The sequence below is a fragment of the Epinephelus lanceolatus genome, chromosome 9, assembly GCF_041903045.1.
Source record: "Epinephelus lanceolatus isolate andai-2023 chromosome 9, ASM4190304v1, whole genome shotgun sequence".
NCBI lineage: Eukaryota > Metazoa > Chordata > Actinopteri > Perciformes > Serranidae > Epinephelus > Epinephelus lanceolatus.
The window spans coordinates 32,418,535-32,548,081 of record NC_135742.1 but is presented as its reverse complement, the minus strand read 5'-3'; the positions used below and the strand labels follow the sequence as shown (position 1 = coordinate 32,548,081).

Genomic DNA, 129,547 nt, shown 5'->3' with positions numbered 1-129,547 from the left:
AATTTACCCCCATTTGTCAAATCTATATAAAATCTATAAATACTGCAAGAATTATACAGTGCTATTTTTTTTTACAAGACTTGTTGTCATTTTAGGTTGGTTAAATCAGTTCTAATGATTTAACTCTAGTGTTAGCTCTGGCTGTCAGCAGCTGTCAACACAAGGCTGAATGTTTCTTCACCAAACGTAACTGTGTGTGAGCTACTGTGTAAATCTTTATCCTCAAACACATCCATCATAAAATAAAATAAATCAAATAAAACAAGTCATCTGTGAGAAGTTCATTAGCATTGTAAATGTTTCTGCAGATTCAGATTTTTGTAACAAATGTGAACAAATACTGCTGTCGACACAATACGGGGGAAACTACTGCAGCACTTCAAAAGAATTAATGTGCGGGTGGACCAATTGGCACACACATAAAAAAACAACTTTCTGTTCTTTAATGATGAGAACTACATGCTGTAGCAACACCCTCGCTGTGCACTCACAGCTACTAGCTTAATTTGCAATTGATCCTATCTCCCCTGTTCGGCTCTCGCTGCAACCCCTCACAATGAGACCCTTTCGTCACAGTAACACATTAGTTTCCCTCCACTTGTCCAGACAAGGATTTCACTGGTAATGGCCCTGTAATGGCCTACAGGTCCTTGGGCATAGGCTGTAAAGGCTATATTATTGAACAGTCACTTCTTGACTGACAATTTGTGTACTATCTGTAGAAATTGCCAGGCGGCAACTGGAACCGTCCGCTCAATCAGCCAAATTGAACACAGGACCGTCAAGAATGAGACTGATGAAAGAGTAGAAGACGTGTCAGAAGGCCAGAATCAGTTCAGCTGACAGGACTCTGTCAGCCCTCGCTATCTGGAACATGCTGGCTTTCAGTTGCAGTTGCCTCGGAGCAAACAAAAGCTTTCTGTTCAGACATGCAGAATGTTTTTCTCGCCTCCTTTCATATCAAAGACATGTAACAGAGGGCAGACAATGATCATTAGCTGATCTGATTCGTGAGAATTCGTGTGTATGTTCAATTATGCCAGCCAGTATGAAGAATGGGAGCTCTCGTCTCATTACAGCGTTGCTCAGTACTGACAGTTTACAACATTCTTACTGATCTAGACATGTAAACTCTCTTACACATCCACCTCAGATTATTGACATAGACTGCGACCCCTCCTGCTGAGATCATGCACTGTTTTACATTGTTTTTGGCTGAAGTCATGCTGAAATTCAAGCTCACAGGCATCACCTATTAATCCAGTCTGATCACTGTGATGCCATTTGCTGGAGGATCTTTGTCGTGAACACTAAAGATGGCTGGCACCTGTCTCTGCAGATGCAGCACTGCAGCGGCACCCCCGTGTACTTTGCATATTTATGTTTTAATTGTGTTACAACCTGCATGGTCTATTAATGTTGTTCTGTTCCAATTGCTGGAGTGACACAAATATGCCGTGTTCCCCATCAGCTCTGGTGTGTATCTGTTTGCTCAGGCATGCAGCATACAAGAGAGAAGGGTGCTGCGCTATTCTGTAAGTACGAGTAACTAAAAAAAAAAAAAATCAGTACTTTGCATTAAATAATTCGTATTTTCTGTGTGAACTGTAAAGGCGTTGGATCGTAGCACTTTGAGCCTCACCTGAAGACATCAGACCAGAATGTGGAGGAGCCAGGCTCATACATTTTCTTTGGAACTGTTAGTATTGACTTTGAGGATTAATGACTTTGTACCTCCCCTGATGACATTGAAGTGGTTTATATCTCCTGCATCATCCCAGACAGTCTGAATACAAACTGTGGACCAAAGGGGATGGAATCCAATGTTCCCAAGGCAAGTTGACAAGAAATGTCAAGAAGAGACATGCACCTTCAAAGGGCAAGCCACAGGCAAGGGTTTGTGGGTAGGTTTCTGCCGTGCACAATGGCAGCTCTCTGTCAGGGCTTGCTGCCTCCTCCAGAGCCTCCAGTTCCAAAACACCCGAAGAAGAAAAATCAGGCCATTCTGTCAGTCTAACTTTTGACACCACTGTGCTGCATGGCTCAAAATCCTCTCTTTGTGTTGGGAGTTATGAAGTAATGAAACCATTTTATCATCATGTATAGTGGTAGGACACTCATGTCTACAACTTAAAGCAATAGTTTGACACGTTGGGAAAAATGTTCATTTTTCTTGTCGAGAGTTAGATGAGAAGATAGATACCACTCCCATGTTCAGGGCTGTGTATTGTTAGTCGATACTTTTAAGGTGTCAGTCGAAATAACCTCGTCCCAAGTAGTACCAAAATGTCTGCAGTCAAAGGATACCTCCATCCTGCCAAGATGCCACCAAATGGCTATTGTAAAACTTCAGTTAAAAGCCAAACCAGAGTAAACTGCCAAGTTCTTTTTGCTAACTGGGTGTGGTGTGGCTATCTGTTTAGACAAATAGATTAGACCAGGTGTGGTTGCCTTTGATGCTGCAAACAATTAATTTTCATAGAAGTTCTTTTGAACTTAGGTGGTGGAGTTTATTTAGGACAATATTCAATTTTCATTTCAACATTTCAAAAGGCTGTAGCTTGAAAGTGGTGAGAGACAAAGGCATACTGTACATGAGAAAACTATCCATCATGACCCAAAGTTTGTGATGGGAGTAAATTAACTAATCTAATTTGCATATTGTGGTGTCACTAGGTGGTGGCCATATTGGATTTCATGAATCTCAGTAAAACTGAATTTTGAACATATTTACACAGTAGTTTTTTTTTTTTTGGTTGTCTCATCCTCAAAATGCCCAGTCGTCCATGCACAAATGAAGTGACGATGAAGCTTTCATCTCAGGGACAGTAACATCATACTAGTCATTGAATCTGGATTTTGATTTTATCTGTACTCTGGATAAGAACTGATTAGCATTTCTGTTGGTTTCATTTGTGATAAGGGTCAAATAATATATAAATAAATCAGTGGGTTTAGCATTTGTGAGATCCGTGACTCCACGATAGCCAACAGTCCCTAATCCACCTGTGATCTACTTCCTCATTTCTCAAGTAAACCCAGCCATCATCATCATCACTGTTTACAGCCCTGCTTTTACCACCCCTGCTGCCTCCAACACGTCCCCTCCTTGTCTAATTTCTACCACCCTGACCACGGTGAGGTAAAGTCTGGTTAGTCTGTCTGGTCGTCATCAGAGGGCAAATATTCCCTGTCAGAATCAGAATCGGCAAGTAACTGACTAAGTACTTCATCAACAGTGAAAATTTCTTTAGGCATTGTGTGTGTTTTTGCTGTATTTCGCTCTCTATCTGCTGGACAAGATTTGGTAGTATATTTGGAGCTATGGTCTGTTTTATTCAGCAGTGTTGCTTGTTGCAATATTGCGACTTTGGCGCTTGAGGGTCAAAGCCCAACAAGTCGTCGGCTACCCACTTGAGCTACGTTAGTTAGCTGCATATATCGTACACACCAATATGAATGTTTCAGCCTTTGTTAATATGGACATGCTACACATTATTAGCTCGATAAAATTCTCAACCGTTAAGTAAATCTTACTGAAACCATGACCACCATAGTATAATTTATTCAGATTTACTGGCGTGGGGGCGTGGTAAACAAGACAGATGAAAAGATGGTGACTTCCTGCCTCTGAAGTGGTCATAAAGTCTGAAAGTGTCAATTCCTTGAATATTTATATTCATAAAACGAGCGTCATAACTCTCTCCCTCCTTTTCTCTCTCAGCGAATGAGGTTGGCATAGATGCCCAGTCTGTTGGAGCTAGATCAAATGAATGATTTGTAATCAGTGTTGGGCAGTACTAGCAACACGTTACAGTAATAATATTACTTTTTCCAGTAACGAAAAGTGTAACTAATTAGTAATTAAATTTCAGTAATGATATTACAGTTACTCCAAAACGAAATAACTAATTACAATGTTACTTTTGTTATCACATCACTACTGACTTGAATACAACAGACATCAGCGGACTCATTTCAGTAATTGTCTGGTGCTGCATACGCACGTCATAAAGCGGCAAGCTAGTTAGAAACAGTTACCGTAGCGGCTGGAAATATCCCCATTACTTTGATTTTGTCAGGAGGAAAGATGACGAGATCAGTGTTGCTGCAAGTAGTCGGACTAAAACTCTTTCCACTGCAAAAAACACGACCCCAGACCTCCTGTCTGAAACACCTCGGCTACTACGACAGACAACACTACAACGTGAAGCTCCAGGAAATACACCCCGCCAAAGGTCAGCCCTCCTCAGCCGCAGAGGTTGGCTGTAGCCCTGCACTGGCTAAACAACCAAACCTGGATTTTAATCGTGGGTGGCTGCAGGCTACAAAGAAGTGATGAAGCTTGTGGTTGGATATATTAAAGATGAAAGGTTGCTCCATGAGGGACTCTCCCTCTTTTTGGCAGAGCCCTGGATAAATACTGGTCACAGGCAACAGAAAATCCCCAGGTAAACAGAAGCTATCTAGCTTTAGCTACACTTAGCTACTCTCAATTTTAGGGAGATGTGCAAATACCAATTTTTATGGAGTGTAACAAAAAAGTTACATAACAAGTAGTGTAACGAATTGTTGTTGGCAGGGAGTATTAAGTAAAGTAATATTATTAGGCTACTTTTGAAAAGAGTAACGAGTAATGAGTAATGTATTACATTTTTGGAGTAACAAGCCCAACACTGTTCATAATTAAAATATTATTAGATTGCCTAAAATGATAGTATGTCTCATCTTATTGTGTATAAGGAATCAAAGGCCTGTCCCATATAGACACCTGTTGCAATATGTCTGAGGCAAATACAAGTCCGGGCTTCTGGGTTTTACGGTATACTACACACCACTCCATCCACATTATGTGTACCAAATGAAGTACTATATTGGTGTTGGTATCATTTTAAGAGTACTGGTGTTGGTACTGGGATCGTAATTTTTCAATGAGACTCAGTTGTACTCATATCTGTCCATTAAATACAGTGCTACAGCCAGCTGGTTAGCTTAGCTTAGCATACAGACTGGAAAAGGGGGAGGCCTGAAGGAAACAATTTCCGCCAATCAGGGCTTGAAATCTCCACTGATTGTCTGTCATTTTTACACTGTGGATTAAACAAACTAGAAATAATGTGTTAATAAGTGAGCTTTAGAGGTGCTTAAAGGGGGTATTTCTTGCCTTCTGACAAAGCCAGGCTAGCTGTTTCCTCTTGTTTTTAGTCTTTACGCTAAGCTATGCTAACTGGCTGCTGGTGATAGACTTTTATTCACTATACAGATACAAGAGTGGTATCAGTCTCCTCATTTAACTCTCGGGCAAGCACAAAAATAAGTGTATTTCCAAAACAAGCATAATTACCAAAATGCCCAGACAAGAGAACAAGCATATTTTGTAACATAAGCATAACTACTCCTTTAAACACACTCATTAAACTATTCATACTCTGTCGCAAACATCACTGCCCACGCTCAAAAAGACCCTTTTAAACACAGAAAGCCACAGTATAGGCCATATCATGAATTTGGCAACGTAAAGTGTTTCACAACAGAGTTTTACTTATTCTATTTCAAGGCCCTGCTCAGTGGTTAGTGCTCAACGCCATGGAGCTGGTCACGTCTCGCTTGTCAGCAGAGGAAGTCAACAGAGGGCCTTCATTGAGGCGGGCACAGCAAATCTGATGACATGTATGAAGGTGGGGGTGAGGAACATGTGAACTCAGATACCGCCATACCATCTTGGGAGTCAGCCAGTCGGTGCCCCGAGGAAGCCCGGAGAGCATGAGGACTTCAAGATTCAGGAGCCTATTCAGACGCGCCGCAGTGAAGGTCTGACTGCACCAAGCAGGAGCTCTGAGAAACCCGAGCCTGGCGCAGAGCCGCACATGCTGATATGCACAGCAGAGAGAAGTGCACCGGCTGGGGCGAGGGCAGGGCCGAGGCTGGGATTAGGCCAGATATTACTCCTTTCAAAAAACACCACAGTACACGGCTGTGTTCGGCTCTGGTGGCTCCACTTAGCTGACTGACTGTAGTGTAATCAATATTTACTCATAAAGGCCACACTGGGAGGTCACGACCTTTGCTGTTCGTGACTGGTTATAATCTTGAGTTACAGCTCGTAGATCCTGATCTATTGAAGAGTGGAAAAATTACTCTCACTGAACAATTACAGTGAGGCATTCAGCGATAAAAACACATTGTAGTTAAATTTACAATCAGTGAGAACCTGTTTTTAAAACTCTTAAAGCGTCTTATTTGTCTGTTCAAACCATCAGGGTGTTTTTTTCTACTTGTGGCAGGGCCTTAAAGGTCACGCTGTCTTTATTACACCCTACATTTCATCTCTAAATCCATCTTCATTAAACACGGAGGAGGGACAATGGCCTTCCTTGCACTTTCAACACTTAACCTCACCAGGCATGACAATATTGTAAAAGTGCAAATCTTTCTCCAAAATGGCCCCACAGTTAATAATTAAGCCCTGACATTTGGGGAGAGACACCAAAAAATCCATATGGTGAAATTTACTAACCTTTTGAAAAGCTAGCAAGAGGAGGCCGTTCATCTGCCGGTTTATTTGGGCCGTGTTAGTCCTTATAATAAAACTGTCAAAAACACACCAAAAGGCCGGGGTGGCGGACAAAAGATGATTGTTCGCAGTTAACTGGAGGAGAGCACCAGGCTAATCAATGCACTCCAAATCAAAGCTCTATTAGAGGAGCTGCGTCTCTAGGGGGGAGTTGGACCGAGAGACACGACTGACAAATGATATTCATATGTAACATTATGGATTATAATTGTTGTGATGAACTGATAATCATGTTGGTTCTTGCTACAATGAAAAAGGTCACTGCGGGGCAGAGTGACACCGACCTCTGTCTTCTGAAAATACTGATTATCAAGTTAGAGCAGGGTCACGCAAGAGGTCAAATGTGGCCCAGTGGTCATTAGAGGATCTCTGCGCAATAGTGTGCAGCACTCACTAGATACTGATTTACAGTTTTATAAAGATCTTTGGGAATCACTAAGTTGGATCTAATTTATATAAACAAACAAAAAGCCATATAACAGACTGCTTTTATAACTTGCAACCTGAAGGACAGAGGTCATGCTTTATTTTTATAGCAAATGTCTCATAAGTCGTTGATGGCCTCCAGAAAAGCCACTCATTGGAGTCTATATAATAAATAGAGCATACATGACAGGAAATGTGCCACATACAGAATTCCTAACAGTTTAGTTAAGCCCTCGCTGGCTGTTGACTTTCAGATTTACTGTCCACGCTCCACTCTGAGCGTACACTGCGAGTGATTTATTAGCCTCACAGGTGAGTTCTGTCGAAACATCCAGGGCTTAAACGCACAGCTCTGGGCTCACCCCACCTTGCACCTCCTCTCCCCTTCAACTTCACCCAGACAGGAAAAAAAGTAAACCATGAATTCAAACTTTAACAAGCTTTCAGATTACACTGATAAAAATTCCCTTTTATATGCAAAAATGTTTTGGCGGGGGAGAGGAGTAACTCACGTAAAAAGGGATCTTTATTGACACGATTAAATTGCTGAGTAACCTGAACTGCACTGCGCACTGTCTCCCAACTCTTGTGGTTAATATGATTGCTGCCTTTATCTGCCTCAGTGACAGATTTAATTCTCTGCTCGGGTCTGACAAACGCACATCCAGGCTGCACACCGACGAACAAAAGTTGCTTGCTCAACACTGCCGTTGTCCGATTGCCAGAGGGTAACTTTAGTCAAGGAATAATTATAAACAAGCAGGTATCAGTTAGCTGTGCATGTCATGAAGTGGAAAACACATCAGTACTAATTACCAATCACTCTTCGTATGAGTAGGGTTTGACTGATCTGTGTTGTCACTGAATCCTTATTAAAGGGGAATGCCAACATTATGGGAGCATAAACTCTGCTCTGCTGGTGAGTTAAAGGACAGACTGATGATTCTAATCTGCAGTGTTACACCACTGCACCGCCTGGAGCTGATACACTGATTATAAAAGCAAAATTCATTTTGTGGACAATTAGAATGTTTGCTTGAGATTTAATTTCTTTGAAGGCCTAATGCACCTAATGTCACTTTGCTATTAAAAGTTCTGAACTAAGGGCTGTTACATAAACGTCACCTGCACTAGGCTAACTTTTGTTATTTTGAATGATAATGTTCATCTGTCGTTCCACCACATTGATCCAGACCGAACTGTCTCAAGAATTATTGGAGGGATTTCCATGGGGTTGGGGGGGATACATCTGAAACAAAGGTTTGGGAGTGCATTCTGGTGATTTTTATGCATCAGTTTCTTCCTTTGCTGCGTCAGTTTATGGTGTAAATGTCTTTAATTTTGTCAAAATAAAAGTTCTCTACTACTTAAGTGTTTTTATTGGGGTGGACAAGGGCACATGTACTAAATATTAAGGGGGATGTGTTCACTGCTTCCCCCCCCGGGAAATCTACACCTAAAGATACTTATAGTTCCCAGATCACTCATTGTAATTACTGGTGATACACTGATTTTTTTTTATCCTGCACCATCATGAAGTTCATATTTTTGATTTTAAGTGAAAAGCCTTCAAAATTATCATATGGATTTATGTTGCACCGATATTATCGCCCTCCCCTCAGACTAAATTGTAGCAGTTCACACATAGCACCATTGTCAGGCCCAACTTTTACTTGCAAAAGCCACAAAACTGCTCACATTCCCATCAGCCTCAGCTGTCAGCTTTGTGTTTGGCACTAATTAGCAAATGTAAGCACGCTAACAAGTTCAACTAAGATGGTAGTCACGGTAATTACCATGTAAACATCTACATGTTAGCATGCTGATGTTAGCTTTTAGCTCAATGCACTGTAAAGCGTCACAGAGCTACTAGCATGGCTGTATTTATGTTAGTGTGTTTGTGTCACATCACTTGGAGCAGCACTTGGAGGCCCTTGTTTGAACATTAAACTGAAAGACTACAAATGGTAAGTGTAGTATTTTTTTCATTATTGATCTGATTATGTGATTAGAACTGTAAGTTTTTTAGTGCGTCATATCAAAAAATCTCATGACTATGACATTGCTCAATTGCTAGGTGAAATGGCAAATTGCAAAGTCCACGGCGTCTTAGGTAGGAGAGAGTGCAGGACTTGGATTCCAACATCAAGGGGAGAGGCTCCTGGAGGTTAGGAGTGCTGGCTTGTGTTAGACCTTAAGGTCATCATTCCTTCAACTAATGCCCCTGGCATCACCTTCCTCCTTGACTTCAAACACCCTGGCTACATTCCTAGACCATGTACCAATAAGCACTAATAATGCAGAAAAATGAAAACCAAAACAGATGGGCTCCAATAGTGGTGGGGATTACTGAGCCCTATCCAGGGCTCTATCTGCACCCTTGGGCGCTGAGAGGTGAATCCCACACCATCTTTTTCTCAGCACAGGAACAGAGGTAGGAGGTGAACAAAACAGTTGCAGCAATATGTTTACATGTCACAGAAATGCCTCCGGAGAGGTTCAAATGGTCACTTGCTCTTAGACATGAGGAATGAATGTAATGGATTTCACTTCAACCCTCCTTTGAATTGTGGCTTTTTTTGCATTTTTATTAATTACAAGATTTTGTATATTACCACTGTGAGCCAAATGTCTGCATTGCATCATTTGTGGTATTTCAGTAAAATTGTTTCCTACTGTGGGATCAATAAAGTAAGAGTAAACCACTGTTACTACATCTTTGTTGGACCTGTAGCATGCAAACAATGCGTCATACCGTGGCAGCAGTGTTTTGTGCCGCTGACTGACACAACAAAGCAGCGTACTGCTGTGAGGACATGCTTGGATGTTTGGCTGTGACCCCTCTCTATGGTCGAAACCGCAGCATAGTCTGTCATTTGATTATGCACAAGCCCTCAAGGCTCAAAGAATATGTGTCAGACGTTGGTTAAAAAGTCTCCCTTAACAATTAACCACACGCCATGGAAAATGCCCAACGAAAACACCCAAAACGCTCCCCCCTGCTCCCACTGGGGACTTGCTGTGAACTCCTGTGAACTCTGTGAAATCATGAGAAGAAATCTAGACTGTACCGAACCCACAAACGTCTGAGTGTCTTTGGCCCTGCAAAGCAACAATTAATTGGGCTTGGTTTCTTTCGAAAAATTTAATATCGGTCTGTTTTAAATGTGATGTTGAGAAATGACAATAGGGAATGCCAATTATAAGTACAGTAAATTCAAAACAATGGACATTTCAAAATAAAGTGTTGCATGGCTTGAATGCGTCACTCCCTGAATGATTTAGTGTGATGAAGTGATGGTGGGATATGCAGCCTTGTTGCTTACTCTTCTGCTACTGTCTTAGCTCACGCTGTGATTTTATGGGGCAGCTGGTGAGAATCTTGCTTTAAATTACCCTGAATAACAAATCAGGCCCTGTGTGTTTTTCATGAGCAGGGCAGGAGAAGCGAGCAGTTAAGAGAGAAAATGAATCACAAACCTCCAATTGTGTCTCAGGTGGAAAATTTCAGGATTTTGGTTATCTAATGAAAATATTGTCACTAGACTCATTTCCTATGTGGTGCCAGAACGGCAGAAGAGTAAATGTGTGAACAGTTTACTGAAGGCTGACTCTTAACTCGCCGTGAGTTTGTGTGTGTGTGTGGGTCTTCAGCTCGGGTTTCAGCATGACTGTTTTCATATCGAGGCCACACTTACCTCAACCCCTAAGTGTCGTCTTTGGCCGATTCACGACCGAGTGCCAGAGAACAAGCAGCGACATAGGTTGTATTCACTCATTGCCTTTTACTGTTTGGCAAATTGGAGGCTTGAGCTGAACAAAGTGAGGACAGGAGGTAAGAAAAAGGCGGAGGGGCAAAAGGGTGTAGAGTGTGGATGTATAAAATGCATCTGGGGCAAATTGTATATTTGTTTTTACCCTGTCTGCTCCCACTAATACTGTGTACCCACAGCCTGGGTGGAGCAGAGCAGAAGCCTGGATATTTTGGAAAAATGGAGATACACTCTAAATTATGAAATTAAAGGAACCATTCAAATGTTAGGAAAATATGTTGTTGACCAGCACATTTGGTGGGCAAAATGAGCATATTTCCTAAAACGTCCACGAGTTCTTAATGATGATATGTAATGAATTATGGTTTCTTATTCATTATAGTCTCATCTGAGATTTCATAATTATACAACAAAACAAAGTTCCAAGAGCAAATGACATGACTATATTTAGTCTTAAATTCTAGAACACAACACACCACCATTTGAGACAAACAAACAACAAAACTGGTTGCTGTGTTTACAGCAGGGATAGTGGCACAAAAGGCAGTTGTTTTTTATTGAGACATCGCTGTGTTTCCAGCAGGGATCGTGCCATGAAAAGTGGTTGTTTTTTATTAAGACATCAGTGTGTTTACAGCAGGGGTAGTGGCATGAAAAGCAGTTGTTTTTCACTGAGACATTGCTGTGTTTACAGCAGGGATTGTGTCACCAAAAGCGATTGTTTTTTTACCAACACATCGCTGTTTTCCAGTGGGGATAGTGGCACAAAAAGCAGCTGGTTTTATGGAAACATCAGTGTGTTTACAGCAGAGGTAGTGGCATGAAAAGCAGTTGTGTTTTTACCAACACATCGCTGTGTTTCCAGTGGGGATAGTGGTACGAAAAGCAGTTGTTTTTTACGGAGACATCGGTGTGTTTCCAGCCGGGACTGTGCCACAAAAAGCAGTTGTTCTATTACCCCAATTGCTGTGTTTCCAGCAGGGATGGGCCAAGACATTTTTTTTGTCATCCTGGGATGGTGGCACAAAAAGTGACTGTCTTTTTTAGACATTTCTTTGTTTTCAGCAGTGATTGTGCCCCCAAAACTTGGTATTTTAAGCCACAACATGATCTTTTCCTAACCGCAGCATAGTGGATTTTGTGTCTAAACCTACCTTTCATTTCAACATATCTGCTACATAATGACATGCAAATTTAACACATCTGTGGTTTGCAGAAATGTGTAATGGCAAATGCATTAGCTTTTACCTTTTTCCCTTTTCCTATGAGGACTACAATGGAAATACGATGTAAGTGTTATTGTGTTTTTATCCACCACTGTACTTACTGTATGCCAGAAATGGGTGACTGCAGTCTTGTATTTTCCAGTCTGTAACTACATTAATGTACAATAAATCCATCTGTCTACAACACCAACAATTACAGGTTTGTGAAGTTTTAAACAGAAATAAGTACAACTACATTTAAGCAAAATATGTGGGAGAATTTATGGTTTTTGAGGGTTTACTGTCACATTTCCACTTCAATGTCAGCGCCAGGGCCTTCTGTCCTCGTCTCCACCTAACACCTCTCTGTAAGCTCACCTGGCCTGCCCTGAAAAGGGAGAGGTTCAAACCAATTGTACTGTCTATCCCGTGCAAACACAATGTGTGCGTAGTTGCCCCATCCATGTTTACTGTAAATGGGAGCCTTTGTCGTGTCTGTTTATTCAGCCTTTCACACTTTAATGCACATATATACTGGAAACCTGATGCAAACACGTTCATTGTCCCCATAAGTCTTGCTTTTAGTTACACACATATGCACATGCACACACAAACAGACAGACAGTTTCCTGTTCAATTTGACATACTTTTCTTGCATCTCACATAAAGCGACTTCAGTCAATGAGGAAAAGAATCAAAAAGACACAAACGCCTTTCCATGTCAGTTGGGTTTAAGCCTTTTTTTCAAATATTTGCATATTCAAACAAATCTCATCCAATCAGGTCGCAGACTAAGACGTTGTCACTGCAGAGCGCTTCCGGGGATACTCGCCTACTTGTGTGACAAGTGAAGATAAATGGCAGTGTAACCTTGCCAACAAGTCCAACACCTGGCTGTCAGATTGAAGACTTGATAGCAGAGATATATATATATATACACCACACTGCGCTCACGCTGTAAACCCTCACAGATTTGACAATTTCATGCACCCCTTCTGCATAGGCATAGCAGCCAAGATTATTAAAGCCTGTCATGAGTGTGACATTAGGAATATAATGAGTCATATTAACACAGAACTTCATAAATGCGCTGTTTATCTGCATGGTCATGTGACTGTGCAGACAGTGGGTGGAAGCCTGCCTGGCCACATTGAAGAGCTGTCAGAGAGATGAAGGAGCACCCAGATGGTACTTCCAAGAAGCCGCCCGACAAGCCCTGAGGTTATAGGTGGGGTTCAACTCTAGTCGTGCAGCTGTATTGGTATGTCACCTGAACTTTTTGCCGACCTCACCCTCACCACATGTACATGTTTCTGCCTCAGCATAGTCATTCTCTTGAAGACAAGTCATACATTGGAATGGTTACAAGACTGGAATTAGTATTAGGTCAACAAATAACACAATGTGCTCACGCTAATGGCTCTGTGAGGCTGTGCCTTGGCACCGCTAAATGCTGGCAACGACAAGGCTAATGTCACATCCACAGTAAAATGTTTTCATTTTAAAACAAAATCGATTTCCGTACAAACAAGCATTTTAGCACTGTTTCAGAAATGATCTCAATCTAACACGCCTGAAAACATATCACATGACCATTCACATACACTGGGCATGCATGTGCCAATCTTAACAGGAAGAACATTGTCTACTCTGCAGTTGATTTCTTTGTATGGAGATAGTGAAACATAAGACCAGAGAGTTCTTTGCTTGGACCAGTAAAGAGATGGAAGTTACTGAAAGTAGGCTAACCCATGAATATAAGGTTGTCAAGGTGTCAGAAAACAAATTGGGATTCGTTACAATGGAAATTTGGCAACATTATAAAGCTGCATTGGGAGTGTAATCTATTGCTGGAGGAGGCATGGCAGTGGGAAAGGAGTACCAAAACAAGAGGGATGAAATCACAAAAGGTGTATAGACCTAGCTTTAATGTTTTGACTTGACATGTCATGACTAGTAAGACTCAGTCAGGAAGCAAACATGGGTATCTGCGTCATTGTTCAAGAAAATCTCCGTTTCTGCGTCATTAGGATTCATCCTCTGAGGACCATGAATGTCCATGCCAAATCTTGTGGCAATCCAACCAGTAGTTACAATGTGCTAACAATAACAATCACTTCCTGTGGTGATATGGGAAATTTGAGAGCTTGTTTATAGCTGATGACATTTTCAGCAGTATTGTTTGGCGACACAGTGGTGCAGTGGTTAGCATTGTCGCCTCACAGCAAGAGGGTTCCTGGTTTCAGCTCCAGGGTGGGGGAGACCTTCAGTGCAGAGTTTACATGTTCTCCCCACGTCAATGTGGGTTTTCTCAGGGTACTCCAGCTTCCTCCAACAGTCCAAAGACATGCAGGGTAGGTTAAGTGGTTACTCTAAATTGCCCGTAGGTGATTGTTGGCGTGTCTCTATATGTCAGCCCTGTGATAATCTGGTGATGTGTCAAGGGTGTACCCTGCCACTCACCCAGTGTCAGCTGGGAGAGGCTCCAGACCCCCCACAACCCCTAACAGGAAAAGCAGTTATAGATAATGAATGAATAACATTTACAGATATATAGTAATACACAGTGGCCTAACCTATTTGATGTTTCTGCTGTGCTTATCTTATGTACTGTGCTGCTTTCCAAGTGTATTTGATAAACCAAATGTATCTGCATGTAAGCATATTTTAGACACCTAAAAAAACAATGTCAGTTTAAGTGTACACTGCATTTGGAATATTTTCTCTGCTGTACTTTACACACTAAGTGATCAAGGTAGCAGTAGACCAACAACTCCCATGTTCTGTGAAGTAAATTTACTGTTTTTGTCTGGAGACTATAAGATAACAGCTTCAGCTGCCTGTCAGAAATTGTTGTCTGACTGCAAGGTAAACGGTAAAAAAAAAAATTCTAAATATAGTGTACACTTAAACTAATATTGACATCTCTATATTTCTATATTTTTTTTCTTTTAGATGGTGAAAAACTAGCGAATTGAGGCAGTGTTTGCTCAGTGCTGTTTCATTTCTACCTGGTAGTTATTGTGAACAAACATTGTGATTCGGTCTATAGCATGCCGACCAACAGACTGACATTGTTATCCCTTGAGCTATGCCACTAGCACAACTGACAAATCCCAATGTAATGAGTTGAGGTTACACATAAGCAGGTGATATTTGGGACTTGACATGGTTACCATATGAATGATCACTGAATGGCATTTATTTAATGTTATCAGGAGAAAGACATTGTTTATTCATCAAACCAGTCAACTTTGGTCAGTTAGCAACTTTAACATTTTGAGAATGCACATATGACAATGACAACAAAAGGTTTATGGTCTGTACGAAATAAATAGCAACATTGCTCATTTACAGCTTGGCTGAAGGAAAAACAAAACAAAAGGGTTAATCTTCATATTAAAAAGGCATACAGATGAGCTGTGACACTCATGAACTCACTAATTACTCAACAAAAAAAATGCTCTCCTTTTTAAATAAAGCTTTTCAGTTTTAATATGCACCTTCAAGAGCCTGTTATAGTTAAATAAATAGAATGCTTTCCATTTTGTAACATGCACATCCAATTTGCCTGGGGAAAGTATTTACACTTCACTGATCCTACTCGGCCGACAAATTCTCCACCTTTTTTTTCTCCTCTAAACAATTCTTTCTCACCACAAACTCTCATACATACACAAATGTACAGTCACTCTTGCAGACATGCTGCACCTATTTACTATTAACACAATATCTAAACCTATTGAAAGTGATCAAAATGCTAACGGTGAACATGGAAATCCATGTAGTGTAAAGAAGGAACAGTCCAAACACCACATCTTAACCGGGGCGGAGGGAAGGGTGGGGCTTACAAAAAGATTTAGTTTACAATTGATCATGCACTGTATAAATTCACTGTGTTATTTGGTTTGAGAGTGTGTAATCAGTGGCTTCAATATCTACTTGTTTTCTTTAAGTGAACAAAGAAAAGAGTAATACCTCCTGCGACAGATAAGCAATCCTACTGAATAATCTCTAACAATATTTAAGTCTTTTTCCCCAGGAATCTTCACTGTCCTACAACAAGTGGTTTTTACTATCTTTGAGTAAGCTTCAGCACATAACCAGGAGCTACTGCAAGGTTTCTTCTGTCGTGTCCATGTCGGTGTAGAAACTCCTGGCCGTCGCGCTTTAGGTTGAGATGGGGCAGTTTATTCTGTGCTGCTGTGTTTTTTTCTCTCCACTCTTCTCTTTCATGACGCAAAGTAAGAGTTCTGCATGGAATAGAGGCGGTCGATGGGGTTCCCCACGCGGGCCTGCATGGAGTTGACGTCCGACGATGCCATGAAGCAGTCACTGAGGCTGGTTAAAGACGTGTCGCTGTCTATGTCATGGAATGCAGAATCATTACCTGCGGAGAGAACAATACGGAGATAGCCGTCAGGATTCGGTGGCAGAGGCGTCATTCAAAGAAAAACGCACCAACGCCCCGCTCTGACTATGAAATCAATGCAATCTCGTATTTGAGATTTATAGCAGCATTGGGAAATTATAATTACTAATAGTCACTTTGAGAAATTGCTGTTGTGTGTCATCACAACTGGGAGAGCTGTTTTGTTCGATATCAAAGCTCACTTTTTGCTGCCCTCGCTGGGACAATTGCGGTCTATGAGGGAGCATGTAAACAAGGGGCATCCTCCTAAAAGATCTGGTTAATAGCAACTGCTTCCGCCTTTCATAAAACCTCAACATGTTATTTCTCTGGAGGGAATAGTTAACTTTATTACACTCTGGATCTTAATGATAGTGTTGCACAAAATGGGGACAGTGTTTTGAGACATATCTTTTAATGCCTTGCCAATATTGTTCTTTTCCCCAAACCAAAGGAGTGATGAGACTGGGGATTTGGGTTCTTACTACCGAGATGAACTAAATGGAGGCAAATTATAAGGAAGTTATGAACTTCAGGAAATGGTCCCTCTGGGGCTTGTTGAGGACATCACTCAGAAATGTGTTATTCCAGTTACATCCTGTGGACTAACACTTGATTGACTGATCTCCCCCCTCCTCTCCTTCTTTTGCATTTTAATTCTTTCCCGTATCACACAGAAATCAGAGACTTGTTGTTTTCACGCTTTGATTCATTAGCTCACACGGCCCTCAATCATTGTCTGGATTGCGCTTCTATCTCAAGCTGTCGGCACCGACCACATGTTTTTTACCACCACTGGAAAAACATCATCAGTAACAGGGCATGTCTCAGAAGTGGAGGCGGAGAGTTAAAACCATATTAAACAGATTTGAAAATGAACTTCAAAACCCAATAGCTTATGTTATCTCATGTGGGAGGAGAAGCTGCTGGTACGTCTTTGTGAGCAGTTTAAATCAGGGGAGCTGCGGCCTGAACACATGTCCCACGCTGGGGAGCCATGAGGTTGATCAAGGGACAGGCATGTGTGTGTTTTTTAGAGCAGGAGTGGGTGTGTGTGTTTTTTTTTTCATAGAGGGGGGATGCTCACCATATGGGTTCATGTGGTCCCCGGGCATCTGTGGGGGGGTGAGCCCCTGTTGGAACGGGTCTGTGCTGTAACCGTTCTGATCCATGGCGACCAGCTGCTGCTGCGGGGGAGCCAGCGGTGTGAAGGAGTTCATCATCCCCTCCATCCGATTGGACATTACCTCTGCAGGGCAAAGTGAGCAGACGGGGGAAAAACATTACAGAAAATGTCAATATAAAAAACAAAAAACAAAAAAAGCAGGGGATGAGTCTGCAGAATGTCAACGCCACACAATGGGCAGAAAGCTAGGACTGAACAGGGGAAAAACCATGACAGCATTAACAGCAGGGACTTGTTCCCTGGTAGATTCCCGTTCATGCCTGGCAAGTTTAGAAACCTCAAACACACCTAAATCTGAGTTTCTGTTTTCATATCCTGCCAGAGCAAAAGACCTGATAAAAATAAAGGGAGTGTGGTGCTCGTGAGCCATAATAACCTCCAAATACCTGGATTTGTTGCCTGTGTCTGTTAGTATTTCCATGGAAACCTACAGTAGTCTTTCCTGTGGTTTCTCCCACAATTCCCTTCACAAACACTGCTCTTGGCTAACTGACTTGTGAGAGGGACACAAAACTCTTGTGGCTTCATCACTGGAGCCCATCCCCCCCCGCACTCTCTTTTGCAGTGGCTTTGCAAAATGATGTCTGCCATTCATTTTGTTTGGCTTCCAGACAGAATCTCTAAGTTGCGTTTGATGTGAAGTGTTCTTGTTTACACTGCGACATATTTGCAATCTGTTAGTCAATGTAATTACTGAATGTGTGAACTCTTTTCTCAGAGAAAATTTAACTATACTGCAACAGAGCACAGGGAAGAAAAGAAGCTCATATTTTCTGATTCAGTGTTCACACTGCTAGCTTGATGTCAACATTTAAAAGAATGTGTTGCTATGACAAGAAATACTTAAAGACCCCCCATACCTGTTTTATGACACATAATCAGCTTTAAATAACTATTCGTTATAAAAATTCTTTAAAGGGCAACTTCTGTATTTGTCAACTACAGCAAAACAGGCTGCAATGTAACCACTGTGGGCTTGAGTAAACCGTTAATTTACGTCCACTAAAAGTGCTTATTTTTGCCACTGACAGGCTCAGATTATTATTCCAAGTGTCTGACAACATATGGAAAGGAACCCTACAGAGGTATATCTTTTTGTCAAAGAGTAAGATCCTTTTTGTTCAACCAGAAACAGCCAAGAAATCACTATTGTCAAACTCACCAGACTCCATTCAAAAAAGCATTAATTTTACCGTGTACAGAGCTAACCTATTATCACAATTAAGTGGGTGAATTAAGGGTTTATTTCAACTAAACCAGAGCTGGTGATTGTAAGAACAGTGGAAAGACAAAGCAAGGTGACTTTTGTTAGTGTTATGTTGTTTCTGTCGACGTTCCACAAAGTTTGTTTTATGATGATGAAATTACTGCATATTCAAATGGAGTTTGGTGGGTTTGGCGATAGCAATTTCCAGGTTGGTTTGAGCTTAACAAATCGAATCTTATTCTTTTACAAAAGGTTTATCTCTGTAGGGATCCTATCCCGAATGTTGTCAGACACTTAGCATAACAATCTGAGCCTAACTGTAACAAAAACATGTGTGTGTACGTGCCCCAAGTGGTTACACTGCAGCCTGTTTCATAGCTACCGGCTGCGGCCCTCTCACTCTCACGCAATACTGGACCATTTTAAAAAATGGTTGTTTCCATTAATCTCTTAGAACCAAAAACACAGGAAAAAAAGAATCCAGGTTGAAAAATACAAAAGTTACCCTTTAAATGATACCTAGGCCTACTCTTCCGAATCACGTGTCTAAATTCCACACTGCACCATAATTGGCTTCCAGTTGTGATCTCACAAAACTTAACTTATACATACACACTGAACTCAGCAACCAACACAGAGAAGCTTTCCTCCTTCACAAACACCAGTCTGCACAGTGAGGCTAATGCAACCAAGTGGAGCAACAACAAGCAAACAAAGTGAGTGAAGGGGGGCTTTAAAATGTGGAAAATACGAAAGGGAAAAAATGTGACTATATAGCTTCTAAAAAAGTTTCCCAGAGAAAGAGCGGTGAGACATTGAGCTTCCATTGTGTGTGTGCAGGGTAAGTACAGTATTGTACCTTGGCCAAGCCTCTGAGAATTCTGTTGTTCTTGTTGTTGCTGCTGTCTTCTTGCCAACTTCTTCATCTGAAACGGAGGAGTCAGAGTTGTGAGGAACCCCCAAAACTAACATGCGCTCTTTAATTTAAAAAGGATGCTCCTCGCTGTTCACCCTGGAATGAACTGCACAGAATCTGTATCTGAGTGCACTTCATTGTCAAGTATCAAAGGTTTTCACAAGATAATAATCAGAAAAGAGGAGGGTGTAGACATTTAGTGCAAGAGTGAGCGAGATTTGCAACTCCTTGGGCCTTTTTTTTTTTAAACATTTGTGAAAGGAATGTAGTGATAAGTTTAACACACATAGTTGTGGTGATTTATAAGCTATGGACTCTAAGATGGAACAAGGCTGTTGAATATGGGCGCAAAATCTAATTCATCCTGTGTTAGCAGCTCTCACCTTAGCTCTCTGGTTCTGAAACCACACCTGCACCACCCGGACACTGAGTCCTGTCTCTGCAGCCAGCGTCTCCCTCACCTGAAATCATAGAGACAAAAAAATTCCAGCATCCCACGAGAAAACAAAACACTTCACAGCACACTGAAATACTCTGCCTCCTTAACATATCTTCCACATTCCCCGATAGGCGCTTTGATTTGCTTTGATTTCAGTGAACGCTGAATGAATGCAGTGGGCTTTTTGGACCTCTTTGGTTATTGCCTCTTCAAAGCCTTGGACCGGGTGCAGTGCCTGTTTTAGGGCCCAGGCTATGGAGGCAGCTCTCCTATCTCAGTATGACATTTGGTGCAGGCGGTCTGCGTTACACCAGCCTGCCTCAGTTAACACAGAACAGAATGCTGCTTGCCACTTCAAAGCACAGCTCTGAGGTGGTTGAGATTTTTTTAATTTGAGAATTTTATTTGTGAAACTACTGTAGGGCTCGTGGTCGGCATCTAAACTTCCATTACCCCAAATGCAGACCAGGGAAGATATAAAAAAAACAGATACATTTCCCTCACAGATAACTTAAGCGTACCTTTCTGCAGGGTTTTGAGGACACCTCAAAGGAAGCCTTGAAGGCCCGTCTCTGTTGAGTGGTCAGGATGGTTCGTGGTCTTTTGGGCCTCCTGGGATCCTTCCCATCATCCCCCTTCCCCGGGCCTCCTATGCCTTTCTCCGGCTTGATGTCCAACTCCTCATCGTCACTTTTCTCTGCAGAGAGTGTCATTTTTCTGTATCATCATCAGCACAAGCTTGAACTGACTACACCCTTTTAGTCAGTGACAGTCTGCTGATAAATATATTTTCGTTCTTCCCAATTCCGGGAGATTCACACACCACAAGTGCATAATCAAAGGAGACACATGTGTTTTTGATACTTTGTTATCAATTTATTACAAAAGGAAAAGGCCACATGTACGATTAGACTTACAGAAGTCTACGGCTCTCGCTCTCGGAGAGCGTGGTGAAATATGCACATTTGTCACCGAGCTGGACTCTGCGTCACATGTGAGTTATTGCGCTCAGCTTTGTCTGATTTACACTAAATCAATCTCTGATAAGAATACTACATCAAGTGCAACATGGAAAAAAAAGGCAACACGAGTACATGTGGGAAATGCATCTCCCATGACACAGCAAGACGATCCTTTTTTTTTTTTTTTTTTTTTTTCTCTATTTCAGACCTTAAAATAATGACAATGTTCATATGGATTGCCGGATTTTTACTGTCAGCAGCAGGATATTACAGTTTGGGGTTGTAAAATCAGTGTCATTTTTATGCTTCTATACTACGACATGCCATTAAAGCGAAAAAATAACTTGTTTTTTTATTAGATTTCTGTTATTATGGAGATGCCTGTTTGTTTATTTTTTTACATTAAAAGTGAGCTTGCTGTTTGCAGCTATTACATACACTAACTAGTACTTTATTTTCTCCCTGAACAATTCATTACTTTAGGAAAAATCCTAAACTTTAATGCAGTGATTATGAATTTCTTTGTATTTTGTACTGTACACACACTGTATCCTCAAAGTTTATCCTCTATTAAGGGTAAAGTCATAATAAGTTTGCTTATACTTTAAACTGTTGTTGCTTTAATTGTAATTGTAGTATGACATATAAATAGGTTACTTCATTCAGTGAAGAAATTCTGCATTTGAGTTTCATCACAAAGGCCACATAGCTATGTAAACATACCATGAAAAATGGATGACTAAAACCCAGAAATTACCTGTCTATGTGGGGCCTAAAACAAGTGTTTCCAGATCTAAACCAGTAGTGCTGCTAATGATTTTGGGGTCTGGTGACTGTAAGGAAAGGCACACGCGATGGCTCAGTGTCTCCGGTTATCTGACTCTGTTAAGTATCTACATTTCTCCTCCGAAAAACCTACATTTCGTCTGCCACATGCCGAGGTTAACCTCTGTTCATGTCAACATTTTCTCCATCTTGAAATCTGGAGACATGCACAAAAGACATGCCTGCGCGATGCACCGGGACACACAACCGAAACGAGGAAGACGCAGAGCAAATATTCCCACAAGTTGACAAAAGTTGACACAGGCACAGATGTATTTGACAAATTCCCCGCTTTTGTGCATGTTTAAATGTGAGCCAGATGGTAGTGAACAGTGAGGCTTGGCGAGATGCCTCATTGTGTGTGGAGGCTATAGGCGAGGAACACTAGAGCTGATAAGAGTGGAGGCGCAGGCTTTCTGCAGAAAGGCCCCCAAATCCCTCTGTCACTCACCATGATACAGTGATTTAATTCTTTCCAGCACCAGATCCTGCCCACGCATGGAGAGCCATTAATACGGGGTGGCTTGGCTTCGTCCTGTTTCCACTTCCTACTGTATCATAAACCGCTCCCCACTTGAATTAGAAAGCTACAAAATCAGCCATTGAAAAGCTGCAGATGGAGGCTTGTTTTAGAAGTTTTTACAGCCTGGGCTGCATGCGAGATCTCTGAATAATCTCAGATGTTGAGCAAATGATCTGGCAACTAGTTAAAGGACAAATTATTGTTTTTCTCTTTAAATATTTCTAACTAAAAGCAGTTAGATTCAGCTTAGATCCAATGTGGTGCTTGTCTACATTGGCTACCACTGTGATGGAACAGAGCATACAGAATACAACACCGTGGTGCCATATGATGATAGCACCTGGGTGTTGTTCTCACTCTTGTGCGAGAGGGTGCAGAGGGCTCACCTGAGTCTGAGTCATCCGGGCTAACCGAGCTGAGTAAGTCCTTCTCCCTCTCATAGTCGATCTTGCACAGCAGCTGACCCTCCTTCAGGACAAACTCATCGCCCTTCCTCAGCTGCCGGTCACACACACAGCAGCAGAAGCAGTTCAGGTGGTAGACGCACTCCAGGGCACGCATCACAAACTCTGTGGGGGCGATTTTCTCCATGCAGCCGCTGCACTTGGTGGCAAACATCCTATGGAACAAGAGAGAAAAAATCTTAGCTGTGCCAACAGGGGAAATTTCCTTGTTTAAAGCAACACTATGTAACTTCTGAAAAAAGAAAAAGAGCAGTAATAATTTTGTATATAAAAAGGTAAATTCTTAAGAAATAAAATGCTGCCTTGCATTTTTCAGTACACTCTGGAGTTTTCCTGCTTCAGCCTTGTTTGGTTTGATATAACCAGCAGCTTATGGTGGCTAATGCAAACTTTAGATAGACAATTGTGTGCAGCTACTGTAGCACTGAGACTCTTCTCGTCTTCTTGTCTCGTCTACTGTGATTTAGAATTTTCCAATATCCTACAATTGCCACTTGTGGCCACAATGGCTACCATTCAGCAAAAGTTAAAGGGTAACGTCTGCATTTTTAGACCTGGACCCTATTTTGTTTTTGTGCCTAAGTGACTAATAGCAACAACAATGTGTTAAATTGGTGTTTAGCAAGAGCGCTGCAACTAGCCTCAAAAAACAGGCTACCACATAACCACTTTGGGTATATGCACACTTAACGTAGCCTTCCTTCACTAAAAGTGCTTGTTTTTGCTTCTTACAGGCTCAGATTGTTATTCTAACCATTCTCTACAGAGATAGACCTTTTTGTTGAGGAGTAAGATCCTTGCTGTTCAACCAGAAATAGCCCTGAAATCGCAAACACCAAACCCACCAGACTCCATTTAAATAAACGGTTATTTTATCGCCATAAAACACACTTCAGTCAAAGTCAACAGAAACAAAATAAAACTCTGAAACACTGTTTTGGTTTGTTTTTCCACTGTTCCAACAATCACCATCACTGGTTTGATTGAAATAAACTTTTAATTCACTCGGTTAGATGTGAAAATATGTTAGCTTTATACATGCTAAAACCAACGTTTTTTTTAAGTGGAGTTTGGTGGATTTGACAGAGGCACTTTTAGGGCTTTTTCTGGTTAAACAAAAATGATTTTACCCTTTAATAAAAATGTCTATCTCTGTTGGGATCCTTTATATAATGTTGTTAAACACAAACAGTAACAATCTGAGCCTGTCAGTGGCAAAAACAAGCACTTGTAATGGGTGTAAATTGCAAGTGGCGGAAAAATACCTAAGTTACCCTTTAAATTTAGAATATGTAACTTCTGAGAAAAACACACTATTTCTCCTACATATGAAAAGCAGAAATGTTAAGACATATGATGGATCTTTTCATGTGACTTTATTTTGTTACTTATCATTTCTTTCTGTTTCACTAAGAGTCAAGTTGGCCTGTCGATCCTGTGGGCAGCCAAGGAGGTGACTCCCTTTGGCAGCAGCTCATCTGTTAAAATTTCTAGGGTGGGCCGGACCCCTGTGTCATTCCAAGCAAGCTCAGTCATGGGCACCCAAAGCCCCTCACAAATCTCAAAAAGAGGCTGGATCATGTTCTAGTGCGGTAATCACCGAAACCTGATGATCCCAATCAAGCCTGTGCTGACAATTTACACATTTCTTTCATATCTGTGACACTCTACAGGCATCAGACACCGTATCATGATTCATGGCTGACTACTGGGCTGCCCTGTAGTCTGTTCATATTTCATCTTACTGTCTAATATTGTGCCCCTATGGTGCAACACTGCCTCTATCACCATTTCCTAGACAACACCTTCATCTTCTTTTATATCCTTTCAGGAAGATGTTTGCATTGTTTTATTGGTGACTGAGAGGCATTTAATTCGTTCTCGGGTTGTTCGGAAGAAGCCACATTAAATGGAACAAGAAGGCAGGGAGTGTGGTTGATCTTGTCCAGCCGTAAAGCTGGATTTATTAGTGGCCTCTTTGTTTGCCCTGGTCTGGAAGACAGCTGGCAACCGCCTATCTATTTGTGGTGAACATCTATTTCATTGTGCAAGGCAGGGAGGCAGCAAGAGGAGCAATTGACATCATCCTCCGGTTTCGGGACAGGGATGAGCGATAGTGATGAATATAATGTGTAAATATAAGCCGAGGGGAAACCAAAGGATGGTTTTGTTATGGTAATGTTGTTATAGGTGCCGATTGAGTACTGATACGGTGTGTGTGTGCGCACACGTGTGTTCACACATGAATGTGCATGCGTATGAGCAGCTGTATGCACGTTGGAAACGAGATAGCGGGTTTTTTGTTGTTGTCTGTGCAGCTTTATAAAATAATTGCTTCACTATCGGATCTGATTTGATGTTATCTTAATTACATCATATTAATTGATAGGTTATTAGTGCTAGTACCATCCCTTATGATCACCACCTGTATCTGGTACAGAGAAACGGTGTCTGATTTTCTTTTTAACCATCATGCAGCATAACAACAGAGATATCAGAAGCTGGCATTCTCAGGGTTCATAAAATCCTTTAATCTTTCATTTATTACAATAAGTTAAGAAGATTATTATTCAACTATGGAAAAACCTCAAGGATAATCCCTTGAAAAAGAAATTTTGGCATGTTTCTCAAACAAGCAGGGTTCTGGTTTAAGTGACCTGCCAACCTGGATCTGTCTTCTAAACAAACCTCCAAGTTCAGACGCTACAAAACAAAAGGCAAGAACAACACTACTCATAAAAAAAAAAAAGAAAAATCAGAAATATAATTAATAAAGGGAGATCTTAAATGGACACACTCGCGTCAAGATAAACTGAATATTCAGGGAGTTGTTTCTAGTTTTGAGAGGGATTAGTGTGTTACATGCTGGGATCAGGGAAAAGAGGTGATGAATCTGTCAAGACAAGTTCCCAGCTTCGAACTCTAATGTTTAGCTAATGATTGCTGGCTTAGGGCTCAAAAAGAGAGCAAAAAAGTTGAGGAAATGACTTGTTAGTGCGGTTTTGATACGTCCAGGGCTCTGCATTCACCTACGACCGCTCTCTCAAATCTTCTCATCTAGATGAAAACATTCTCATTCAGCCCTCTTTCCTTTCTTCTTTCTCCTCGCCGCGTCTAATCTTGTAAGCCATTATTTTTCTATTTCCCCTCTCTGTCACTTTGCATTATTTTTGCTGCTGTAATTCCTATTCGTCCCTTCTGGAATCTTCCTGTCCTGCTTTGTCCTCGGGTCTAATCCGGACTTTCTGCCTGTTTTCAGTCCCCGGTCCCCATTCTCAGCGGGGTTCAGATGGAATAGCCATGCATGACGCCCCTTCTATGGCAACCACACCTCCACAGGAAGGCAACGGCGACTTTTCGGATGGGCAGAGAAGGCCTTTGAGAAGCTGGCAGCAGAAGTAAATCCTTCTCTAAGGAACAAGGAGAATTAGCAGGGAGCAGTGGACTAGGGATTTAACCCTACCCCTCTCCTTTGAAAGGCACAGTCGGTCCCACTCCTGCGGCTAGCCACAATCAAACAGAGGAGGAGTGGGGAGGTGGCAGTGGGGAGAGGAGAACACAAACTCCCTGAATGACACAAGCAGTGGATTGTGGAGGAGCCTAATCCCACTTTAATACCTTTCCAAGTTCAGCTGCTAAAGAATGCTCTTTAAAACAACACCACTGTGTGAGCAGTGAAGGTTGACCAGGGGGAGGCACGCCATTCAACCTCCCCAACATTACCTGATTAGTGGTTTGAGGACCAGGCCAGTGGGCCAACGGGAGACAGAGGAGATGTAAATGATGATTTTATATAGAGAAAAACATAAGGTTTGCAGAAAAGGAGCAGCTCTCTGTTGAGCTCTGCTGGGATATTAAAGATATCAAAGTGCTGTAGGTGTGAGTGGAATCAGACTTAAAGTGATTTAGGTGATCATTTACCACGTTCTGCCTCTACTTGATCCCACTGACCCATCACACTATAATCTGTATTCACCCCAAATCCACTTTCTGGACGTTCAGCTGCTTGGGTAACATGATTCCTAGTGTCGCAGAGGCAGGCTTGACACCACAAAGAAGACCACCAGCATGACAACCCAGCTCTCACTTTTTTTCCTCCTCCCACACCTGAGCGCACAGATCAAGTGATGAGACTCCTCCTGTGCGGATCAATGGCCGCATCTCAAGTGTCAATATTTACCCAAGGCCTACCCACAACTGGACTCATAAATGAAAAAAAAAGAGCCCATCTCAGCACATACCTTCCTCCCTGAGGAATCATTACGTCCCTCTTTTTAATCCTGTGTCCACATACCTGTAATCCCTTGTCTGTTCTTTCTTGCGTTATCTATGGTTCTCTCTTCCTCTCCGTGACAGATTATCACACTGTTGAGGCTTGTAACGCTACAAGCTGTGTTTTTTAGCAAATGCACAAAAACACAGACGAGAACGGGGAAAAAAAACGAGAGCATTATGAAGAGGACAAAAGCCAACAGGGACCGACAGTTATTTTGTCTGATGAACACTTCAGCCGAGCCAAGTGCAGCTGAGAGACTTCGGCCTCTCTGCTGCTCTTCTTCTTCCCCCCTCTTTCCAGGCACTTTGGAGAACTATGCACTCTCCCTTTGAACAGATTATAGGCAACTTAAAGTGTGACAACATCTTAAGCTCTCACCACATGTTGCCAATGATTTCCCTTCTCCAGACATTACATTTAATGCTTCTGCCGCAGTGATAAGCATCAGGAGGACTGGGCGGGATAAAAGAAACCCAGAAGAATAAGAGAGAGAAGAGGGCCAGGGGGCGGGGGGGGGGGGAGTATGGAGCTGCTTATGGTGCTTGATAATCATGCTACATTTAGCAACACGTGCAAGAGTCTCACCTACTCCCCTTTTGCTATTGAACAACACTCGGAGAAACACCATAACAATTTGGAGAAGAATAGCCTGGGCTATTATGTCACCGCATCCCTTCAAAGACAGAGGGGATGAGGATTATTCAGGCAGCAGCTGTAAGCTATTACTTTGAAGATGGGCTCTCGTGTTTGAGCAGGAAACCTGTGGCCATGCCAATCACGGCAGAGGTGAGAGATGAGGCCTGGGAGGCAGGTCAGACAAGGGCCTCCGGGCAGGATGAAGGGCATGTGGAGCAATCGGTCAATCGTGTACGCTTGCGGCTTCCTGATTTAGCAGCTATATTTCATATCAGTCTTTTCTCGGCAGCAGACCAGGATATTTCCTGTTTCTTTGCTTTCAAAGCAGATGTGACACACAATAAAATAGTTTGAGGAAAAAAATTTTCATTCACATTCTTGCTGAGAATTAGATGATAAGACTGACACGACTGTCGTACCTGTTGGCGAGATGTATAGCTACAGCTGGTTAGGTTAGCTTAGCTTAGCATAAAGACTGAAAACAGCAGAATAAAAAACGTTTTAGCAATAGTTAAACATTTGGAGAAATTTGATTATTCCCTTTCTTACTGGGAGTTAGATTATAAGATTGGTACCATTCTAATATCTTTTCAGTCAATATGAGGGCAGTCTGTTAGCTTAGCTTAGCTTAACTTAGTGTAAAGACTGGAAACGGGGAAATAGCAAGCCTCCCAGCTGGCCAGCAACATCATTAGACATTGATATTTGGTTGAATTTAGGGTTTGATGTCAGGTGACAAAATTCAATATCAGATGCTAACATCAATTTGATGTAGAATACTGACGACAGATGACGTTGATAATTTGTTGGTTTTAAGTTGTGTTGTTCAGTAACCAAAATACAACATCTTTCAAACGTCTCATGCCAACGTCAATTTGACGTAGAATGACAAAATTTAGTTATAAGGTATGGAGAAGAAAACCCAACATCTGCAAAACATCATGATGTTAACACCCACAGCGTAAAATTCTATTGTTGTTAGACATGTAAAATATAGTCAACCAGTCAATTTCAACTTAAATTTAATGTCCGTCCGATGTAAGAGTCCCACATTGTTCTGATGTGATATTGACGTCTGATGCCAGCCAAGCTAGCTCTGTCCAAAGGTACTGCTAGCATGTCTAAAACTAAATAAACAACCTGTAATAGTCCGGCACATAAAATTGCAGCATGTCGTTTTTAGACTTTGCTTTTGTACGAGATATTGTGAGTTAGTTAAGCTTTACATAGCCAGGCTAGCTGTTTCCCTGTTTTCAGCCTCTATGCTAAGCTAAGCTAATGATGCTGGTTGTAGCCACACACAACACTGATCAGTAATAAGATTCAAAACACTAAATGCAGTATATAATGTATAACACAGACACAAAGGTAGGCTAATGTTATGAGTTTAAATTTGCTAGTTCCCAGTAGATTAATTACACATGATTAGACGACATTTGTTAGCGTTCAATTTGTATGACATTAGCTTTGTATGACATTAGCTTGCTTATTTTTGTCCCAAAGATTGTTGTAGTTGGTATTTGACTTGGCCATCTAAACGTCCTGTACCCACATATTTGGACATGGACCTTCAAAGTATTGCTGACAGATATAACGTTAGCTGCTGATGCCAAACACCAGAAAGACATCAGGTGGCAAGCTTTCAAGGTCTGTAAGGATCAAAATCATTTACTCACTTAAATTTTGTAATACTCATCTGTCGAGAGCTTCTCTATACGGACATCTGTCTTACATGCTTACTTATACATTTGTGATGATGAACAACAGATTAGACTGCCAACTATCGTATGCTTATCCTGTCAAGATGCTAGCAAGCCCCAGAATTCTCCGCAAATCCCGTTCCCTATTGGTCTTCTCATCTAACCTCTGAAAATAAGTCTGAGTCTTTAAATGTAAAATTACTGATTTACTGTTTTCACATACTTAAAATAAATTTTCAACCAAATCTCAACCAAATTTAATGACTAGCGTATTTCACATTCAAATTTCCAGGTGGAAACTCCTTCTGTTTGTTGTCTGGAAAGAAAAGCTGTGGCGGTGTGGAACGACAACAAACATATCTGTCTCAAAGAGGCAGCAGAGGTATCTGAGCTGTAGAACAGCCACTTCTCAGCTGCTCATGAGACACGCCTGTGTGAAAATTGGCTCTTAGAAACAGTATCAAGAGCTTCGGCTTAAAAGGAACACATTTGATGCCCAGATGTTGAAGGCAAACCTTTTCAACTTTGTCTCAACATTGGGAAAATTACTTTGTTATGTATGGTCCTGTTGTCCTCTGGAAGCAGCACAGTAGACGCTGACCACAACGGTCTAAAAATAGCAACCTGAAATTAGCTAATGTGAGTGTTTGATTGGTTGCAGGGGGACAGATGAGAAAGGTAGACTCCAAAAGTTTTACTTGAACACAGTGGGTGTGCACGTGTAAATAAAAGCAGCTAAAGCATTTCCTGATTCATTCTTCCTCTATGAAGTTAAAACAAACTTTCAGTCTGCGAGTGTATCACAGTGCAAAACAAAGTGGGGCCGATAACGCTGTCTCCATAAATGATCTCAGTAGCTGACCTTGTTTCATAGTATCAGCATTTCTCTTTGGAGCATAGATTCATGGAGAGTAATGAAGCCAAATAAAAAGTGCCATCCTTCTGCTCCCAAGGGCCAGCTCCAGTCAGCTCTAAAAGCTGCTTAATCACCATCCCGTGCTTACTACATTAGCATAATAATGGCCTTTAAATTGAGGCTCTTTGTTTTTTAATTAAACTCCCAGCAGGTAAAAGTAAAACACATTAACGGGAGATGTGTACACCACTAATGGCCCAAAGGTGCCTTCTTCATCACACAGCTCTGGCCACAGGGTTCTGCTTGTTCCCCGCACTGAAGCGCAGCAACCGGCTGCCTGCGAGCTCACAGGGGAGGAATGAGACGAGCTGATTGCACTTGGCATAGCAAAGATAATAGCGGAGACGTGTTCGGTGTGTGCTAGTGTATGCATGCACACCTGCCCTACATCTCAGAGGGAACACACTTAGTAATAGCTGCTGAGCAGAGCTATCGTGATTTGTAAAAAGACACTGGTTACAGTTAGTCTGGAGCGAGGTGTTTCCAGGATCGTCTATCCCACACGTCCGCTATTGTGAAAATAAATATGGCCACTTTATTTCTATGGCAGCATGAGCTCCTACGCACTGGAATGTGCGGCTCCCTCAGACGAGTCCCCGGCCAGACAGACATCCCAGGCATATCTGTACATAACGCTATACCGCACAGCTGCACAAAGAAATCCTAACCCTTAAGTCGTTATTCAAATGATCTCATTCCAGGAGGCTGTGTGTTTCCCAGATTACTCAACACTTGAAGTACAGTTTGGAGAGGATGATGTGCTCATGTGTATTCTAACTGACTGCAAGAGCCCAAAACACATGCAAATCTTGTTCATATATCTTTCATAATTTCTGATCAAAGCAAATGGGGTATAACTCATGCTGCTGTCAGACTCGGAAACATATATGATAGCTACACACAACGCTACACACAGTCAAAACTGCGTGTTCATACAAAGCTCCAAGAGCAACAGCGGTATGCCGAGAATTGTCTTGCAGCATCAGGCAACCCAAACGCTTCTCCTTCACATGTGTCTGCTAATGAGTCACTAGGAAAACAGCGTGGAAATAATCCTCCCCAGCCACACAGGTAGAACAAAGCTCATGGAGAGAAAAGGACAGTGTATTGGGCAGCAGAGGAGGCTAAGTACACATCTAAATACAAGAGTAAGCAGGCAGGCACACATGATGCTGTTTGGACAGCTGGTGTTCCTGAGTATGTAAAATGAGTGCAACATTACATTTAGGCTCAGTTTTTAGAGCTCACAACAAACAATACTCTGAGCAACAGCATCAGTGAGGGAATTATGACTGTAATTTTTTCTTTTTTTCTGGCATTTTCCCCCGACTCATTTTCATTTTTTTTTTTACCTGTTCTCAAAGTGGAGTCGATCCTTAAACAAATAAATTAAAAGACGGTGAATTACAAGGCTGTTATAAAGTGCTCAGCTCTGCCTTTTGTCACTCCGGTAAGTGAAGCAGTTTGTAAGGGCCATCACCGCTGGAGATGTGACATGTTTACAATGCAGTGCCTCTAAAAGCAAGACGCCAAGAACCAAACTAAAAAAAAAATTCCAAGACAGCTCCTGTTAAAATCATCTGCACCCATTTTTATATAATACAATTCTTTCTGTTTGTCTGCCCCTTCATAGCTAATCTGCGTGAGGTGGAGCAGAGCCTGCCATTAAGGGCTTGGCCCGCTCGACGAGCCACCGCGAGTGATTGCTGCCTCTGAAAGAGCTGGGAGAGCAGAGAGAGTGACGGCTACAATAAGTGCAATGGCGGTCACACGTTATGGAGGTACGGCTGACTCAAACTGCCCACAGATACCCAAAGGTTTATCTTTTCATTTGTATTTTTTCTAATGAGACTCAGGAGTTGACGACAAATCATAATGCTTTGGGAGAAATAAAAAACTAGTGTGACAACATGTTCAGATAATATGATTAAATCATGAAGTGAAGATGTAGGAACTGACGCTAAGATACTTTACTTTCTTTATGGTAAGAAAATAAATGGACTCATCTTACCAGATTCAGCGCTGGAATGGTTAAAAAACAACATTTGGATTGGAGGGCTTCATAATTACTATTGACCCAGAGGTTCTGGGTCTAAGAAATAAAACAAACAGTAATATGAGGTGTTCTAAAGCACAAGTCTGCAAATATGCAAAGACAGGGTCTGGTGGAGAGCATCACGCTTTGGCTTCTTTTCTGCGCTCCTAATCTGTGGGCCTACACAATATTAAGACGGCTTTGGAGCCACTTGTGACCCAGCTGTGCACTAATGAAAAATTCCACAGCTCTGTGCAGAGGCCAATGGAGCTTGACCCCTTTCCACCCCGAACCAAGCAATGTCCATCTTGAGGAGTTTACCAGGGCTGAAAGATACTGGATTAATAGGTAGCAAAGGAGAAAGAGAGACAATCTGGGAAAGGCTGGAAAAAAGAAAAAGCTCCTGTGTGTTACCCCCCGCCTTTTCCTTCTCTTCCTCCGATCTTTAGTATTGGTGTGAAGTAAAGTGTTTGCCCAGGTTTTAATGGGCAGAAGATGATCTTGAGATCATTGTGATGGAGGCTGGTTGGATGAGGGGGCTCTGTTTATTTAACAGAGATTCAGTCTAAGCCCAAAATTAGTTTGGGGGGAGAGAATGTGAGGCAACCAGGAATTAGACGTTGTTCACAAGATCCGGATTCATGTGTTTGTGATCCTGCTGCCCTTGATTCTCTGTCTCTGCGTCTTAACCGAGACAAAAGAAAGAAGAGCAGGCATGGTTCAGTCTGCTGACTGGATGAGGATATACAGTGAGCAGTTATAGAGTAATGTACACCATGTTAACCACTCACATATGTCAATAAACAGTAGTAGTTTTTATAAGGATGTATATGTTTTGGTCTGGTGTGTCTTTCATTATCTTCTCCTTCTTTTTCTTTGCATTTATTTATCCGAACTAAGACATAATTTAAAGAACACCCAGATCAGCCTCCCACTCATCTCTTTTAACGTTCAGATACCACACAGCCATGCAGATAACATCTAGGAAAACAGATAAGAAATTGAGAGGAAAATACACAGAGCTATAATGAAAATGCTGCCAATAAAAGAGCCTTTTTTTATCACAGATGGACAATTTTGAAGATAGTGAGCAGAAGAAAATCAGACATGGTGGCGGCAGCAGGATTGAAGCAAGATACATCAATTAAGCAGGATCAATACCAAACATTTCACCCAGGGCAACCTTCCCCGCCACCTTAAATTCTCATCAAAATGAATACTAATAATCCACGTCTATAGGAGCACCCAAGTCACAGATGCTCTCAAATTGCCACCTACTTTTACAAGATGAGTCCACCTTTAATATCCTTGAGGGAATAGACGACAGAGCTAAATAAGGGGTGGGAGGGCGGGGTGGGTGAGAGAAAATGAAAAAGGGGAAAGCAAATGAAAAATAAACATTGTTATTGAAAGACAGGATGCTTTAAGACCCGGGGGCCAGGGATTAACATTCAGATTAGCATTCAAATAATATATTTGAATTTCTGATCAGCAATCCTCTTCAAAGAGCTAAATCCCAAGATTAGCAGGTGTTATGCTAAAAAGCTGTGTTTTTTTTTCAGGAACGTCGCTACACTAGCCAAACAAATATGTCTTTGAGTGCGAGGGGCTGGCATGGATGTATGGCTGTAACCATGGCGACTGACTGGTAGTTAGGAGCCTTGGAGAGGGGTGCAGTGTTGGAATGTGTCAAACAGACAGAGGGGCGCACATACGCCGCAGAGCAAACCAAAAACCTGCTGTTTCACTTAAGACCATCAGCTACATTATTGAGACCACCTACAAATTCCAGGGCTCTTTGGGTCGACGGGGAGAGAAAGGTCATTTTGCATCTTTATTTTTTCTTTTAATACATTCTTTCCCAATTGGTTTGATTTAGGAGTGTCTGGCTGAGGGAGTCGAACATTAAAGTGATGAATTTATATTAGAAGATCAAAAAAAATGATGTAGAGGTCTACTAAAGAATCACATTGTGTTCAACAAAATGCCAACTGGGTCACTCAGTTACGTCTGACACCAAAAATGAAGCTCAAGTTAAAATATACAACACAATTTAGCAGCACACATACATATCTTCAAAAGCAATGAAATTATATTTACAGCAATTCACTCAATATTCTCTTTTATCTACAATATGTCAGGGGAACTATTAAGAGCTAATCTGCAGTAATATTTATTCTTTAACACAATTAAACACAGATTTCTGCTACTCAGAGTTTATGCCATTTATTTTTTGCACAAATATGGTTTCTATTTGCATATATATTTTCACATACTCACAGATGCAAGACCAGTAATTGTTATATCTGAACTCTATAGAAACAAAGGGGTTATTATACCCTTTGTGTTAGCTATAAATGACCAGACGTGGAACAAACTAAATACATTTATTTAAGCAGTAAGTGAAAAATTGAGGTATTGGAGGTGATTATTGCCATTTAATGCCACTTTATACTTCTGCTACAGCTGTATTTACGTCAGAGATTCAGACAGATTAAAACTACAAAACATTTTATGATCTCTGTTAAACGAACAGCATATAAAATTAGCTTCACCTTGACTGAGTGCAATCAAATGCTATTAATAGTATAGAAAATAATAATCACTTCATCAATGGTAACACTCACAGGGGCCATATTTATTAAATTTTGAGTATTTATTTCTAGACTTTTTTGAAAACTTTTAATCTTTGTGGCATTTTTTAGTGCAGGTCTTTTAAATTCTTTATGTTGCAGTATTGCTACATTCACTTAAGTTAAGGATCTGAAAACGTCTTCCATCACTAGCCACGGCAGACATGTTGATAAAATACTACAAAATCATCTGCTGTCTACATGTATATTTCTGATGCTTTTTGTCATTTATTACTTGCAACATGTGTTTCTTTTTTATTTGTGTGGTTATTCATCGCACAGATTCCGAAGTGAATCATTGTTATATCTGAAATATGCAGAGCTGAAGTGTGTAAGTGTGTGTTGAAAAACACCTGCAGCGCATAACATTTCTGTTGATGATTTCATCATTGTTATCTATGATATACATTCCACACAAGGTACAAATGAGCCTAAAAGAACAATAAATGAATTGTCTGGACTTGCTGCAACCCGCATTGTGTTTGTGTGCTTAATCTTGAAAGGGAAATTCTCTCTCCAACGTAGCAGCTAATGTTACTGTGAAAGTATTTTGTTCGTGTCTTAAAGTATTCAAGCATGCATTTTGCCCCGGGAGGTCTGGCAGAGGAGTCGTCTGATGCCCTTTCTGCTCTTTCTCTCGCTCTCTTTGCTTTCCTCTGTCTTTCCCACACACCCTGCGCACACTGAGCATTTCTCTGTCATGTGGTTGGCGGAGTGTAAAATCTCATCACTCCAGCTGGAAGGGAACAGGTTCGGCAAAATTCCCTTTTCTCCACGTGGAGCCTTTAAGGCACAGAATGGAATGGCGAAGCATGGCACGGCACGTCTGGTCCCTCCGCAAACCCAACTGACGGTGTATCTGCATGGCCCTGCGGCGCTTACCTTGAGTCAACTCACTGGTCTTGCCGCGGCCCTTTAGTGACTGCATTATGACCCCTAACAGAGCTCTGACAGGGTTTGTTTTCCCTTTGCTTTAGCTCGGGACTCAATAAATTGACACTGCATTGTAGTAAAGCCTGCAGAGATACAGGTGCCTCCACTCAGATGATTCATACATATAAGGCCTGCTTAAACGGCCTGATATGAATTCTCAAGAGAGTGCGATGCGGCAGCAGCTGTAGTTCTGCATATTTGGCTGTGAACAAAACCACTGGTGCCCCTGCCACTCATTATACACATGATCGGGCCGATATGGATGCTTATTTGTCTTCAGATGCGATGACAATGTCTCCCGCCGCAGTGACACCCGTGGTCAGCCCTCTCAGCAAGGAAAAAGGTTTGCATTCACCCACCAATTTTACACTCTCTTTAGGTCCAGGAGTGTCTTTGTGTGCCGGGGAGCAGCCCCATTCTCTGTGGCTGTCTGAAAAAAGCAGCTGTTTCTATAATGCTGTGGCAGCACTTTATGTTGCAGAATGATAAATGAAGGGGAAGAGGCAGAGCTGAGGTGCAGCTGAAGCACACACGCAGAAACAATGGCATAGGAGGGTCTATGCACTACATGGATATGCTCTCTACGCCTCTCTCTTTCAGCCTCTGCCTCTCTGTTGCATACATACACACACACACACACACACACACACACACATACACACTCTCTCTGCAGGTTAGACTCCTGCTGGAGCTCACCCATAGCCAGAGGTTATAAGAGCGTGTTGAAGCAGAGGGGGCTAACAGAATGACACGTCCCACCAGTCGCAGCGCAGACCCGGGGGAGTGAGAGGTTGTGGTCGCTGTCCCACCGGGACCTGTCGCTCCTCTGTCCTCGGGGCAGTCATCTTCCTTTCCACCACCAACCTAATGACAGAGCCCCGAGGCCTCATCATTCCACCCCCACCAACCTTCACTCCCCCCGCCTCCTCCTCCCAGCTCCACGCTCCTCTCTCCCCGTTGTCCTACCCAGGTGCCTGTCAGAGGGGTGTCTGTTCCGCGACTGGTGTAACCGTCCACATAAAGGCTGCCCCCCCCCTCCTCATCCTCCCACCGTGCCTCCTCCCCATGGCCCCGGGCTCAGCCTTTCATTTTGAAGTGGCGCAGGCCAGCTCTGCACCAGCCTGGGCCCTCGGCCTGCAGCCTGCTCCATTGTTTGGCCTCAGAGAAAGACTATTATTTCAACTCAATTTACTGTGAGTAAACACTGAGTGATAAGGCCCCCTGTCCTATCCCTCACACACACACACACACACACACACACGCGCTTCTCAGTTCCCTCCCTCCCTGACCGTGGGCTGTAATATACACTGCCAACAAATCACTGCTCTCAGCCCATTGCTATCACTGGCTTTAGAATGGAGCTTACTAATTCACTTTCCAACACAGATCAGAGGACAGGCCTCATGTGTTTCAGAATATGGCTCCGCCACCACGCGGCATTTAAAGGGGCTTGTGGCCCTATGGTGGACTGTTATAAATTTAAAGCAACAGCATTCTCACATCTTTACCACGCCATTCACATGCTAAACCAGGGATAATCAGACACAAATATGCAACTGTGAAACAGTGCTGCGACAGGTTATTAAAATACAGAATTCTAATCCTTTTCGGCATCGGTAATATCAAAGACATATGATGAATGTCTCCTCAGATAGATCCGTTGAGCTCAGGATGATCATGATGGTAGCTTTTTGTGTTTCCCAGACAATGGACGCAGAATGACTCGTGACTCACAGCTGCAGGAATGACACATTGTGGCCAAGTGTGTAGTTAATGGTATTAAGACTTCCATGCAGCCAAAGCTGAGAGTGAAATTCTTCACAGATAAATGTCACGTTAGCGTGAGTCTGTAGCACCTCTTTTGCTTTAAAAAGAGCCTGAATACAGAGCTGTTTGTTCTGTTTTTCATTGTTTCACCGCAGAAAAGCCCTCGATCCCTCTTCTGCGTGAGGACCTGTACTACATCTTAATTATACAGAATTATCAGCCAGCTTTAAATAGCAGTCGTTTGCACTGTCTCCGCCTTATGTGGCTAATATAATTATTCGGAGCCTACTTTATCTTAGGCAGAAAGAGGCTGACACAGTAGCACAAACTAATGTGATAAAAGCTTAGCATATCACGGCTTGATTCGAGGATTTTAAAGGTAAGTGTTTATGACAAGGTAATAATGCCTCATGCAAAAGGCTGGCCCGTAAATTGGTTAGTTAAGGCATGATGGATGAGGGGGAGCCTAACCTTATTTCCAATAGAGCCTCTTGATTTCTAGAGCTGTGGATAATGAATTTGATTTAATTAGACCATCCCTCATCTAATTAAGAGTGGGAGAAATCTGACCCTGTGTGTAGTCTTAAAACAGCCGCTACTTTGAACCATATGGACATATCTGAGCACTTGCAAATTCAGCGTTCTGAAAGACAGGCACACTTTGTTTAAGAGTCGTCACATTAACTGCAATTACTGTTTATCGAACCCATCCTTCATGAAATAAGTAACAAAAACTTAATCAATTAAAAAATATGATTATTGTGTGAAATAAAAACAAACTACCAGCCAATTAAGAATGGAGTTGAGAAGATGGTACTGGGGATTGGGCAACAGCTATAAAGGTCCAATTAAAGTAGTGATTCATCATCAGATTATTAATGAAGCTTGTGAGGGTCCTCTGCAGTATTGGTAATGGGCTGCTTGGCCTATCTCCCCCGAAACCCTCTGGGTAGACCTGCTCCTTACACTGCCAAGGTAATCTCTTTAAAGGCCAAGGAGATCCAGCCCACCAGGCCCCCAAAGGCACCCTTGAGTGGCTCCCACTGCCTGCTATACTCTGCGCTTCACCTCACAGGCTTGACAACTCTCATTATGGCTCCAACTTTTCTAGGCTTCACCTTGGAGAAAAAAGAAAAGAAAAAAACTCTCTCAACTTGATCATCCTGACAGCCCCGGGTGTTGTATTTGTCATCCTCCGACTAACTGGACGTGCTCGCGAGAGCCAGGGATCTGAGGAGAAATGATGTAAAAGTCTGCCTTGTCCAGGGCTAGATATCTGAAGCCAGTTCTGATTTGCTTCCGGCTCTGATGATGTCTGCGAGCATGGGGAGGATAATATCTCTCTCTGAAATATCCCAAATCAGCTGTTATTACTGCATATGCCAGAAAGCCTTACAATACTTATCACTGACAGTCCATCTCCTAGTGCCCCTTCTAAATCTGAAGAACACAACCCCATAGATGCTTAGGTAGCCAACACACTGCAGATCCAATTACCTGTAATACACACTTCAGTTTATCTCACTCCCAGTCATTATCTAAATTGCCGACATATTATTAGGGTACCTGCTTGAGGAGTGTGTGTGTTTCTCTTTGTCTCCTAATAGGGCCCAAAGGGAGTGTTGTTTTGTATGTAACCCTCAGTAGGCTGTAAAGGAATGGGCTTTTAAAACCCTTTTCCAAAACAAAGGCAGGCGGGAAGCACAGAACACACTTCACCATTATGCACCAAACACAAACGTATCTGTCATGACATGGTGAGTGGTGGAATCAGGAGATTAATTATGTGATTGTGGAGAAAAGGAGCCCCGGCCCTCAGTCGGAGTGGTCCCTCATTACATTACCTCGGCCTCCAGAGGAACCCAATTGACTTTGGAGGCACGCTGCTCCTCCGCAGAAGACCTACACTGATTGAGAAGTGTGACAACTATTAACAGTTGATTGCGCATGGCCTCTACTCTGGTGTAATTCCAGCAGGTGAAAATCAAACCGCTGAGGTTAAAAGCCCATTTTTTTGATTTGGGAGTCAGTTTCACAACCTGCATGCTCATTCAGGTTGACAGAATACCTATGTGGTGTTTGGATTTAATTGACACTATCTGAAATTCTCTTCATTATAACCACTCAGCATTTAAAGGTCCAGTGTTTAGGATTTAGTGGCATCTAGCAGTGAGGACTGCAGATTGTAACCAGCTAAGACTTCTCTTGGTTAGATTTCCTTCAGTGTTCATTGTTCAGGAGGTTTTTACCGGGAGCCAAATTGTCTGGCAACCAAATTTATTTACCTTTTTTCTCTGATAACTTAACTGCAGACATTCAGGAGGTTTTTATAGGGAGCCGAATTATCCGCAGATGTCTCTTCCTCTCCAAAACAAATGGACTCCGGTGATTTAAACCAGTGAAAACACTAGATAAAGATGTTTCAATTTTAAAAATCTATGCTCTCAGCGGAGGGCTGCAACTGCGGTAGACCATGCAAAAATGCCAAAGTGCGAAAATGCAAATGGCCCTATCTAGAGCCATTGTTTGGTTTGTCTGTTCTGGGCTACTGTAGAAACATGGTGGTGCAACATGGCGGACTCCACGAGGACCACCTCCCTTGGTAGATATTAATGGCTCATTGTGAAGTAACGAAAACAGAAATATTCTCATTTTCAGGTGACTATACACTAAAGGAAATATACTTATTATATTATCTTCCATTCCTGCCAACATATCCCCCTGCATCCTACACTCTGGATCTTTAAGGTTCTCTTTCTTGACTCAGAGATTTTGTTTTCCAGTGAGTGAGTGAGTCTAAGTGAGCTCAGAAAAAAAAGCAAATACCTTAAAAACCATGGATAATCCTGGTGCATTTTATTTCAATTGAAACTGCTCTTAAAAGCAGCGGAGTGCATTGCCTGTGACCACCAACATTCCTCTTAAGATCATAGATATTAAGAAAAAATAATACTTTTAAGAGGAGAGAACCTCAAACTGCAATCATGTGAGTGTATTGGACTGTTTTGTGGAAGGACTCTCCTTCTGTCTTTGCTTAACAGCCACCGTGTTTTGTTTGATGCCGGCACTTATTTAATGAGCAGACCAGTGCTGAGACTGTCACGAGCCCACAAAGGGAGAACTGAAGGCCAATCGCAGCTCGCATCATTCAAATCATGTCCATGCAAGTGAGATGTACTCTTGACACTGGCCGCTCCTCGGAGAGCCATATATGCAATTGCAGAATAGCTGCGGCTAGAAAATGTCTCATCCATAGGGACGCTCACAAGCAATAACGCACCATATGAGAGACAGACAGCTAGATTGAATAGAGAGACAGCTAGACAGGCAGAGATCAAGTCCAATCCCGCTCCCGTCATCTGGCTGTACGCTCACAGGTCAGGCTTAGATAATCTAATTCCTGGGCTTTCCCACAAAAAGCCAAGTGCCACTCAGGAGAAGTGGCAGGGAGAGAAGAGGGACAGGGGTTAGGGAAGTGGATGTGGAGAGGGTGGTGGTGGTGGGCTTGAATAATTATGAATCAGGGAGCTTAACCTTCTGGGGAGTTAATTTGAAGAGCACTGGGGATAGGGGAGTGGGACTCTTTATTTCCCTGGGGTGCCCCTAATGCCATTGTGAGGGAATGGAGAGATCAGGACACGCAGCAATATCGTGTCTGTTAGCCACCATATGACGAGCTGACCCCAGAGCCGCGTTTCACAATCACACCTGCCGTCATCACGGCTAATTTGTTAAACATATCAATAGCGCTCTGCTGGCCTTTTCTCTGCCACACCGAACCATTGATTCAGCCGCTGCGCTGAGTGACAACAACCCCCCCTCGACTTCACCCCCTCATCCTCTCCACCAACAGACACATCAAGCAGTCTATCGGCTGTACTTTCTTTTTTTTTCCAAGAGAAAAAAGTTAGATGATAATCGAAGAACAAACACATAAATCAATTTAATATCTGTTGGCACTCTACAACGATTTCATGCCAATCTGCAAAATTTATTACACCTACTAAAAGCCTATTTACATCACATAGCGTTTTTTTTGCCAGACCACATTAACAGTGAGCAGGAGGAGACACAAACTAAAGGACGAGGGAAGACAAAGAGGGGATAGAGACACAAACCGAGGGTTAGATAAATCACAGCATGCAAAGAAATGATACTTTGCAGCCCTTGGCTCTTGTGAGGGCCGCGAGGCTGGAATTCTTTTATTTGGAGTGGGGGCCTCTGTCCCAGGCTCTCACCGGGAGAGTCTCCTGTCATGTTTGCAAGCATGGAGGTTGAGAGATTGGCTGGCTAGCTGCTGGCTGGCTGGCTGGCTGGCAGAAAGAGCCTGTTGTGCGGCTGTGGCAGCAGCAGCCTATGGCAGCACAGACGTCGACATCTGGATCCAGTTTGCTGGGAGCACACTCAGACAGGCCCGACTCTGCCAAGGGGAATCTCAACCCTTTGATTCCTACTCCCATGGCCCGCTCTAATTGTCATCCCTCATTATTTAGTCAAAGGTGGAGGGATGAATCATAAACTATTACAGAGAAATGACATTTCCTGCTCCGAGAGAAATCCTCCTCGGCCTCAGCCTCGCTCCCCCTCTCGTCTCAGCTGATAAGGACAATGGATTTTATACACGGCTGGGGTGCAAACATCTCTCGTCTCTGCTCGTACCATTAAGATTTGGCCGAGAGGGTCTGCGTTCCTTTGGAACCACAGACGATGGAAGAGGGGCGAAAGTTGCAGCTGATTTGATGACAGTCCTCAATTAGCGAGAGGATCTTTGCTGTCAGGGAGAATCTTTACAAAATAAAAGCCTGTGTTTAAACTGGGCCTTTGTGGTAGCAATTGCAGGGATTACTGCAAATAAAAGCAATGTGTTTCCAGCTGTAAAGTATGGTAACACAGCAGAGTGCTTCATAAAGATCTTTTGTGAGCAAATCATCAGAAATGGGAATACTCCGCATTACGAGGCTCGTAATTTATGGCTAATAGAGACAGAATTACAGCAGAGTTTATGTAAGACGCATCTTCAGATCCCTCAAACCTGACCCCTACTGCAACTCTGAAACACCAATTCAATCTTCTCATTCAAATCTATCTCGAACAATAAATTATCATAAATCATATTTGTCACTGTGTATAATCCAAGAACCTATCTGGAAAGGTACCAAAGTAATTAGCTGATTGACTGAAGAGTAATCAAGAAAAAAAGAGGCATGCTAACAGTAATAAATTATTCTAATTCAATAAGGCTAAAACAATCTTTGAATAGATGAATGTGATATTACAAACACGCAGCACTGTAATTTGTGGTTGCTCTCATCACAGCAACAGACGAGTCAAGCGGATAATAATAACAGTAATAACAGGTATGTGTCTGAGCACAGCGGTGGGCCAAATGAGAACAGGTTTTGTTGATCTGCAGCAGATCATAGAGGCAGAGCTTCAGCACCTCTGTCTTTGATATTCTCTCTGTTTGTTTTGGAAACACAGCGATGCGTGAATAAGTCCCGTGCTTGTGAGTGTCTGAGTGTGAGATGTGCCCTGTTCTTTACCCCTGAAGTGGAATGTGTCTTCTGCACTCTATGACACATGACAGCATCTGTCTGTCATTCAGTCACTGAGCAGCAGCGGAGGATTGTAGTGATGACAGACAAGTCAATCCTTTTAAAGATAATTTCATTTTAATCTGGAACGGAGAGGAAGTTGTGGGGTAAAGTTCTTAAAGTAAAGCTCTCAGTGCTTTCTCAACCAAGACCGGCGTCATGTACAACTTACTGTACATTTGCTGGAACACTGAATGAGCAAGATGTGTATCAGCGCCTTCTCTCTCACACACTGCTTTGACTCTTCTTTTTCTTTTATAGTGACCATCATTCACTCACCACCGCCTACACGAGCCATTTTTCCGACTGAATGTTAAGCCTACCATCAGATTAAGCAGTCTCTGATTTCAGTACTAATTGTGCACGTCCACTTAAGAAGCTGACAGCCTGGCGAATGAGGAGGCTTGCAGGCCTCTGCGGCACGACACTCATCCATCACAGCCTAACCGATTGCATCCCTCTGAAGGCTCAACACGCTAACACCATTAGCTCTACTGCTGGGCATCTAACTAGCACATCACTCACGCGGCTACATGCTAACAGCATTACGGCTAATGCTGCCCCTCTAACTAACACATCCGTCATAGGGCTGGAAATCCTACGGCTCTACGGAAACACGTGGAGCCACACTGTCTCTGTCTGAGACAACCGCCTGCGTTATTTTGCCTCTGTTACTTTTGTTGCTCCGTTGCTAATGTGCTCATTTGTCTCTGAAGATGCTGAATGCCACTGAAAGAAGGTTGTTTTGATTCGGGTTTCATCCTGCCCACAACAGATCTGGGCGTATGGCTGAATACGCATGCCTCAGTGAAGGGAGCCATTCAAATCCGATTATGATTTCATATTTCACAAAGACAGTACACCACTAGGATGATTTTTAATTAGAACCAGAATCAGTAAAAAGAATGGGGCATGGAGACAATAAAATGAGGAATGCATTCATCCATGCGATGATTCTCGGGCTTTATTTAAGATCTGTGCCAATGTGCTAACAGCATTAATGAAGTTATAAAGAATTATGAGGGGAAATCAAATTTGCCTCGCCACTTGAGCGCCACTAAAATGCCAAACAATAAACTACCAGATTGCAAATTAGATCAGTAAAAATATCAAACACATTGCGGTGCAGGAAAATCCATAATTGCATTTAGTGCCTGGCCTCTCCTGGGGGAAGAGACACTAAAGATCATCAGCAGGCTACACGGGAGCCGCTATTGACAGAGCGGTAAAAATCGACAGGCTAACTAAATAAACACTCCAGGCTCCATTAAATATTCAACGGCTGAGATTTGACAGTCTAGCGTGCCTGCCTCTTCCCATCGCCTCCACTGGCTTCTCTCTGCAGCACATCTTCTCCCTGTCTCCCCTCCTCTTACATTCCCCCCCTCTCCTCTCTTCCCCCTCCTCTCCCCTGTGACTCCTGACAGCAATAAATGATGCGGTGCCTGAGGGCGCTGCTCCAGTGGGAGACCTGGAAGGATAGAGCAGGAGAGCAAAAGAAATAAAGGGGAGACAGCCTATGACCAATGGCCATTAACCAAGGACTGAGACAGGGCCCTATGACATCCGCTGACACCCCACCCCCTCAACACACTCTCATTCTCTCAGGCAGACTCACACGTGTGCACACACACTGTTACAAACCTGATATACACCACAGCCTCCTCTCTCCATTTTGTTGTTTATGTTCTAATACCACAAAGACAGCTGAGCCAGGAAGCTTTGTATATATAGAACAGTAGAAAGGTGGTTTCCTCTTTCATCCTGCTAACTTAATCACAATCAAACAGTTTATCCCGCATGTTTGAAACAAAACTGGCACCTAGAAGGAGGTGAAAATCCCCTCCACTCACATGCCATCTAAACTCCTGCAGCCTCCTGACGAGATCATATGCATTCATCTGCTGTGGCGAGCCGAGCCGAGGTTATGCAAATGAGAGATGACAGTGTTATTGTGTGAGGAATATCAATGGAGTAATTACTGTTCCATGTCGGGCTATTGGCCCTCCGCTGCCGCGCCCCAGCCAGCTCGCTTCATTTCTCAGCCGCCCTCTCAGGGGAGAGATGAGCGGCGTGCTCTGGAGAGCAGAGCTAATAATGGCAGCACGGATACAGGCAGGGCTTAGACGAGCCCCGGGGTCCTGAGCCGCAGACTGCTAAACGTTGCAGGGGTCTCGGGAGAGCCCCCCAGCAAAGATGAAATGATTAAAAAACCACCCAACCTGACTGACAAGCTGACCGGCCACCTATAACTCTTTGTGCGGCGGGTCAAACCACCGGTGCTCGCTTCAATCATAACAGCGGGTGACCTTTTTGGACATTAGCTGGCTGCCTGACAATGATTCTTAGTAGAGCTTTAGAGAAGAAGGAAAAAAGCAATATTGGCAGATGAGAGGAAACGTTCCAGGTAGCTAACCAGCAGAAATGTGCTGCACACGCTGACACACAACAAGTTCTTAAAAAAATGAATCAAAAGGATTGAAGGGATTTGTAAATCAAAAAAGTGATAAAGATAGGTAAAGACAAAATGATCCTTTAAGTACTTTGCTTCACTGACACACTTTGTAAGATCATAATGATCTGGTCTGGCTTCTTTTTAGTGTCTTGGCAGCCGTCCAATGAGCAAACTCCTCTGGCGTGAAAGTGTCATCAAATTTAAAGCTCAAATTTGTTGGTGTGTTCAACAAAGCGCTCCCCTCAACGTGCGAAAGCATCGACTGCCTGTAACATGTCAACTCTATCATCTTTTACATGTGAGGAATTGTCTAATAAATAAAAATGCTGAGAGGCCATGAGTTCACCTGATGGAGAGACAGGCAACGAAAAAGAGAAACTTCAAAGAATGACGGCTGGTACAGGCCCCGGAGCTGCGAATTAACATACCAGGCAGGAGGAATGTTTCTCCCACACACCTTAGTGAAGCAGCAACCTAATCACTTCTCTTGTCTGAAGAAAGAAAATCTACAATTCCGTAATTGTGTATTTGTTCATAATTCACTTGAAGAAAATAAAGTTTTTAGACATGAGTGCTGAATTCCATTTGCATTCAGTGTTCAGATTTCACTTATCATAAAGTAAACTAATATAGCATTTATGGACTGTACACAAATTATTAGGTGGGGGGAAAGTTGTGTATTTTTTTTTTTTTTTTTTGCTGAAGGGATTGCAGTCTGACTTATTTTGGGAGACTTCAATCTTTTCGAACCCAATATATATTTCGTTATTACTTTTCCATTAACACAATAGAGTTAGATGTTAAAGTCTTTGTGCTTTGCTTTTAGTCAAGCACTAATAATATTTTGAAATATTACAGGAAGAGTATTGCAGTTTTTTTTAAGTCAAGGGGAGGGTCCACATAAAATATTAATAATGCCTACCTTGCTTAGTTAAAGAGCGCAACATAAGGTTCAACCCCCTCCTCACACTAATAATTTTCACACAGTCCCTTACAGCTTTAGTGCTACAACAGACATGCAGATTTTTTGACCTTAACACCAGATACAATCTTATAATCTCACAAAAATACAACTTTCTGCACCTTCTAATAGTCATGATCTGGGGCGTTGAGCCTACAAGACAGGGGCGGGATGAAAAAGGAGGTTCATGCGCTGCACTTACACCTTCACACCATTCATTTCCAGGTCAGGTGCACCTTTCACACTGTCCAGACACCTCATACATCTTGCAAGCAAAGACCGGCTTATCTTCATACTTATCTCTCAAGTAATAATTCCTACTTAAAGCTGTAGCCTGGAGCAAATGACTGGACAGGACGGGCCCTGGTGGTACACCACTCCCACTCCTGCAGGACTACTACAGTTTACACTGAGAAAGAAACAAAAAACAAAACACGTCAGACCAACGCGGCTGTGCTCGTAAAGCGGCTCAACTCCTAAAACTTGATTTAAATAGGTACACTTTAGAAAACAAAACAAAAACAAACATGATTTAACTTCCCTGAGGTTAAAAAAAGTGAAATTTATCTATTAACTTTACCCCTCAGTGTAATCTGGCGCTGGAGTGTGGGTTGGGACTTTCAGGGGGCATTTGTGAACGTACTCAGCTAAAACAGTCAACTCAATCAGCCATTCCCGGTCGACAAGCGCCAGAGAGAAGCCGACCTGAGCTATACACAGGGCTCTTGTCTGACGCTAAAATACTTTTCCTTCTCAGACAGACAGAGGGCTGCTGAGTGTTTCCTCCACAAACCCAGAAACTCACTGAGAATGAAAAAGTCAAACACAATTTTCATCCAATCAGTGGGAAAATAATACAAGAGCAATATTTGGTGCCAAAAAAGATCGACTGTATATTTGTGATGTGAGATCTACAATGCTTCCCTACCTTCCTCGCTGCTATTGTTCTTCTGCACTTAACTGCCCTGGTTTTTTGGGACTTGGAGGCTGTTTTTCACGGCAATAAAAAACAGAAACCTGCCTCTCCCATGACATGGTTTCTAAATGTCATAAATCTGATTGTATGACTAACTGGCTGTTTTGTTTATTATTCCTGTTTCTTTGCTTAATGTCCTTTCAACAGAGCTTTGATCCTGCTAACCTTATGGATCCTCACCATAAACACTTACTTTCTGAAGACGTTTTTATCACCCCGAGGCTCGATGCCAGGCATCTGCGCGGAAGTGCAGCAACAGATAAAACTTGCCAGTACACCAACAAGGGCAAAGAGGACAACAGACTCTCTCTGAGAGAAATGTTTTAAAACTCCTCCATCACCCTCTGGTTATGTCTTCGGACTGTTGTGGGCTGTAGATTTGGCATGAGATATCATGCATGTCTTTTTTTATCTATCCTGCTATTTAAGCATGTGACTATCGTACCATACTTAATAAAATCACCACAAACCCTCATGTTTTGGATTGCAAATTACAACTCTGATGTCATCCTCGACCATAGGAACATCACATCATCCCATTTCACTGTACAAATATCGCTGATGTCCATATCCAACCAGATAAATCAAAAGTCATGCTATTTTTGGGAAGAAACTGATTATTTAGATCTAATTTTCGGAAATATTTTTAAACACACAAACGCACACACTCGAACCCTGCATGTCTGAGCATACATACAAACACCATAAACCACCCGTGAACACTCAATCGTTGCCAGTGATGTTTCTTTGAGCAGGAGACCACAGGAATTGTTTATCACTGCGGATCAGAGTGACTAATCAGAAGCAGGCTGTTTCTTCTTGAACCTGTGCGAGGTCGAGATGTTTCCTCATCCCACACTGAGACGTACGTGCCACGGCATGACCTACCCCTCCTCCTCCTCCTCCTCCTCCTCCTCCTCCTCCTCCTCCTCCTGAGCGCTTCACCAACCCTGGTCCCGGCTCCACATCCAAAGGGACACTCTGTGATGCTCTGCTGTCCCAGCGAGACTACAAAGATCCATGCTGTGGGGGAGCAGAACACAGAGAACCGTGCCTTACTCAAGACAAATGTTCCCTTTCGTTCTGGTTTATTTATCCCACCCTTAATCTTAATAATTAGCAGATAACGCATATTCTTTCCACTCCTCTCTCGTAGCCACGAGTTCATTCTTAAGTATATCAAAGACGCAAACGAATAATTATGGTAAATTTAAAAAGAGAGAGAGAGAGAGAGAGAGAGGGAAACGAAATGTGATTGCTAGGCAAAGTAAGAGTTTCCATCAGCATTTGCCAAAGTACCATTAAATGTTATGGGCACATCAAGCCCCACAGAGCATGTTGGTCAGCACAGTGGGAGTATGACATCTTACACTGTGCAGGGCCTCGTTCTGGACCATGCAGACGGCTTCAAAAGACTTCACCGTCAGGAAAAACAGTCTGTAGGCCTTAACCACATGGCAAAAGCGCCACTCGCGACGAGATAAATGCTGAACTGACTTACCCTTGGGAAGGATGTAACGCTTGATGCATTATAGTTAGTTACGCAACATTTCTTTGATATAAACAACAACAAGCTGATCATAATATCCATGCGAGGCCAAACGCTGTTGACAGAGAGAAACAGGCTGACTCCGACAGAAATAACGACGCAGAGCCAAGGCACTGTGATAGAAATGATGGACCTCTGTTGCCCATGAGGGATGTTTCAAAGCCGCTCGAACGCTTGTCAGTGCAGTTTATTACTTCCTTGAAATATCTGTAAAAGAGGAACCATTGAGCAAAAGAAAACTGTTTAAGAGCTGGGGGTGTAAATCTCTTTTAATGCTGCTGATCCCTGTGTTAGTGCCGCTTCCAGAAACCGCTCGCTGTTTCTCCTTCCCTACGGTTCCCTCATTACGCATCGTCTAGGAGAAATGGCTACCTTTTCACTTCTCCTTCTCAAATATTGCAAAGTATAAGCGGTTTTCTAAGTTATAACTGCAGGAGCTATGTCTGCCAAGAGTCTGTCGCTTATACTTAGCCCCCCCCCCTGCTCTTTATTTCTGTGGCTGTTGGTTTGGAGAAGCCATGTCACAAAGCCAAAGTTGTGACATACAGAGGCATGCTGTTGTAGTATAAACTTGATATGGATATTTGTGATACCACAAGAACAGCTTACAGTGGATTGTAATGGCTACTGGGTGACTAACATTCTTAGTCAACATTGTTCAAGGAATTCTGACTAAAAAAACGTTTTTTTCGTTGTATTTTCTTCCAGTAAGAATAGGTTTTGACAAAGATCATGCAGCCCTCCATTTCTCCCCCAGGTTAGGTTAGTTCCTGGTGGGATGTTTTTGTGCGGAGAGGCCACTTCTCTTTCTTATCTTCCTGTCATCTCTGTGGGACGGCAGGGCACGACTCCTTCTCTGGCTCCAGAACCACAGGCTACCCCTGGACACCAAACCGCCGCTCCACACTAGATGTACTCTTTGAGAGGGTGGTTGTTTAGGGTGTGTCAGAGCTTATTAGCGCCAGAATGTGTGAAAAAACCAGAGCGGGGCAAAACACTATTTGCAAAATACGTTTTTATGGGTTGTTTCGTTCGTCTTAAGTGCCAGCAGCGCAGGGTTTACCACATGAGGCAGAGCAGGCGGACAGAACATTTGGACAATCACGAGGAAGTATGTGAAGGTCTTTTTGTGATCGACAGTTTACTTAACACTATCTGAATTTTTCTGATTTGGTTAACCACATCCCACTGCTATTTGGAGATGGATAAAATAAATGGCACTAAACAAAATTTATACAATCATTATTTCTGGGAGGAAGTTGGTGCTTGTGTGCATAAATATTATGTTTCTACCCCCTAAATCAAAGGCTCCCATACTAACATAGTCCTGTCAGATGAACTCACATACCCCCTCATGGATATCAGCCATCAATATGCTCATTTGAATTAATTTTAAATGTGATATTATTCAACTATTAATGATACAAAACATTATTTAACAATGATTGTTAGAATTTTTTCATATAATTAGACTGTCAATGATTAGGTTGGTTTGGTTACCTTTAGCTTGCTATTTCAACCGTAAATTCATTTTTTTTAGCATACTATTTCAACTGTATCTCTACCTCTATAGGCAAATTATTTCAACCATTTATTTATTTATTTTTGGCTTACTAATTCAAATGTTTAGCTATCATATTAAGCATACTATTTCAAATTTGTATCCACTACTTTAAGCTAATTATTTTAACGGTTTATTCATGACCTTTACCTTACTATTTCAACTGTTTATTCATCTCTTTTAGGTCGTTATTTCAACCATTATTGCATCACTTATAGCTTACTATTTCAACCTTTTATCCATTACCTTTAGCTAATTATTTAAACTGTTTATTCACTACTTTTAGCTCATAATTTCAGTTGTTTATTCATCAGTTTCACCTCACTATTTCAACTGTTCATTCTGTTTTAGCCAGTAGGTGATTTGTTAATGGCTAACTTATGTCATGATTCAGTGGCATATAAAATATTGTATTTTCTATGCACTCAGTTCTGATTTAGGAGGGTATATTTGCTCAAAACATGTACTGCGCTTTGTCTTGTGCTATGATATATGATGAGACATACTGGTTTTGAACTGCCTATGTGAAGAATTGACATGTAAGAGTCTGTCACTTCTTGGTTAAAAAAAGCTCTGTTTTTGCTGTCTACTTTTCTCTCTTTAGAACACGCCATGTGTAATTGCTTTTCTCTGAGTCACTTATTTCACCGACTGTTGCCTCACGTGTTGTCTCACCCCTGTGTGTGTATCTCACTCACCTGAGTCGCAGTGATTATTGGAATGCACAGACTTGGCTGAGTAGCATCACGTGAGATGATTTAACGCATGCAATTGGTCTGGACGCTTCCTGGTTGCTAAACCGGTGCTACAAAAGCTGCACTGGTAACAGAGAAACGCTCTGTCAAAATGTACTAATTCTCAGTAATTTATTGGGTATAGATCAGGGTCCAGATAGGATGCCATCTGGATCTGGGGGGTGGAGAGGGATGGCAGGTTAACGAGGGGGATGCATCACCTACTGCTTTTTGCTCATTTATCTATTACTTTTAGCTAGCTGTTTCAACTTCTCTGCTTCTAGTTTTCACATCACAAAGTCTGGTGTTAAAGTGTTGTAGCAGACTCAATATGTGTGGGGTTTTTTTAAAATTGTAATTTTTATTTTCTTAAATTACTTGGCGCTATTCCAAGATATTTCAACATATCCACTGACATTTGCTGAAGCACCCTCTGGGTACATGTAAATCTGGTTGGGAATCATGATTTAAAGCACCATGACATGACCCTTAACACTGTTAACTACCAGTACTGGTGACACTTTAGTTTCCCTGAACACATAACAGTTACTATAATACATGCAAACAGAAGTATTTATGGTTAACGGGAGATTGCACAATTTGAAAAGGAAAAAAGAAAGACAGAGAGGATTACTCGTTCCTATGTATAAGTTGTGGTGAGGTTAAAACCTATAATAAAATCATGAATGGCACCATGTGTGTAGATAGTCCCTCACATAAACATACTTGTGGGCAATAAGAAAAACATACACTGCGTACTGAGGCGCTGAACCTGCATGCAGCTTGGAGAATGTTAATAAGGATTATGGTTAATGTACTTATAATATTCGTCGCAAAGGTCAAGTGTGTTTTGCTGCTGTCTTTGAAGAGGCCGAAGCTTCTGCCAAGCAACACCAACTTTCATGTTTACGTTGTGAAAAAACGTTTCTGTGTCAAATTTAACTAAAAGAAAGTGCGGCTTAAATAAGTCGGAGCCCTCAAGAGAAACAGATAGAAATTCCTTCTCTGTCAAACAGAATGAGGCTGTAAGTGCTGTAATAATTTTTCGAACATGTAAGCCATAAAGAGATGCTGATGCCAGAGAGCGTGCTGTGACCCTGCCGACCTCGCGCCTGCTGCCTGGCCTCTGGTTAGTGTAAGCAGCATCCAGCTGAAAGCTACCAGAGGCCTTCATGTGTATATGTGATGTTTCCAAGGAGAGATGGACCAATTAATCTGATTATAGTCGCAAATCCTCCGACATGTGTAGGCCTGTCTGCGACCATGTGCAGTACAGATGTGTGTCCGTGTGTATAAGCATGTATGTACCTGTGTGTGTGTGTATCAGATAATGTGATCCACAGACGGAGGGAAGGTATGGGCTCCATGTAAATGCACAAAATCAGAATCTTGGCAGAGAATATATCACCCACAAGATTTATAAAATATCTTGAGTGACATTTTGCAAACATTCATCAATCTGATAAATGGATACTGGTCTTTCCAGTAAAAAATGGTTGCAAGGGAGCTGTAACTGTATGCAAATACATGCTGTGGGTGAGTGGTTGCTCCTCGGAAGTCAGAGAGCGACAGTTAAAAGTACCTGAAATGAAATACTGGGTGAAATAGTAAACCATCTGTCAAAGCTTTCGCGGTCTGTTTAAAAACACAACACCCGAGCACTTAAGGGTTTTAAACAGCCCCTTTTCATTGGCATGGTTATGAATATGCCTATTCTGAGGGTGATGCTTTCATTTTCAAGCAGGAGATCTGAGTCAGTCACAGCTCACCGTATGTTTGTGCCACTGACTGCAGCCTGCGCTGAGGGGCGGATGAAGTGGAACGAGGAGCTGACAGACAGGGCCTGATACTGCACTTCCACCACAGGCCAATCCCCAGCTAACCCCTGTGCTGACAGCCAGGATGTAGCACTCATCCACAGGCCACAGCCCAGGCTCTGGGGCCCAGGAAAAGGAGAGCATGGAGAGCAGGGAGAAGGCCGGTCTGCTGATGATAGAAGGGGGTGGGAGGGGGGGGGTGGCGGCTGGTGGTTTGGGTGGCACGCACCGCTTTCTGCCTCCAGAGCAGCACGACCAAGAGGAGAATCCACAGACTGTGTCGCCTGCCAACAGCATGTCCAATGCTTGGCCGAGTGACAGACCCACTACACACACACACACACACACACACAAGCGGGCACGCTGCACACACATATGGCTGCACACATGCAAGCACATTCACACAGGAATGCAAAAAAACACGATTAAATGCAAAGTGAAGCTGGAACCTATAAGATACCATATGATAAACATGCTGTGTTGAGAAACTGCAAAAACACGAACATGAAGACACATTCACACCACAAACACTCAAAGTGGCATTTTTCCTAAAACCAGATTTTCTGGTTACTTTGCAGATTAAAGTTTAAAAGCGAGACCATCCAACATAGACATAACAGATGACATTGTATTTCACTGACAGAGTGCTATTACTGACAGCAGAAGTCATGTGAAACATTCATCTAGAAAATTGTGCAGGCAGAACTAACATTTTGTGGAGTTTAACCTCCCAAGCTACATGTAATTGATAACATGACCTCATCAAAACTTCAGCTCTCTGATATTTGTTGCGAGACAGAGTCTTAGAAGAACCAAAGACTGCGGGTCAATAAATAATGCAGTCCTAGTCTGTGTTGTGCAGAAGCACAGTGGAGTGATGAAGGCTGAGAGGCCACCGGTGACCCCGACTGCACGCTGCGAGAGGGCTCCGCTCAGAGCCAGAGCTGTCTCTCCAGCTGGGATCACAACACAACGTTGGAGCTCTGGTTTCAGAGCACAGCTCCGGCCTGGGGCTGGCGCTCCCCTGTGAGCGTGGGCCTGCAGGGCCAACGTTAAGGCAGACAGACACCCTAGGGGTCAGTCAACCCACCCACTCTCAGGAGGAGGCAGCGACAAGCATAGAGGCCAAAGACTGATTGGAGCTGCCTCAGACCAAAGCTTTGCTTTTTTAACTGCTGAGTTTGGGTTTGCATCAAGCCTCAGTCTACTACAGCTATTTCTGTTCAATGGGGTTTCCAGCGAACTGGCCCCCGAGGCAAATTCTGTGCATAAATAATGTGCTATGAGGCCATGAGGTTGAATCAAACAATACTATCGGCAAGAGGAGGAAAATTTAGATGAATGGAGCAAACAACTCAGGCTTCACCTGCAGCAACACATTTTTCTTATCAAGGCAACTGAGTAGAAATCTCCATCCTGAGAGCACTATGAAATCACATATGCACAAAAACCACTTTGAAAAATCTTTATGTTTTATCCCCTTATCCATCCTTTTCATAGACACCAGATCATTTTGCAGCATTCATGAGTCGTGGAATTTCCCGAGAAGACGTATTGAAGCAGCTTTCTGGGAAACATTAATATCCAAGCGGCAGAGGAAAGGTAAAGGGAGAGGAGAAGGGATCGGGGGTGTACAGCAGGGGGGTGAGGTGCAGACGATCAGTATCAGGGAATGCTACCTGATGATAAAATGCCTCTTCTATTGCAACTCTTTCCAGCCCCCTCGTGCACACTCTCCTCTACTGTTTGCCACTGTTTCGTGCAGAACATGACGTCTGTGTTACAGCTGTCCTATGGGACACTGGTGGTGGGTGTCTGGATAAGACTCCAAGATGGGCAGTCATCTTCTCTGCACACACACACTCCCCTGTCATCACGGCTGCACTGCAGATTCTCCACATCTGCCTTGCCTTACACCGCTTAGCCCTGCACTTACCAAGCCCCCATCATCCCTGCCTCCCTCCCACGTCTCCACTCCCCCATCAGGATCATCCAAATATTTCCCCTCGCTGCTTTTTGAAGCTTCCATGGGTCACGGGACCTCATGCACAAATCATGCTGGCTTGCCGTGGGGGGGCCGGTCAGAGAGGAGGAGAGTGAGTCAGACGCGTAGAAACCCAATCTGCACTGTTTTTATACGGGGTTATTTTTCTTGCCAAGACAGCCATCACCAATCAGCGGCTGGTTCTAAACAGCGAGTTTAGGGAGCTCTCGCAGTAGATGCCGGTCCTGGCAGCTGATTTCAACCATATTCCCCAGCCACACCAGGGGGAAGAGACGGAGAGTAAATTCAGAGAGCCTGACAGCCTGCAACGGTTTAACACGGGGGTTAGCCCCAGATACATAGCTCTGGGTTTATGTTGATGGATGGATAACCAAATCCATCTCATTGTTTGCAATGAAACATAGATGTTAGTTTTTACACTGTGACACCACACTTGCTATGGTGCTGAATTATGATCTGCTGAGAAAGAGACAAAATTCAGTCAGCCACCAGTTTTTGGAACTTGTATTTTTCAGATGCAAGGGAGAAAAATAACAAACTCAAACACACAAGGATAATAAAAGACTCAAGTCAGCTCTACAGTGTGTGGGCACAGGAGGTTCAATAACTAATGCAGAATTTTCATAAGCCCCCGAACCAGGCCGGTAAACAGGACAGACAGAGCGGGATGAGCCAGTGTGGACCTTCCCTCCCACCTGCAGAGCACAGCAGCTCAGGGTGAGAGGAGATGCTGGGCAGGAATCTGCAAGTGCTGGTTAAAGTAATCACATCGGTTTCACTGCATCTGATCTGCAGTCTAACAGACTTCCAAACAGTTGAATGAGTAAATAAAGTGCCCCAGGGGACTCCCGCTGGAGATGGATTACCACAAGGGTGCACACACAAAAGGAGCTGAAGCCCCACAACCCGATGTGAGCCGCAGACAAAAGCCTAGCGTTGGACCTCGACCAGGGAACCGGCAAACTTTATTAATCTCATCCTAGACTGAACCTCCTGCTACTGCAACCCATGCACTCACAGACAGACGCATGCTCTGCTGTGAGCAGGTACACACTCGAAAATGACTGTGCATGTGCGATCTTGTGCACAAGCGGGTGAGCATATGTATTTGTACACGAGACGGTGTATTCATGATTGTGTGCATTTGCTTGAGCAAACATTTTAACATACTGTAGATGCACAAATGTGCGCCTGTGTGCGCATGAGTGTGTATGCGTCCGCTCGAGTGCATAGACCACATAGGATGAGTCTCATGCTCACTTGGCTGTGGAGGCCGGGTCTGGAGGGGACTAAGGGCCGTGGCATTCTGCAGCCCCATCCCACCCCGGCCCCATTCTTCCCTCTTTCTGGGCCTGACACAAATAAAAGGATTAGGAGCCCCCGTTTCCGTCAGACCCTCCATTCAAGACAAAGCTCCGACCAGCTTAGTGTCACACTTAATGATAAAAGTGCAAATCTCTGTCAGTCACTTTGGGCAGGAATACCGGTATTTGGGGGCTAATCTCATTTGATGAAGATTAAAAGGGGCAAAAAAAAAGAGGACAAAGAAACGTGTTTTGCCGTATCTGTACAAAAATCTACACCGCTGAAATTCAGACATGCAACAGCTAAAATGAGGTGTTGAAATGTATCTTTAAAACGCAGAAAGTGAGTGCGAGGCAGTGGAAAGAGCTTAGATTAGAGACAAAGAAAGAAAGGAGCAGAGAGAGGAAGCAAGTGTACACACACACATACACATGCGCCCACACCCTCACAAAAACCTGGGGTGTATGTAGACAAACACACTGCTCTGCCCATTCCCATGTAGAGCTAGAATGTGTGACGTGAGTGTGAGAGTAAGCCTTGGGCACACAACAGTCTGAATGCAGCACTTGCCACTATGATGCCAGTCCTCTCTAGTGTATCTGTGAAAAGCCTACGTGTTGGAAAAACATTCCAGAGTGGGATCACATATACACAGTTGGGGCCAGCAGCGATACTGCGAGCCAGCAGCAGAGGCCATGTCTCAATTTCTCATGCACGTTCGACCAGGCTGCCTGGAGAAACAAGTGTGGGCTATTTCCAAACTAGAAGAGCAGGATGACACAAACAGATATGAAGTATTATTAAAAAAGCCGGAGATGTGCGGAAATACTTTTGTGAATGTTACACTTTCATCCGACACACCGTAAATGATATTGGAAATGAATAATTTCAATGCAGCAAAAAATCCAGCCACTAAAAAAATGTTCATTCTTCTGATTTAAACATGTAATCTGGCAAATTGAAATTGAAAACATTTGCTGAGTGCGTGTATTCCTCGGCTGGCTACTTTAAGAAACCTATTACAGTATTTCACAGATTTAGCCAAAATCTAATTTGTAAATTGCATTTAATGGTTTGTGGTTGCCTTCCTTTTTTTGTTATGAAGAGTTGTCATGCTGTGAAAATAAACCTGAAGGCCCGTGGACTTGGAGCCAGTAATGAAAATCACTACATTGCCGAGCCGGGGGCTTTCTCTCCGCCGTCACTGATTAGCATTCCCGATTGACTGACATGTCCCACTGGCTGCCTAACAGCCGGCTTTAGGAGATGAGGTTAAATTGTGGCTACCAACAAATTGCATGCTTGAGTTCCTCTGCACCCCTCTGCTATCATCCAGTGTAATGTGAGCACACCAGGCAGATCCCTCTGCAGATCCTTCTCCTCCCCTGCACTACAGCTCCCCCACACAAAGCCACAGAGACCTCTTTCCACATCCCTCGCCACCAGTCTGGCCTCTAAAGTGGTGATGGGCATTACCGTGGCTGAGCCTCTGTGGCTTCCCAGAGCATCCTGCAAAGTGCTTTGTGTTCCAAGTGCTGCTACATACACATACACACCAGTATACTTAAAGCCCCCCCACAAACACACTCTGCTCCCACTCATTCCTGCTAAAAAACATGGCAGAAATGCCTTTATAGTACAAACATTCACCTGATTTCATAACACAATACTTCAGATTTACTGACAGCATCACAAAAAAACATCAAGTGAGCATAAACAGCAGCTTTTATAGATGTAGCTGGTGTAAATTTTATAACAGCACTATTCATATATACAAGGGTTCATGTAAAATGATATGTTTAAAGCAAATATTTATCACTCAAAGAGCTATTTGTGGGAACCGGAAATGACAAAAAACAAAACAAAACAGAGAATCCAAGATGCAGCTAGTGATGCAGATAAACTCCAACAGGTCCTTTTAATGGGTCTAAATATGCCAGGGAGGGGGGGACAGTTAGCAAACCATGAGATGACAGATGATGCATCCTCGTATGCTGCTGGGACAGGCCGAGCCATGTTGACATAAAACCCAATACTTCCTTACAGAGGAACGGGGCCAGCTTCAGCTAGCTCCTTGCCGAGCACTAAAAAATCCCAGCAAGCTGAAGCAATATTATCCGACTTAGTGTTTCTAACATTAGATTTGTCTCTCTGTAGAGGTCCTCTTTTATTTACCCAAGAGCAGTGGCTAAAGACACATTTTTATCCTTTTTAGGGAGTATTTAAAAAAAAAACAGAAAGTATGGCTGAAAGTTTGAAAGTCTCGCACAAAGGCACCCACAGATCAGAGCTGCTTCTGAAATACTGTAGCAGGACTGAGGACAGTCTTTAATTAACTACAAAACTACAGAACGGGTTGACAACACAAAGTACGTCTTCTTTTTTTCTTTTTTTTTTTTTTTTTTTTTTTTTGGTGTGCGTATGAGCGTTCACAAAGTGCCAGGCCACACGGGAGTGCCCTAGAGTGAGTAAAACACACACACACATACTCGGTGAGCTAACACAGAAACCCAGCCGTCAGCATCTATCCGGCACACACTGCTGCAGAGTCCCAAGCACAGCTAATTAAAAAACAACAATTTCACAGGAGGGCACTCCAAACATTTCTAAAAAGCACCTCTCAGCACACCGGGGGATCGTCCAGCGTACATGGGAGGTGAGACAGGTTCTGGGAGCTCTGCTTTTATGGCTTCATCACTGCTGTGTTTTTCCTACTACTCATACTACCGTGACCTGAATTTAATTTTGCTTACGGCGCGTGAATTCGAAAATTGGGAAAAATCTGCATGCTGATGTGTTTTGGATAAGTTACAAATGAAACACTCTAAAATAACATTTTGCAAGACAGTTAAACTTTATAGAGCATGGAGGAAAAAAAAATCCACTGTGGAATGTGAGTTGTTTTTTTTTAATGCATCAGCAGGACCCAAATGTAGGCAGCATGGTGTATAATATAGTTAGTTAATGTTATGTTTTGTAGATGGAGCCCGTGGCAGTTTCTAACAAGGCAGTCCATTACAGGGGTGTTGTCCAACACTTCGGTCAAGTGATAGGCCTTATTACATGGCTCCTTTCAAAGCATCTGCTTGGTTAGAGGAAAGGTCTCCCCGGGGAAAAGATCTCCCTCTTCCTAATGATGTATAATTGACCTCCAAACACCAGGGCACAACAAACTCTCTCGGGGTGGTGTAATTCCACTCTACCCTTTTACATACCGCCCGTCTCGTTCAAGCTTGTTCCTCCTCTACGGCTATGGCTCCCGTCCAACTGACAGCTCTGCCTATTTACCTTCAATTCTATCAAACTTGCTCTGAAATATTCTTGCAAAAGGTGCCACTGTATTGCTGTGTTTGTCCTCTTCTAAAATATACAGCTCCTCTGGAAAAGAAGCCCGACATCTGTACATTTGAGATTTTTTTGGATCAAAAATATTCCTCATTCACAAATTTCCCATCAAGACAGGGACGATAAACACGGGTCAGCTGCACGGCAGAAAAAGAGGCTAATATAATCCAATCTTGTTACTATATAATTGCACTATATGGAGCAGGATGTGTTGAACTGTGTTGGTGGGAGTTTTAATAACACAGTACACAATAGTTTTCCCCCGTCTGCACTTAAACCTGTTCCAAAGGTGCAAAAAAAGACATGCTTGCCAATTCCTTGATTTATTATAGCTAGTGAGAGCTGATTACGGGGCATGAATCAGTTGCTGTTGGAATGTAATTAGGCACGTAGACCTCTGTAAGGCTAGGAGCTCTCTTCACAGCCCAAAGCAGTTTGTGGGCTGACAAATGCATCTTAAATGGGTGTCATAAAAGTCAAAAAGGTGCCAATTACATCTTTAAGTATCCCATCAATGCAAATGGAATAAACAAAAAAAAAAGGGGATACTTGTGTCTGTGTGATGGAAGGACCCTCCAGCTAGCATTTAACCTGGGAGGGGTGAAAAAAAAAGTGGGGGAAGGAGGGTGAAGAATTAAAAGATGTGTGATGAATAACAGTGTGTGAGAGCAGGACGTCGCCCAGCAGGTTGCTGTGTTTGGCTGGGGTGATCAGACTTGCCACACAAGCTCACAGCATTTAAAATGTAGCAGGGAAAACGGGGGGAATGGTCAGTTGTGCACCAAATGTGATACTTCAAAAGCAAAGCAGAAACTAAATGCTAAAGGAAAGGAGAGAGTATTATTTGGAAGAAAAATAGATCTGTCTTTGTATGTTTATGTCTGTCTTCTTATCTTTACACACACCAAACAGATTAAAAAAAAGAAGCAGCAATAAATGGACAGCGCTGTAACAGGCATGAGAAAGAGATCCTCCTCTCTGCCGGACTGTCTCAGCTTCCAGCCACCTCTGAGCCGTGACGCCGTGGCTCTGGTATCCCATAGTTACTGCTATGAATTTTCCATTGTTATCAGCCGACTACACTCCTGTCACAAAGCTGGATGAATGGCACGCATGGCAATGGATGTAACTCTTTGTTGCTTGCAAGGCATCTAGCAGAGAACCATAATGTCCCGGTAATCGAAGTAGAATTGTTAAAAAGGCCGGACACAAAAAGCTGAAAATTTAGTGACAAGCATGAAAAGCGCTCATGCGATGAGAAACACAGGGCACCCCAGGGTCCACACAGGCCAAACAGCAACCCTCAGCATTGCTGTTACTCCTGTTCCTTAGCCTCGATATTTACCTCTGTATACTGACATCACTGCTGCTTTTATGTGATAATTTACTAATTCAATTTACTAATTTATCTTACTCCATGGCTAATGGCTGCCATGCTACTTCCTGTCACAGGCCTTATTTAGAATGTAAAACTTTATTGTAATTCACAATAAAAACAAAAAACACAAGGGGCCAATTCCTACATTATTCTCATTTATCCATAATTTATTAAATTATTATTTTTAGTGGCTGTAATATTAATAATGCTGTTTGTTTTATTTATTGTGTTGCTGTAAATTTAAAAAATAAAATAAAATTAGCATTCTGCATTTAATCACGTTACTGTGCTATTATAATAACACTCCAGCATTTTAACCCAAAATAAATTCGATTTTTTAAAGATGTTTTCAAATTGTGTAACTTCAATTTAATGCTAAATTATTAATGCCTTTAAAATTGTGTGTGTGTCTGCGAGAGTCACGCGTGCGCAAATGCCTAAACTTCTCATTATTATTATTATTGTTCGTATTTTTATTTATTTATTTTACTGAATCTAAGTTTGCGTGTTTAGCTCGCAGGCATGTGCTAGTCATACTGGGCAAAAAGAAGCGCAGATTGTTTTTCATTAAAGCGTTAAATTGATGCCATGCCGCGTGCAAAAACATGCCATATCCAATCAAAATAAAATAGAATGAAATAAAATAAAATATTAGAAAATGAAATAAAATATGAATAAGGTAAAACAAAATCTACAAAACGCGCTAAAATTAAATGAAGCAACGTTTAAAAAAAATATTTAAAGGCTGAGATTTACAGAATAAATTTGGGCTGTTCGGAAAATAAATCCAATCTGCGCCGTGGGCTCAGACTGTGTAAAAGACACCTAACAGAAATTATGATTTCCATATTTTGATTGCTGCTGGTGATGATGGAAAATGCCACATGATGCTATCAGGAAAAAACCTGACAGAGAGCGGAATGAAACAACCGAGACAGTCCGCCTGCACTTTCTCGGGCCTGAGTGGGATCACATTTTTTTTTTTTTTTTGGTGTGTGTGTGTGTGTTAGAAATGCACTGGTCCCGCAGACATAAATGTGGAAATATCGTGGGCCACTGTGACAATAAGAGAGCCAAGCATATGACAATAATATATGAGCGCTAATGCGAGCGTGCTCCACAGCTCACACTCATTATTCAAATATTTGAAGGAAGTAAAAAGCTCAGATTTAAGTCCACTTGTTCTTGTTGCTCTTTCATTGATTTTTATAATTTTACAAGGATCAAATGTCAAATAAAGTGAGGCAAATAAAGCAAAGATGATAGGTTGAATTATATCAGTTATCCAAATTGCTGATTTTTCACACTGCTTTGTAAAAATGAAATTCAAAGTTGGCTGCGTTTTTACACTGATGTCACACACACACACACACACACACACACACACATATATGGCCCTCAAGCCAGCCACAATCTCCACTCTTTTCTTTCTCAAATCACTGCACACCAACCAAAGCAATCTGCAGAAATGCAGGGAGACAATTGTGCTTACTGTTGGTAGTCGTGTTTGCAGTAAAGTTTCCTTTCTCTGAAGTAACAGCTGGTGGTGAGGGGCTGTTGACACACGGTGCACTGCAAACACTCCTCGTGCCATGACGAGTCGTTGACTCTCATCAAGAAGCGGTCGGAGATGGGACGCTGGCATCCTTCACACACGGATGGATGATGACAGTCAGTCCCTGGAAAAACGGCACAGCAGTTGGGGCCCGTCAGAGACAGAGAGAAGGCCCGTGTCAAACATTGTGAAAACTCTACAGCGATAAAGGCCTATAGTCTAAAGAAATCAATTCAGGTGTGTGGGATTTAATCAAATAAAAAAGCAGGTTTTAATGGATGAATTTGACATTTTTACACCAACAAGGCCTCCAGGTTACATCACTCCCCTTGCCTTTGGATGGCTGGGTCGCTAATGGTGCGTTATCTTCGCACATACATGCAAATAAAACTACATTTTTCATTGTTATCAGTGGTTTTCATGCCTGAATGTGAACTTTTCATGCTCCAATGTGCCAGGAAACAAAACAGCAGTGGGCATGCACACACAGTAATGGCATCCAGACAGGAATAACAGTGTTTGACCCCAGTTCACACTCATTTGCTGAGGTTTATACAGTAAAATAAAAGACTCACCGAGCATGACTCCGAGCGTGGCTTGTCCCGATCGCAGGGGATGATCTTCAATTTTTATGCCGTCCAGCATGATGCACGTCTCGGGCTGTTCTCCCGCGGAGAGGCGCTCCAGTGACACCAGACCTGTTGCAATATCCATATAAGAACACGGTCAGACTCGACAAGAGAATCCCCGGGCACACAAAGTTGGAGGACAGGGGGCTGAAACCTGTTGAAACCGCTTGAGTTCCGCGTGACACACAGCCTGCAGCTCGGAGGAGGAAAAACTACAAAATGAGCTTTACTAGATGAAATGCAAGAGCTCGACTCGGATGCGCGCACAAGTTAGAATGTAAAGGCAGTGTGAGCCGGCTACACAGATCCCAGATGTGTCAGGAGAGACAGAAAGGACACAATAAAGGTGGAATAAACTCTCTCAACAGTCACCTGTTATAATTAGAGGACTGAGGAAGCTTTATCTTCTCGTCCTCAAGCCCGACGGGAGAACGCTGGGTGATTTCTCTTCACCGGAATAACAGTTTTGTCAAAAAGTCAGAAAAAGAAAAAAACAAAAAAAAAGTGACAACAAATCCAAAAATTGGAGAGAGTGTGTGTGTGTAGATGTCCCGGCAGTAACTCTTTGGAGGTAACAGAGACGGTTGGTTGGTTGGTTGTGCCCCTGTCGCTGCAAAAGTCTGAGATCGAGATTGAAGCGAGTGGATCCTCCCACTCCTGCATGCATGGCTACACTTTTTTCATTCCCCCCATTCACCGCCGTTGGGATGCTATTGGAGAAGAGTACAGTGCGCTGCACACAGTCCAATAACAACACACACATGGAGTCAAGCGTAAAGACGAGCACAGAGAGACAACTGATATTTTACACAGGCCTGGATTCACTCTGAAGCAACAACACCATAATATAATACATAATAACAACAACAACAATAATAATAATAAGTCACTACAATCTAATTATTACGCGTATTATGTCACGCGCTTTCTCAGAAAATAACACACTCTGCAATGTGATGTGATTATTTAGCAAATATAACTTAAAAAATACCAAAGCAAGACACAAACTTTTTCTATATTCACCATAAATGAATATTTATATTCCCGTCAGGGGTGGAAAACACATCCCAGCCTCACACACACCCTCTTTGCTCTTTTGTGTATTGTTTCTGCTGGAAGCTGCTGTCCCCTTTCAGCTGATGCACCTGGCGATCAGTGGTGATAACAGCGCTCTGTCCAGCACCGAGGTGGACTCTGTGCGAGCCGTGGCTATCCATCATGGGGTCAGAGGAGAAGCAGCAATAATAGTAATAATGATAATACTAAAAATAATTACAGGGCGGCCTGCGCTGTGTTTATTTTGCAGGTACACAGCAGCCATAAATCTTATTATCTGAGCAAGGAGCCCTCGTGCACATGAAAATCAGCCCAATGTGAGCAGGCCAATTTGAGTGAAAATCCCAAACTGCACAAATACGCATGATCACAATTATATATCACACTGTGCAATTTTACACATCTATATTATACATGCCTACATTTATTTAGTAAGGATGTGATTGAGACGTTTGCAGAGGCCTGTCTGAAAACACACCGTGCGCTCCTTCCCATGTCACACTACGTGAGAGGCTCATCGTCATGTTTGTCAGGTTCTTTTAAAAGCTATAGGTGCATACACATACACAGGCAGAAAACAGTGGACAGGACGCATGCAACACAGCTCAGCTACATGTGAAACGGACTGTAAAGCAATGTTGCTGTATGTTCAGATTAACTCATGGCCTTTATTATAATTGAAATAAAAATACAACCTGGTGCCTAATGAAGACATGAGGAGATGACTGACACTATAGCAACCATACTATTATTATTGTAAATAATTAGGCATGCTATTATGATAAGAATAAGTTGCTGGAGATTGTGTAAAGAAAAATATCAGTTATATATTTACAGAATTGTGAGATAGTCTATAGAAAGGAATAAAAGGCAAAATAAATCCATGTGTTTCTGCAGAATTATCTGAGTGCTTGCACGCAGCGTTTACCTTCAATCCAAAGGCCTTGCTGTTGTTTTTGATGTCCTTTGTGAAGCATCAAGGCGATGACCTGTAGCCCAGTTTGGAAAACAGAGAACACACTGTTGGCGTTGCCCTCTGCCGTTCACTCAGAGAATAGCTGAAGGTATCTAACAGATACAAGGGGAGCCAAACACAGAGGAAATTACTATTTTCACCTATTGTCACCCTTTTTTTTTAAAACTATATAACAATTACAGAAGTGTTTAAAGCACAAACAAACACAGTGTGAATATTAAGGTACTGATATTGTCATTAAGGGACACTTGCTGTGTTACAATCAGTCCATACCTGCCAGTCATGAAGTCATCCACCCCCGGCTTAGCCGTTTTTTTCCCCTTCTTCTATTTGCAGCCCCTCCATCAGCATGGGGTTGCTCAATTACCTCCTCCTCACACTTTATTGGATTATCTTACAACTACATTTGGAGCTTTGCGTTATCAATACAATATAATCAATACATTTTTTTTAAAAACATATAACATAAAGCCAGTGTTACCCCGCTTCTCCCTCCTCCTCCTCCACCTCCTCCTCCTCCTCATTCAGCAGTTATCGGCCAGGTCACTTGTGTGAATGAGGACATCAAACATTCATTCAATAAATCAATCCACCAACTTTTAGCCGGCGGTGTTTTAATGAGCCTCTACATGACAAGCCCTCCCTCGCCTGCTGCTATAAGGCAGGAGAGGAGGAAAGGAAAAAAAAGCGTTGCAGCAGGTGTGCAGCGCAGAAAGCAATGGGTCCCCTAAAGTTAAGTAATTGACTTTAAAGTAAGCAGAACTGTTGCATCCATCGGAAAGGTAAGAGACCATTATAATGCGCCATTATGGCAAGCAATGCACATTCCCGATGGCTGCTGGGATTTGGATTAGTTTTCAAAGTGAGTGTAGTGACTGAATATTAAGACGGATATAATGAGGTTTCTGAATGCAGAAAAAGAGCAATAATTTCGGGGGGGAAAAAAGCAAAAATATTGAGTTGGAGCAAAGTTGGAAATATGCGTAAATTTGCGCACTTTTGCCTGCTTTGGATCAAAGATAAGCAGATTTCACATTGATAAAGTTTAAAAAAGTTAATTAAGAAAACGAGAAAATCTTCTACGCGCAATTATCACTGCGTAATTATGTTATTGCGCATGTTTTAATGGATGCGTCATGATAAATAGGCCCGCTCTGAAAAGATTCACCACATTATGGCACAAATCTGACACTAAATACAAGAAATCAATCAAATTATTTCTCGACTTCGTTACATTTAAATCTCATCCAAACCGACGCATCAATCATATTAAAATATACGTCTAAACATATAGACCATTTCCCACTTTAATTACATTTACATCACGCTGTTTATAAGCCACACAGGATCCATTCATTTTCCAACGCAGAGAATAACTCACACAGCTCACACTGTGTCAGGCCTCACACCCGGAGGCTACAATCAATGTATAGTTTCATAATAAAAAATAAAATCACAGAAAATAATAATCCTCAACGTAAAGCTATAATATAATAAATATAATACATTTAAAAACGTGGACTGTGAGAAAGGCTGCATCTATGTCATTATCTTTTTTTGCTTGAGCTGAAATGTGAGCATTTTCAATTATGCGTAAAAGTAAAGCGCAAAGATAAGCGTTTTTTAAAATAAAATAGCTGAGAGAAAATGAGAAGAACACTTCACATCCTCAAAGGAGAAACTCAGCAAACCAAAGACATAATGGCTCCCTAAATTGCATGGCTAGAGGACTTTGATAGTTAACTCACTTTGATCTTTTAATGAGTGTTTCTAAGCTCTCCATGATGCTTGGTTGTTTTTTTTTTTCTCCTCTAAAAGTCGAATGAAAGAAAAAATTCAGGCTCCTTTAATTTGTTTGCAGCCGAGTTGCCCTTCAGTATCTGCACAGTTTCTCAGGTTAAATGCATTTATCGAATTGGGGGAAATATTGTTGGGCATTTTTCTTTTACCCCGCACTCATGGACGTTTGCGTGAAATCATGGCTGTGACTGTGAGAGGGGCAGCACTGCGCCAACGGAGCCGCTGACCGGTCGTGGATCAGCAGTGACGCGTATTGAAGGTTTGCACGTCGGCGATTTGCAACGACTCCACTTTAATTCAACCTTTTATTTTCCCCTCTTTCTTTCTTTGCTATTTGAGCTGAATCTTAAGTTTCTGCATTGTTTTAGTTGCGTTCTCATCTTAAAAAAATGAATATCATTACACTGTAATTCCACTCAGGAAGCAAACAGGCAGCACTGCTGTAATAACAAATAGAGGATGAGATGCAGGGCCCCACAGGCCTGAGGGCCCCTGCATATAAAGCTGCATAACAACTGGATTTGATTTTTAATTTCACTCACAAATTGAGTTCATCTGATTTTTGTACATTTTTAAGTATTGCCTATATGGCTTATTTATTTATTTGAGTTGTTTTAAATGTACAGATGCACACAGGATAAATACTGCACTTTTTCTTTCTTCTTCTCACTCACTCACATATTTCTGCTTTTATTCGCCTGCACCACACGGCCCATCTTATACTGAGACAGCCAAAAAAAATGATACTGCAGGATAATCCCAACTCCCCCAGGATTAAGCCAAAGTATAATACAGCACTGTCAACCCATGGCTAGATTTGTTTATGTTATGATTTATTGGATTCAGCCTTTTTTCCTTTCTTTCTTTTTTTTTTTTCCACTGACAAATTTATTGAGTTCCTGACAGATGGCCTGACAGGGCTCTGTGTGACAGCAAGCTGACATACAAGTTTGAAATGTGAGTCTGAGAACTGTTTACCTGCATTTGTGTAGGTTATGTTAAGACACACAGAGCCAAACTGAGCTGTAATTTAATTAACATAAGATCTAATATTATAGCCCTGTTTCCCACCAGAGACTATATAGCACTAATAAAAATACACATACAAATGCTTAGACCTCTACTATTTATATGATCACTACTAACAATTAAAAAGTATGGCTAGACACTCATTTAAAGCTGAAAACCATAATACATATAATTATTAAGATTTACTAAAAGATGTGAGGATATTTGGTTTGAAACCCTTAAAATCATAAAATTTAAAAGGTGAATATTGACAGTTTTTGTGACCTTCTGAGTAAATAATTAAACTACTATAATTTATATGTTGCGTTATGAGTACATATGGACCTTTAAATTACAGGAATAGACCTAAACAATATCCAGTTATCACAGATGTAAACATTACTATTTAAAGTACTCCATCTTCTGTTGAACTCTATTTACAATTAGTGTGAGTTATGTTTATGACTTTCAAAAAAATCTGTTCAAGTAATACGGCACTTCTGTCAAATAAAAGAAGAGAGAGAGAATGGAATAATAATAATCATTATAACCCTTCAATGAAAATCTGGTGCAAAAGAAACTGGCTATAAGCCATTTATGTTAAATGTATTAAAATTTCTTTCTCCATTTCGTTCAGATCACCACTGCATATCAAATCACACACTCTCCACAGGAACACTGTGGTGTCATCTGATGACACTGATCCAGGATGCAGTCAGATTTATGCACCTGGTCCAGTATAAACACATATTACTTCACAGTTGTGTGTTGGTATCACCTGAACCCTCTGAAGCCCACTGAATTACAATATCACCCCCTGCTGGACACAACCACACAGTACAACTCACTCTGCTCCTCCACAGCAAAACTTCTTGTCACTTAAAAATACCTAAACTAAAGAAACACTCAAATAAAATACTGTGATGCAGGTAGAGAGAGCAGTAATGCAAGGTGTGAATATGTTATGTAATCAAAACAAAATGATCATTACTCTGTTCTTTCAAGTCACATAAATACTGTTTGTTATTACTTTGTTAAACTTTCAATGACATGCTGAATTTGTTAGTGTAAACGTTTCTTTAAAAATTCTACAAACTCAAACTAATTATGTTTTTATCCTTATAATAAATTATGTCCTTTTATGTATTATATCAATTATTTTTTTCTTTATCTTAAATACTTACAAGAAGGCTTTTAGATTAATTTGTATTTCATAGATTTCCTCATTTACTTGTTGAGTTCCTTTGTAAGTCTATCTGTAATAAGAATAACAGAACAATATAAACTATATTTGGTATTTTTAATATTGGCTTGAAATACTGTAAAATTGAAAATTCCAAAGATGTAAAAGTTAAGACATATAAGTCATCCATTTTGTCTTACAAAAAAATATAAATCTTTGATTATTAATGATGCAAATAATTTTTAATAGTTAATAAACATTAGCTGCAATTTATTGCTGCTGAAATACTAAAAAAAATGCTACTTTACCAGAAAGTTTAATTTATGTGAATTACTTTATTGTGTTTTAAATATAAGTTCTGCATCATAGTATTTGCATTTTGATTTGCATTTTGTCCATTTTTTTTCTTCTCTTGTTTTAAACTGTTGCTGTCATATATCAGCCACTCTGTCCTGATGTTATTGTTGTGATGAGCTGCACTGTACTTTTGTTAGGTGATAAAAAATAGTATATATTTAAGTTTATGTATATTGTTTTTCCTCAAATATGTTTTTATGCACATTTTGCATAATTTTGCAGCAGTAACTTACAATAACTTATCACTGTTGGTTCAGTGTTCTGTATCTGAAATGACAACCATCTTTAGAGAATGTACTTAAAGTTACAGTTATTATAAATTGTTATTATTATTTAGTTTAAGTTACAATTATTATACATTATTATGGGGTAACCAAACAAACACAACAAAATAAAGTAAGCATACATATATATATACATATATATGTATATATATATATATGTATATATATATGTATGTATATATATATATATATATGTATATATATACATATATATATATATATATATATACATATATATATATGTATAATGTATATATTCATCTTTCATTTCATGAATTTATTTGACTTGACAAAAACAACACTACATAAATTCTATTTTTCAAAATATCCTTGTCATTTTCTCATATCATTGTTTTATAATGGTGTGTTTTTAACTTTTCCATTTCATGGACACATGTCAAAAACAACATATTTATCCTCTTATCATAATTAACTTGCTATGATTTGCAGTGTATGACACTAATTCAACTTTTTTTTTCTTGTGGTACAGTCATGAAAACTAAAATGTTAATTGAATGAGGTCCTTTCTGAATTGTTTCATGCAATAAAAGAGAAAAAAACAACAACCTAATATCCCATGTTTTGTTAAAACCCAATGAATTCTTTTCGTTTTACAAAGGATTATCTTCAAAACATTTTAAAAAAGTTATTTGAAAGTTGGATAGCAGATGGTAACAGATGATACATTATGAAACCCAGCAATAACAAAATCCGTTTATCCTGTGATGTGGGGATCTCCCCTTCCCTTCTGTTTTACTTCACACACAGGCGATGGCCAAACAAGTCCGCATGTGAGCCTAAGCTGCTCAGACACATGAGGAACAACTTACTGCACGGGAATTTTAAAACTAAATTAAACCCTGGTCTCCAAATGTCTCCATGAGACTGTGACTTGTGACTTTGTCTAACTCTTGATGAGCGTCTAAAGAATATTAAATCTTTCCCCAACGAGGACCATTCAATATCCTTCACAGAGGTGCTGAGTGAAGGAGCTACACAGAAACAAAACAACGCTTTGCCCTTTGAGAAAAGGCTTTCAAAAACTTGGAAAGCTTTGGCTCCTGTGGAAATAAGCAACTGATATTACAGCGTCCTGTCACAGCGGGATACGTGGCATTTGTTGTTACATGACTGTTTTCATCATTAGCAAAAGTGCCTGAGCTCAGGCAAGATTTGCAGCGCCTTTCATCAGATGATCATGTTATTCAGTGGATTTGTCTCCACAAAAATAATGTTTCCTCTGACACAAAAAGTAGTGGAGGCTTCAGGAGGCCAGGAGCATGATTTTAGGATGTGTGCCATTAACAACAAGCGTATAGGCCTTTGCTACCCACTCCTCATGAGGAATGCATAAATTCTGTGCCTGTTGAATAAAGTGCATGTGCCTGCAGACATCTGTGGCTGAAGTAGTGAAAGATATTCTAAATACATCTACATACATACTGGCTGTGATGCAGAGCTTGAAATGAATCGCTCTGTTTGTATGGCAAACAGATATGTGAAGAATCAATACAACCTGGTGACGGCATCGATCCTGCATCAACAAAGACAGGAACAAAAAAAAACCCTACAAATAAGACATTAATTAAAATAAACAGCAATCAAGTCAAACATCTGTTTATGTGTTTTTTACTCAATCAAACACAATGGATGTGTTCTGTGTGTACTGAATGTGAGAGTATGCGCACATGTATGATTGTGGGTGTGTCATTAATAGGCTTCACTTCAGAGGAAAAAGGTAGAAATCCTCCAGATGTTTTGCAGCTGGGTGGATCTGGTAGTGAAGATCTAGACAGCATCTGTCACAGGCGAACATTTCTAATCTGTCCTGAACATTAGGCAGAGAGCACTAAAAACCCATCGCTGGCCGCATGTGCCGCTCAGTTCACAATGTGCTAACCACGGGCTCTGCAGCTCTGCCTCCAGAAAGTTCAAAATTAAAATGAGAAAGAAAAAAAAAGTAATATTTATCAAGCTGAGCAGAAGAAGCAATTTTAACTATTCCTCTATATTTCCTCTAAACTCTTTTTCTTTAAGCGGAGTGAAGCTGCTAAACTTTTTGAAAGAGAAAAAAAAAAGGCTAACAGGCTAACTGAAGTTATTAGGGCAGAGTGCCTGAGGCTAAAGACCAGCGCTTTGAACTAGAGGTCCAGCAGAGCTTAGTGAGGTCAAGATCTGTCACACAGCAAGCAGAACTAACATCACAATGTTCTGGACAGACATTTTCTTCAAAGAAGTTCAGCTGGGCATTAAAGGGAAAGAAACAACTGCACTGCAGTATTGTACATGCTTCAATTTACATTTTAGCTTCATACAATCATTTAAAAAGTGTAAAGACTTGAGTTCAGAAGGCTTTTTATAAAACGAACCTACTTATATATAATATATTTACTTATAGCTGCTGATGATTCCAGAAATTTCCTGTAAATTTAGACGATTATATTTCTAATTGACAATACATCTGCATTTTTGAGCTGACTACAATGTGTTTAGCTAACACGCTCAGTTTGGAATCTGTGGGAATCGCTCCAAGCTGACCTTGATGGTCTCTAGATATTCCCCTTCCTGGGTTCATGTGCCTAGTTACCAGTTGGTCAACCTTGTGCCCTGTGAACTGACCCTGTCCTCCCTCCGAGGTTTGAAAGAAAAAGAAACCCAATCCTCCGGGGAGCGCTCCGACTAACAAGAAAACTGCTGGCCCGAATCTCTCAGAAGTGCTGTGTTTTCCCACTGGACCACTTTCAGCTTAATAAACATCTTAACTAGCCAGAGGTCCCATGGGAGCTGCTGGGAAATCCTCTGGGCAGCCAGAGCTCAGGAGCTGGCCCTTTATTGCATCCAGGTGGCTGTTAAAAAACACTGGCCGGCCCTAAATGTCCAATAAAATGCAAGTGGCACCTTCAGGGGTGGACAGGGTCAGTGCACCTGTCTGTGGACGAAAGCTCCCCTCGCTCCCCCCTGTCCAGTCAGTCTGATGTCACACTCCAATGGCGTGCCCATGGGTCCAAGTGGTCAGGGGACCAAAACCACCACATAGAGATGGAAACTGACTACAAAGAGACATGCAAACAACCACAAGAAGATATAAAACAGCCAAAAATAGACACAAATGGACTACAAAGAGATAAAAATAACCATTACAAGACAGAAAACAACCAAAAATATATTAAACCAATCACAAAGAAACACAAAACAGCTGCAAAGGGAGAGAAAATAACACAAAAGACATACAAAGCGACAGCTATAAGATACAAAATGACTACAAGGAGACACAAACTGTCAACAAAGAGACGTAAAATGTCCACAATAATATGCAAAATGGCTACCGTAACAGAAAACAGTTGGAGAGGGACACAAGGCGACTAAATAACCACAAAGAGATGCAAACTGTTAACAGGGAGATGCAAAACAACCACAAAGAGATACAATACAACAAAAAAATGGACACAAACTGACTACAAAGAGATGTAAACAGCCACAGAGATATAAAACAACCAAATAAAAGATGCGTATGACCACAAAGAGATACAAATGACAGCTAAGAAACACAAAACTGCTGCAAAGCAAGGCAAAAAACAACAACTCTAAAGACATACAAAGCAGCAGCTAAGAGACACAAAATGACCACAAAGAGATGCAAAATGACCCCAATGAGATGTAAAATGGCTGCAAAAATAGATGAAACAACTCGAAAGAGATGCAAAAGAGACTGAAAAGATTCACTAAATGACCACAAAGAGATGCAACCTGTCAACAAAGAGACACAAAATGACCACAATGAGATTTAAAATGGCCGCAATAATAGACAAAATAACTGGAAAGAGATACAAAAGGGACTACAAAGATACACTAAATGACAACAAAGAGATGCAAAACAACCACATGTAGATATAAAACAACCAAAATAAACACAATCCAACTACAAAGAGATGCGAACAACAACAAAGACATATAAAACGACCAAAAGTAGACACAAAACAACAACAAGGAGATGCAAATGAGTGCAGGAAACACACAACTCCCGCAAAGGGAAACAAAAAAACTCGACAGACATGCAAAGCGACAGCTAAGAGACACAAAATGACAACAAAGAGATGCAAACTGTCAACACGGAGACACAAACAGACCAAAATAAGATGCAAAATGGCCAGAAAAACACAAAACAACTTAAAGGAGACACAAAATGGCAGCGAAGAGACAAAAAAGACAGAAACAACAAAGAAACAAAGAGACGCAAAAGAGCGACAGGAAGCAACTACAGGTTAGCACGGCTGTGTCTTTTGTAGTAACTTTGTGTCTCTCTGCGTCGGGGCATCTAGCTCTGATATAGGTGGGCTGGGGGCTTTTACTTGTCTGTTCCCAGGGGCCCACTGTCTCATTATGTGTCCATGGCTGTACCGGCCTCGTGGCAGCTTGTAGCACAAACACCCTCTAAAATAAATGCAGGAGTCAAAGTTCATTTTCCTTTTGTCATGATGTTCCCTGCAGATGAAGTAGAACCTATCATCATGCTAATGCCAAACTAACTGGTAAGTTAGTACAATGCTAGCTGACATTATGTCCAGTCACTTTCCGTTTGTTTACGACTGCTTCACACGTATGTGACCAGTGGCAGCAGCCTCCCTTCATCTGTCCAGCCTGCTTGCTGTCCAAAGGGAGAGTTAATTGTCCTGCAGGTTGTGGAGAGACCTGGACGGTGTATTGGGCCTTTGATCTGACTTGAAAGGAGTTAATTGATTTCTGTGTTACAGGCTGTGTTAGAGGGGAAGGGAGTAAAAAAAGAGATGCTTGCTGGTCATTTCACAACATGTGCAGAAATATCTGAGAGAGAGAAAGAGAGAGAGAGAGGGAGGGGATGAAGAGAGAGATCACCTCACACCCGACTCCATCCTTGCTCAATTACAATAATTTGACTCACATGGGCTGGCTGCCGTGGCAGAGCGAGAGAGGGGAGGAGAGCCGCCGTGTGGGGGAGGAGAGGGGATCCCTGCTCTGGGAGATCACTCATCTTACCTCTAGCTGAGGTACGGAAAGACAGATTTGATGTGGGGCTCCCCTCGGAGTGCAGCCTGGGGGCTTGTTAAGGTGGCGGGTATGGTGAAGACCACACGGCCAACCTCCTGCTTTATATCTCAGTGGGGCGCTCCAACATTTGATGACGTCAACATGGAATGAAGAGACTGCTGGAGGTAACTGGTGAACAGTGAGGTGTTGTGCTGCCTACAGCCTGTGTGTTTATGTTTCTTAGAAAATTAGTACTTGATTAATCATTAATTTCTCTTCCAAAGCTTTTCCACTTTAAGCTCATAGAAGGTTTAGCCTTTCCCAGCATGCACTAGGCTGAAGGAATCACATTAGGAAGCACAATTTATATGTTTCCTGTTTTATCTTGTTATAAAAATACAAATAATGTGAATGTTAGGCTTTACATCTTGTGTCAGTGTGATTTGCTGCATCACCTGCCTGTGAGTCTGTTCACCACGGGTCCAGGTCTGGTCTGGACCTGCTTTGACAGGTTTCCTGCCTTCACTCCTTCACCTCTCTCTGTCTCTGGTCACCCCAGCTCAGGGGGAAACAGGGCTGTCAGAGGGAGAGTGGCAGGTTAAGCCTGTCTTAACACAGCACCTCAAACCACCTCATAAATACAGGCTTCCTTTTCCAATTTCCAAGCGGCCCATCCACCTCTGTCTACATGCTTACACACTGCTCCATGTCATGCACCGGGGTGTGAGTTTAAAAATGACCATGGGACATCTGGCCGACTCACAGAGGGTGGGGCTTTGATGTGCTGCTCTGCAGTTCAGCTCAACTCGGGCTGAGCCGACTGAGCCAGGAGTGACTGAGGAGCATGAAGTGGGCCTGCTAGGTTAGAGATAGCAAGGGAGTTAAAAAAGATGCCTGGAAACAGACTCGCCATATGTGAAATGCTCCGAGACACACCACAGTCCTTAACTATTCCTCGAGCCTTTAAAGTGCTGCATACCTCGCGGACAAAAAAAGGTCGTTTCCATTTTAATTTTAAAATGCGGTCTCTGAAAATCATTATTTTCCATATCATAAAGTGGAGTGAAAGGAAAAGTGAAACCATGTGAGGCAGCTTTTTGATGGGCAATGCTGGGCAGGGCTCATGAGGGAGTTGTGGTTCTGAGAGCTCTGTGCCCATCTGGAGAGTTTGGCTATGCTGCTTCTCTTAGCATGAACGCAAAACCTGTGATTAGCTTCATCTAAACACTCACATCTGACCTGCAGGGCTGACATCAGACTCCACCTGCTGATAACCCCAACACCTTGAACGCTGCTCACGTTGAGCACAATACTGAGACATTACAGTGTGAGGTGTGCACGCAAAGGGCCACATTTTTGAAGGATAAGGCTGGCAGTATTCTATATTTTTGTAATTGTCAACACTTCTCACGAGAAGACTAAAACCAACAGTGTGGTAGTTCGTTTCTTAATACTTTCAACCCCAGCCTGTCAGTAGCACTCAGTCCCAGACCCACGCGCTCCTGCTGAAGACGTAAATCTTTTAAAACAGACCAAGAACATATACTTTTATTCAAAAATTTTAAAATTGGGAATTGCAGTTTTTAGTAAGCGTTACTGAAACAGGAAGAATGGTGCTTTTGTTGGGAACTATTTTAAGCTGCACATTTGGTGAGCTAGTTAGCATTTACAGCAGCAGGACAAAGTTTATGGAATGGACTCGAAATAAACTGTAATGAACATTTCACCAAGCGAAATGAGGCGTCTCATTGAGGTGACTTTACTAGTGTTTGTACAACAATGGAGCTCTGTAGAGGAATAAGACACTATATCTGAGTTTGGCTACACAGACAATTCGTGCTAGTGAGATCCCTCTGTTACTAGTTTTGGTCTTTCCATTGGATTTTTAAATACGAAGAGAAATACAGAATATTGCTTTGTCCCTTATGTTGCTTGAATTAAACGTAGTCTAAACACTGAGATATAATAGTGATTACTGTTACTTGCAGCAAAGTTTTGCTCACATCTATAAGTCAAGAGTAGTGTTGGAAAATGGAGTTTTGTTTGTACAGTCTGTATCTGGGTACATATGGCGCACTGTATATATACACTTTGCACGCTGCAGGGAGGAGGGCTGTCGGAGCCTGTCACTGTGCTCTAGGGCATCACTGACATGAGTGTCACCTTCATGAAGGAGCGTGAAAGCTGTTCCCTCTGCAGAGGATTCCTCAGACCGTCGCTCTGATTCCAGCGGCAGAACAGAGGAGTTAACGCAAGCGCTGGTGGAGGGTTGTCATCTGCTGTACGCTTCATTAAACACCTGTGAATAACCAAAAGCCATTAGGAATTTTGGTGGGGAGAATAAAAATAAATAAAGACCTGCATTGTTAGCAGAATCCATAAGTTCACAAACTTAGCAGGAGGAGAGTCTAATTAACAACAGGGACATTAATCCATTAATGAGTTTCTAATACTAATTACACCTGCGAAAATGTGCAAATGGATTCCGACAATTTAATTAGTTGCAAATGACACATGTGAGCGGGAGTGAGAAGATAGTGATGTTTTGGTATCTGAGTGTAAATTCTGCTTCTGCATGTGGCAGCAAAGTGGCAGCAAGGTGTTGCTTAGTTTGATAGAGAAAAAAAAAGCACTTTAGTAAATAAAGTTTCCTGTTTTGGGTTATTCTCAGAAAATGTGGGTTTGTGAATATTAAAATGCAGCAGAAAAACTCCAGGTAATTGTCACTTTTTCTGCCTTTTTCTCTATACAGCTGTAGATAGAAGTAACATATTCTATAATTAACAATAACACATTCACAGAGCTGAAACTTAATGTTCTGTTCTACTCTTAAAGACCTGACTCAGGAGAGGAGTCGCAGCTGACGTGGGCGGGCGTCTGGGGTAAAAGGCTCCTGTGTCTCGAGGCTCTGCTCGTTGTTGCCGCACACTGCTCATGATGAACTTTGTGATGGAAAGATGCTTCTGCTGGAAAATGCACATCAGAGGGGCCTGTTTGCGTGTGATGAGGCTGCCTCTCCGTTTCCTCTTATGTCCTCCCTGACTGCTACTCACTGTCAGCATGGCCCTGTTATTCTGATGAGCAGAAAGTGAGTCACAGCTAACAGACTTTTATGAATTAATCTGTTAAAGGACATTAATTAGCTTGGTTTATTTGGAGCATGACACTTACTGTGAGGCTATCTGAGGAAGATAAGACAAAACCCAAATTTAGAAAAAGTCACTTTCAAGATAAATAAGTTGAAAATCTTCTAAAATTTAATATGCACAGTTGTACATTATCAAAAATACTTCAAATGCTGAATCACTTAATAGAATCCATCAAGGTTAAAAGACAGTAACACTTAATCTGGATAGTCTGAGATAGTTTTTTGAGCATTTCTGAGATTTCAACACATTAGATGAAATTCAACAATTCAGTTGTTTCACTTTATTCTGTAAATGTGTACGTCACAACTCATGACCATACCTACATCTTTTCAGAATAATTTAGTTGAACTTGAACTATTCAAGTTCAACATGTAGTGAATTGTAATTATACTCGAAAGATATACATAGATGTACAGACAAAGTGAAACAGTTGAATCTCAACTAATAAGCTGGTGACATGTTACAAATACTCTAAAAAAATATCTATAGGTGGAGTATCCAAATAAAGTGTTACCAAAGATACTTTTTTAAAAATCTTAAATTACATAATATACAGTTGCTATGTATCTAAACTTTTTTTTGAATTTCATTAATACATTATAATTTAAATGATTCCTTTAGGTCCATGAGTCATGCTTCAGTCCTCGTGGGTCCGTCTGCCAGGGTGTAAACGCTGGGTGGAAAGTTACACAGCAATGCTTTGCTCTGTGCTGAAGTTGTAGTGAAACTGCAAAGGAAGAAGGAAACAAAGACACTGATGAATACAAATATAATGTCAAAACAGCACAAAAATATCAGAATTTTTTAAATCATTAATACCAAAGCAATAAAGTATGTCCATTTCTAAAATGCTTGTAAAATGAAACTGACAGTAAAACAACTCTCTGAATGATCCAAACTTAAGTTGAAAAATGTTTTGAATTAATATTATTCTCTCAAGTTCAAAGTACAGGCCCAAAATTACCCCTACAGCAAAGTGATTAGATGGTCGTCCTGAATGAAAATTGAGAAAACACAAACAAACACTGCCCCCTTGTGGCATGGCATGGACATGACTCATGGCTACAATCTTGGCTTATGTGGCATTAAAAGGCAGCAAAGTGTCATTTTAGCTGTTTCACTGATTCTATAGTGATTTTAACTCTTTTCTATTAAAAAGATAAACTCTTGGTACTCTATTAAGAAGACACTTCTGATCATGTCCTATTTTGGTACAAACCCAAATATAAGAAATGGCAGTAACTTCATTCAAGGTCAAAGTTACTGCCAGATCACATTTGCCCCCATGACAGACCTACAGGCCATAACGTGACAGATCCACAGTAATGAATATTTCTTTGTTAATGTTGTTACAAAATTCAGATCTTCTTCTATTAGCTACATTCACTCAGTCAGTCCACAACAATCGCTGGCCTCAAATTACCTCACATGAAAGTGAGGTATACAGATGTTACATTAGGCCAAAGAGAGCACTAATATCAGAAATCCTGAGTTAAAGTACTAGAATCAGACTCAGAAGAGAAAAAGTTATCAGTGAATCCCCAAAAACATTAGGAGCTCCCAGAAGTACTCAGACATATAATTGAATATAATCCATTTCCCAAAATTTATTTAGAAATCCAAATCATGAAGAAATGATCAGGAAAAAGGCAAAGTTCAGAAGAAAAGTGACTACAGCGATTAAATAATCAATAACAACCACTATAATTTTTGATTAGTTGATGGCAAACTCTTTAAAAAATAATGACACAATAATGATTTTGTTGTGGATGTAGTTCCACTGACTGAACAGTGAAGTTTTCTAAGTAGTGCTCACTTCCCTGAGTTAGACACTTGTATTACTGCAGCACAGCACTAGGTGATGCTGTATGATCAGTGAAATAAGTTTCCAAATCTCCCACCAGAAGCCACGGAGCCACAATGGCTCAAACCGGGTTCTCTCGATCACAATAGCACCTTCCCTGATTCTCATCTACTTGAGGGGAAGCTGCAAGTTACCCACAACCTGTCACATATCACAAGCCTGTTAGTTGTGAAGAAATCTGGCCCCCCTACCACACAAAAATTCAGTCTCAACATCTGGCACAGTAAATAAATAATCCTGTGTGCACGTGTACGTATGTGTGTGTGTGTGTGTGTGTGTGTGGATGATGGATGGGGGAATGGGGTGTTATCAGGGAGAGCATGTATCAATGTCTGCCAGTTTTATACACAGGCTGACAGGACAGTGACACACTAGAACATGGGCGGCAGTCACCCAGACGAGCCGAGCTTCATTTCCTGTCCCTGCTCCACTGCCAAAAATATGTGACATGTTGTCTTCATTAATTCCACCTCTATTTGGAGCTCTCCCTCTCACACCTCTCACATACCCCCTGTACACTACTGTCCCTCCATACATTCGCATGGCAACGCACACAAGCATACGCTGGCACACACACAGATAACTCCCTGCAAACACTGAAAGCCCATCATACATAGGTGCTAATGAAAATCTTGTCATGTGTGCACACACACTTCTCTCCACCCTAGCATACTCCCTCTGAAAATCATTAGCCAGCCGCCAACAACATTTTTCAGCAGAGCAAACTACATAAAGATGTCACTTTAAATCGCGTACTAATTAACACTTAAAAAGACACAAATTAGATATGCGTGGCTAAAAGCAATTATAATATCCGCAAGTTTTGTGAGTCATTTGGGAAATGAAAAGAATGCCTAATTGCTGGAACCAACATCATCTGAGACATGGCTTAAGTGATGCCTGTTAGGAAATGGTCTTATCTACAACTGTGGCTGTGATTACAACAGTTTTCCTCAATTACATGTGCATATGTATAATTCTTGAAAGTACATCTCTTTCATGAATCTATATTTTTTAATGGGTTTAGAAAGAGGCAATTAGGTTGTGTGCTGAAAGCGCCTCCAGTTTCTGAAGAGGGGGAAAAAGCTCCACAGTGCAGGCATGGACAGTGACCTCTTCTGGACAACAGAAGAAGAAAAATGCTCAGCAGTATTAAGAAAACTGGGGTACAGAGTCATACTAAAAAACACCTTTCCCTAAATGCAATATTGTGATTGTTTTGCTTTATATTACCAGAAAATGAGCTGCTGCTTGTGCAAAAGCCCTGAGTACAGAGAACACAGCAGTCATTATATTTATAGTGTAACACTGATAGAGAAAAACAAGCCAAACCGGACAAAGAAAAGAAAAAATACAATAATTCAGACACACCTCGCCTGTCCAGCGTGTTTGCAAGAATATCACTGACTATATTTACCCCCCCTTGTTCTGCAGATATCATCGTGGGATAATAATAAGAGGAGAGAAGTAAAAATAACACAATGGTGAGGGATGTTTCCACTTGGAAACTAATTATCAAGCTAAGCTGTGACTTCTTCCTCATCAGCCTGGCCCCGCCATTAATCTTGTGCTGTCGTCCACTTCACTAAATCCTGTGTGTTACACTATCTCACATTTACTTCATCAGCTCCAGCGCGGCTGTAATTAATGATTTCTCATGCCCCCTTCCCTTCCCTTCCCTTCCCCAGCTCAGCTCACCATGTGTCCTCCTGCTAATCACACTCTCTGAGAAGAAAGGAAGAAGGAGAGGAAAGGAGAGGAAGGAGGAAGAGGAGAAAAAAAAAGACAAGAGCATATAGGATGAGCAGCCAGCCTGTCTCCACCCTGGAAAACACACATACATGTACACGCCATTAATACCTTCGCTGACAATGAGCTTCATTCAGATGACCATATGACAAGATGGCGACTCTGTGTGATTTGGATAGTATGTGACAGAAGACAGAGGCAGAGTGCAGAACAGACACCCAGTTTGATGAGGGAGTGTTTGCTCTGTAACACATCTCAAACCCAACAGCACCTGTTCTTTTACAGTGGTCTGTCACTTCCTGGCAGTTCTGATACCAAGATACCGTGCTAATGAGAGAGAAGGGGGGTTGTCACTCTCTTTAAAGCGCACGCGCGCACACACACACACACACACACACACACACACACACACACATATACATACAGACTCTCGTTCTTTCTCTTGCTCTCACAAACACATGGGCTGCACACAGATGATTTTCTTCCTACGAATGCCTGCAGGCTACAGTGTTTCATCAGAAATGGGGAGGACTTTGTAGCACTTTTATTTGCTCTGCATGATCTCTAACTTTTTTTTCCCGCTGCTGAAGATGAAGCTGATTGCAAACTTGAAAAAGTTTAACATGCAGAATCTGACCACAAAAAGCTCCCCCAAGATCTACAGCGCTGTGCGAGGTGCTAGATTGAGCTGTTTGAGAGAAGAATCGGGGAATAAAAGTCAAGTGTTTTGGAACAGGAGACGAAGCTTTTAGGAGAGAATGGCTGCCTAGCCTGGCCATGCTTTTATTCAATTGGGGCTTAGTGGAGCCAACAGGGCCTCGCTGTCTCAGACACTTAATTACAACCCCAAGACCGTTTGCTTTGCATTCTGGGCCAGCGGCGTCAGCGGCAGCCGAGCGTTGCAGCCTCTACTCACTTCCTCCTCGATCTCTGCCAGGGATTTGATCGTAATGCCCATTAAATTGACTTGCTGCATCTGAAATCAAAAGCAGGGAGAGGAGGAGGGAGAGGAAGAAGAAGAGGAAGAAGAAAAAAAAAAACGCACACACAAGAAACATGGCGGTTAGGCTCATGGCTAAGTAAGCATGCTTAAAATCTTTAATCCTCTCTCCCTCTCGGTGTCAATACAAACGGGGCTATAGTGACAACCGCCGCCAGCCAGCCAAATGGACTGCATTGAGCCAGCTCTGCCTGACTGCACGCATTCATCACTCAGTCTGGAGGAAAGGGAAGGAAAGGAAGGGAAAGGAGAGCAAAGGAAAGGAAAGAAGAGGAGAGGAAATGAAAGGAGAGCAAAGGTAAGGTAAGAAAAGGAAAGGAAAGGAAAGGAAAGGAGAGCAAAGGTAAGGTAAGAAAAGGAAAGACAAGGAAAGGAAAGGAAAGGAGAGCAAAGGTAAGGTAAGAAAAGGAAAGGAAAGGAGAGCAAAGGTAAGGTAAGAAAAGGAAAGACAAGGAAAGGAAAGGAAAGGAAAGGAGAGCAAAGGTAAGGTAAGAAAAGGAAAGGAAAGGAAAATAAAGGAAAGGAGAGCAAAGGTAAGGTAAGGTAAGGAAGCAAAAGAACAGAGATACTAGAAAAAGGATAAGGAAGAAGTAAAAGCAAAGTAAAGGAACAGAGAGAAGAGGAAAGAAGTGGAAAAAGGAACTAATGGTTGCATAGTGGGAAAAAGGACCTGATACTATGACCATAATGTGGCCCATACTACACAACAGGTTGCGGGACAAGTAGCTAAACAGTAACTCTCATGACTTGTCTCATATTATTTGTAATAAACCAATCATTTTGTGTTTTTACCTCTTTGGGGTTTTTACAAAACCTCTCAGAGACCACAAAGGGCACATCGTCCAGAGCTGCAAAAAAAAAAAGCAAGACAAAACAAAGTTTAAGGTTGAGAAAAAACATATATATCTCTTTACTCTTGATCCTGAGTATTTCCACAAGACTAAGCGTGGGTTTATAAAACAGCAAAGCTATCAACATCCCCAGCCACCCCGGCACCTCCCCTCCTTCCGTCTATGGAGAGAAGATGAAAGGCTTTTTTATTCTCCGCTGTATTTGAGCACCTCCACTCTCTCCTCCAACCCAGCCCTTTCCCCAACCCTCCTCCAGTTTAATTACTCTTGATTATTCCCGATTCCGTCTTGTCTGAGAGATGTTCACCTCGGAAACAAAGACACACTCACACAAGGCACAGAAAAGCGGAAAGAAGAGAGACAAAACATTCACCAGATATCAAATTTGCATGAAAATAAGCCACACTGTTCAGCCGGCAAAAAGTGGATTGAAATGAGGACTTGCCAAGAGCGTGGTGGTATAATTAGCATTTGACCAAACAAACGAGCTTCAACAGAGCTATAATTAAGCAGGCCTGTAATTAAGTGTATGCCCTTTATCATAATGATCGTGGTTAAAATGGTGTGATGGCTGCCAGTTGATTATTAATGGTGTAACCCCGTACTGCATGCATCCTGCACTGGAATCAAGGTGTCACGACTGTCAGGCTAGAGAGCAGCCCTTTGTTTATAAAATACATTAGGGCCCAAATTAACACAGGGTGACAAGGGACACAAAGCCTCTCGTTTCCAGACTGAAGGGAAAACTGCAGCTGCTCGGCTTCATTATAAAACTCCCAAATCTGGAGGCACAAAACTTGCTGCCGTTGGCTTCGACAGGAGCCCCAAATATCAAGAGGCCAAGCTTCCAACTGGTGTTCTTTTACCCACAGTCCATCAGGCCGCTGGCACAGGAAAAGGAACTCATAAATGTAAGCCGAGGCTGTTCATGAGTCATCGTTTTGGAGCTGACACTCCTTTTGGCCTTTCCTGTTCGCAGCAATATTCTAAAGTATGAGATTCTAAAATATCCCTCACTTTGACACTTATGTGACTTGCTTTCCTTTCTTCGTCATTACACAGATCCACGGTGTAGTAAGTGTAGTACAATGTGATCTTTGTAATCAAAGCATGACCCTCACCCTCATGACCACAGGGAGGCTTACTTAGTTTCTTGGCTTCCAATCTTCTCCCACAGTAAAAATGTAGTCCTAACAACTGCAGCCATGCTCGCAGCTCTGTTAGACTGTACTCAGGCACAGTGGTGCTTTAAGCTAAACGCTAATATCAATAACAAAAACACAATGCTAACAGGCTGATGTCAAGCAGGTTAAATGTCTACTATGTTCACCAAACTATAACTAAGAGTGATGGAAATATTATTAGTTTGGCAAGCATTTAGTCATAAACCAAAGTACTGAGCAAATTGAAATTTTGACCGGCTGATGATACTAGATGAAAAATATGGAGATCACCAAGGTTAGTACAATTCATCCTGAGGGGGACATGAGTGTTTGTAACAATTAATGGGAATCCATCCAATAGTTTTTGAGATATTTTGATAACCACAAACATGCTAGACTGCTACATATCAGCTCAAAGATTGTGGATCAGATGCTTGAGTCAAGCTTTCAAACTACGTAAACTGAAAAAATGTTGTCTCAAGCAGATATTATGTCTGATCCCTCCCCTCTCACACTTTATTTCAGGAATATCAGCTTTTGCCATCACACAGAGGATTTAGACTCCCACAGGCGGAACACGTAGAGCAATGCTTTTGTTCCTCTGGCTGTCAACCTATTAAATCAGTACTGCTTCCAAGCAACCTTAATGTACCTGGATCAAACATTGAATGCAATAGGATTTGATAATTTGTTGCACTTCATCCACCTTTCAAACTGTCTGATGTGATTTATAACATTTGTAGTATAGTTGTGTTGTTTGGTTAAATGTTGTTTTGTGTATTTATGTGAAACAGTGTGCATCCTGGGACTCAAGACACATTTCAGAAATTCTATCCTGATACTACAGTCAAATCAAATCAAATATCAACCTAATGGTGCATTTGAGAAAAAGTCAGGGAACCACAAAAGTCATAAGCATTAATCTTCTGGGAACTATGGATGTCTGTACAAAATTTTAAGGCAATCCATACAATAGCTGCTGCGATATTTCGGTCAAAGTAACGGACCAAAAGATCGTCACTGCCATCAATGGAGCCATGCCACTAGCATGGCTCAAAAAGTACAAGGAGAGAAAAGTTTAGCCTCCTTTTCCACTAACCCAAGGGCTGTGCAATGCCCCAGCCTTGACACCCATCTCCCTGAAGCACTGTGTTGTAGTAGTCAAGATCAGTCTTTGTCTCAAGATCAATCTCAAGACCACTCTCTGAAGGTCTCCGTCTCGTCTCAGAATCGGCTACATTTTTACTCAGTCTTGTCTTGGTTTCAGACTAAGAAGACTAAGGATTTTATTTCAAGGAGTTTTGAATTAAGATTCTTCCATTGATTTCCGCTCAGTGGTGTTTGTATTTACTTACCCATAAAAACCAAAGGAAAATTCCCTTACATAAAATTTTCCTTTGCAATGACATTTCTCACAGTACACTTTTAGATGCACACATACCACTGTATATATGGCATAAAAAAAAATACGAATGAAGAGGAATCTTAATTTGTTTTTTGCAAGTGTTTTTATGGGAATGTGGATCTTTCAGATCATTTGAGGAGTAATTATGGTTTGCATGTTCCACATTTTATCATAAGTGTGTCTTGCAGCATGGGACTTGCACTGCTCTGGTCTTGGTCTTGTCTTGGTCTCGATACACTTTAGTCTTGGTCATGACTTGGTCTCGTTGTAGGCAGTCTTGACTACAACACTGCTGTAGTGCCTTTGGATATGTGGCTATCTGCAGCATTGAGCAAACCAAGGCAACTGGGTAGGTCCAATGACTTGTTTTAGCTCATAAAAACAAGTGAACAAACATGCACTGCTGTGTCGCTGGGAGCACCAACACCAGGCAGAGGCAGGCAGGGAGAATACATTTGAATCAATAGCCAGCAATGGGAAGCCGAGATTGTAGCTGCTGATGGATCTGCGTGGCGCGGACAGATGAATGCAGAGCTGAAGGCCACAGGGTTTCTTTATTGCTCAAGGATTACATTTAAAACCAGATCTCACTTTGTATTCCTCCACCATCTATACCAGAGAGGCTATCTTGCACCCAGATAAATGGAGAGGCGCGGGAGATGACTTGGTGGTAAGAAATGGATACCACGGAGAAATCCGAAGGTGCAAAGGGCAAAAATAATGTAAATCCAATCTTCTGACCAGGAATCCCTCTATGAAGCATGTTGTAGCCGTTCAAATGGCCAGGCTACACTCCATTAACTCATGACTGTACTGCAGAGCAGGGAATTGGGTAGTTATTTGGCATTTGGAGTATGTGAGTGCAGTCAATATGAAAACATCTGGCAGGAATTCTGGTGCAACGACTACGATGATGATGATGATGATGGTGGCGGCGGTGAGCGCAGAGGTGGCGTTAAGTAAGGAGGACCCTGTGGCTTGAGTGATTGTAGTGTAAAGAACGGAGTCAGCACAGGCCCCGTGTGGATCATTGCCTTATTAATGGCTCCGTCAGGTGCGATGAGCAATGGCTGCATTGTCATCTCCAGCCCCTGGGCACAGATGAATGGCTGTTTCAGGGCGGGAAGGGCTCCCTCGTACGCTGGGCTGAGCACTAATCCCTCACTCTTCCATTGTTGGATGCACTGTCACCCAGGACTTCAGCAGCGCCATACATTGCATTTCCAGGGTTCTAACAGACATGGCCATGCACACAGGCATACACACACACGCACATAAACCACACCGAGTTGCGCTCCCGACACTGACTGATGGAAAAATATGCGTGGGTGATCGAGCATACCCCATATTACCTGAACCACAACTCAAGAGTAACACTTTAGGAATGTTGATGAACTTTTATTTTACACTTCACTAATTCAGCAGAATTGCATTGATCTCTGTCTAGTATGATTACTTGGGCGAATCCGTCTCGCACCTGAATTAAGTGAGGAAAGTCACAGTCAGGGCAATAATCTCCAAGTGGGAATGAGCGTCTGTTACAACTTTTTACTCATGATTGAGCTGATTTCTATTGTTCAGTACCATAAAATAATAAGGAATAAGAAGAAAAGCTGCTCAAAAATGGGTTGGAGCTTTCTCTGGAACCTGCTGCATTTCATATTCCAAACAATTGGATGTTGCCTCTTCTCTTTGTGTAGCCAGGCTAGACACTGCTATACCTTTCCTGTCGGTGTGACTCTCAATTTGAGGGTGGATTCTTTATGCAGACCATGGAAATGCTATTCTAGTTGCAGACCCCGCTCTCTGTCACCTCTGCAGATAATGGTGAGTCGATGAACAGAGAGCTGGAGGAGGACCCCCTATGCCCACTCACAGCCCTTAGCCCCTCTCTGACATGAGAAATAGTGCCCAGGCCTGACAGCATCTCGGAGACATATTGTAGTTTATTTTGTCGCCCGGGCATGCCATCTGTGCCATTCCAATAGAGGGTGTGTGTTCAGGCTGCTGCAAGAGAGAGGGCGCGAGGCTCCGGGTCCCTCAGTAGCTCTGCAGCCACGGCAGGTCATTAGTCAAATTGCCTAATGAGAGAGAATACAAATGGCCCCCTACCCTGACAGGAGGAATTTTGGAGGTGTCAGAGCTCCTGACCCGTGCTATGAGAACAGATGATAGCGAGTTGCTATTTTCAGATTCTTTTAATGACTATGGCTCTATGAAACCCATTCTTTTTCTTTTATCTTTTTCCTGCTTTTTCAAGCCCTCTAGACAGACGAGTAGGGAAAAAAAAAAAAAACTTTTCAATGTATTAAAAATCTCTCTTGCAAAAGTGGAAGTGTAACTTTTGAATTATTTAAATGTTTACTGGGGAGTCAATTAATGTTGTAAAAAGCATATAACACTGATACTAAAATAGATCATGCGCTGAAATGATGTTGAGGGTTTCTGATAATCTATTTTTATTTGTTTCTGCCGGCTGTGCGCAGCTCGTTTCCCCTGGTCTTGCTGTGGTGTGTGCAAGCTTCTGCTGCAATTCTCCTGACAGTGAGTCAGTTAGTTTATACTAAAATATTAATTTCATCTCATTCAAATGTAAACAAATGTTTGACATATGCACAGCATCCAGTGGATGAATGTGCTTATAGTTACACTCTACAGGCTGCTGCTGCTAAAGCCTCAGGTTTATGGAGAGAAACTGTGAAGGGAGAGAGAAGAGAAGCACCAAGGGAGTGGCAAGAAGTTGAATCATTTTACACAAGCTTGCCATTTGTCCACTGTGAGAAATATTTTTAAAAGAAAAGATGGTGCATTATCCTACAAGATATTACCTTATTTTGAAAGATTTGTGAAATGAAATAAACGCATCATCAAACATATAATAACTGTATAAAATAGCCCTTACAGTTCAGTTTTATCTAGCATTGAAAAGTTACATTTCATATGGCAAATACCAAAATAAAAATAAGAATGGAACTCTCTCAAAACATCCAAAACAAAAGCAACAAAAACAACAGATTCCAGTTCCATCTACAGTAACCGGTTTATTTACAAAAAAAATCTCCAATATTAAAATTCAGCAATTTTGTTGTTACCAGAGGGGTGCAAAATGGCAAGCTTATGCAGAATGACCCACTTACTTTTCCATCTGTGACAAGCAGTCCTTGAAATCTGGTTGTGGGTATGGAGCCAGGAGGCAGCCCCAGTCGGGCGCTGGTCCATCAGTCTTCCAGAAAGTGGGCAGAGCCAGCAACACCTACGGTGAGTTGGCCACAAACACCGCTGCATAACACCGAATGCTCTGAGGAGGTGTGTGCATGTGTGATAACGTCTCCAATACGTGTGTGTTGTATATATCATAAATGTATGTAAGAGCTGTTTCATGTAAAGTGCAAGAAGTCTTCAGTGATCTGGTATCATCACAAAATCTGTATCAACTGTTTTTAAAAAACAGTCGGTACCAGGGAAATACTGGGAGAGCGCTTTTCGCTGGCTAGCTATTGAGAGCTCTCATGAAATTAAATGGACAATCAGACTTTAATCAGCAGCACAGTGTCTTTTAAGACATTGCCATGGCACTGGCATTGATCCCCAGCTGTGGCTGCTGGTAAATGTGCAGCAGAATGTGTGTATAAATGGGGTACGCCTCTCTGGACAAGTGTAAAAGCTGGCAGAGGGCTGACAGTAAATTGCATGTGCCGGATGGGACACAGCAGAAGGCACAATTACACAAATCCCCTCTTAATTAGCGGTTCTGTGGGCAAACCAACCCGTAATGATGCGAGGGATGTGGCGAGCCCCAGAAATCCTAACAAGAAACACTCACCAGCACTGGAGACTGGGTCATATGGCCCCGGTTCCCCTCAAGTAGCGACTGACTCGTGATCTGTTTTGATCAGTGCAGCTGCAGGAGACGATTCCCACGTCGGCCTGCTCCCCGCAACCCCTAGCCCTCGCTGAGCTACTTGCCCTCTGGACTGTGGGTAAAGCAGCAGGCCCCTGTGTGGTTGTGGTGGCATTATTAAGTTCTCCATGCTCACAGTACCAGGCAATGTAAAGTGGCATCTCACACGGTGAGTAATGAACTGTGCCAGAGTGGAAGCAGGAGGGATGACAGCCAAAGAGGCCTCCTTGGCAGCCACTAACCTGGGCATCCACCAATTTATCATCCCCTAGAACCAATCCACCAATGCTGTGCTGCCATTTGTCATTAATTATGCTAATAAGGACACCATTACTCTCCTGATGAAACAGGCGACTGTTATTAGTATAATGCATTTACAGTTTGATACATATGCATTTGCTTATTAGTTTCACTGTGTGTGGATTAGCGGACTTTGAAAAGAGGCATTTTCATTACTTTAATTTAACAACTATGCACTTAAAAAAATGCAAGTACCACTACAGACGACTTTTCTGTACACACTAATTGACCATCATGAAAGCAAAGGAACTGTTTCGTAATCGTGGCATATCTCTTGCACCCTAACATAAAAATGGCCCAATCTATGTGAAGACGCTGATGTGTGTGAACTTTTTTTCACAGTAGACTTCATGGCTCTAAGCAAACCAGTCTGAGCAGAACTATTTAATATAGCTTCTGGGAGCCCCAGATGCCCTTTTCCAAAACGACTTCATTCCCAGAATCTCATTGTGCTTTCTAAATCACACCACAGTATGTATTAGAAGATCATTAATTACAAACTTAACAAGTCAGCAGAGCCATTAAAAGATCTTTAAGGCATATTTGACCATAAATCTCCTTAAACTATATTTAATGACTGGATTTTTGTGAAATATTTTTTATCAAGTTCTAATTAGATGTGTGATAACAAACCCTGCTGTACATGGGGCAAATGAGGGAGCCGTGACAGGCCCATCCATTGAGGCTGTCCACGTCTGGACACTGAAACTAATGGAGCACTGCTTCTATCTCAGGGATGGATAGAAAGCAATGAGGGATGAGACTCCAGAGTCCAGTCTGGCCTGCAAATGCTCAGCCATTTAAAAAGTCTCTTATTTGACTGCAATAAAGGTCCAAAAATGCCTGAGGGCCTTGAGGCTCCAGTCAAAAATTCCATCTCGATTCATTCAGGATTGATCCCCACATACTTCATGGCACCGACACGCTGGGATCGATCATGACTCAAAAATAACCTGGACAGTCCGATTGGAATTATGACATATCAGTACAGTAAACGCCTGCAGGATTTTCATGAAAGAGGAGTTTAACCTGTTAAAATCCAGAAGACATACACAAAACAAAAAAGCCTTTTAGATCACAGGTTCTACATGCCAGAGACCACTTGGGTTACAGGGTCGGGGGTAAACACTTGTATTGTATTGGCAATATTGAATTGATACAGGGACGCCAAGAATCATTTTTTTAAATTATATAAATTATTAACATTGCAAATGCGAACTAAACTTTTGTTAGCCTACTACAATAATAAAAGTGAGATGAACAGACTGGAAACTTTATTTTATTTGATAAAACAAATATTGACAAAGTTTTCCTTCGGGGACATAATTCACAGATGAAAAAAGGCAATATATCCCAATACATTTTTTGCAATATTCAGCATATTGCAAAACCTTTAAAATTGCAATAATACTGTATCGTGACTTGAGTATTGTGATAATATCGTATCATGGGGCCTCTGGTGATTCCCACCTCTATTAGGTTTGGGTGTCTTTTAAGTTTGGTTTTCTTAAAAATACATACACTCGCAAACAGAACATCCAGAATAAAAAAAAAATCTGTTTGAACAAATTGTCCAGCTGAACTTATTACATGATTTCCCCAAAGTAACGAAGCTTGTGTTGCGTTTAGAAAACAATTATGAGTCTATGTTTTGCAAATCCGACAAAAATGTGACAGTAGAGAGAACTGTATACGTTCTGCACAATTAGCTCTCAGCTATTTCATGCTGAATTCCTCTTAATGACAGAGACAATAACTCTTCTACCTTCTTCTTTTTGTCTTTTCAGTGTAACATTTTGTTCCAAGCATGTAATTTTTTAGCCAATTGTTTAATTCAGTTCTGCAGTATTTACCCCAAAGCGCTGACACTATGCTGCTATTTGAACGCAGAAAATGCATGAACATCTCAAACATACTTACATTTAAATTAAGGCAAATTTAAACACTGTGTAGTTTTACAAGCCATCAAATTATTACGAAGAAATCCAACACTCCTTCATATCATTAGCTGCTGGGAGTAGTAAACAGTTTGAGTGTGTGTGTGTGTGTGTGTATATACATTAAGTGTAAATACTATTCTCCTGCTCCACCCTCCTCTCGCTCTGCTTCGCCTTTTGCTGACCAGGGGAATTAAGAAGCAAAACGTGGGTTTTAAGAGCGTTCCTTTCATGTCTTGATGTAAGCTTTGGCATTACTTCAGACATCAAGATCGGTTTCATAGAAATCCCATTCCATCTAAAGTAAAAGCTGGGCAGTAAATCTGCCGATACTCCCCCATAACACTTCCATAAATGATTCATTCAGCTCGGTTTAGCTGATGCAAAACAGAATGTTAGTGAGTTGTGGATGGAGCCTGAGCTGCAAGTGGAGGACCAACCCCGCTGCTTAGTAATTTCATCAATCTCTGGGAGAGAAAGAGAGGAGAAAGGAGAAAGAAGAGAACGGCGTACACTAATAATAACTTTTGTGTCACTATCCAGAGGTCGTGTTTTTTAATCCCTCAGCCTAAAGAATTGTGTTATTCTAAAATATAACCCCAGCGGTGCAGAAGCAGTTGAGATCCATCACGGTTTGAGATAAGAGCCGGCTGATCGCCTCCCTCTGCACAGCCTCGCCCAGAACTACACAGGGAGATAAGATGGAACTTTTGTTTGAAACCTGATGAGAACCCTCTTAATGAAAGTGCGGCGCCAAAAATAATCTTTTTTCTCCATGTTAGTCAATCAAGAAATGGTGTAGTTGGGGGAAAAAGAGGAGAAAGAAAGTAATTTTGCATAATCAGTGAGCACCATCTGGAACAATTAACCAAATTCCACAGAACTCAGAGGATCAGTCATATTGGCTTATTAAAGATCCAGAATTATACAAGTAATAAATCCTTGGAAAAACGAAGCGTACCCCTGCCTGTCACGACTATTTTAACTTCAAATACAGTGGAATACTTGATAAGGCTGAAAAGAGGAGATTAATATATGCAAATTATGTCGAGCATTTAAAAGCCCCCCAACAACTGTCCCGTTTTTTTTTTTTCTGTCTCTTATTACAGGGCTTTATGTTTTATTCATACACCAACTCACCTGTCATTTCATAAGCTATAATATTATGAGGGTATTATTAAACAGCATAAAGTGGAGCTTTAATTGGAAAGCTCCATTGCATTTTCCAATTATTTGCAGCAAATTAAAAGCAGATGCACATAGTTTAATAAGAATTCTAATATTGTTTCCTGAAAATCAAAAATCACTGTCATCCTGCCAAGATATTTTGCAAACCCAAGTTAATTTTGAGCCTCCTATTTTTTCCCCTCCTCCTCCTCCCTCCTCCTCCTCTGAAGGATGAACTGTCTCGTGTCTGTTAATTGAAGTTCCTCTAATGGATAGGGAAATAATTGCTCTCCATATTACGTTAGATCAGGGCCAATGTCAGGATTTATTTTTGATTAATGCGATAGATATGTAAATGTATTACTTTTTATTACGTTTACCTTCTTATCGGGTGGATGTCTGCTGAATACTATATGTTGTTCTGCAGGTAATGACGAGAGACTGCAGTGCAACAGACCGACACGTCACATAGGTTTATTTTAGAGTTTTAGACGTTTTTTTTCCTCCAACACCATCACATTTATTTTTATCAAACATATGCTTTTTAGACACATTCCATGAATGCACGTTTAATTACCTTTAAACTATCCTGCTTTTCTGTCAATGTATGAATAACAGACCTAATTGGCAAAGGGACTTGGCACGGATCAAAGCAACGTGGTGAGGAAAAAGCAAAAGGTTGGAGCCGCTATGAAAACTTGATAACTTTTCAAATGAGCTCCAACTGTCAAGTGAAAGAGGGCTGCAAAATAAATGTGAATTAGTTTTTAATATTCTGGTAATAAATGTCAAAGCGCCTGCACATCACATCTGTACATGATGTGACTGCGGATGACAGATTTCCCAGACATGTTACCTCTCCTCCCCTCAACTCACCCGTTTTTTTTTTCTTCTTTTTTTTCTGTTGGGGTTTTTGTTTTGTTGGGAAGTGACGGAGGGTTTAATCAAGAAAGCAGGCAATTCATCAATCCTAAAGAAGGCGCCTGTACAACCCTGACAGAGCGCACATGGTTTTAGACCAACTCGAACCTGGCCAGCTGTCAGCCCACACACACGCGTGCACACGCAGACGCCCACGCACCCATACACATACACACCAGAGCTACCACCGCTAACAATTAACACAAATAGGCTGTCGGCTACGACCTCACACTTGGTCCGCGGGCTATCACATTGTTAATGAAGGGAAGTTGCGTTCTCTCACATTCACAGTGTGATGCTGAGAGGCTGACGAGTACACAGTCTCAAGAAATAAAGCCAAGAACCATCTCGGGCTAACTCCATTATCCGCTTCTTTAAAATCATGAAGGGACGCATAAAAGATAGCAGAAAGGAGGGAGTCTGTACAGCTGCAAAGGACAGTTTTCTGGAGATAACTGATGACTGCTGGCAACGTACTGTACAGTATGTGCATGTTCTTCACTGTCAATCAAACCCTGTCCCAGTGGAGGAATCACACACCCAATGCCACAAACCACTCAGCTGTGTGTTAATGTCTGCTCCTTCAGGGCCACACTGTGCACACTTGTCTTGACTAACTTATAATATGACTGTCAAAGCAAAAAAAATGATGTATTAATCTTTTTTTTTTGTCAATCACATATTGTTTTTCTTTTTTGAAAGATGGCATACACGAAAAAAAGAAGAGGGAAAGAAACAGCTTAGAATTAGAGACCTTAATTTTTTTCCCCTTTTTTAATATCTCCCTATGGAGTTCTATCATGTGCACTTCAGCAACTATTTGATACCTAGACTTGTATTAAAAAGGCAGGGTGTAACATGCCAGTAGCCTGGGTGTGCCTCTGCCTGAGCAGCAGGAGGAATCCTCACCACATGGTGTCTCTCTCCAGCTGGATAAAAAACCTGCCTGCTTCATTCACCTCGTGCGGATCACACGCTCTTTGAGGCTAGAGCGTCTCAGCCGGCTCTGACTCTGTGGCTCTGAGGCTGTCATAGCTAAGCTCTGCTTCCTAACGAATTAGCCTCTCTTCTGTTTTAGTCCCGGAGCATTGTGCTATAGTTGAGTTTCTCTCCTTGACAAAAGGGAAGGGAATTCGTCCGGTGCAATGCACGGTACATAATGTAAGTATGGCATGTGATGGATCATCTTTGACAGCTGTTAAATGTTCTCTTGAGTGTAATGCCGTGCTCCTCTGGGAAGTCACGTTCGCTCAGATAAGCAAAGCTCTGTACAGTATCCATCACTGAGGAGATCTAGACATTAGAGCATTTGTAGATCAAGTACCAGAGAAGCTGCCTTTTGTACATGTGGAGACGATGCTCGGTATAAACAGAAAGCATAGGTAGAACCTTTTCTTCAGACACATAAAGCTTTTTCTTGCAGTAAGATGGCTAAAAATCAGCAAGTTTAACAACCTAATGCAACTTGTGCAAACTATTAAATCCCTCTAATTGCCATAAATGGTGCTGACTTGCATATATTTAAAGTGTGAAACCATTTACCTGTCATGGTGTAGCTCCCACTGCTCTGGTGCTCATAGAGCGGCCTGCTTGTCGTCCTCACCCTGGCAGAAAGGAAGCAACAATGTTCTGTCAACTGATCAATACTATTTCTTGAATATAATGGTAAAAACATACAAAATGCATGTAAACTTTATATTTGACAGTTATGTTTCAAGACACATTGTAATGCAAGAGAATATATTTAGCGTGGAAACTCCTCACACAAAGGGTTTATTTTTTATCTAAAAGCAAAACAGAGCACTGGAATAACAGGATGAATCTAAAGAGGAGAAATATGGTAAAAGTTAAACTGTGCCTCAGCTGCCCAGGGGCTTGCACAGACCTTTAACAGAGGGATTGGAGCAGGATCTTGTAAATTCTGGAGGAACTGAGAGATTCCATTATTCAAGGGAAGTCTGTTTTTTTTTCTACCGTTTCATGGCCTTGTATTACAGAAAACAGCACAGAATGCACTTTGTGGGCAGTTGAAGTTAACAAACCATATAAGATTGAAATCCTCATCAATCAAGCTATCATGAATTACACCCTGTGACTCACCCCTACGGATCGATAAATCCACAGCAAGCAGGGGAAAAAAAAAAAAAAAAAAAAAAAATTCACAGCTTCGAGGGAGCTGCATAACATGACATGCTCTGAAGGTAAAATGAGCTCCGGGATGGCATTATAAAACAAATGATCTTATAATGATAATGCAAAGCAGTTGGCAATATCATTGAAAAAAGGGAACTGCTTTGATAAGGGGACATGTATGTGTCTGTTGTTACCCAGAAAAACACGAAGAGAATAAGACAGTGCTGAATTATGAAAAAATACGACAGATTTTGGGAGCGAGCAGGTGTGAAGTTGCAAATAATGAAGTGTGTATCATGTTCTGCATTTGCTCTGTTTATGGAAAACACAATAATTCTTACGAGGGGGTGTAAACTCAAAATTCGTGAAATTTAAGACTAAAGGCAGATCTGCATATTCCATGAGTGCTGTGCATGAGTTGTGGCTTCCAAAGCCTTATCTCTTTGGATGAGATAAATAAATGCAATAATTTCCATCAAGAGCAATAAAACAAGACTTCTGACAGGCTGTGGTATTTATGAGCTGAAGCCTGCAACTCAGATTTATTTGCAATGAAAGGGTCGACTTTTCTTCTCCTCATTTACATCAGCATTTGGCCATGTTAAATCCAGGCCAATGGTGAATTTTTAAAAGGTTGGCATCAATCTTGTGGGAACGATTGCCATATTCAACGCAGACTTCTTTTACCTTTCAAAAGGTTGATTCCACTGCTGAGGAAGAAAGGTACACATCTTTCAAAGAACAGAGACATCCCAAGGACTGATAGAGTTGGGGGGGGGGGGGGGGGGTGAAATGGTTTAAATGTCCTTTTAGGGCGTCTGTGTTTGTGTTGTTAAATTAATACTCAGAATAAACAAAGACAGCAGAGAAAGTCTGGCTATTTATCTGTGTATCTGAAAAAGTGAAAGTGGTACTTAAAGCCAAAGACTCGCTGTGAAAGCGGGGAAATGTGCTCATGAAATGCTTTTCTACAGGCAACCTCCCGGGTTGCTTTTCCCATCTGTTTGAAACACAAAACTGTCTCAATCCAAATTGGTGATTTCTAAATACAATTTTAGGTGCATTGGAGAGGGTAACATATGGCAAATCAATTAGACAACTAATTCTTAAAACAAAAACATGGCAAGTGCATTTGCTAATCAACAGCAGTGTTGGGGCTCGTATTATGTCGGCCACTGGAGTTTTGACAACAATTAATCCTCATTTCAGGCAAGGAGAGCCATATTGACACATATTCCTAATTTGAATATTCAATTACAGCGTAGTTCCTCATCAAATTATAGTAAAACTGGGAACACGGCCTGAAAGATTTACGCAATTACAACACAGATCAAGAGTCTTATGTTCCCGTGAAATCTGCCGGAGTTAAAATCATATTAGTGCAGCAAAGCAAACCACGACACTATGGACTACTTGACAACATGAATTACAGTTCAACAGATTTTTTTTTTTGTTGTATGGTGTTCTTTAAGTTGCTCTATGCGGAATAAGGAAAAGAGTTGTCTGTTAAAAAAAAAGAGAAGAGAAAGTGGGAGAGACAGTAGGGACAGACAAGCGGAAGTCAGTGGAGAGGTAAGACGAGGATGAGAGTAATATCACTGAAGAGCCAGAGCTGCGATACAGAGAGCTGGAAGCTCTTGTTTTGACACACATCCAGCCTTTCCCGTGACAACATCTCCACACCTTCCTCTATGTGCCGACAGTGCTGCTTTGTGGGAGCTGCTTTCTCACCCATCATTATCCTCCTTTAAGCTCGGTGTCAGGTGTTGAAAAGAGGATCTCTCTGAATTTGGTGGCAAATCACCGAACAGTCTGAGCCCATCAGATCTTAGCTGATCATTCGATCATTCCTGGCACTGCTTCGCGTCCCTGCGCTTGATCTCGTCTACTTTTTGTAACTTTTGTGAACACAAGAAAGTAATGAGTAAGATTGAGCGGGGAATGATTGTTCTTCAGCACTTTCAGATGGGAGATCTGTCAGGCGACACGCTGACAGTCACCGTGTCTCTTTCTCCTCAAGAGTCGTGTGCAGTGGGAAGTCTTGGTTAACCAGCAAGCAATGAAAGCTGATACAATACTCCTGCAGAGCTGCAGCAATGCGTGGAGTGTCACAGGTAGAAGACAGTGCTATCCGAAACGTATTGATATGCATGCCAATTCTGACATTGATGACTCTCTAGGCTTCACGTGTTAAAGAAAAAGCCAACTACAGTACGCAATGAACAAAAAAAAAATAAGATACTCGCCCTTGACATTTTTATCGCTGTACAGTTTGATTTTAAAAGTGCCCGTGTGTACAATAGCCTATTATTCTAAGAGAAATGTCAAAAACCTTGATTCTGAGTGAAGCAAAAGAAATTGCAATATTAGGACAAGGCTAATTTATGCTAGCAGTCACTGTAGAGGTCAGATATCAGCCTCAGCAATGACAGTTTTATCAGGAGAACAAATGGCAGCGTTGGCCAGGAGAAGGAAGGAGGAGGGATACTTTACTGGACACATTAAAAGGCTGACCGGATGGTGCAGGTTTTTCACATTATAAAGTCAGGGAGAGGCTGATACAGTCGGTCTTGACAGAGAACAAGCCAAAGTGGTTGACATCAAGCAGCAGCTATGAATCAAAACAGAGCTCGCTCGCCGGTTGAAACGCTTTAGACAAACTTGATAAAGAGACATTAAACACACAAGGTTCAAATGCATCTGCACGGTGGACTGCTGAACAGGCCTGTTCCCTAACAGCTTTAGTGGCTCAATATGGTGTGACAGCCTGAGCCAATAAGAAGTAAGTATTTTAGGTTTAGTGTTTATCATTGATCCTGCTTAACTGATGAAACTTGCTCAAACTGCCAAACAGAAAATAATCATTCCTTTATTAATTCCTGAGGTTTCTTTTTACGGGGTTTCTGCAGGGTCCACTAAATTAAATTTAAGACTTCCTCAGACTTTTTTAATACCACATAGAATGCAGTTTAATACCTGTTTCACAAAGATACTAGCAAAAGCATAAAAGTATGATAGAAAACCAGTAAGGATGATATGGCCTAGAATCCTACATTATTATATCTCGCTTATTTTCAGCAGTATATTATATAATAATTCTTTCATAATATCATTAATTCAATTAAAGCGACCTGGAAAATGGCAGAAAATAGACGAATGAATTAACAAATTAAAATTGTATCAATATCTTTGGAGCTGCTAATCACATAGTCCACTGGTTCTCAAACTTCGGTACGCAGAGGAATCTCTGAAATATTTTTTAAGAATTAAACGTATTAATTTCAAGGTATACTGTTTGTAAACATGCTCACCAGCAAAGGTGAAGGTAAAAGTCAACCCCAGATTCACTCCCATTTGGTATTTCACCTCGCTACATTTGCGCTTTTTCAGCGCTGTGTCTCTTGGATGCCTGCTGCTAACTGACAATAAGTAATCTTCTAGTTAGGAATAAACCTGAACTGTCCATGGCTGAATATGGTAGGCCTACGCTTGTGTATTCCAACATTGGTCACATCGGTGGTACTGGAGGTATATGGTGTTAAGAGTTTGAGAATCAATGACCTAGTCGAAAGAAAATTCCGTAAATCTGGATATTCCATTGATAATCTTAGTTGTCTTAGTTTTTCAAACAAAATGCCAACATTTGCTGGTTTTACCTTCTTAGCTGTACAGATCTGCTGCTTTTCTTTGACATATATGACAGTAAATAAATTATCTTTTGAATTTTGGACTGTTGGAATTGACAAGACAAGCAAGTCAATGATGTCACCTTGGGCTTTGGGATGTTTTCACGGATGCGATAGACACGGATGTGATAGACATTTAATATCACTAAAGAAATAATAGATTAATTGACAAGGAGAACAATCCTTAGTTCTTAAAAGTTCCAAGTTTTTGCTAAAATCAACATTTGCCTATTATGGGAAAATTCCTAGTACTGTATCTAGCAGTAGTGACAATAGTTGCTCTAGGTTTGATGGTGCTGATTGAAACACAATAAAGGATTACAGCCTCCTTGTTACAACAATCCCACTTTAAATCTATTGGTGGGTAGTGTATCCCGACAGCCTGCAATTGGAAAATACATCAGACAACAGGTTAGTTAACAGTAGAGAGCAGCATGGAGGCCAGTGAAAATATCACGGTGATTATTTTGTTTTGAGCCGATCACTCTTTCAAACTCAGTGCAGACAAATTTTGAACAATGTTCAAGTGCTGCTTGGACAGAGACGGACAGTATTTTGTGGCGCCCTGTCATTGCACTGCACCGTAAAAGGAGCTAAAATTTGCACCTCCACCCAGGAGTCATATTTCTATCACTGGAGCTGAAAATTAGCCTACCTGTGAGTCCTGCAGAGTCATTTGTCTCTGTAATAAATGCCAATTGTAATATCTCCCATCAAATACAAGGCCAGATGTTAGTGGGCGTTGGTGGGTTTTTCTGTCCAGTCAGAGAGGAGCTTAAGACTCTTCTAGGGTATTTTTTAGGAAAGGAATTCAAAGTTTATTGAAACTTTTCAAGGGCTGCAGATATTCTGTTTGCAGCTGACAAAACTATACAAAAACAATTCGAATACAACACCTTAGCCTTGATGCAATAACTCTGTGCATCCCATAATGATGCAACACCCTGCAGTTTCTGTGAGCTGCAGCTTTGCACCGCTGGAAAAAAAACAACAAAACAAAACCCTGATTTGCGGTGTACGTTTGTACACAACTCTAACAAGCTCTCGCTGCCTGAGGCAACTTAACATTTGAGAGGGATCACTGCAGCTTTCAAAATTATAAGGGTCATTAAAAATTTACACATTATTGACTGTATTTAAAACATCTTTTCCACTGACTGTAAAGAGCACTTAAATTTAAGAGGTGCTATTCTCCAAAGGCCATAAAGTTGTTATAGATAGCCTGAAGGAGGCAAGGAGGAGAGAATTTTCTCTTCCTGAATATGAATAAAGTATAGTGGGGTGATACTACACAGACAGTCACACTGTACTACTGTACTTACTTAGGCAATCAGTGAGTGTTGAAGAGCTGTTTATAAATCACCGTGTCAAACCATCTAATCTGTGACTTTAAAGAAACTACAGAAATATTTATAGCTGTATGTATGGTTGTCTAAAGTACATGTAACTACACAGGGAGGATGCCAGATAAATAGTCAAAGAACTGCCACTGTCTAAATTGCCCACAGTCCCGTCCTTATGTGTCAGTGCATTATGGATGGAAATACTCTCAAAAGAAGGCTCTCTGACTGTGGAATGAATTTTAATGTTAATACAAAAACAGCAGCCTGTGATCTCAGCAGGCATCAGGAGGGGGTGTGAGTCGCTTCGAGGTGCAATTTATTCCAACCTCTGAGCCTCACCAACTTGAAAGTGGGCTTCAAAAGAATGGAGGATTACCGGTAAGAGTCGCTAAGGCGTGCACGCAGGCCTGAGCGCTCACCATCGCTTCAGCACATCAAAGATTATTGACCATCGATTTCCAAAATGTGGACAATTCACACAACTCTACCCAGTTTGAACTTGGGTTTTGAATTCACGGCAGTCCGTTTTATTGTTCTCATCCCACTGAGTAGCCATGTGAACAGAAGCTCTGTTTTGAATACGCCTGCTGGCATCCACAGCTCTGGCCTGTTGCGGCTTTTAAGTGGCTTTTTACTCAGCCCAGCACAGGATGGCAAAGCAGAGCACTTCAAGCTGGCAAACCCGTCAGCACCCCGTGCCAAGCTCCCCTCTCCACAGCGCCGCCACACCGAAGGAGTCTCAACTGTTTATTTACAATTTGCTGTGGAAATCCCCAGTTCTTCATTGCGATAAATAATTGAGCTGTTTGATCTGGACACAGTACAAAGGGTTGCTCCGTTCACTCTTAGGCCTGAGGCGGAGGAAGCCTGAGCAGCATGAGCAGAGGAGGGGACGCACACAAATGCTCCAGCGTGGCGGAGATCTTGGAGCTCTCCTCCCTTCCTCTGCAGCTGTCGCTCGCTCTCCGGGCTACATCTCCTCCTCTTTGTCTGCACAGTACAACACTCCTGTCACCGCAGTCAGAGGAGCGACCTGCCTCTGCCTCCTGGGACAACCCACAAATAGCAGGAGTTTAGCCCTCATTGAACTCATGTTCTTGTTCAGGGGATCCTGTCTAGTTAGCCTGTCTCTCCAGCTCGCCCTCGCTACCTCGTTGTCCGGCCACAACCTTTACGGCAGATTGCCCGGGAGTGATCAATTGCTTGTGTCTTCATTGTCGTACATGTGGTATAAGAGCGTAACAACAGCTCAAGAGCACGCTGGGTGTAAAATAAAAAGAGAGCAAGGAGGAAAGTTAAACTTCAAGGGGCACTGTTGAATAAAGTGGCATGATATTACCTTGCAGTGCTGGGTGGAGCGTCACTGTTAGCTGTACCGGACGTTTCATGGGACGACTGAGGCTGAGGAACGTCTCCTAATCGGTACCATATCCCCATATTGTTCCTCTCACTGTGTAAAGATGAAGAAGAGACAAACAGCTGGGGATGCTTCATGCAAATTGGAAAATGTATCACCAAGCACGGTGATTGATAGAAGATACAAAACATCATGAATTCATTTATTTCTGGTGCCAAACAGCTCACCCGATACAGGTGTAGTTAACAAGGTGGTACTTGGACTTTGCAACGATCTGGATGTCACACACAGCCATCACTGCAGCTGCACGAGGGCTGAGTTTCACGCAGAGCTTCCTCTTCCTCATGGCAGTTTCCTCTGATGAGTCAGGTGCACATGAGGGTGTTAGATAGGACATTGGTGGTTGCATATCCATAGCTGACATCCCTGAGTTTCAAGCTAAAAAAATAAATCTATGCACATTTTAAACCTCTAGGAGAAATGTATGTGTTCACAAATCCCATGTTTGCTTTGCTATTTAGTCATTACCAGTCTCAGAATAAGAGATGAGCTAATATCAGCTGCTGGGTGACTTGCTGTGCTTAAAGGGAAATAACTGGACATCGGAAAGCCACAATATCCACATGCGTTATTATAATTTTTATCATTTTAGTAGGTGAAATGACAGAAGCAAGTGAATCCTCCATCAGTTTTAGTGCACAACAGGGATTTAAACTGGATATTCGAGATAGAAACTCATACATAATGTCACATGTATACATTAAACATGGATTCATACAAAGCAATAAAACATTAAATTACACCGTAGCCAAACAAAACATAATCTCTTTTCTTCATTCTGGCAAAAACAAAACAAAACAAAAAAAAAAAAACATTGCCATGCTTTCCTATATTGCATCTGTGCCTCGCTCATTTATTTCCCCTGCAACACTAGAAAGTGCAGTGTAAATGCAATGATAATAAAAATAATAAACAAGCTGTCCTCACTCCCCACACCAAAATATTATTACATTTCCAAGGCATGGATAGTGAGGGGAAATACATAGCACTCAAAAAGCACTAAAGCATTGGGGAATGCATTTCATTAATATTAGATAACCCCCATCCACTCGTCCTCTCCCCAAATAAATACATAAATAAATAAGCCCCTCATAAAGTAAAGCACAGCTCCAGCTGAGATAAACAATGACTCATGATTCTCTTCTCTTGTACCTCCAGGGCAAAATGTTTATTTTATTCCCACAGTCTGCCATAAATTAAGCTAACCTGCACCCATAAAACATTCACTATCTCAAGCAAAGCTGCCCCCGAGGACCTCCGCATAAGCTGGTCGGAGAGTGAAAAAAACAAGAAGAGGAGGGGAGGGAGTCTGTGGTCGGTATTGACTGTTTACTTACTTGTGTCCAATGTTTCTTCCACAGGTGTGAAGCCCTCTGGCAATGCGTCCTTAATGTCAATCAGCTTCATGTCCACAACAACGTCAGCCCCCTAAAAAGATAGAGCGCGGGCAGGAAATTTTAAGTCATGTATGCAAATTCAACTTTTCAAAGGGACAGACAGCACAAGGAGGAAAAGGTTAGTCATTTTTTGGAGGGCTCGGGAAAGAAAATGTAGAGATAATAGAGTCAATGATTTACTAAAAGCTCGGGAAGTCTCTAAAGAGAAGGGTTGACAAAATAGCTGAAGTAATTACTCTCTAATAGCTTTTTTTTTTTTTTTGCAATGAGAGAATGCATCTGTGAACTTGTAATCATTCTCAACCTTTTGGCGAGAAGCTGTGGGATGATGGGAGACAGAGCAGGCAGTCTAATCAACAGAATGGGACTGGTTAAAAACAATCAGGGACTGTGTAGTTGACATTTTCAAGCATGACTCTTCCCTGCCTCCCATTACATTTTCATTTTTTGCCATAATAAATTGCAATAATACACAGCGGCAGTAGAGAGTGGGGCGAGCCAGGCGTGACTTGATGCGTCCGAAAAGGCTGGATTTCACTGCTACTGTTGCCCGACAGTCATTACCATTAGAGACATTTTTTATTCATAGTTTTTATACTGACTTAAGGAGGAATATGGATGAATGTTATTACTATGCATGGAACCTTTTTTTAGTGTTTTCCCCCCTTTTGCGGGAGAGATTTCTTCCATCAGGGCCTGACAAAAGGGGCTTTCTACCTCCAACCTAGAGTATGATAAATCACAAACTATTTACTTCCCCCCACGTAATTCAGGGGCTAATTTTGCAGAATCTGTTTTTGTCATAGACAATTACAGTGGGAGCTCCATTGAGTGGCAGACAAAATAGCCTTTGTTGATGGCTCTGTCATGTTTTATTTGTGTCAAAGTCTTTAAAACAATGTGGACACACATTTTAAGATAATATACAGGAACTAGGGGAAGGCTATTTGTATTCTATATACTAAACTGCGGACCAGATTGAGCTCAGGCACAAGGCAGCCGCTGCCAAGTTGCCTGGCTTTTAGAGGACATAGTGTTTAAAAAAAAAAAAAAAAAAAAAAAAGACAAAGACTTGATTAAGTCTTAAAATTGAGCTGATGCAAAATGATAACAAAAATGCAGGTTTTGTTTAAACTGTCTGCATTATCTACCTGCAACCCATGGAAACAAATTAATAGACAGCCAATAGTAAGCTGCATGAGCTGAGGGTAGACAGGTCGGTGTATTTATGGCCACCGAGCAGCTGACAGCCATGCAACAACACATCAGCTGTAGGGTGCAGGCAGGAGATGAGTCCAAAAATGACCTAACAGCATTATGAGAAACATTTAAAGATCATTTCAGCCACTGAAGAGTCAGTGTCACTCAATTAGGGAGCTCTATATATAGGCTATATATAACACAACCATGCTGAAAGTGCTTTTTGTGGAGTAAATTCTTACATAAAAAGGGGAGTATTTTTATATTCACAATTACATCTGCATCAGCTTTCAAGAATCACTGGTTGATAACCATTTTCTCTACAGGGACGCTGTTGATTGAATAAATTGGAATAGCTAAAATACAGCTCATTGTTATTTCATGAATAAACATAAATAATATCCTCAGGAGGACGTACAACATGAAAAATATCTCACCGAGCTATTATTCATCTGGAATATGCATGCAAATCCATTATATGTAAAAAGTTCAAAACTGCACTGCCAACGCTGGCCTTTTTAAATGGGACTCTCACTGATCAAAGTGCAAAGTGCATTAAGATATTCTGGCGGCAGAAAAACAGAGCTAATAATTGCTGGCAAACACAAAAAAAGGTGCTACAGATGAGGTGTAAGTGTAAAATGCATAGGGAAAGGGAGAAGTTTACATTCACACTTACAGTTTCCCTGGTGAAACAGAGGTATCGAGTGACCTTGGATTTGAATAAGCCGTCCTTCCACAGGTCGGCGTCAGAGCCATCTGTTGTTTGTGCAACCTACGTGGTAAAAAAAAAGAGGGAGAAAAAAAACAAGGAGAGAAAAAAAACATGCAGGAGGTGGGATAAAGTTAATGTATGTATGCCATGAGCGTGTTGCTTTTGCCTCTTCCCTTGCATACTAGCCTTAATTAACGCTTGCCTACACTAGCGCTCCATCTCATTAGTGCTCTGCGTGGGTAAAGGAGTCTTAGCCTCCAAAAAGGTGGCTAAAAATATCATCCCTTGGGAGCAGGCTGATTAAAGATGCCCTGACAAGGATCTGCTCTAATAAGGAAACCAAACTTCAATGTGCTTCTGTGGGAAAGCAGGGATTTTATTTGGGGTAAATGTGGAATAATTCTCTTTCTAAAATACCTACTGTGGTACCCCTTGAGCAAGACACAGGTAAACTGAGAACACTGCACATACACCTTAAATAGTTTTTACTGCTCTACTCCCTGTGTGGATTCTTTTCATGATTTAATGAGACAATTCTTCTAAGAATAAATTACTGTGGATTTAAAGCAATTTCATATGTACATCTAAATAAGTCAAAACCCACGCCTAAGCAGCTTGTCCTTGCACAATAGCCTCATTCATAGTTGTAAATGATCAGTGGAGTCAGTAAAAAAAAATAGATTGCATCATATTGACAGCATGTAGGCACCACAAGTCAAGCTCAAGGTCCAACACCACATTGCTATGTAAATGTAGGTATGCGGGGCAGAATGATAAAGCAAAACATAACCTGCAGACTGTATCGCAGAGACTCTTCCATCGTTCCAGCAAATATGCTCGGCTGAAGCGTCACGTTCCATTGGCTATCGTGTGAGAATCACCTAAATAACTGCCAGAGTTATTTTCTAAAGGGATCCTTTACAAAGAAGAGTCAATCTAATGAGGTTCATTCAAATGAAGAAGTCATAGATCTCTGCACCCACCCACACACATTACCCCCTTGACAATAATGATGAATGACCTCAGTGACTGGGTGGGGGGAAACATGGCATGGGGAGATTCATGAAAAACCACCAGTGACTAGCTGGGATGAGAGCGGAGACTAGAGTGGGGGAACAGAGATAGATAGTGGGATGAGAGAGAGAGAAAGAGCAGGAGATGAGCGGAGAGAGGGATTGCGGGGCGTCTCCAACAGCAGTTCCATGAAAGGTCCCAGAAGGAGCCTATACATCACCAGCCTCCCCTCTTCCCTTACAAGACAACCCGTCTTGGCCACTTTTTCCAGGTCAGTAGCCAGCGCATCCTGTCAGCGTAAACAAAGGGCTCGCTTTGTGAAACCCAAAGTCAAGTTGAGGAGTAACGAGGGCACGGTCCTCCTAGGAGGCACCTCAGGCATCATCCTGCCACAGCCGCCGGCAGCAAGGATGCGACGCAGCTTGAATGTGAAACGCCAACTGCTGAGCCACGGCAGAACAGGCATGTGTAAAGTTGCGATGGCTCCTTTCTAATACTTTCAAGTCTGGCACTGCATGGCTCCATCATTACACACACTTCAATGAGAAGAATGCCACATGTCTGATAAGAAACGTCATGCCTCTGATATTGAAATACGGTTGTAACATTTGATTTAAAATGCAATGACAGATTCAACTGCCACTTCCTAAAATCTAAAGCTTACAGTGATCTAAAAGCCCACCAATGAAACAAGTCTTTAGGGGGTGCTGAATACTCCTATGAAGGATCTCTGGAGACAGACACCACCAGCAAGTTACTATGAAGCCCTGAGAGGCACAGCTGTGAATAAAAAGATATAAAGGCATTCAATCAAAAACCTCTGGGGAGTGAAATCAGGTGCAGAAGATATAAGAGAGGTACAGGGAAACAAGCCAGTCCCTTCAAAGAAGAACAGAAAAACTGAAGAGAGAAAATTGTTTTGGATCCCTTCTCTCAACTGGAACTAGATAAGCTGACTACTGACTATATATTAAAGAATAAAAGCCGCAGTTACTCTGAAAAAGTTATTTGACTTTCAGTAATAGTTTGACACCTTGGGAATTGTGCTTTTGGGCTTACTTGCAGAGATTTAGATGGGAAGGGACTGACACAACTCTCAAGTCTGTGCATTAAATATGGAACCAAAGTTAGAGCTGAGGGGTGATTAGCTTAGCTTGGCTTAAGACTGCAAGTAGGGGGGAAAAGCTAACTCTGCTACAAGCAACTCTGAAGCTCATTTTATTAACATATTGTTTCTAATGAATAAAAACACAATTTGTGTTAATGGAATGACCCACATTGTAATCATTTTTGGGAAACAACTGTTTGTCCAGCACTTCTGTGCAGCAACTCTGCTGATTGTTTGTCAATCACACAATAAAACACAGACACAATAAAAGTCATTCTTACATTTTTGTTTGTGTTCTAACTGATCAAACAAGATACAACATGCTCTTTTGGTGAGCTTTAGAGGTGTTGGTAGAAGCATTTTTGAGTTTTGGGGAGAGCTAGGCTAGGCTAGCGGTTTCCCCTTGCCTCCATTCTTCATGCTTAGCTAAGCACCCTCTGGCCCTTGCTGTGAACTTTGCATACAGACATGAGAGTGGTATCCATTAGGCTTGTGTAGTAGCTGTACCTACATGCCTTCCTGAAATTGCCCCAGGGTATAGGCTACTATATGTGATGGTATTTGTGCAAAACAAACAAACAAACAAACAAACAAACAAACAAACCAAAACAAAAACCCTTCAAACTGAGCTACACTATATGCAATTGACCCTTTGCTAAGTCCCGTCCCCGGATGTGGACTGATCAATCATAGCGTAGCATTGGACCAACTCAGACCAGGGTCTGACAACAACACAGCTGTGCTCCATTGACTCTAATGCAATCATTTCAGATTTCCTTCATTTTCAGGCTGGTTTTGTTGATTTCGAGCTAAATGTTATCTAAATGCTTAATGTATTAACAGCACTCGTTACCTGAAGAGGTTGGAAGGCGATATAGCCTACATTTCCTCCCTCTTCCAAAACCAAAATCAAATCCTGAAATATGTAGGGTTAGCTAGCTAGCTACTGAAGATATAGCCTACTGAATGTATACACATGCTGCTTTTGCTTTTTAATGATTATAACTCTTAATAAAGGTCTACCCTACTAAGCCAAACACTGTTTATCTGCACACACTGTGATGCCACACAGCTGGTTCAATATTGGCAAAGTTTCCCTTTATATTTATTGTCTTTTATCTTGATCACCAGGTGATGTGGTGGTTCACTTTTATTACTGTAATTAGTAGCTTTTAGTTATGCTTTAGCTTTTCTGTCTTCATCTTTCTAACCTGTTTTGCTTCTGAGTGAGTTTGACATCCTGGATATATCCTTCAAACATGTTGTAAACCCCTCTGTCTGTTTCTCTCTGTAACTGCTTTTTCGTTTTTCCAGAAATGTGATAATATTTCATCAGGGAGTGCAGTTAGTTACAGTGTGGGCATCATGCTAGCTCCAACAGCTTGACGGATTATCGTAAAGGGGCGGGGCTTAGTGAAAGGTCAATTAGCCTACTTAGACATGTCTTGTTGGGTTGAAATACTTTTGGCCCATAAAATAATGAATAGATAGAAGAGAAGTGCCCCTCTTGCTGGAGAACCCAATGACACTAGTTGCCCAAAGAATACTGACAGATTAGTGGGTGAAACAAAGAGGCTGTGTTAAATTAAATCATGTGGCTCATAAACATCCTTTGTAGTTGGAAGAAGTCATCTCCAGATTAAGTTATTTGTGTCAATAATCCCAATCGGGGGCAGAGGCATTTTTCTTTTTCACAAGTCCTGTAACATTATACCCACCACTCGCAGTTGCCATCTTTATCAGCTTAACAGCCTGCTCCATCAGTAGACTGATCTCTGGTGGCACGTGCTGTACACTACAATACATTACCTCAATACAGCATCTCCATATTAGTTTAATAGAAAGAGAAGCATCTATATTTTTGACGGTATTGAAAATCATACCTTCAGGATTTCTTAATAACTGGGTATACTGTAATACCTTGCTTTGCCTAAACCTAGTATCCATCTTTTCTTCTAACAATTGACAAGAAATCAGGCTTATTACCCAAAATGTCAAACTATACCTTCAAGTACAAAGGCTCACTCAAAGACAGACAGGCTGCTATCAGATTTTTAAGCCCAGACATCCTAGCTAATCATAAGCTACTAACAGGCTTCTTAAAATGAAGTTACATTTCAGTAATGAGTTTATGAGCAGAATGTGTCAAATGCTCAGGTGAATCTGAAATAAACACATATCCCCTTTGCAACCCTTGCACAGAGTGTGAGCGTGCGTGAGTCTACTTGTGGTGTTTGATGTTGGGTGGCTGCTGGTGCTTCAGCAAAGCTCCTGATCCCAGTGGAACAGTGTTTGATCTGGGCCTGTGCTCTCTTGTGTTGGAACAACCTGCTCAAGTTCAGAGATGTGAGCGCCTCGTATCATAGAGCAAAAGAGTTAATCAGCTCTTTGATCTGCTGTATAAAAAGTATGGTAAGTATGGTAAGCAGTAAGGAGGATTTCTAAAAGAAGTCTAGTATGAAAGAGGGGAAAAAAAGAAATCAATACAGCGTAATATCCTGAGACCCTTCTCAGTGCTGCATTAGCACACTGATGCTGAGTGTTGATATGTTTGTTTGTATTTCAAGTCTTCAGATGAAAGACCACATAGTGATGTTCAAAAGATGTTCTTGAAGGTGGGACAAATGCATTTGAAATAGTGCTTCAGAGTCTTGAGGCCTTGAATTTTTATCTCGGAGGCTAACTCGTACTTGACTTTTTATTCAGATATGATTTTGATATTTTATTACCTGGAAGGATATGTTTCTATTCTATTTCATTTTACAAAGGTAAACTGACACAGACTTAAATATATAACTAAACCAGATAGTATCAAATATAGGCTTTAATTTTTTTTTTTTTCCCCCGCACAGATAGGAAGCAAGCCACAGTCACATCATAGAACTAGTCTACGGCCATGCTAAATGCTAATGCCACCTTGCTAACATGCTCACAATGACAATGTCAAATTATTGACGTTGAGCAGGTATAATATTCACCAGGTAGTTTAGCAAGGTAGTTCTAGCCTTGCTAGCATGGTAGTATAGTGCTAGTATTTGCTAATTAGCACTAAGACAAAGTACAGCTGAGGCTGATGGGAATGTCAATCATTTTTAAAGGTATTAGGACTCATTCGTAGGATTCATCCTCTGGGCTCTAGGGCTGTATGATATCAGGAAAACATGCTGTGATGGATACTGCAATGATGATATGGCTAGCAATGAATAAACAAAATTTATAAACAGGTATACAGTTTTTGTGTCTTTCTGCCGTAGGTTTGCGCTTCTAACATAGACAATGAATAGCCTATACACATTGAATTTAAAAACAAAAAATGGAATGCACTGCAGTGATGTTGATATGTTTTCAATGCAGTGATGGTCCCACAGGTGGTCATTTAAATGGGTCCACAATACAATTTGTGTTTTCTGATGAACTGTAGTGTTAACCTTGTGTTTGATGTTGTATGGTTCCAATTATGGATATATTCATGTATGCTGAAAATGTAACAAAAGTTAAATAAAAATCCAAATCAATAAACTTTATTTACAGAACCACAGACTGTATATGTATCTCTATATAGAGTCTATGTATAAAACATTTTACAAATGTCCCATGTTACATGTTGTTTAGAGAGCACAAAGATCATCTACCCAGTGTAATGTAAATCAGATGTAATATATGATCATGATTTGTGAAAATCCCATAGAAACAGATTTTCTATAGATAATCCATAAAAATTTGAACAAGTTATTGTATAAATTTAACAGTTTAATGTTTTGAGAAATATGCCTATTCACTTTCATCCTGAGAAGAGTTCTCTTTTCACTTATCGAAACTATGAACAAAACAGGACACATAAACAGTAAAACTGGTCTTGCGTGACCTGTACCATATATGTTAATAAAATGGTAGCCAGGGCACGTTCTGTGGACAGTTAAGCATCATGCGGTCATCATCAATATGACTCATTACAGTATCGATCACTGGCACCATTACATTACCACAATGAAGCATTATCGCGGGAAAAAAACAAGGCACGTCCCCTAGACATGCCACATGCAAATATACTAATTATTGCAGTTCAAGCGCTCTTTTGCGACACTTATATTGCACATGTGCACAAACCATCCAATATTTTTTGAGACACGGTTTAAGGGGTATTTTTTTTCTTATCCAAATCAAGGGTCTGTACATATTAGCCCCTTGAGGCAAATTTGTGATTTGTATTCATTGAGCTATAAAAATAAAACTGAGCTGACTTAAAAAAAACCCCAAAAATGTCAAATTCATGGTGACGCTGGAAGAAAAGTCAAGGGATCAATTTAGCATCAAGCTGTTGAGATATTCACATTTCACTCTGGACACAAGACCACCTCACTGACATTGACATTTTTAGAGCCATGCTGTTAGCATGGTTAAATAAAATCACCATAATAAATTATCAGGGTTGAAGTGCTACTCATTGCATTGTCAATTGTTTCAGCTATTTCAGCCAACAGCAGTATGCAGTAGTTTTTCTGCAGTGCTTTGGTGATTATCAGATATATGTATACTTGTTTACACTATGCACTCATTGTCTTTGTTTTGTGGCAGTGTCTCAATTTGTATTAATAATCCAAATCATGATTCAAAAAAACATATATGCAGAGATATGTTTTGACACAAGGTTACACAATAAAAAAGTTTCATTCTTTGTATTTGACTGCAGTAACAGTTTCTTGATGTTCATTTATATGTCTACAATTCATTATCTTAAGTACAAACTATTTCTAAATTTCAAACCACTGGTGAACTGCCTGGGGGTTAACAAAAAGTATTTTTAATTTACTGAGCATCTATTGCAGAGATAAAACAGTGTCATTAACAGTCAGTGATGAGCTTTTAGCCCCACAGAACATGCACAGCATTTGCACATCAGCTGAAATGTACTGGCGCACTGGAGCAGCAGTGGAGGAAGTCTGATGGGGTTTCTCTGTTTGTCACTACCGTGTGGTGTGTACGCAGTTTCCCTGCCAGTGGCTTCGTTCTGATGCCAACCCACCATCGTCTGCCAGACGATTAGAACAAGCTGGGTGTGTAGGGTGGAGCAGGAAGATATAAAAACTGGGGGGAGAGGGAGGGTTTCAGGGCACAGGGTGAAAGCAAGAAGAAGTCTGAATAGGAAGCGGGAGAGAGGAAGAGAGATCTGCCCTTGAGCTTGTTTTGTGCTTTGTGTAACTCGCAAACTCTCTTCTCTGTTTAACCCTCTCCAACAATTTCAAAACCAAGAAAGGTTCACATAAAACAGCTGACCCTGCGCAACATCCAGACACATCACTATTATTGTTGAAGTTGCTGTGGTGCTTGGATATAAGGGAAACATGGAGGTAAACTGAAATGACTCTGGTGGGCATCGAGCAAACATCATTAAATCTTTGCCTCTGGTGTGTCTGTGATACTGGTGGCAACCAGCAACAATGTCAGGAAGGGAATCTTCCTAATCATCAAAGTAAACTTTATGAATAAGTCATCTAACAGCTCTAACAAAAAAAACACATTGGAAGGCTGCCAACATCCTGCCTGTAAGTTATGCTATACAATCAGTCACAACAATTACATGCATAGAGCTCAATGAAAAAAACTTAACAAAGTAAAAGCATATATTTCAGATTAAGATTTTTAATCAAGGACGTTTTGGCCCTGTAATAACGCTGGTAAAGCATTTAAAACAAACAAAATAACATAACATAATAATATTTCTCCTCATTTTTTCTTTGTTTGTTTCACTTGTGGCTTTTAGAGGTAAGGAGAAACAAAAAATTTTATAGGCTAAATCCAAGCTTATTAAATCAAGTTATGTGTTTCAAAATGAATACTCACAACATAGTAGCCATCAGGGGCCTTGTTGAGTGAAGTGACAACTCCAACTGCAGAGATGGGGTCTGTGGGTACCTGGCTGCTCGCGTCAGACATGTCAAAGCTGGGTTAGAAAAACAAAGAGAACCTCATCACACTTTTGGCATTCAACCAGAGGATCCCCAGTTTTTGCCTCCCGAAGAGTTAACTTTAGCTACATTGTGTAATTCAATGCTAAAAAATATTGAAGAAGAATTGAGATAAAAAACAGACCTGTGAAAGAAGGAACTATTGTAAATGTGGAGACCCTGAATAAATATGCAAAATGCAGATAGCAAAACAACATGAGGATTGCACCCTTCAGGGTCATTGAATGGAGAGTGGACAAGGTTTTTCTTGGCTAAAATGACCACATTATTGACTTCTTGATGAGGCTTATTAGGATCTAGAAGAAAAAGCGGCCCCCTAATCCAGGATCAAATGACAAGTGAGACCAATGACAAAAACAGCATTTGGAGACCACCCAATGACTTCACCAAATCACAAATTAGGGGGGAGTGATCACATATTTTCAAGGAAGTCCCAATCAATTGCTATCTATTCCTGTCCAAGGGAATTTTTCCCTAATGGGTATGCAAGCCTTTTACAGGGTAAGTGGCTTTGCAATTGTTCCCTTACGCAATTTTATTAGATTAGGTTTAAAGCATTCTTGTACTAACTGACAAAGTTGCTGCATTCAATCTTGATGTTTACGAAATCTATTGCAATTAAGCTGATCAAATTAGGGGATTTACTCCAGAAACAGCTGTCTCTTTAACAAATGCTGGATAGCCGTACTTATTCAAATGAAACAGGATAGCAAATTAGCTAATAGAATGAAGGATCTCTTTGTAACATTAATTTGTTCAAAATGAGCTTTGTTTTCCAGCACAACATCAAGGCTTAGAGACTCATGCAGGCAGACCAAAGAAAAATCCATCCAAATGTATTTCCAGCTCCCGAGTAAAACATCCCTGTGCATGGTATACAAACGTGAATGGTGTGTCTGTCTGTAACATTCAATATTGAGTTAATGATGACGACAGTAAACAAGAAGCTTATCACCATAACTATAAGGCAGTGCAGGCATATGAGCCCACTACATAAAGCAGAATCTAGTTTTATTTGGCCTCTGCTGTGAAGTTTCTTTCGTCTTACTCATAATAACTTCATTAACTATATCAAAATATGTAACTGAGAAGCATCAAGTTGAGTTGGTCTAATTTCTCATTGTGAACAGCAGCCATCACCTTAGTGTTGCCAAAAATATTGATTTATCGATACATATTGATTCTGAATATTTGAAATGGTTTTAATACTCAGTTTCCACGGTATCGACATATGGGTACCAGCTGCGCTTTCTCTCTCCGTGTTATTGTTAATGTTTACTACAGTCATTCTGCTGCTCTCTGCTACTAACCAAGAACAGTTGTCCTTGCCATTGTGTTTTATTTATCTTTTCATTAAAATTTTGAATTGTATGCCCTCAATGTCAAATTTTCCTGTGGTACTGAAAATGGTATCAGATATCAATATTTTTCAAGGTATCGAGGTTTGAAATTCTAGTATCATGACAACACTACATCAACCAATTGTTGGAAGGATGGAATAAATGCAAGTTTGTGAAAGTGAGAGTCAACGTGTCATGTGTGACTACTGGATCTATACATTGTTATGGCTGGGGTATGACTTTGTTATTGTGATTTTGATGCTCCCCGAAGCAACAAATGTTTTTCCTTGAGCCCCACTGAGTGACTGGCAGAAAATGCACAACCCTCCCTCCACCATAAATTAGTTATTAGATTTTTAAAGTGTACCCTTTGATGTTTGAAAGTTTAGAGTTAAAACTTGAAGACAAAGTCCTGGAGTTGGTTATTAAGTCTGGTTATGCATGCTGATTAGCTAGAGATGGTTTCTTATTGGCCAAATTAAAAATGAGCATATAATAAATTGATTTTGATGAAATATCAGTATTTTAAAGGGAAATTTCGGTTATTTCACTAGTGACATAGAAATAATAGTTAGCATGTTAGCCATTAGCTTAGATACAGCCGTAGCGTCAGACCTGTTAAAAGGTAATTGAACGGGCATCCTTTCAAGTGCAAAGTTAGTCCACTAAACAAGCTTTTTCTCCACAAAGACCGCCTCATATCGTTAGGATAAATGTCAGAGAACATATAGAAAACGACATGTAAACATGTTGTCTTACCTTACCGGTGTGGTGCCATGTTTGTTGTTTACCATTTAGTTAAGGCTGCAACCAGTCCTATTCCTTGCAACAGAGGTATTCCTCTTCTGTGGGCACTGGGGTACAGCATTCACAGGTAACGTTACACCACCAATCTCCAGAGCTAAATCCTTCCAGCAGCCATTCCTCCTCTGTCCTCCTCTAACGTTACCTGTTGTGCCTCTCTCTCTCTCTCTCCTCCTCCGTTCTTCAATTTCACGAAGTTCTTCGTCAGTGTATTCTGGCTCAAATAAAGAAGGGCGGCCATCAACTCTCGATGTGGAAAGCCTATATACTAACATTCCACATTTAGGTGGTCTTCAGAGTTGTCGTCTTACCTTACGGTGTGTTTATCATTTACCTCTGCTTCCCAAAGCGCGGCCGAAATATCGCGAGGACAAGCAGCGATCTCATAGCGTGCCTGAAATCTCGCGAGAACAAGCAGCAGCCGCTGCAAGGTAGAACCGAACAGTAGCCTGAAAAGTTCATTCATTTATTTTATGAAAGATTTATAGAATAATGGCTGACTTTTTGCCAGACTTCGACTTTGTGGAGGAGGAATTTGATTTTGCAGAGTTTTATGGCCGCCCTTCTTTATTTGAGCCAGAATACACTGATGAAGAGCTTTGTGAAATTGAAGAACGGAGGAGGAGAGAGAGAGAGGCACAACAGGTAGAGGAAGACAGAGGAGGAATGGCTGCTGGAAGGCTTTAGCTCTGGAGATTGGTGGTGTAACGTTACCTGTGAATGCTGTACCCCAATGCCCACAGAAGAGGAATACCTCTGTTGCAAGGAATGGGACCGGTTGCAGCCTTAGCTAAATGGTAAACAACAAACATGGCACCACACCGGTAAGGTAAGACAACACTTTACATATCGTTTTCTATATGTTCTCTGACATTTATCCTAACGATATGAGGCGGTCTTTGTGGAGAAAAAGCTTGTTTAGTGGATTAACTTTGCACTTGAAAGGATGCCCGTTCAATTACGTTTTAACAGGTCTAACGCTACTATGCTCCCCGGCTGTATCTAGGCTAACAGCTAACATGCTAACTATTATTTCTATGTCACTAGTGACTTGAAACAAATTTAGGACGATAGGAGACGGGTTGAAATAAACCGAAAAAATCTTTAAGCTCAGATTTGGTTACGATTTTACAGACAGAAGCATTTGTTGCACATGATGTGTCCAAGGACCATCAGAAATTTGAAACTCCAATGATAATTTCTCTTTTTACAGTTTCTGGCAATGATAAATGGTGTAAATTTGATGGACAAGTTTGTTGCATGTGATGTGTCCAAGGACCGTTGGAAATTTGAAAATCCAACAATAATGATAAATGGGGTAATTTTGGGCATGTTTTCTTCAAAAATTTGTGGCAAAATAAATATAAAATACTACTATTTAAATTTGTATGCCTCTCTCATAAGCCAAAATAAAAAAATAAGTCCCTCTTCAGTGCTTAAAAAGTTATTTGACATACCTCCCCCTTTTGGCACCAACCCCACCTGCCTCGTAAATAATGAACAGTCCCTTAGCTAGCTAATATCTATTGTCTCTACTGCCTAATAATATGGGCTGTATAGGATATGGATATGAATATCATTGTTAGTTTGCTGTGATTTTAATGATTACATGACGAAAGAGTCTCTGTGAACACCTGACAGCTCTAAAATCGGATGAGAAGATGCACAACTGGAGGGGCACAGTAATTGTCACTGATATTTATATGTAACGTCAGGCCTGCTGTCACTGGAGCTGGTAAGTTTAATGTTGAATTAACTCTCAAAGTCTATGTTGGTGCATTAGCATGTTGTCTCTGCGTTGCATTTGACTATTTAAATATGTAGGCCTAACATAACTAACACGCCTACTGATGCTACTTTACCAGGGCTTTTGCTAGCTCAATGCCTTAAAACTTCGTACTGTATTTCACACATCTTATACCATCATTTGTATCTTTACATTTTGGCTAGGCTTCGTGAAACTCGCCAGAAAACCTCCGTTACAGGAACTGTTAAGTTGCTGACATGACAGAACTGTGTGACAGAGGTCCACATGAGGATTCAAGACAGCTACAGGTGTGTCATTTGCTTATTAAAATGTACGTTTTGCGTATTTAAAGTAATAGTTATTACTGTAAGCCCTCTAGAAACTGTCGGAGTCGTCAGGAAGTGAAACTAAAATCCACTTTAGTTGTCGTGTGGTTTTTGTTTACCTGGTTGAAACGCGTCGATGTCCCGGGTGCTGCTGCCACAGTCCAACTCTGGACTTCACCCCGCGCCAACCTGCCGGAAGTGAACACATCCCGGTACTACTGATAATTAATGATTAACCAAAACGCAATAATAATTCAAGGTAGAGTCTCCCTCTGTCTTTTTCTTCTGGGGAAACAACAATAAATTAAGCAAATAAATAAATAAAATAAAATAAATTACTTCCGTTTTCTAATTTAAAACAACTTCTGTGACACCCGCTCCCCTCATTGCCCTCTAGTATATTGTGTGTTAGTTGTATGTGTTGTTGTATGCTGCCATGCACAATCCCTTTTGGAAAATCATTTCAATATATCCTAACTGAGGGTCCAGCTTGCTGTGAAGTTTACTCATCTGTTGATGCTTTTTATTTATATATATATTTTTAATTTAATTTAATTTTTATTTATAGCTAAAATGACTTGCTGATATAAATCATAACATGCTGCTCAGTCGGTGAGTGCAGCACAAAAGCACTGGGTTCTCAACATCTAATTCAACAGACGAGAACATCTTATGAAAGCACAACCAGAAAGCTGTATGAATGCTAAATGTGCCAATTTACTTTGTCAGTGTGAACTATGCATACACAGAGAACAGAGGCCTGGGCCAACAATGCAGCACTGACTCGTGGGTGTATTTCTTTGCAATAACTTTTGAGATCCAATTTAGCTATGGTAACTAAATTAAGGTTGTGCATCACTAAATGACTATCATTACATGGATGTATCTATGGGTCACGCCTTCTGACAGTTGGCTGTCTCTCTAATCATCACATGTCATTACTATAATCAGATAAAAGTAAGATAAAGAGCAATGTATTAGCTTAGCTGTAACATTAGGATCTACATCTCCCAGAGCACAAAACTTGAAAGCCTCTTTGTAGACTGTCCAAAACACCAAGGGGCGACAGATGCTTCCCCATCGCCGAGTTTATTATTTCTACCCCCATCAAACCAATCAAATAAATTATTTCATTGTGCAGCTATTATCCTAATTTATTCAAATCAAAGACTTGTTGCTCTGCTTTGTGACATGGCGCCATATGCCAGTATGGTGTCTTTATTGGGGCCACACACTGTGAAATGTATTTATGGGCTAACATGGCTGCACATGATGTGATCAGTTTTCCCTTTTTTACATTTTTATAATGCTTCTATAATTAGAGAGGAGACACTCAGAGGGAAACTGCCACCTCGCCTGACCAGCAACTTTTACCACCTCCACACTTACTGTTGATGTTAATTAAAGAGGCAAAATCTTGCCCGTGTTTGCAGACAAGTGTTAGTTTCTAATTTTAATTTGGGAAATTCTCAACAGGCAAACATGGCACTGCTCGCATTTAAAGCCTTTATATGTATTCAGAGTTTAGATGTCTCACCACTCCAGAATTTAGGTGCAATTTAAAGGGAGACACTACAGGTGAACATATTTTTATGTGCTGGTCAGTTTTGAGATTTTGGGCTGTTTTGCTTCTATAACATGTTTCTTCTTAATATAGTCAGAAGTAAACATCCAAAATATCCATTTAGGTGTTTATTTTAGTTCAGATTTCTGTTCTGGAAATGTATACAAAAAGTGTGTTTGGTCCATTTTAGGCTACTGTAGGACAACATGGTGGACTCTGTGAAAGAGGACCTGCTCCATATGTAGATACATGGCTCATTCTGAGGTAACGAAAACACAATAATGCTTTTTTTCAGGTGATTAGAAAGTATTGAATACATAGTTATGAATATTTTATATCACCTACAAATCACCTACATGTCTGTCCCTAAATATAAAGCTATCGCTGGTTAGCTTAGCTTAGCACAAAAATTAGAAACAAGGGGAAATAACTTAGCCTGGTAAGACCATCCTGATGATATCAGTCTGGCTCTACTTCTGCCCAAAACACTCACAGAAATTGCAATCCAGTGGGGCCAATCAGGGGTCCTTACTGTAGGTGAAAATGTAAAAAGCCAACTAGGGAATGTGTTGTAGTTGATGACGTGAAATGTAGGCCGTGGCTGTGGCTTGCAGAACAGTAATGGCAGCTCCCATAGCAGCATAGCTCAAATGTTAGTAAACACAGCAATAAGTGACGTTACTGCAGAAATACAGTCAATGACAACAATTAAACAAGAACAAGAGCATGCACGCGTGGAGTTTCTCGGAGGAAAAGATGTTTTTGCCGACATATTTGTGTTTCTGTCGAGGGAGTCTGGTGACTGTGGATGGGGTCGGCAGCAAAACATATTTTAGCCACATAAGAAAATGACCACCTAAAACAAATCAACATCAGCTTTAGCATATGCTATATTTTGAATATTCTGCCACAATTTTATGGTCTCTTCAAAGCCACCAGACTTCATAGATAGAAACAATCATTTTACTCCACAGAACACAATGAGTCTCTGGTCTGCTGCTGCCCCTTGATCAGGTAGTTAGTTTAGCCTTTCGGAACTGACCTAATCCTGCTGGTTCTCTTGTCTGCCTGTGCAAACTTGGAATGTAAGATTGATAACAAGCAGTTCTTAATGAAGGTTCAGCCATGAAGGATGCTCAGTGACGTCCTCGCCGCCGCTTGCCCTGCGCGTGCCCCAGGCCCAGCTGGGGCCTGCGCAGTGCTGCTGGGCAAAAGGAGAGAGGGGGAGAGACTGAGCAGAGGAGCCGTGGAGTGTGATTATTCTGTGCAGCATGCATGGCAATGAAATATAATATATTTGAATACATTGCTAAAGTTGCTAAATTTGTTGCTACACTGTTCCCTGGTACAAATCAATATTCATTGTTGTTTCGCCACTGATTGGCTGAAGGAGTTTGTCTGTCAATGCGAGTACCAGCTGGGGCAGAAGCGTGGCCAGACTGATATAGGGTGCGAAACAGAATGCTGAGCTCACGTCATCAGGATGGTCTTACCAGGCTAGAAGTAGTTAGCCTGGCTCTATCTGAAGGTAACAAAATCCTCCTACCAGCGTATGTCTCAAGCGTACTAATTATATATTATAACTTGTTTTTTTAAAATTCATACAAAAACAGTAGTATAAAAATGTCAGCCTGTGGTTTTTAGGGGTTATGTGCCTGACTCTTTCTTGGCCAGGTGCTGGTTACCTGGCAGTCTCACAGTTACATTCTTTTTGTCCAAAATAAACAATAAAATGTGTTAGTGAGGTTTGGGGGTGCTATTTGATATTGTTACCTTTGGACAGAGCTGTTTCCCCCTGTTTCCAGTCTTTATTCTCAGCTAAGTTAGCAAGCTGCTTGCAGGAGCTTCAAACAGACATGAGAGTGGTATCAATCCTCTCATCTAACTCTCAGCAAGAAAGTGAATAAGCTTATTTCTCAAAATGTCAAGTTATTTCTTGTAATCCAAATTGTTAAAGTGTATTTGAGTATTTGAGTTAAGTGAGAATTGGGCTCACTTATTTCTGCAATAAGAGGTAGCTCATTGGGGCTAAGAGTTTTTTAAGCCTTTATGTGTTGTGTATGTCAGTTAGAAAGTGATGGAGATGGTCATTTTATTATATAGGATTAACAGAACAACTATAAAGACCCCAACATGCTGCTAAACAGTGTTCTTCAGATCATATACCATAGCAGTATAACATGGACGGCTGTAGCTTAATGTGAGTCCATATCAGTGACAAATTACAGAAATTTACACAGTGGGAGAAAATTTCTTCCTCCAACAGTCTTACGTCGTCAGATACTGTAACACCCCCCATCATCACCACCCACCTCACACACACAATCCTACAAACACATGCTTCCACATCAAGGTGTTGACAACCCACTGAAACAGGCATGTTCATTTTATGTAGATCTTGAGGCAGTGCTGAAGTTGATAAGATAAAATCTCAGGTGTCAGTGGAAAAAAAAGGAGAGGAAGGGGGAAAAAAAAGCCCAACACATGCTCTGGCTGAGAAGAGGTACACCTGCTAAAGTAATGGTCTAATTATGGAATAGGTGATGAAACACTCGTCGAGAGTCTGGAGATATCAGCAACACATGCTAACTGTGAAAGCCATCAGCTATTACAGTGTTTTAATGTGCGGCACATCGCATGCTGAGGATTGTGGGGTAAGATGAATGATGGCTGTGGCAGATTTCTGTGGGGGAGCAGCCGGTGTAGGATGCATAGCATTACAGCTGGCATTTTGAAAAGGTTCATTAAAACCGTGATTTCTTTGTTCATGCTTTGTTTCATGTATGCTTTATGACACATCTCAGTTAAAGTCGACCCCATAAACACTGGATCATCCTTTCATGTACAAAATATCATGCACGTATTCAGGTAAGTCTTAACAATGTTGTAGTTGTGAGCGGTAATCAGTGGATGACAAAAGAGCCCCTGGACCAAAATTATACCTCAGTGGACGACTTTGCACCCAAATGATAAAAAACAGCAAAGGTTTCCTTTTCACGTGTAAAGGTCATTCACTGTGTTTTGTAATTTGCTGACACTAGTCTGGGGACTGAAGATGGAGATTTCTGTGTTGCCACCCCGAGAGTAATAATATCCCTATCTCAACTTGGGAAATCTACTGTGCCCCAATGTCCCCGTCACCCGTGTGAACCTATTATAGGCTGTGTAGAAATCTGCAGGTCTCATTTCATATATGACCCTCTACCCCCCTTCCTCCTCCCTTTCTGTCTACACATAAAAAAATATCCCTGTGTCTCCTGAATAGCTTATAATAACAAGCTTTAAGAAGGCCTACCCTTAGTGCCCCCATAGGATGCAGCCTTGCTAGGCTCTATAATATCATGCTTTTTTTCTAATTAAAGGTCAGTTTGGTCCAGTCTCATTGCTGCCTTGGCTGAAAAATCTCCCGAAACATGATGGCTTTGCCAAATGTGATTTAATTTTCCAGTTATGCCATCTGTTTTCTTGGGCAAAGCACTGAGTTGCACAAGTTGAACATGGAAGAGCTGTCAGATTCAGTTTGTAATTCTTTACATTTGTCGTTAAAGAAGAGGAGATGTCTTCAAATCCCTATAAATAATATATAACCTTCCAAGATCACGGTCCAAGACATGTCTCCCTAAAAATTTAGAACGTGACTGTTCCCATGCACTGTTTGTTTGTACACCTACCAGGGTGCTAATTCATTAGATAGTATATGAACCAATGTATGTGCATTTTTGTGAGATATCACATGATCCTTGAATGAGGATATGTTGCCCCCCCCACCCCAATTCCACAATAAACATATAAAAGCGGCAGAAAACTTTTATTCTGACAAATTAAAAGACATTTCCACCATAAATTCAGGCAAGAAAGGCAAAAATGGATGCATAAAAATCTGTCACAATGCAGGAAATTTAGTGATTTACACCCAAAATTTCCCCTAGTTTCATATGTGTCCCTCATAATGTTGAAACAAAACCTATGCCCTTGCCTATATGATGTATATTTGAGAGTGTATGCCCCTATCATGCATCTAGGGACAATCACTGTATCCCAAGTAATTTCTTTGGTATTTTACATACACTCGTCTCTTACCAGCTTACACTTTATCGCTCAACTTATCGTCAAACACACACCCATACACTCACATGCATCTGTGCATGCACACCGCACACATACGCATGCATACACACATATACTTTCCTCCGTCTGGTGGGGAGTCTGGACTGCTCCGACTGACTGCGCCTCACTGCCCTTGTGCAGTGGTGTGCCAGTTGTGCCTTCCCCCATCGCTGTGAATGCCACCATCTGGTGTGCCACGTGGACATCATAATCTCCCCTTAATTACATTAGCAGTGCAATCAGTTACTGCATTACAAGGCCGGGCGAAGAGCTTTTAAATCTTGGAGGAAATCATAAATAATTGCACTAAGTACCCAGCGCCAGATGTGCGTGCCAACTTGGCCGGCATGAGATAAATAGTAACCTCAACAACGGTGTTCAATATCGACTCTGCAAACATTTTTTGGGTGGTATGATCCCCTAGTCTTTTGCTCCTGTCCCCCTGTCCTCGTCCTTTCCCCTTGGATTCTCTCACTTTGTGTGTTAAAGCACACAGAGAGGTTGGAGCCCATTGACTGTACAGTCAGCTACCTGTTGCTGCAGTATTTCCCCGCCGCAGTGTGACTGATGGCATCCAGGAAACAGTTTGTAACAAGGTGTTTCACAGCGTCACCATTCAGTCCATTAGTACACCCTTCAATCATTCCTCGGTCCTGTAATTAGATGTTTCTCAGGTATCTTGTGCTGGAAATTGAAATTCTTTATGGATTCTGAATAGTTGGGTTAGGTGTGTGTGAGTGCAGGGTAAAAAGACATTACACATGATGAGCCACCATCATGTCTTTCTCCTTGGAGGGGATGTTGCGTTGTGTTGCGTGGTGCTTTTCACTCATCTTCCTGTCATGTTCTCGGTTCCCAGGGCGGCTCACACTGACACACATCTCACTCAGTTCATTGCCAGCTTAGAGCTCTTCCTCTTACACACTGGCTACATGGGTCCAGAGTCGATACAACAGTGGTCACTGAGCAGTAACTCCAACTCAATTTCAAATAGAAGGCAATAATTGACACTTTTCATGAAAAGCATCTCGACTCATTATAACAGGAGAAGCACAGGTGTAACTAATAACACTAACAAGTGTGCCGTTGTGCACAAAACCACAGCCCAGGAAATGGCATAACTAAACTGTATGCAGTCACTGTTAATTATATTAAATACAGCTGTGCACTTCCTGCTTTCAGATGTCAAAGACTCTGCAGTGAAAAAAAAGTCTGTTGTAATATTCACAATTATAGGAAGAAAAATAGTAATTTCTTATTGCAGTACACTTGTTTTCTGAGATCTCTGCCAAGAGTCTTTAAAAACTTTACCATATGCAGAACAGTGTTGTTAGGATCCTTCTGAGAGTGTGCAAACATGATCTTATTACCCTGTGTCTTTTTCAGGATTTAACTTGGCCTTATATACCTCTGCTATGTAGTGTTTACATATTTGAACACTGCTGCCACTGAACATATTCTGATAATAAATGTAAAAGAAATTAAATAAGAAAAAATTGAATGAATGTTAAAGTGAATAGATTTAATCCTCTGAGTGAATTAAGAGGATTGTGCAAAGCATAATCTCTACCCTCACTCTGCCATTAGTGGAGTATTTTAACCTTGAAAATGGGATGTTTCTCACCACAATGATCCTTGAGATTAATGATTGATGATCCTTGAGATCAATTATTGATGCTTAAATAGCATCTACACACTCATACTTATTGTTTTCAAAGAACCCCTGTGTTTTTTCTCATCATTTGTTCATATGGTTTGCCTCAGAAAGTCTTGGAGAAGTGCTCCAAATTTGCTCCAAATGTGTCTTTTCCCTCTTCAAACCTACTCCTAATAAAGTACTCAGCTGTGAAAATGCTGGTACAAATAATTTCTTTAGAATGTTTCCTTGAAAACATCATCATTTATTACATTTCACAGACTGACAAACAAATGCAGGCTCTCAATCTGATCCATGACCTCCTTCGCGTGATCCATTATAAGATTACTTGATGACATTAACCCAAAGTCAATACTGAGACTTATCCTTTGGACTTTATTTTTCATGCTTTAATATGCTGATATTGTTTTTCGGTGTTGAATTGGTCAATATGTGCGTAAATAATGTAGTTTTTCTTTTAATTGAATTAAATGGTGGAGGTTTTCTCATTGTCAGACTACGCTGATGACGTAGACAAATATTTGCAACAAAATGTCTTTAATCTAAAAAGTGTCCCGCTATGATGGTGGTAAAGCAAGGCTCAAAGAAATAACTACAGTATGTGGCATCCAGATACACTTCTCTCACTGTGTAAATAAGATATAAATTCACAAAAAGGCACCTTGACAATCTATCTCCTGGATGGAGATATTGATATTAACATGTACAATGCCCATTTCAATTTGATCACAATCTGGCCTTCAAAGTGCTATTTAAATGAACGGGTGTCTTTTCCACTAAACAATGTGAGGAGGGGAAAAAAAAACACAGCAGAGTGAAGAAAGAGAATTACAGATATTGACTAAATACGTCTTATCATTTATCATAATTTCTCCATCCACTTTGTCACGGCTTCAGCATTTAAGGAAGATAGATGATACAAGATGTTGTCCTCTCTTTCATACTTTCCGTGCTCTGGGAAGTGTGTCCAATATGGACTTACTTTACCTCTTTGCAATTCAGTTGGCATGCGTTTGTCACTATCTCGACATACCGTGTATTTCTCGCATGTTTTTCTACTTTCTGTGTTTCGGGACATCTGGCATTTGGGCCTTTTAAGGGACAGTTTACTCCAAAATCCAAAACACATATTTTTCCTCTTACCTGTAGTGCTATTTATCAGTCTAGATTGTTTTGGTGTGAGTTGCTGAGTGTTGGAGATATCGGCTGTAGAGATGTCTGCCTTCTCTGGAATATAATGGAACTAGATGGCACTCGGCTTGTGGTGCTAAAAGGGGCTAATAAAATACATTTGAAAAACTCAACAGCAATGTCTGTTTACAGAAATCATGACCCGGTCACTCAGTGTAATCCAAAGACTTTGTTGTGAGCAGTTTCATGTAGGAACTATTTTCTTTCTACTAAACTACACCCACCAACCGTATCACTGTGCAAGAGGAAGTGTGCATCTACTCATGGAAAAGAGGCTACTGCTAACTCTGTAGGTTAAGTGCTGTCCACTGGAATGACATTGCCAAGTATGGAAACTGAATATTTGCAGTTCCCATCGTCTGGTTGAATTAACATCTTTAAAGTGCTTGAAGATCCAATCATCACTACATTGTATGTCAAGCAAGAGAGACAATAAAAACAAAAGGAACATTCAAAATTGTCATTCTAACCTTTAAGATCAATTTACTTTTTTATGTAAACACCACTGTTACATTTGGCCAGCTTGGGCTGCAATGCCTGCAGGAAAGCTCTACATTTTCATAGGCTGCTGGCTATTTAGATGAGCTTTGACTGTACTGCAACTTTTCCTCAGAATGGATGTTTCAAATGCAGCTTCATTTGCTTGGCACAAGTAAGTAAATAAAATCATTCAAAACACAAACTACTTGTGATGAAACTATTGATGAAGTTTGTCTAACATATGATAGTGTGGTCAGTTTTATTTGACTATATTGTCTATGTAAAGTTGCCAGGGCTAGTGGTTAACCTTGGCATAACCTTTGAAACGAGCCATAACCATACGAGTGCACGTCTGCATGTGCGTCATAGGTGCACTCTGACACTTAAAAGATAGTACTACACCCCTGGCTAAACTGCCTGAGTGAGCTAGCTAACAGCTCAGCCAACAAGGACGTCATTAATGTTTACATCTTGCGCCGACATGTGCATGAGACTCTCCTTCATGAGTGTATAGACATTTTGATTTGCGCAGTGATATGGTTGATGGGTGTGGGTTATTTTTGCATTATGGCACTTTAAGCATCACAAGCTGAGTGCTATCATATAAAGAAGGCAGATAACTCTACAGACGATATCTCGGCAACAACAACTCACACCAAAACAATCTAGGTTGATAAATAGCCCGACAGGTAAGAGGAAAAATATGTATTTTTGATTTTGGGCTGAACTGCTCCTTTAACTTATATGGTATAGGAAGCATTTTATGAGCAGCAATATATCTTACTAATAACATATATTTAGGGGGCAGTGTGTCAAATTACTACATGTGTGTTTTAGTCAACTAAGTGGTGAATACATGTTACTTGGGGAGTTTTTCAAGGCGCCACAATGTCAGTGTAGTGCCATTAAGAAGCAAGGCTTTGAAAGGTGTGGCATTTGCTATTCTGTGTCCCGGTGGGCTTTATGCTGAGGTGGTCGGCTCGGCAAGGGCGACCATTAATATCTTAGAGAGAATATTCCCATGGTGAGGTGACTGGTTGGAGAAGGTCCTGCTCCAGAGCAGACACCTACAACATGGAAGTTCAAAAAAAGTGCTGAGCGTGAGCTCGGCTAGTAGCAGCCATCTGCTCCCTTGCTAACTAATGCAAAATATCCACCGTGGACAAATCTCCAGGAGGGATGTGATCTACTGTCCAATTTTTCTTCCAAGAAGGGGCTTCCGCCATCTAAAATTAATCATATCACACATACAGTATCAGACGTCAAAAGAAAAAAAGAAAAAAGAGGGGGGGAACACAAAGAGTTATTAGTTTAATAAGATGTAGTGATGGGCTTTAGCTATCACAACAGTTTATTCCTTTGTTCTTGATACAGTGATTTTCACATCTATTATACACGCAGGACTTTGTCACTCAACTCTCTTATGTATTTGAATGTGTTGTTTGCCCTGGTGTGGTGATTTACAGGGAACATTTTATCAGAGCTAGCCAAGCAAGCCTGGTCCACCGGGGAGCCAGGCATTTTATAAGGGTATAAATAATCAATGACACTGCATCTGTAATGGCCTGTAATGCAGTTTGTTAACTCCCCCACTTCACCCCGCCCC

At 41.4% G+C, this 129,547-nt stretch overlaps 2 protein-coding genes across 7 annotated transcripts; both read right to left on the bottom strand.

Annotated features, from left to right (window-relative positions):
* Nucleotides 1-15,158: 15,158 nt before the first annotated feature.
* lmx1bb (LIM homeobox transcription factor 1, beta b) lies at nucleotides 15,159-78,421 on the bottom strand. 5 transcript variants are annotated; one of them, XM_078170858.1, is made up of 11 exons: nucleotides 78,177-78,421; nucleotides 77,503-77,638; nucleotides 65,656-65,716; nucleotides 63,618-63,740; nucleotides 62,980-63,166; nucleotides 22,834-23,066; nucleotides 20,659-20,834; nucleotides 20,082-20,159; nucleotides 19,642-19,708; nucleotides 17,477-17,638; nucleotides 15,159-16,368 (listed from the first exon to the last, which is right to left on the bottom strand). In XM_078170858.1, exons 2-11 carry the CDS (start codon nucleotides 77,629-77,631, stop codon nucleotides 16,211-16,213), a joined length of 1,374 nt encoding a protein of 457 aa, XP_078026984.1. In that variant the 5' UTR covers nucleotides 77,632-77,638; nucleotides 78,177-78,421; the 3' UTR covers nucleotides 15,159-16,210. The 5 variants fall into 5 exon arrangements, with proteins under 5 accessions (XP_078026984.1, XP_078026985.1, XP_033475340.1 ...); XM_078170859.1 differs by having other exon boundaries at nucleotides 77,503-78,421; XM_033619449.2 differs by lacking the exon at nucleotides 78,177-78,421 and having other exon boundaries at nucleotides 73,234-77,609.
* Nucleotides 78,422-78,574: 153 nt separating this feature from the next.
* On the bottom strand, nucleotides 78,575-119,147 carry mvb12bb (multivesicular body subunit 12Bb). Of its 2 annotated transcripts, XM_033619451.2 has the most exons (10): nucleotides 119,062-119,102; nucleotides 114,601-114,700; nucleotides 106,602-106,697; nucleotides 104,663-104,753; nucleotides 103,493-103,622; nucleotides 103,248-103,358; nucleotides 96,289-96,350; nucleotides 83,894-83,949; nucleotides 83,018-83,077; nucleotides 78,575-79,215 (listed from the first exon to the last, which is right to left on the bottom strand). In XM_033619451.2, the coding sequence occupies exons 2-10, from the start codon at nucleotides 114,691-114,693 to the stop codon at nucleotides 79,174-79,176; spliced, it is 741 nt and encodes a 246-aa protein (XP_033475342.1). In that variant the 5' UTR covers nucleotides 114,694-114,700; nucleotides 119,062-119,102; the 3' UTR covers nucleotides 78,575-79,173. The 2 variants fall into 2 exon arrangements, with proteins under 2 accessions (XP_033475342.1, XP_078026986.1); XM_078170860.1 differs by lacking the exons at nucleotides 83,018-83,077; nucleotides 83,894-83,949 and having other exon boundaries at nucleotides 119,062-119,147.
* Nucleotides 119,148-129,547: the final 10,400 nt, after the last annotated feature.

What these genes read in the sequence shown, in the direction of transcription:
- lmx1bb (XM_078170859.1), bottom strand. Translation starts at nt 77,631, where the DNA reads ATGAAGCGTACAGCAGATGACAACCCTCCACCAGCGCTTGCGTTAACT. An exon ending in GCAAGGCCTTTGGATTGAAG is followed by an intron (nt 63,741 to 65,655) that starts GTAAACGCTGCG and finishes ATATTGCAACAG; the next exon opens with GTCTGGTGTCACTGGAGCGC. An exon ending in GGACCACATGAACCCATATG is followed by an intron (nt 16,369 to 17,476) that starts GTGAGCATCCCC and finishes TTCTCTCCGCAG; the next exon opens with GTAATGATTCTGCATTCCAT.
- mvb12bb (XM_033619451.2), bottom strand. Translation starts at nt 114,693, where the DNA reads ATGTCTGACGCGAGCAGCCAGGTACCCACAGACCCCATCTCTGCAGTT. An exon ending in TCTGTTTCACCAGGGAAACT is followed by an intron (nt 104,754 to 106,601) that starts GTAAGTGTGAAT and finishes CTATCTTTTTAG; the next exon opens with GGGGCTGACGTTGTTGTGGA. An exon ending in GGAAGAAACATTGGACACAA is followed by an intron (nt 103,623 to 104,662) that starts GTAAGTAAACAG and finishes CTGACTCATCAG; the next exon opens with AGGAAACTGCCATGAGGAAG.